The 126,022-nt window shown below is 37.2% G+C and overlaps 4 protein-coding genes across 6 annotated transcripts in view; 2 read left to right on the top strand and 2 right to left on the bottom strand.

The window, feature by feature from the left end:
- MS3_00001137 (uncharacterized protein) overlaps positions 1-9,612 on the top strand; it is a 15,534-nt gene extending 5,922 nt beyond the window's left edge. The window contains exon 3 of the mRNA XM_051208640.1: positions 1,339-9,612. Within this exon, the coding sequence (XP_051071111.1) occupies positions 6,058-6,366 (309 nt within the window). The 5' untranslated portion in view covers positions 1,339-6,057 and the 3' untranslated portion in view covers positions 6,367-9,612. The remainder of the gene's footprint in view (positions 1-1,338) is intronic.
- Positions 9,613-12,561: 2,949 nt separating this feature from the next.
- On the bottom strand, positions 12,562-15,409 carry FBXO9_1 (F-box only protein 9; the record flags this gene model as incomplete). The annotated part of the gene is made up of 2 exons (XM_051208639.1): positions 14,003-15,409; positions 12,562-12,669 (listed from the first exon to the last, which is right to left on the bottom strand). Coding segments are annotated over exons 1-2 (303 nt in total), but the record flags the coding sequence as incomplete, so codon positions are not given.
- Positions 15,410-29,217: 13,808 nt separating this feature from the next.
- On the top strand, positions 29,218-42,923 carry PAPD5_1 (Non-canonical poly(A) RNA polymerase papd5; the record flags this gene model as incomplete). 2 transcript variants are annotated; one of them, XM_035733781.2, is made up of 9 exons in its annotated part: positions 29,218-29,782; positions 29,812-29,935; positions 29,971-30,017; positions 30,052-30,166; positions 30,205-30,441; positions 31,078-31,291; positions 37,294-37,451; positions 39,085-39,629; positions 40,233-40,689. In XM_035733781.2, the coding sequence occupies exons 1-9, from the start codon at positions 29,619-29,621 to the stop codon at positions 40,687-40,689; spliced, it is 2,061 nt and encodes a 686-aa protein (XP_035587669.1). In that variant the 5' UTR covers positions 29,218-29,618. The 2 variants fall into 2 exon arrangements, with proteins under 2 accessions (XP_035587669.1, XP_051071109.1); XM_051211076.1 differs by having other exon boundaries at positions 37,294-42,923.
- A 19,837-nt stretch (positions 42,924-62,760) lies between these two features.
- On the bottom strand, positions 62,761-101,252 carry WDTC1 (WD and tetratricopeptide repeat protein; the record flags this gene model as incomplete). 2 transcript variants are annotated; one of them, XM_051211075.1, is made up of 14 exons in its annotated part: positions 62,761-63,849; positions 67,441-68,351; positions 75,846-76,038; positions 78,778-78,991; positions 84,685-85,307; positions 87,351-87,537; positions 87,835-88,125; positions 88,638-89,078; positions 89,131-89,219; positions 92,757-92,956; positions 94,322-94,519; positions 94,576-94,752; positions 94,786-94,869; positions 101,146-101,252. In XM_051211075.1, 7 exons carry the CDS (start codon positions 87,857-87,859, stop codon positions 63,840-63,842), a joined length of 2,163 nt encoding a protein of 720 aa, XP_051071108.1. In that variant the 3' UTR covers positions 62,761-63,839. The 2 variants fall into 2 exon arrangements, with proteins under 2 accessions (XP_051071108.1, XP_012798601.2); XM_012943147.3 differs by lacking the exon at positions 88,638-89,078 and having other exon boundaries at positions 101,146-101,193.
- Between the last annotated feature and the right edge of the window lie 24,770 nt (positions 101,253-126,022).

The following is a 126,022-nucleotide window of genomic DNA, read 5'->3' as shown; positions in this document are numbered from 1 at the left end:
GTGCATTATTTGCCGACTCTGGGACTGGTTGGAAGAAGCGGAGAGGTGGTCAGTATATGAGATGGTGTCGTGTTATGAAAGAAAGCTGCAAAGGACTGGCTTCTGTCGGTCCTTCACGACTCCCTGGTTGGGGTCCGAGAGATGATGGAACACAGTGGCTAGAGACGTTATTAGATATAGCTCAGAGCAGAAGCCAGTGGCGATCCTGCTGTAACCTTCTTTTACTTTCTTCATAAAACGTGGTTGTATCTTCCTTAACCTAAAGATTTCTTCTGGTTGTACCTTTCCGTTTCCCCCATTACTATTACTACACTATCTTACACTAATATGTGGTCGTTATTGTTCTTTTTTTTTACTATACGCACTTTACCTTCTTTGTTCTGTTCCCATTCTCATTGTTTTGTATGGCGCACATATATTTGGTGCCCCCCTTGTACTAATATTTATGTGTTCAAATAAATTAAAGCATTTGAGTTTAAGGACCACAAACGCTTTTACACAATAATACAAACTCATCACGTTTCTGTTTGAATATTCGATGTAACAATTCCATGTGATAAGGACTTAGTGCAATAGTTTATATAAATCCAGTTTTTGCAGATTTAGTATCTCCTGTCACTAATATGAATATCTTCAGAAAATATTTCAGGTTCAAATGTCAAAAGAAAACTGAGTTAAGAAATATTTCGGTTGTAACTATACTTAGAAAGTATGTCTTAAAAATTAGCATTATCTAGCTAGGATGTGTTGCCAGGGTATAAACATTTCAATATAATGATATCAATGTTTCCGAATATGCGTAAACCACATTGGAGTTACAACTTAGTTTCACTAGTGACTTTAGTATTTCTCCATTTTCTCTGGAAGTCAGTATCATCTCAAAGATTTGTGGGGTGATTATCAGCTTTCAGTATGATATCTAATCTCATATTCCTGCAGAAAATTATAATAAATACAGTCATTTTAAGATACTGAGATTTCTATCTCTTATAAAATATCCTCATCATATTGACTAAATCATCCATGATGAGACTAAATGGTTACCTGCCCATCTAGCTTAAAATGAGTCTCCTTTTACGATGTTTTGTCTTTTTTTAAAATTCCTGTTGTCATACCTTCACCCCATCAGCATTCTTAGAGTGTTTACTTTTACAGAAGAATAGCTTTCCGTTGGCATATGTTCTCTGTGTATAGCGTGGATTGATCCTACTCTGTTTTTGATGCTCATAATAAAATACTTGCCATTTCAAATTTGTGAACCAAGTTACTGAATATGAAAAAGTTACGAGTTTGTCACGTTTTAATTCAGGGGCTTGCTTTGTTTTCATTTATAAGCAGGTCATAGACGGTTATTTTTATGAAACAATTTATACCACTCTAGTGCAAATAAATACTTAGTTAGTAACTACATAATAATCAGTGAGTGAGTGGACAAAGTTGACGTCGCAAAAGTAAGTCTATTTTTTATATACCTGGAAAAATCTTGTTGGCTTGTATATCATTTGTTTACGACCCGTTGTATTCTCCTTTAAAGCATAAGTGTTTCCGTAATATAAATTAAGTGTCATATTTTATTCAGCTGGCATTTTCCAAGTTTTGCAGTTGGGATCGGAGCTTTATTATATGTAAACCTCAGCCTATTAATCCGGTGCCTTTGGATTTTATAGGTATTTGGTCCTTCCTATGGTTGATTGCGTTTTGCTTACTTTGCAACCGCTGGCAAAATATAGAACAAGATTTTCTCACTCAGAACGACGTTTCACCTAATGGACCGCGGACTGCTATTGCATTCAGTTTTTTCAGCATGGTTGTATTAGTAAGTTTCGTTAAGCTTACTTAAACTTTTATTGGCTGTAGGTTAGCTCAGTTGTATCAGCTTTGATTCGGATGTTGACTAATATAGCTGTTCTATTATTGAGGCTCAGTTTTGACTAGATAATTAGCTTGTTGATTTCTCGTCCACCTTAAAGAAAACATGGACTATTCGGATTGTATTTGTATATAAATATTAAGACGGCAGGATGAGATTCCGTTAACCGGAAAATTTTGTAGTAGTGTTTCATTAAAAGGTGTAACGAAGAAAAACATAAACCTTTTGAATGCTGTACTTTGTATGCTAGTAGTTGGATTACAGCTTATGGCAAAGTGTCATCAAACTTGTGAACCTCAAGTCAGGATTGCACAATAACCCAATTCTCTCGTAAAAGTCCTCCTAGGAATCTCATTTTACTCGTCTGACTTTTTTGAAGTAGATCTAAGGAGGGAGTCGATGATGTAGTTAGAATACGCAGATAAGCCAGCCGTGTTTAGTGAAGACGACAAAATATATCCTGATTGTCTTGAACTACAATGCAAACGTGTTTAACATGTATTTCACATCCTCGAAATACAAAATTTTGCTTTAATACCAATCTGCATTGCTGCCTAAATTGTTAATAGGAATTGAAGTACCTGAATACGTTCACTACTTGGTTTGAAAGTCCCGTCTGCCCTAGTGTATTTTTGGTATCTGATGAAACCTTGATATAGATTCAGAGATCTCACTCGGCTTTTGCAAACGTACGTTACTTGTGATGTATGCTAGATATCCGTTTACCAACCAAAAGACAAGTATACTCCACAGCAGTCAGCTCTGTTTTACTGTGTGACCATGTTTCGTGTGTTTTTGATGATTTGTTAAATTTTCCTATTGTTAAAATCAATGGATAGAATGCTAGTCGATAGACGAATACAATGATATATGGTTTAGTAATGAATTCTCACTTGAACAAATGGTTGATTTGAGATTCTAAATGATGTGAAATTAAAACCACGACCACTAGTCAGATGAATGGGTTTTCTCGCGTACACCAAATAAACATGATATAACTTCATAGGCAATTAGAAGGAATTATCTTGTAGGTCATTCAGTATTTATTATTATTTTATTATTTAAACACATAAACATTGGTACAAGGAGGCACCAAATACATGCGCCACATAAATCATTCGATTTGTGTGAGGGCTGGGATACTGTACAGATGCCCAAACCGAAGTGGGTGGTTTCCTTAATAGGTCACGCCCGCAGCTTTTGACCTAAAGGGCTGATCCATAAATGAGTGGAGCAACGTCAGGAGATGCAGTCCCATGGTAGTCGGTGACCAGCGACTGGTTCATACGCCATTTGTTCATTCAGGATACTGGAGCCCATGTGCACCATTCTTCAGTCAATTAATACCTGTCTGTTAGACCTACTTTTCAGATTTCGCATCACATACTATAAGACGTGGAGTTTAAGAAGAGAACGTATTCGTAAGTTACTAGTATTTGGTCACAAATCCCTTCTAAATGTGTATGTTGTAACTACTGGACGAACAGTGCTGATGTTAGGCTCAGGGTACTTTATATGTATGAAGAATTGGTACATATATCAACTGAGACTGTTGGAACGTATACTACATATGGTCACCCACCGTCTACCTCGACACGCGATGGCTGTTGTAGGAGTAGGTTGGAAGAAGACTATGTCAGCCAAACTAAAATATGGAATCAGTTCGTGAAGTCATTGACTGTTTAACGAAGTCATGTACGTATGTATGGACTGTTTAGTTGAGGTCCTCGCGATTATCTTAACTAATGGTTAGACTTTGGGTAACATGATTTGGAATCGTTCATAATAACAGGTGCATTCACTCCATATCTTTCTTGGAATGCTAAGTTTCCTGTCCATCTTAAAAAATTTTCCACCAATTCATATTTTCTCAAATTACATAACTTACAGCTAAGATTTTCTACTACCACGTATACTGTTGCTATTGATACTATGGCTGTCGCATATACTGCAGCGTCTATGCTGCTCATAACAAACAGATAATCATTTATGAGAGGCAAAACATCTTAGTCATTCTATAGTTGCTTCAAATATTTTTTGTTAAATTCAATTAAACCTAAAACGTTTGGAATTTCACCATATTCATGCTAACTTTTTGTTGAAATATGTGAAAAAATTATAAACCAGCTGTGTGGTGCTTTTGTGACTAATTTTATCGGGGAAAAGTGATAACTATGTTCACTGAATAACACTAAGTTTGTGACTAGTTGTTATAACTACTCTTTAGCCTCTAATTGCTGGCTAAACTTATTTTAATAAGTTCTTGGAATTTATGTATATTGGTCACCACCCATCCCAATTCAAATGGTGAACTTGTCATCAGCAATTTCGGACCTTTAACACGATCTGGCGTGTAGCGTTCAAACTTTTGATGAGTATATTACTTTAGATTTGTTGAATAGCATTTCTAAAAACTAACCAATTCGTAATGCAGCCCAAGCCATCACATAATTTCAGTACATTCCGTAAATCAAGGCGAATCCGAATTCATTTTGTTTTATTCACCCATACTTTTCCAAATGTGATAGTGAAGTGTAGGCTGATAACGTGCCGTCTGTTCAGCTTAGTACATTCCTGGATTTTTTAATGAGTTAGACATTCATTTTCATAAAGGATTTTGCACTACATAAATCAAATGACTCCACTTACAAAATACAACAAAGTAAACAGCTAACGTGTTTGTTGTTTCTGCTTTCTCCAGTGCTTTTGTCGCGTACTCTTTACAGCTACTCTTCTTTTTCCGAACTACCTGCAGGCTTTGTACATAGTTGAGCGAGATTAATTTGAGTTACTTATGAGACGTTAATCTTATGTTATGGCCTCTTACCACGTTTCTACATCGAACTCGGTTCTGGGCAATCCTTTCCAGTTGTTTCCACTCACTTCCCTCTTTTGATTTGTGCATCCAATTCCGACGCAGTGTGTTTCCCGATCTTCCTCTTTTCCGTTTCGCCTAAGGATTCCAAGTTCACTTCATCATAGACCTACTGATGGAAATAATGTTCTCATGGACTGAATTCTCGGGCATTTATCTCCTTTTAAGAGGTCCACCTATCGACTTAGAATACGCAGATGACATAGTCCTGTTTGGTGAAGACGCTGATAAAGTGCAGTCTTCTGGTAGCACCTAGCAACAATGCCAGAATGTTTGAAATGCGTTTCTCTCCCTCTAAATGCAAGTTGTTGCTTCACGACTGGTCTGCGTCAACACCTGAACTAAGGATAGGGAGTGAAGTGGTCGAACACGTCGACAACTTCACTTATCTTGGAAGTGTGATCAGCCCCAATGCGTTAGTGTCTGGAGAAATCTCAGCACGGATTCAGAAAGCTCTTTTGGCTTTCGCAAACTTACGCCACCTATGGGGTTGGCGAAATATCCATCTATCAGTTAAGGGACGAGTATACTACGCAGCAGTTCGTTCTGTTTTACTTTGTGGCTGCGAAACGTGACTATTAAGAGTAGAAGATACTCGTAAGTTACTAGTATTTGACCACAGATGCCTTAGAAATATTGCCAGCATCTGTTGGGATCACCGGTTAAGTAATAGTGAGGTTATATGCAGGATATTAGTGAATGATTATAAATCAGTTAATGAGGTTGTGAATCTTCATTGACTGGGATGGTTGGGCCACGTAGTACACATGCCCAACCACCGACTACCACGACGCGAAATGCTGACTAGGGTTGGAGACAGATGGAAGGTTAGGGGCGGCCAAACCAAAACATGGCATCAGTCCATAGAATCACTAACTTCTAGGTTGAGTCATGTTGGTAGATACAGACTACTTGGTTGGTGTCTGCGTGACTATCGTAACCAATGGTTGGAGACTCTGGGTAACATGGCTCAGAATCGTAGCATCGCAATCACCATTAAAGTAACTGCTTCCATGTATTAGGTGTTCATCTTGTTGTGCTAATGAGGTGTGGCAACTTGGACCGATGCATATATGGGCCTGGTTTTACTTAGTAGCTGACTGACTGATTCCAAGTTATCGCTTGCCTCGTGATGTAGTTTGATGATTACCTCAGTGCACATCCTATCCACTTCCAACATCTTTTCCTAATTTCCTCTTGAGCTGGAAGTTGGTTCGTCCTCTCCCACAATGGGCTGTTGTTGGTGGTATCCGGTCAACGGATATTCAGTATCTTACGTAGACAATTGTTTATAAATAATTGTACCATCTTGATGATGGTTGTATCAGTTCTCCAAGTTTCAGCTTCGTACAGTAGAACTGTCTTGACCTTCGTACTGAAGATTCTGAGTTTGACATTGGTTGCCAGTTGTTTCGAGTTCCATGTGTTCTTCAGTCGTGGGAATGCTCCGCTTGCTTTACCAATCCATGCTTTCATATCTGCATCAGATCCCCCTTGTTTATCTATAACGCTCCCAGGTATGTTAAAAGTTTCCACTTCTTCCAGAGCATCTCCATCAATTGTGGTTTGGCTGGTGCTCGCTGTGTTATATTTCAGTATCCTCTTGCCTTGTGGATGTTGAGACTTATTGCTCCAGAGGCTGCTGCAACACTGTTTGTCTTCACATGCATTTGATTCTGTGTACAGGGTAGAATATTTAAGTGATCCAAGAAGCCTTGATTGTGTAGTTGCGTCCGAGGTCTCCGTGCTTCTCTTGAGATGTGAAGGTTTTCACAATCCAGTCAACTACCAGAAGAAAGAGGAAAGGCGAGTGTAAGCAGTGTTGTCTGACACCAGTCTTCACGTACAATGAATCTGTGAGTTATCCTTCATGCACCACATTGTAGTGTCGTCCGTCGTAAGAATTTCGTATGATGGTGACGATCTTGTCAAGTACACCATAGTGTTGAAGAGGGTCGCATAACGGTTTACTATCGGCGCTGTCAGACGCTTCCTGGTAGTCAATGAAGTTGTGTAGTGACGATAAGTTCAATTCGATTGTTCGTTCATCAATGATCCATGGAGTCGCGATTTCAACAGTGCACAACAAATCCCTACGGGATCCAGCCTGTTGATCTCGATGCTGTGTATCTACTGAATCCTTCATCCTGTTCGGCAACACTCTGCTGAAAACTTTTCCTGGTACTAACAGTGTTAAGTTCCCTCTGTCGTTTTCACATTTGCTCAGATCCCCTTTCTTTTGTATCTTGATGACATATCCTTATTTCCAGTCTGTCGGTCTTCGTTGAGCTTTTCAGTATCTAAAAGAAAGGCTGTATTAAACCATTGTAATTCTGTTTATCCAGTTGTCCAGTGCTTCTTTAGGTTCACTCTTATCTTGGCAAACATCAGGTGGTGACATGTAGCTATATTAACTCCCGTCTTGATTCTCACGTCTTCTATGTACCTTCTGAATTCGTTAGTTATGCAATTATGCTTGATCTGGTTCTCTGTACTATGAGACCCATGTAGCTTTATTTATGCGTCTGTGGCGGAATTAATGTCAATTATAACTGTTTTGTTGGATGTACATTTGTTTTCAGATCTCACCATTCTCGTTGCTTTTTCCCAGTCCATGTCGTCCCATGATATCTTCATACTTGGTTTTGTCCATTCCGACTTTGGCGTTTAGGTCTCCTGGACACTCCTCTACGATCGACTACAGCCTCTCATACAACTGGTCTTTATCGTTGTTACGTTCTTCATCTGTCTATCCAATAATATACAAAAGAGAACTTGTCTCGACCTAGATTAAGACCTTGACACTAAGCTAACTGGTTTAACCTTAAGGCTGAAATGTGTGAGTTCAAATTAAGATTAACTGATTTAGGTAGAGAGACAAAAACTATTTTATAACTTGATTGGTCGACAAGCAGGAGGAAGAGACGACGAGTCAACTGGAACACTACTCGATTTATTCTAGATTATGATTCTCAATTCAGATTAGTATAAAAAGATACATGAATAAATAGATGACTAACATGACTACAGCGCACAAACAATTAGAAAAACATAAATATGTCCAAACTGGGCATTAGGTTAGAAAAGTAGCGTACCAAAGACAACGTTTAAATTACAGTAGCTCTGGACCAGAAAAGGGTATAGCAGTGAATTGTACATCAAACGAAAGGTTACGGTTGATAGAACAAATTTGGGACAAAACTAAATGTTGATGCTTTGCAAGGTTTGGATTAAATGAAATAACGTCCCCCAAAAATAGATTTCGTTGTTTATCATGACTTGTTTGTTTCTCTGTTCACATCAATTGTTTTCATTCCTATCATTGGTGGGTACACAGCACTGTATATTAATCATTGTGATCCTCTCCTTTGTTTTGAAGGACTGTATCTTGATGATAATTCTGGGTGTATGAGATTCCCATCCTACAAATGCTTTTCGTGCTTCTTTTGACAGCTTCAGAGCAATTTTTTGCATGTGCGGAGCGTCCTCTTCGTAACCAGAATATATCAGCATCTCTTCCGAAGCTAATCTTTTCTGTCCAGCTTGAGTCCATTAGGTTTCACTTATCCTGAGCACCGTCAAGTTACATCCTCATTTCCGTAGCTATTTGACTGGTCCTCGCACATTTCCGGACATTCCATGTACTTATATTAATTCTTGCTCTCTGGTTGTTAGAAGGAGAATCGGCATCGTAACTCTCAAGAAATCTGGGCTTTCAAAGTTGTATTCTACGGGATGAGGTTGCTGACCCCATGTCTAACCCTCCTTTACCCGGGTCGAGATCGGCAGTTGCCCTAGTAGAGCTACATGCAGAGTTAGGTATCAAATTGGTCCGCCTGAAATTCTAATTACTAATAAAGTCAGCTACAAAGCCGTGTCATCGTGCTAACAGGCATGCTAATAATGACGATACTGATAATAAATGTCTATTTTATATTTGATTGTAAATTCTTCATCTTATCCAGTCTCCAGATGTTCAAGCCATTGTCCTCCACTTTTGCTCTTCTGTTTGTTATTGTTGGCTTAGCATTGGGCTTAGTATATTCCTAGTAAATTAGACATTCATTTTCATAATGGATTCTGCGCTTTAGACCTAGCATTTTTCAAAAAAGCCATCTCTTGTAGTATGAAAACTAATCTAGTGATTCATCATTTTGTTATGTAATTGATTTTTAAGATGCTAAAAGACACCGGATTGTAAATGTAGGATGCATTGTATATGTGGAACTTCTTCCCACATATAACAACAGGGGTACTTCCTTTTAGCTTAAGAAGTGGTGATTCTGAAATTACATTACGAAGGTTCAAATAAACTATTTCAACACAAAATAAGGCACCATAAGGCGGAAACATCACGATGAACAGTCCATTTTGGTACAGAGAGATCGGATTGATCTTTTTATACGTTCTTTTCGTCATGGCTTTTGATCTGAAACCAATCTTTCCAGCTATTTTGTCACCGTTAAAACCAAGTCTTGGAAGGGCTGGCTTTTTCTTAACAGTGATGTTTTCCATGGCTCTGAACATAATGAAGAGCGGAGTCAGCTTAAGCGCAAGCTGATAAGAAGTTTACGCAATCATCGTGAACAGTGGTGGGTGGCGAAAGCAAGAGAGATGAAAAAGGCAATAGGTAATAACAGACAATTGTTCAGACTTGTTAATGAAACCGGTATTAGGAATCCAACTGTTAGCAAAACAATTTCAGAGAAAGATGGACATATTATTCATTCTCAATCCAGGAGATTGGATCGATGGGCAGAACACTTTAGGGATCAATTCAACTGGCCTTCAGCCACACTTCGATTTCCCACGATCTCCAGTCAACCTGAATAGCAAGTTAATTTAGGTCCTCCGCCTCTTTACGAAGTTGAAAAAGCCATAGGAAATCTGAAGCGAGGGAGAGCAGCAGGCCCTGACAGGTTCACTCCTGAGATTTTTAAGGATGGTGGTCCAGTATTAGCAGTGAGATTAACTGAGGTCTTAGGTAGAATTTGGGAACTGGACGTAATCCCATCTGACTGGTCTCAATCACTGATTGTGCCAGTCTATAAGAAAGGACAAAAGTCCTCTTGTGACAATCACAGAGGAATCAGTTTGACTAATATAGTGTCTAAAATATTAGCTTCAATAATACTTCGACGCCTAATCAAAGCTCGTGAAGATCAGACTAGAGAAAATCAGTCTGATTTTTGACCTGGACGTGGTTGTATAGACCACATATTCACACAACGTCAGGCTTGTTATAACGTGAAAAATAATGCTGCTGATTAAGGGGTAGCGAATTATTGATCGGACCAGAGACGCACAAACACGTAGAACGACCTAGGGTTCTGATTGGCCTCGCTTCCCAGTCTAGCCCAGCCATTCGAGTCCAGAACACAAGTTTCAGCCTCGGATTTATGAATCATTATATTTCAAACATACTTTGTTTATATACCAGTCAAGCAGTCCACAACGTACCATAAAATAGAAGATAACATTGTACAATAATGGCCAACAGGAAAATAACACGTTAAATAAATATTGACCAATAAGATGATACCATTTCATGTCCAAGGATAGCATTAGGCTTAACAGGATAATTTTGGGATATTTCCCTGAATATCCCAACAAGGCTCTAGAACACAGACACACATTCAGACGCCCCACAATGGTAGTATTTCTCGACCTTAAGGCGGCATTCGACTCTGTCGATCGTAAGGTTCTATGGCAGTGTTTGTCATTGAAAGGAGTACCAAAGAAGTACATTAACTTTGTAAAGGCTCTCTACTCGAACACAACTGGTCGAGTGAGAGCTTATGGCGAACTGTCATCAGAATTGATTACCTCAAGTGGTGTTCGTCAGGGCTATCCACTCTCTCCATTCTTGTTTAACTTTGTCATTGACGTACTTTTAGAGATAACACTTTCCTCATCTAAATTTCCAGGGTTGAACTTCTACCAGGAGATTCACTTGTTGACTTGGAATATGCTGATGATATAGTTCTATTTGGTGAAGACGCTGACAAAATGCAGAGTCTTCTGACCACTCTAAGCAACAATGTAAGCATGTTCGGCATGCGATTCTCCCCTTCGAAATGCAAAATGTTGCTTCAGGATTGGGTTGCATTGACACTCGAACTAATGATAGGGAGTGAAGTAATTGAGCGTGTCGATCGCTTCACTTATCTTGGAAGTCTCATCAGCCTTGTGGTCTTGTGTGTGACGAAATCTCAGCACAGATACAGAAGGCTCGACTAGCTTTTGCCAACATGCGTCATTCATGGCGTAGGCGAGATATCCGTCTATCAACCAAAGGACGGGTTTACTGTGCAGCAGTTCGTTCCGTCCTACTTTATGGCAGTGAAACATGGCCGGTAAGAGTAGAGGATATTCGTAGGTTACTAGTATTTGATCATAGATGTCTTCGAAATATTGCTCGTATATCCTGGGACCATCGAGTAAGTAACACAGTTGTTAGGAAACGGGTACTAGGTAAGGATGGCAAATCAATTGATGACGTAGTGAAACTTCATCAGTTGAGATGGCTGGGACACGTGTTACGTATGCCCAACCATCAACTGCCCCGACATACCATGTTTTATGGTGTAGTAGTAGGTTGGAAGAAATTTAGGGGCGGCCAGACCAAAACATGGCACAAGTCCATGAAGTCACTGACAAGTGGACTGAGTCATGTTGGTAGATGTAGACTATCTGGTTGGGGACTGCGATATGATAGCAACCGATAGTTAGAGACCCTAAATGACATGGCTCAAAATCGTTTGCAATGGCGCAGGTGCATACACTCTTTCTGTTCTCCCGAATTTTGATCTCCTTATTCCTCCTTGTCTCTTTTTTCTCTTCCCAAACTTATTTCACTGTATTATACTCTTTAAATAACATCTACAAGCACTAATCTTCCCGATTACTACTTATACTCTTATTACCTCCACCAGAACGGGATTTCAATCGGTCACTAAATCTGTGTGCTAATGTGGTGTGGCAAGTCGAAATGATGTACGTACGTACAAAGTTCTACGTTGTTACTGACTGACTGACTGAAGATCTTTCTGTCAAATTAACTGCTTAATCTTAAATTTTTTGCCAATTAGTCGATATAAACGTAAGTTTGGTGTTTTTCAGACTAAACGGTACCCGATCTAATCTGATTGGTAAATAAGCTGATTGCCTTTTCATCAGTGCAAACAAAACTTTGGAACTTTCTAGTTATTTAACGACTGGGATAAAGTACGTACCTGTTATTGTGAAAAAAATACACTTTGGTTTGTACAAACTAATTAACACACAACTTGAACGCAAATAGTTATTTAGCGGGAAAGACCTGACATCTTCAAAACTTTACACTTTTAACAAGTAGTGATGATAAAACATCGGGTTATTAACTCATTCATTCTCTATCTCTCATCGACACGCCCTCATTCCGCTTATTTTTTCCACATATGATGATTTGGATTGAACTAGTCTTCAATAAAATGATTAGTATTCAACCAGTCTAGATATACAACTTACAGAAAATAATCATTGTTAATTATATAAATTTTGTACAACGTTAAAATATGAGTGAGAACTTAGTAGCCGAACCAATTAGCTTTCACAATCATTGACTTTTAGGTTTGGATATCAAATATAGGCCTTATCTATTTCGATCTGAACTACATACCATACATCAGGTGGTGACTTAAAACCGAATACACTTTAATTATCTAGTCGTACCGTAGAAAAAAATAAAAAAAACCTTAAATAGTGTTTGAATCTCTAACATATACTAAGTAAACCTTCAACTGTATTTTCTTACAAAAATAATACACAAACTTACTATTGTGAAAGTAACTGTTAACTGTGGAACAACAGGACCCAAGTGTTGGCGTCTCCTTATTGGGGGTCGATTTTGTTTATCGGAAAATTGATGTAAAGTGCACACAATCTGAAAATAAACAAGCAAGAAGTAACAAAATTAGGGAACGGATACATTAAACGAGCTTATAATGGTTAGTGAAAAATGAAAAAGGAGTTTTTATGTAGTGTGCGGTAAAGCTTGGACTTGAGAACAAAATTCAGATATTTAAGGGATATTTTGAGGTAGTATTTTTGTCTGGAGTTTATCGCAGATTTTTACAAGTCAGAGTATTAAATCAACTTGACCTTGATACGATATATAATCCCAGTTGTTTAGGTACGACTAGTGTGTAGCTCACAACCTACTTGTGTCTATATGAATGCAAAGATGTAACATATTTAATTCAATTTGAAGTGGTTTGGATTATCCCGCTGTTTATATTTTTGACTGAAATTTGATTAGTTTTGGTTTCAGTAGTCAAGTGTATAACGCGAAGTAGTTTGAAGCAAATCGTGCTGGGTTTGAGTGCCCGAGTAAACATCAAATCTGGGTTGCAGGTGCAACCAGCTAACGACTCCCAAATAGGACAAAACGCACGTTCTGGATTCCACTACCAGCCACATCCTATCTATTCTGTGTAATTAAACAATAGGTTACCTAAAAACCATTTACTTATTCTGAATATCTTGACAAAGAATGCTAATAAAGATAACAGCTAAAATGATCAATTAGACTATCAATACTCCTAATTCTGTAATTTCTGGGCGCACAGTTATAAAGGTAGGTGTATAAAATAATAAAATTTTGTTAAGTTCAACACGATCGATAACTGCAAGTTAAATATGTCCCATGGTTTGGTCTGATGATTGGTACTTTCAACACTTGTTTAATCGAATTATTTTGAGAAATAAGAGCACCATTGCTTACAAGTTGCAATTGGACATATTATAGGCAATCGAAGTGTCATAAATAGTATTTATATGAGTAGTGATTTCTTGAATAGGTGAGGACGAACTTGACGAGACTAGAAATTACTCTATCAGCATAAACGTGTTTACAGTAGGAATGAAGTGATTTGACGGCTAAAGCATTCGATTTACTATTGATAAGACGTTCGAACCATGCTCCATCAACATTGATTTGGACAGACAATTAGTATCAGTAGTCCTCATAAAAACCTTGTGGCTTAAAGACGAGGGCATACACGCATGTACTTGGTTAGCAGGTTACACTGACAACGGTAAGCTTTCCATGTATGATAGCGAAGACGGAAACTATGTGATTACGTCCTTCTTTAGGATATTTTCGTTGGATCAGCTGTCACCACCTCACTACAACTCAGAGTTGTCCCACAACAATAGAATAACAGATAACCATTGTTGATTTATCCCGGTAATAAGAATAATGATAGTCAACTTACAGAATCATGATCATACCATTCATACGTTCCCTTCAATAATGTACCAGAAACAGCTGTTTTCATAACTGCTTCGGAATTGGAATTATTATTGTTATTATTTCCAACTAAACTGACATCCACAGATGATGACAAGGACTGATGTGATTTACTTAAAACTGCCACAATTGAAGATGGATCTAATGGCGCAGTGAACATGCTGATTTGATTTGATGAAACATGAAAACGTATACCACGATAATAGACAACTTTAAATACAGGTTTATAAGAAGAGCCTATTTCCGGTTCTCCTGTTCTAACATAGGTTACACGACAAAGATAACATCCTCGGAAAACATAACATTAAAAGAGGAGAAAAGAGACAAAATATCAGATTTTCACTGACATTTAATTGCAGTTTTACTGCAAGAAATACAGTACGGACAAATGTAAAGAAATGTTACAAGGCAAACTATAAAGTGTTTACTATGTATACTATGTGAATCGAATGAAGGCTGGTATCAGGGAGTAATACACTTTATTAGTGTATATGGGACAATTTTTAGATTTAAACTAGCGGAATATTTCATTGATGAAGATTAGTTTATCAGTAGAGTTTGTTTAATTAATTTGCATATTACTATTTGGATTAAGGAATTAAGGCTACTCGTAATTCAAAAGGTTGGAGAATATTAAATTTGTCACATTCGCTGTACAACTGCTTAATAAATCTAAATAATTTTGAAATTATGGTGATGAATAGCAATAATAGTAGTAGTTTGAACTCGGTTAGCAGGCACAAGTGGTCTATATATGCGGTTCTGAGTCATATTTAACTTATTACAACGATAAGGCTTAGATACTCATGCTGAAATTGGTGAAAAAGAATACTTTTTGAAGGTGATTATAGAATACAGAGACTAACATGCGTGACTTGGATGTTACAAAATAGACAGAGAATAATACTAATCATAGTGAAAGACAACTCCGCCTATAGCTCTTCCAGAGTTACTGCCGGTCCCAAGCCCGGGTAAAGGAGGAGGGTTGGGCATGGGGTTAGCGTCCCCATCCCGTAGAAAACTAACTCGCTAAAAACGCTTACCAGAAAAAATAATCCAAACCATTTTAACTCTGCCCTGGGAGTTAGAAGGTCTTCCTTTAGAAGAATTATGACGCTTCATGGTGAAAGCCGAGTTCCTTCGGAAGCCACGAGGCCGATGCCCCTTCTAACAACCAGAGCAAAAATTTTTATAGGTACATGGAACGTTCGAACAATGTGGGAAACCGGGAAGACAAGTCAAATAACAACGGAAATGAGGAGATACAACTTAGCAGTACTGGGGAATCAGCGAAACCCACTGGACCCAAGCTGGACAGAAAAGGCTAGCTGGGAGAGATGCTGCTATAGTCCGGTCACGAAGAGGATAATGCTCCACACACTCAGCACGGCTACTGAGAATTGAGGTATTCAATACAAAGGAGGATCTTAATGAATATTATCCAATGTTATGCACCCACTAATGATAGCAACGACGAAATTAAAGATCAGTTCTACGAGCACGGCTACTGAGAATTGAGGTAGTCGTCCTGTGAGCTCTGAATTAAAAAAAGAAAAAACGTCACAACCATATCTCAATGACATGCTTTGGTACAGCCAAATACTTGTGTAGATCTACACAAGAGATAGTAATGCTATCTTAGCTTGGTCTCTGGTAAAATCTCCGCATAATCATACCTCTACCGCATGATTATGATTTATTCCCTGCAATACAATCATCTGGTGGCTAATATATCTAACTGTAGGAGGTGATATTAACATCTTGGTATGTGTTATTATCATCTATAGCATATACATAATATTTACAACACTTGGGACACCTTGTGTTTCCACTATAAACCTATTTCTGCCATGAAAGTCGAAAAAAACAGTGAAAATCAGCCGAAATTGTGATAAAGACGGGAAAAACGATAAATCTTACCATGGTATCGTTAGTTGTAACGCCGTTTTGGTAGCCTTGACAACAATACAATTTTTATGGCGACATATGCCTCAATCATGCTATTTCATATAAAAATAAAAGATTTGTCTACCATCAGTGTATATCTAAGTAGAAATAAGTGCTAGTCTGCTATGCAAACACTAAAAAACTATTATAGCAGCACCTGAATAATGAATTTTCAAGGACTTCGCGATACCATGTAACGCAAAACAGAAAACCCCTTTTCACCTAATTATGAAAACGGAAAATGGACTTTCAAATTTATTCATAATTAATTTCGAATTTTGGTTGTGCACAAAGCAGAAATGAAAAAGTAGCGCCAAAAAGTGTCGCGATACCACTGGAGCGCTGCCTGAATACAGTTACTACTACTTCTGATTTCAGCGCCTCTGCTGACGATATTCCTAAAACCGCTACCATCATTTTGATCAGACACTACGAATTTTTGCATAAGACTTTTGGCCTAAGAAATTCTGTACAAGTTTTCCAGGGATTGATCAATGACGTTTTTCGAGGTTTTTTCGTGTGTGTTTATTTAGACGACTGCATGGTCTCAAATCCGGACAGAAAAACTCATTTCCAACATCTTGACCCTGTTCTCAAACGAAAGCATTCATGAAAACATTCAGAAATGTCATATTGGAACCGATCCCCTAGATTTTATCGGATGTATTAACAATGCTCAAGGCATCCGACTTCTGCAAAACGATACGGCGGCCACTTCGGATTACCCACAACCAAGCAATTAAGTACGTTCTACGGCTTGGTTAGTTTTTATTGATAGTTCATACTGAATTGCGCGTCTCCCTTGAGACCCTTAATCGACCAACTTCGTGGAAATGCGAAATCCATCCATTTGGACGATAATGCAAGAGAAGAATTCTCCACAATTTAGGAACTCACCGCAAATACAAACATGCTTGCATACCAGGACACCAAAGCGCCCATTGGTATCACGGTAGACGCATCGAACACGGCAATTGGGGAGTCTTACAACAATAGAATTGGCACTCTTATCAAGACGTTTGCTAGAAACCGAATTCAGGTATAGCATTTTCGGTAGGGAACTTCTAGCCATGTATTGTGCCGTACGGCACATTCAACACTGTTGAAGGTCGAGAATTCACTCTTTTCGCCGACGATAAACCTCTTACTTTTTTGTTAGGCTCATCTTCAGACAAGTACACCTCTAGAGAGTCTCGACAACTGAATCACATTTCACCGCTTACTTAAGATATACAACACTTTGTATCACATAACTTCTCTGAACAGCTTCCGAGGAATCGATCCTCCTAATCTCGCGCAGCTTCAGCACGAATAATCTCCAATAACCCCTAAATTATGGATCAGATGGTAAAAAGTAAGGAAACATTACTTTGTGACAATCATGCCGAAGTGTTATCGACGTAACATCTTCAATACTTTGCACGAACGTACACATCCAAGTGTTCATAATAGAACAATATTGCTTGCTTGGTATGAATGAAGACGTGAGAAAATAGGAACACTATTGTGCAAACTGCCAAACTCTGGGGTGATCGGACACATCAAATATCTTTTAGGATCTTTTACAGCTCTCAGCGCTCGAATCAACCCTGTTCAATGTGATGTGTTGGGACCCTTGCCAGATTTAGATGCACACAGATACCTCTTAACGTGTGTAGACAGTTTTGCACGATGGCCAGAAGCAACACCTATCAAAAATATTACTGCCGAAACAGAGGTTAGATCCTTCATTGAACGATGAGTAGTGGAATTCGGCTGACCTACAACTATCAACACGAACCATGAAAACCAGTATAAATCTAGAATTTAATATTATCCCACAACACAACCAGGAATCACACGATTCTAAACGACTGCCTATCACTCAGACTGGGAGCTCATGGCGAACTGACTTCTGATTTTGCAATCTCAAGTGGTATTCATCAAGACTGTCCACTATCTTCATTTTTGCCCAAATTCATCATAGACCTACTGATGGAAATAATGTTCTCATGGACTGAATTCTCGGGCATTTATCTCCTTTTAAGAGGTCCACCTATCGACTTAGAATACGCAGATGACATAGTCCTGTTTGGTGAAGACGTTGATAAAGTGCAGTCTTCTGGTAGCACCTAGCAACAATGCCAGAATGTTTGAAATGCGTTTCTCTCCCTCTAAATGCAAGTTGTTGCTTCACGACTGGTCTGCGTCAACACCTGAACTAAGGATAGGGAGTGAAGTGGTCGAACACGTCGACAATTTCACTTATCTTGGAAGTGTGATCAGCCCCAATGCGTTAGTGTCTGGAGAAATCTCAGCACGGATTCAGAAAGCTCTTTTGGCTTTCGCAAACTTACGCCACCTATGGGGTTGGCGAAATATCCATCTATCAGTTAGGGGACGAGTATACTACGCAGCAGTTCGTTCTGTTTTACTTTGTGGCTGCGAAACGTGACTATTAAGAGTAGAAGATACTCGTAAGTTACTAGTATTTGACCACAGATGCCTTAGAAATATTGCCAGCATCTGTTGGGATCACCGGTTAAGTAATAGTGAGGTTATATGCGGGATATTAGTGAATGATTATAAATCAGTTAATGAGGTTGTGAATCTTCATTGACTGGGATGGTTGGGCCACGTAGTACACATGCCCAACCACCGACTACCACGACGCGAAATGCTGACTAGGGTTGGAGACAGATGGAAGGTTAGGGGCGGCCAAACCAAAACATGGCATCAGTCCATAGAATCACTAACTTCTAGGTTGAGTCATGTTGGTGGATACAGACTACTTGGTTGGTGTCTGCGTGACTATCGTAACCAATGGTTGGAGACTCTGGGTAACATGGCTCAGAATCGATCACAATGACGTGGGTGTATACACTTTTTGTCTTCCGTCAAACTAAGAGATTAAAATTGCTTTATATCTTTCTTTCTACGAACTAATTCTTCCTTCCCGTACTATATCCTTATAAAAATCTTTCTTTCATACACTACTACCATTGAAGTGACTACTTCTATGAATTAGGTGTTCATTTTGTTGTGCTAATGAGGTGTGGCAACTTGAACCGATGTATATATGTGCCTGGTCCTACGTTGTAGCTGACTGACTGTAAGGATTAACAATGGTCAACCGACTTATTGTTCTGATTACTGAAGATTAAACTATGTCACTTGTACCCTCGAGGACCACAATTCGTTGAATAGATTAAGAAACAAACGAAGTTGCAGTAATGCTAGCTACCGACCGATGTAACATAGAACCTACTTGGTTGTTAGCCTAATCTGAGCATACAATGATATGAAGAATGAAGCGCTTTATATGAATCTTGAGCAATAAATTCCGCTGTTGGAAGTCGTTATCAAACACTACAGTCATTTTGAAGTTGTGAATCTTTAAGGGACTTTACTCTTACGTATGTCTTAATAGTCTCACCAGCTAAATCGAGCAATAAACTGGCCGAAAACTTTGACTGAAAGGCAGTGAATTGTTGTTATACCGAGTGCAATCAAAATCTAAGAATTACCTGACAATACTACGTCGAATTTAGCGATTCGCAAACGTATGTCAATGCTCGAAACATTGTCCACTATTAAATCCAACCAAAGATAGGCGAGGCAAAGAATAAATGTTGACGAAGAAAGAAGCAAACTATATCCACAAGATACCTGATCTTCATTAAACAAGCACTTCCCATAAATATAGCAGCCGTTATGTACAATTGCAATATTGACAACTGCTAATATCTAAATGTATTTATTTTCTTATACATGGAATGAAATTACCACAATAATTAAGCGTAGGATAACCTGTGGCTTTCGAACATAATCTATAGGTTCCAAGCGAGCAGTAGTGCACACCCAATCAATGGGAAACATGACTACTCTCAGGGTCAATCAGTTCCCGCCACTGAACAACTGATCTGGAAACTGATTGTTCGAAACAGTTAAACGCACTACACGATTGTGTTTTAATTGTACTTTTATGTTGCATTGACCTGCGTTTTGAGCTTAAAGTTAGCCATAGATCCTCACTTACATCAAATTCAACGTTGAGTTCAATTGTGATTGGGTTGTGTAGGCTACTTCAGTATTGTAGGGAACTTAAGCCAGCTGTCGTAATTTATGCCATAGAGCCTGACCTTCGAGATATTTCCCAGGTGGTTATAAAAATGGTGGACAGTTGGGCGTACTGGTGTAAACACCACCTCTCACACAAATGTGAGTATCGGTGTAGGGCCAGTGAAATGTCACAGAGCCCTAGCCAAATCATCCGGCAGTTGGGTCACTGAATATCAAACAGATCATCGATCCCTGTCAAAGTCAAGGACAACCAACGTTCATCAGTGGATCGTATGTCATGAACTGGTGCATGAGGTGATGATTTCGCTATCTTCTCTGTACTCATTCTTACTGATATATTTCCTTAATAACGTCCTTTGTGTTATACAGTCTTCAAAGCAGCCATAGTACCTTGATGTATCGAAGGGATAATCCACGTTAGATGTTGACCGCAAAGTGTGACTTCGAAGTTAGCTGTTTCGTCATAACATTCCCGTCTGACTCAAGTAGGCCTCCAATCATTCGACATAGATTATCTACGTTGTTGATCTACACTGGTGAGTAAGTTTTCGAATAACGGAACTTATCATTGTTATCTTTTATATTGCACTCTATATTTATTTATTTTTATTTTTATCTTCGCGTATGTTAATCAATTACTGTGAACGTTCGTTATTTCATGTCAATGTTGATGGTTATTTAAACCTTAATAATTAGTACTATTGATAGGACTGATCAGTCAACGACTATTATAATTGTCTATCGTGGTTTTTTGACAAGCATTAGCGGGATATAAATGTTGCTGTATAATGTGTCTGTTAAAATATCAACTACTCATAAACATAGCCACAAGGCAAAACAATCGTACATCCGTTTGCAACTTATCCACTTGTATAAACGAGACAAGATTAACTGTCAACTATAAATTCATCTATGTGCCTAATCACTATCCACTACAATGTTTTACTTATTTGACCACTGCCTGTCTAATTTCCAAATGTTGAGTTCTATAGCCAAACAGGCGATACGAATTTTAGAAATTTACGATGAGTTTGAACCATAAATATCCTGCAATCTTAGATCTCATTTGAACTGTTCGTCAGGCAGTGCTATGCATTTGGCTTCAGTTAATTTTGGACTTATACAAATTCAGTCCACGACACTGTGCCAATCCAGGAATTTAACCAACAATACTTCGTTTATAATTTAGATTTGAACTACTGTCTACTCCAGATTTTCATTACTTATGAGCGAGACTAACCCAAGCGGGTTTCATAACTGCATTAGGTTATTTCTTACTATTTTTGTGATGTCTAATAACATTCACTAGTTTCTTTCATGTAGAATGATTATATATTCTGTCACTGCCGTCAAGTTCTAATAGAAATCATGTTGATTTATGACTCGTAACTCGACATACCGTGGTAAAACATATTGAATGTACACGTTCAATCTAATTCCATGTCCTAACTAGACACCTTGTCGTACGCAAAGTCATTTAACGCTAGGAAATAAGCTTTTTGCATCCGCCTTTTACGAAATGACCAGATTACATGAACCGTCTAAGCTTAAGTTACATTGGTGACTACCATTTTAATTCATGTTAACTATACTCTTTGTATTTGCTATTATTTCACATGACAAATCATGGCTCGATTTCCTTATTACACGACAGTCATTTTAATTCCGTTTTCGGTTTGTTTACATGCAATGCAGGCTTAGGAAATATGTAAGCGACCTCCGAAATTCTCCACAAACACCACCACAGTCTTCGTATGTGTTTTTATTCAAACATCCAACAGTTACACTAAAAATACCCAAACGAACATTCAGTGCACCTGTCGGTATACGGAAAAGCGATGTTATTTCCATTTGACGTTATAACACATCAGAGCTATTTCAGTTATTCAACTTTAACATTGTATCTTATTTCATGAAGTATTGTTTCCTGGTGGCTGTTATCTAACAAATTATTTCGGTATATCAACTACTCAACGTTTTAAAACCTGTCCAGATCAGTTGGTGGTCTGACGACAAGTAGAGTAGAGAACGAAGAGGGCAATCTTGGAAATAGTAAAAAAAATTGTTTCTTCTTAATGCTGTGGGTCGGAAGGAGTTACTCGAATTTATTAAATGTATTGATGCAAGCCCTAGGAACAGTGAAGTTGATTGTGGATTCAGGCGTATCTCTGAGGTTTGTTAGTATTCTTAACTTTTTTATTAGTTGTTGTTGATTGGTTGTGATTCCTCGGATAAGTGCTGATAATTTAATCTCATGGGTAAAGAACTTATGTTCTTTCGCTCAGAAGTTTTGCAAGAAGAAAAAAATTATTATGCTAAATATTATAAATTTCACTGTGTTTTCGGTGCATTTGCTTTACTCAAATTCTGAATTATTGTGTTCAGAAATTTTACCTCGGATATTCTGCTTTCAGTCTACTTTTTGTATTATATTTGGGACGTTTTGTTCTGGAAACCTAAAAACTGAAAGCTGATTTCACGAAATAAATGGCAAATTTTGGTACTTGGGCCGAAATTTAGGGTTAAAAGTTACACTGGATCGATCAACAGTGCATCAATAACGGACAAGATCAAAATTTGGACGTAACACTATGAACTACCATCGCACTTTCGCCGAATTGATTCGAACTGTTTTTGATTAAAGCTTCATTTTACTATCAGGTCCCACTTCATACCCTTCTACGTAAATTTATTCAAACACTATGGTGTTTCATAACGTCGATTTCGGGAGCTGATGAGCAGCTATTTATTTACCACTCTCAACTGAACAGTTCATGTATAATCTCTTGCTCGAAATGCACATTATAAAATCCCTAGGTTCAAGAAATAAGAACACTTTCTATTCCCACAATCACAAAGAGTTACATAATCTTAAATGATGATTAGGTGTGATTTTTATGTGTCTTACAAATACATCATCAACACAGTGAGGCTAAGCTGGATGAAAGATTCTTAGACGCACAGCATCGAAATCAACAGGCTGGATTCCGTAAGTGTTGGTCGTGCACAGTCCAAATTGTGACACTACTGGTCATTGTTGAACAATCAATTGGATGTATCTCCTCACTATACATTCTTGACTCTGAGAAAGTATTTGACAGAGCCGATAGTAAACCGTTATGCGACCCTCTTCAACACTATGGTGTACTTGACAAGATCGTCACCATCATACGAAATTCTTACGACGGACGACACTACAATGTGGTGCATGAAGGATAACTCACAGATTCATTGTACGTGAAGACTGGTGTCAGACAACACTGCTTACACTCGCCTTTCCTCTTTCTTCTGGTAGTTGACTGGATTGTGAAAACCTTCACATCTCAAGAGAAGCACGGAGACCTCGGACGCAACTACACAATCAAGGCTTCTTGGATCACTTAAATATTCTACCCTGTACACAGAATCAAATGCATGTGAAGACAAACAGTGTTGCAGCAGCCTCTGGAGCAATAAGTCTCAACATCCACAAGGCAAGAGGATACTGAAATATAACACAGCGAGCACCAGCCAAACCACAATTGATGGAGATGCTCTGGAAGAAGTGGAAACTTTTAACATACCTGGGAGCGTTATAGATAAACAAGGGGATCTGATGCAGATATGAAAGCATGGATTGGTAAAGCAAGCGGAGCATTCCCACGACTGAAGAACACATGGAACTCGAAACAACTGGCAACCAATGTCAAACTCAGAATCTTCAGTACGAAGGTCAAGACAGTTCTACTGTACGAAGCTGAAACTTGGAGAACTGATACAACCATCATCAAGATGGTACAATTATTTATAAACAATTGTCTACGTAAGATACTGAATATCCGTTGACCGGATACCACCAACAACAGCCCATTGTGGGAGAGGACGAACCAACTTCCAGCTCAAGAGGAAATTAGGAAAAGATGTTGAAAGTGGATAGGATGTGCACTGAGGTAATCATCAAACTACATCACGAGGCAAGCGATAACTTGGAATCAGTCAGTCAGCTACTAAGTAAAACCAGGCCCATATATGCATCGGTCCAAGTTGCCACACCTCATTAGCACAACAAGATGAACACCTAATACATGGAAGCAGTTACTTTAATGGTGATTGCGATGCTACGATTCTGAGCCATGTTACCCAGAGTCTCCAACCATTGGTTACGATAGTCACGCAGACACCAACCAAGTAGTCTGTATCCACCAACATGACTCAACCTAGAAGTTAGTGATTCTATGGACTGATGCCATGTTTTGGTTTGGCCGCCCCTAACCTTCCATCTGTCTCCAACCCTAGTCAGCATTTCGCATCGTGGTAGTCGGTGGTTGGGCATGTGTACTACGTGGCCCAACCATCCCAGTCAATGAAGATTCACAACCTCATTAACTGATTTATAATCATTCACTAATATCCCGCATATAACCTCACTATTACTTAACCGGTGATCCCAACAGATGCTGGCAATATTTCTAAGGCATCTGTGGTCAAATACTAGTAACTTACGAGTATCTTCTACTCTTAATAGTCACGTTTCGCAGCCACAAAGTAAAACAGAACGAACTGCTGCGTAGTATACTCGTCCCCTAACTGATAGATGGATATTTCGCCAACCCCATAGGTGGCGTAAGTTTGCGAAAGCCAAAAGAGCTTTCTGAATCCGTGCTGAGATTTCTCCAGACACTAACGCATTGGGGCTGATCACACTTCCAAGATAAGTGAAGTTGTCGACGTGTTCGACCACTTCACTCCCTATCCTTAGTTCAGGTGTTGACGCAGACCAGTCGTGAAGCAACAACTTGCATTTAGAGGGAGAGAAACGCATTTCAAACATTCTGGCATTGTTGCTAGGTGCTACCAGAAGACTGCACTTTATCAACGTCTTCACCAAACAGGACTATGTCATTTGCGTACTCTGATTGAATAATTGGATTCTCTGGAAGCTCTTTATTTGATGAATGCTTGTTTGAATTAGGTGCTTTAGTAATTTCTTTATTCAGGATATTGGAAAGTAGTTCAGTTTAATAAATAATTACTTTGTTTTTTTCTAGCCCTCTTTTTCTCTCAGAGATTTGCATCACAGTCTATGGTTAAAAAGACTGTTTGTAAATTCTAGACAAACAATCAGCAAATGTCCTTTGTTTCCATTAATAATATACCTTAAAATGCAAGAACTGCTAAAATACCCAATAAAGTAACTCATTAAATATGCGTTTCTTATATATCTCTCAACTCAAAGTACATATTGCAATCTATTTAGTAGGGAATCAGTGAAAGTCTACCACAGCAATCAAAGTTATTGAAGATGAAATAATTCCATAAGCGTATACTTCTAAGATATTTTTATTTCTATTACACTGTATATTAAACTTTAAACACGACAGAATCCGACAACACCAGCCTCTGAGTTTCTTGAAACAATTACAGTTAGAAAACTAGAAAGGAGTGGACGATGGTTTTAATTAGAGGCTCACATTATTTAGGCCACGTTAGGGAAACATAAAAGTTTAAAACCAACCGTCCAGAGGAGGAAATGCATTTCATGTTTGGTTGTGCTGCGATCTGGTGGCAAATCTTGATCAACGGTCTTCAGTTGGTAGTGAATATTAAGGCCAGAAAGGTGAGACTCAATGTTGAATGTCTGCAAAAATGTTTGCTTTGGAAAAGGTTTCAAACGTACTACATTACTATATTGATACATCCGTCATATTATAATGCTGAGTAGGGACATCAGAGCAACGTTTATATAAGGTTTTCGCCAAGATGTCGAAGATCACTTCAACTTATCTGGTGCGCTAATACTGTATTCTACTTCATTTAACACGTGCCATATCGATTTTCTCTCGGTACAATCGAATGACACGAGTCGTACATTTATGATACCTGATCCGATAGCCCACAACAAAGATGATACTTTGATGGGAGGTACTGAAAATATCCAAAATAGCGTGTTCTGCAAGAAGAGTATGGTTCCCAGAACACCTAAACAATTACTGCATGTATGACACTGAATAACATTTTGTTTCGTCTCGATTCTTCGTTGTATTATGTAAAAAAACAAAAAAATTTGTAATATGCTACTATACATACTTTTTTATCCCCAAAAATAATTGTTTTCTGTTTGCTAATATGCTCGCTTATATGTGTGTATTTATTTTTTTGAAAAGAATCCAAGAATACCATTCTGTAAAAATCGCTTTTACGCTATCGCATGTCTACGAAACGCATGTTTGTTAGTTTATTTTCTTTTTTCGCCCGTTTTGTGGCTTCCCGCATTTACAAGTGTAATTCGACACACAATCAAATATACTTTTTTATTTTCCAGGACGGCTGGAAAATACGTAAAGATGAGGAACTTTACAATCAACCGAAATTTTCATTGTACCCATTTCTTTATTACTATATTGTACCACATAACCTCTTATGGTAAAAAAAGGCGACCAGACGCTGCTGAACATAGCAACCTATCAGAAGAATGTTTGCCAACGACAAACTCGTTGGGCTTGGACTTCTGGCTGGTCATGTTTTAGGGTCTTCAGTATCCCATTAAGGGGGTAGGGATCTGCAGCGGCAAATAAATCCCCAAAATCCAATGAAGACTCCACAAGTATTTGTAATTCGACAATACTCTAACCAGCAACACCGTCTATAATTGAGTTGTGCTCGTGCAGTGAAATGAAAAGTCAGAAGCGGGAGGTTTGAAGATATATTTGATAGGTTAGCAATAAATCGAGAAGTGACTGATCTAAACTGGCAAGCGATTGATGAAGTTGAACACGGTGTTTCCACTCACAATCTGGTGCGCAACGAAAACTGGAATAGGGATGTCGACAGGTCTATTATCGACGGAGCACGCATTAGCACTAATGGTAACGTGGTGAAACTCAGCGCCATCGTTACGTCGACTTCTCAGGAGTCCTTTAAGAGGGAACTTGACCTATTCTTAAGGACTAAAGATAACATCTTATTATGAGTTACCAATTTCTTTTTTTTCTAATCCATTATAATATTAAAGATTCCCATTGTGAAAATTAGAACAACACATATAAGCGAACATTTGTTTTCAATTAGATCGTCATCAGGCTTTACTCTAATATACATGAATATTTATACGAAAATTTTAAACCAATCAAGGCAATATGGGTCAATAATCACTATGAAATAGAATAAGTCACTACACATAATAGGTAAAAGTACAAGTTGACAGTAGGAAGACAGGTGAACTGATAATAGTGAGAATAATAAAATACAATAACAAAACTCTTATCAATAGTTAATCGTTGGAAATAGAAGGTCAAACAAACATGGGTAAATAGACTAGGAATAGTAATCACAAAACATTAAAATCATTACGTAATAAGATGTGTGTAAATAATTAGATAGTGAAGAATACAAAGAGGCGGAAAATTACAAACAAATAATGGATGTGGAAATAAGGTTAACGATAACACAGATAGAATAAAATAAATAATGATAATAATAAAATTTAAAATAAAATAAAACAATTAAAAAAATTTTTTTAAAAAATGTTAGTTAAGTTATAACTGGCCATGGAAGGGATAGGGGAGTCACGTATTTCTTCTGTACACATAAATTGGGGTTATATGTACGAATTCCAATGGCTTCAGCTATATATAGGAGACGGGAACGGACTCCGTCGGGAAATGATGGAGGTATACGATAGATAACTCGAAATGATTTCGATTTATCTACTGCATGACCGCTGTCAATAAGATGTGCCAATATAGAACTGCGAATAGTTTTTCTCTGGCCCTTTATGTACCAAGTTGGTAGATGTTCACTCATTCGTTGGTTAAGTTGCCTGGTAGTACGCCCTATATAGCTATCTCCACAGGAGCAGCTGAATTTGTAAATGCACATGGAAGAGGCCAACTCAGGTAACTTATCCTTCGTTTGAGTAGACATCGCTGGTCGACAAGAGAAGGTCAACGCAAGATTGGCTGCGTAGAATGTCCTGGTGATTACTTTGGTTAACCTATATTTCAGAGTGTCACTAGCCACATCCCCGTTGAATTGCACTTTCATGTATAAAGGTTTCTTACGAACAGTCGAAATCTCCGACTTCTTTGTTATATCATGCATGTACTTCTTAATGAACGCGCTGGGGTAGCCGATCTCGGTCAGTGAGTTGTTGATAAATTCAAGCTCCTGACTTAGAGTGTCTACTGTACAGATCTTTTTTGCTCTGGTAGTGAGACATCTGACCAAATTTCTCTTGTAACGGATGGGTGTGAAACTGCAGAAGTGAGTACATTGGCATGAAGAGGGGTTTCTTCTATACACGCTTCTACTTAATGTGCCGTCACTTCGTCTGCTTAGTGTGACGTCAAGGAAGTTCAGCTTCTTATCATGCTCGCTTTCACCAGTGAAAGTGATCGCTAGGTGAACACTGTTGAATTGGTCTAGGAGTTCCTCTTTACTAGTGATTTGATCTATGATAATGAATGTGTCGTCAATGTATCGGCAATATAAATCCAGTTTCTTAATAGTCTCATTGAGAGGTCCGTTTTCTAGCTTTGCTAGGAAGAGGTCAGCTATATTGCCTTGATTGGTTTAAAATTTTCGTATAAATATTCATGTATATTAGAGTAAAGCCTGATGACGATCTAATTGAAAACAATTGTTCGTTTATATGTGTTGTTCTAATCCATTATAGATAACATACCTAGGTTCATGCTTAAAGGTAATACTGACACGGAAGCCTGTTAGGCGAAAGCTTCTTCTATTCCGTCCAAAACCATATGAACCATTTGAAAGTGTTGTCAAACTACAAATAATTGAGGCATCTTCCTTGATTGGTGAGCCCGACGTGATCATAGGAATATATTAGTAAGAATGAGTACAGAGAAGATAGCGAGACCACCATTTCATGCACTAGTCCATGGCATACGATTAACTGGTCGTCCTTGACCTAGACGAAGACCGATGATCTGTTAGATATTCAGTGACAAACTGCCGGATGACTTGGCTAGGGCTCATTGACATCTCACCGGCCCTACATTATGTTTACATGCCAACCAGCTGAAATCGATTAATGATGCTAAAAAGTCATGTGAAAATGCTCTAATATACTACAACATCAATCCAAAACACAAGCCTCCCGAAAAGATACACGTGTAGTCGGCTAAACTAGATGCTTCCAGTTTCGATTTCAAGAATGTCTTAATCTGAGGCTTGTGTTGTTGCTTATTATTTTCTATTGCTTTCAGTAGTAAATGTAACTGAATCGTGTGTAAGTTCTGGGTTGTTGACTCACCTTCTATTTTGTTCTTCTCCTCAACAGTCAATGTCACGCTACTCTTCATGCCTCCCTGGAACCACCTAGCTCGGCTCAAGCCCCTACAACATGAAGCTGATTAATAACGCCCAACCAAAAGAATGCCTATTAAACTTTTAGGGCTCAATATTTTAATTCATTTTTAAATTTACTAAGTACATATAGCAATCAGCGATCTCATTTATTGAACATAATTTTCGTCGATGCTAAGGTCGTTTGGATCAAAAGGCGCGTCATTCCGCACGGTGTAAGAACCTTGTGGAGACCACCCACCGCTAGTTTCGTGACAGTCGGTGTCATGGAGGGTGTAGCAATTCAAACAGGATATAATAGAAATAATGTCACTTCTGCTTTGAAGCCTGATGAATATAGGAACTATGGCTTTCCTCTTGGACAAAGTTTTAAACTAGAAGACATACCGTGGAAGTCAACGGAAAAGGAATACGATTTCGGTGTCATTGGGTAGATAGTATTTCTCTTTTATTGGCCAGACTGCATTCTGAGATAAAAGACTTCCTGAACTACATATCACCGAATCCAGCAGAACAGTTTGCTCGCGAGATAGTCGTTGCCAAGGTTAAGGACATTGTGTATGGTCTGTGGCCAAATTGTCAAGTAATTAATAAGTTGATGATTAATATCGGTTATAGGTTGATGTCTTCGGAAGCTTTAAGACAGGCTTGTATCTTCCCACAAGGTTTGTCCGTATTTTTGTAACATACTTGGTTCAGTGACATTGATATGGTCATATTCGGGAAATGGGACGCCTTACCTCTACATACTTTAGAACAAGCTCTGTTCAAAAGTGGCATTTCATCTGAAATCAAGGTTTTAGACAAGGCCACAGTACGTTGCTTACTGGTCATTTATATTCTAAATTTCAGGTACCGATTGTAAAAATGACAGATAAAGAGACAGAACTTCGAGTGGACATTAGCTTTAATATGATTAATAGTGTCAAAGCGGCGGAGCTTATCAGAGTTTTCATGAAAAAATACCCGTGCCTCCCATACTTGGTGTTCGTCTTAAAGCAATTTTTGCTTCAACGAAGCTTAAATGAAGTGTGGACTGGAGGATTGAGCTCATACGCACTCATATTAATGTGTGTTAGTTTTCTGCAAGTAAGTCAATATTCCCTAATATTTAGCATAAAAAACCCAACACAAATTTGCTTAAGTGACTTGCCATTAACAATGATTTCACTCAAACAATTAGGCTACCTTTGCAACGATTGGCACCCAAATTTATACATTTGTAGAAGGCGTGATTTCTGTAGCATGATTAGAAGCAGTTGGTTTCTACGTGTTACTTCGTCTGGTCTTTTTATGGTCATCCGAACTATGTAGTTTGTTGTGTAGTAAAAAGAAGAGTTGTTGAGACGTTCAGTGAGCTTTTAGTCTGTTACTTGGTATTTTGAAGTTTATTCTCCGTCTTTTATTTAGTTCGTAAAGTCTAAGCACAAATTACGTCTATAATTTTAAACTCACATGTTTCAAGGTTTTCGAAGTAGATCACAGCCCTCACGCGAATCTCATTTGATTTGTGTGACGCATATGTATCTGGTGCCCCCTTGTACAAATATCTGTGTTCAGATAAATAACAAAAAAGTAAGTCGGTACACATTACCGTTCAGCGGTTCGGCAAAAAATCCATTTTCTTTAAACATTTACTTAACCTCTATGAGGAAGCCTATTACATAAGCCAAGACACGGGTTATAATAATATAGCTGACCTAATAAATCCGTTTTTTCTTACAGCACACACTACGACCCGAAGTCTCTATTGATGATGTCAATTTGGGCATTCTATTGGTCGAGTTCTTCGAGCTTTATGGTCGTCATTTCAATTACAGAAATACAGCTATTCGTATCACAAATGGTGGGTGTTATGTTCGTAAGGAAGTTGTCCAACAAAATATGGAGAGAGGCTTACGTCCATCGCTTCTTTGTATTGAGGATCCGCTTTGCCCTGGTAAGTATGGTACTTCATTAACAATCTCAAATAAATGTTTTAACAGTGATGTCATTGCTCTTTACTTGGTCTACCAGATATCAGGTCTAACACCGTTATCTAGCAGCATTCTTTGTTTATTTGTGGTCTGTAAGGTTAGCAATAAATCTTTAAATCAAGCATATCTCAAAAAATGCTTAGTCGTACGTAGATTTCATGCACTAAAGATTTTGATCCACTCAGTTTAACAACACCCTTGGTAAAACTATGCTTAATGTACATCCAGTGCTGTCAAAGTATGTCCTCATGATGCAAAAAACGGGTGGAAGAATGTAGGCAGTTAATAAACGACTATGAGACACCAACTTGGTTGTTTTAACAACGTAGAGTCAAGTATTTTCTAAAGAATAAACTCAGCTTTACACAGTAAATGCATCTTAATTGACAGCTATGAAGTTAATAGTCAGGCGAGCAATTCATAAGTTATGCTGATACGTTAAGAAACGCAGAACTTTATGGGTTCATTGTGTATATTTTCAACGGTTTAAACTATTCAAGTCAGTATCAAGCAGTCTTTTTTAGGTCACATACAGAAATACCAGATTCTAAATCATCGCTGTTGTGTAAATTTCTTCCTTACATGAAAATTCCCTTAACTTTTTTAATTAGCCTCTCCTCTACGTTCACAAATAACTAGTAGCAGACTCTTACATTATATCCAGCTTTGGGCGGTCGGACCAAAACATGGCACAAGTCCATGAAGTCACTGACAAGTGGACTGAGCCATATTGGTAGGTGTAGACTACCTGGTTGAAATCCGCGAGACAATAAAAACCGATGGTTAGAGACCTTGAGTGACGTGGCTCAAAATCTTTTGCAATGGCGCGGTTGCACCCACTCTTTTTGTTCTCTTAAATTCTAATCTGAATTATTCATGTCCTTTTATTTTCTTTCCAAATTTATTTCACTAGATTATACTACTTGAGTAACATCTTCAAACCCTAATGTTTCCTATTACTGCTTATACTCTTACTAGCTCTACCACTATGGGATTTGAATCGACAATTGTATCTGTGTAATGTGGTATGGCAACTCGAACTGATTTACGTACGTACGAAGTTCTATATTGTTGCTGACTGACTGACTGTAATCCAGCTGTAGGTATTACCAATACTTCGTGGTAGTTGTCAGAAAAACTAGTTTTTCATATCTGTGAAGATGGGCTGTTAAACCTGATACATAAATTCTGTAAGTTTTTATGCATGGTAGTCCACCGTAAATAAACAAATAAGAACCTAAATCCTGTAGTTTTACTAATAACCGTGGTCGCGATCTCTAGTTGTCTCGATGTATAGGAAAACCAAGTGCTCTTGTGGTGACCACAAAAAGTATTGCTTAATGTATTTTCTTAAATATTAGCCTCTGGTCTTCCAATACACAACTAAATCCGTGGAACAACTGAACCGAGAAAACCAAACAGGACTCAGATGTAAATAATCTAATAGAGTCGTTATTCGACGTTCTATTTTAGAACTTAAACATGCCAGTATACGATTATAGGTATCCCCTAAGCATTTCTCAAGTGGAGGTACTAAACGAATAATTCATAGTCCAGATGACACAAAACCTGGGTCCAGGATTTCCTATCGACTACCTCCATCTACTGCCTCACATACGCATAAGGTATTATGTCAGTCAGTTGTCCGCAAAGTAAGATCTGTATATGTACCATATAATGATGATCAATCGGTTAATATAGCCTTAGATATTAATCGGCTAGTTAGTAGAATGTGTTTCATTCCAAAGCATCACAACAGTGGGTACCGTAGGGGTCAGTTATAGAAGGTAGGAACAGCAGAATGAATTCGTCCACAGTCATTGACTTTTCCAGATTTCTTGATTGTGCTTCGGGTGATAAACGTTTCTAGTCGTTGTTAGTTGGTTACATTTAAATAATACATTTCTGCTTGGACTGTGTGTGGGTGTTTTTCTGGTTTTTTAAGTGAAAAGACCTACACTTATTGAATTGCAAGTCCCATTGCTTTAGGAGCCCCAAACAAGAAATTGTTAGGTATCACCGAATCGACTGGCCCATGATTTAAATACCTGTTTATAAAAATCAGATGACGTTTAATGTTCCAAAACACCTTATTTATTTCAACACATAAATATTGGTACAAGGGTACAAGACTGCCGCTCCTTTTGGGGTACCTATCTGGACTCTGACCATGCCTTGGTCTGCGCCAATCTTACCTTACTTTTCAGTGGCCAACGAAGTGACCACCATCAAAAGATTGATGTTAGCAAGCTGGTTGCAACTTCTGTTGCAAGTAAGTATCGAACCGAGCTAGCCTCTAGGCTAGCTACCACTCCACCGAAAAGTATAGATGAGCATTGGTTGCAATTGCATGACGCCATGAAAATGGCGGGTACAGTCAGTTGTGGGTTCGCGAAACGTCCCGCTTATAAGCACTGGGTTTCTGCAGGTTCCTTACAACTCATTGAAGCCCGTCGGTCTACTCCGAGTGACCGTGAGTTTGACCACAAACGAAGGATGTCACGTAAGGAAATTGGGCAAAGCTTGCGTAAGGACCAAGAAGCCTGGTGGTCGAAGCGTGCTAATGAGTTGGAAGCAGCAGCTGCATCTGGTAATTACCGGAAGCTCTTCCAACTCATCCGAGCCACTGGCAACAAGAAGTCTGGTGTGAGTGAAACAATCTGCGAGGATGATGGGATGCCAATCACTAACGTCCATCGACGTCTTGGACGATGGGCAGAATTCTTCGAAGGGCAGTTCGACTGGCCTGCTGCTCCTGCAACACCGGTCAGACTGTCCTGCCCTCCGTGGCCGGTGACGACTGATCCACCAAATGAGGCGGAAGTCCGCAAGGAACTTCAGCTCTTGAGGCGCTACAAATCACTAGGCCCAGATGACTTACCTCCGACTCTTTTTAAAGATGGTAGTGACTTTCTGGCTAAGGAATTGACGACGTTGTTTACAAAGATTTAGGAACTAGAGAGTATACCAACGTCATGGAATGAGTCGATAGTTGTCCCTATCTTTAAAAAAGGGTTCACGTCATTCCTGTAACAACTATCGGAGGACAGGTCTACTTCCCATTGCGTCAAAGCTATTGGCTTCCGTCATATTTCGTAGGTTGTTCAAAACTCGAGAAAGATTGACTCGCAAGGAGTAGGCTGGGTTTCGTTCTGGTCGAGGATGTATTGATCATATCTTCACCCTACGCCAAATGTTAAAACACCGTCATACTTATCACAGGTCAACAATAGTAATGTTTCTTGACATCAGGGCTGCCTTCGATTCGTTGGATATCACTGTTCTCTGGGATTGTCTATTGAAGAAGGGTGTGCCTGAGAAGTTTATTAACATCCTAAAAGCCCTATATACAAACACCTCAGGCAGAGTGAGGGCATACAACCACCTTTCTCCATTGTTCCATTCAAGCAATGGGGTTAGACAGGGTTGCCCAATCTCACCATTCCTGTTCAACTTTGCCATCGACGACATTCTGGAAACAGCTCTGATGGATGTGAGTAATGGCGGTGTGGATCTGTTGCCTGGAGAAAGACTTCTCGACCTTGAGTATGCGGACGATATTGTCTTACTGTGCGATAATGCCCAAGGCATTCAATCCGCACTTAATCAGTTGGCAATCAGTGTCCGTAAGTATGGTATGTGCTTTGCACCTTCTAAGTGAAAAGTACTTTTACAAGACTGGCAGGATTCTAATCCTGTACTCACCCTGGATGGTGAGCAGATAGACGTAGTCGATAAGTTCGTGTATTTGGGTAACTGCATAAGTGCTGGTAGTGGGGTCAGTGATGAGATCAATGCACGTATAGTGAAAGCCAGAGCGGCTTATGCCAATTTGGGCCACCTTTGGCGCCTTCGTGATGTTAGTCTGGCTGTAAAAGGTCGGATCTACAACAGTCAGTCAGTCAGTAACAACGTAGAACTTCGTACGTACGTACATCAGTTCGAGTTGCCACACCACATTAGCACAGAGATGCAGTTGTCGATTCAAATCCCGTAGTGGTAGAGGTAATAAGAGTATAAGCAGTAATCGGGAAGATTAGGGTTTGAAGATGTTATTTAAAGAGTATAATCCAGTGAAATAAATTTGGAAAGAGGAAAAAAGGGACATGGAGAATTCAGAAGATTAGAATTTAGGAGAACACAGAGAGTGGATGCACGTGCACCATTGCAAACGATTTTGAGCCATGTCATTCAGGGTCTCTAACCATCGGTTGCTATCATCTCGCGGTCCCCAACCAGGTAGTCTACACCTACCAACATGACTCAGTTCACTTGTCAGTGACTTCATGGACTTGTGCCATGTTTTGGTTTGGCCTTTGTAAACAGCGTCGTCAATTCCTTAACCAGAAAGTCACTACCATCTTTAAAAAGAGTCGGAGGTAAGTCATCTGGGCCTAGTGATTTGTAGCGCCTCAAGAGTTGAAGTTCCTTGCGGACTTCCGCCTAATTTTGTGGTCCAGTCGTCGTCGTCGGCCATGGAGGGCAGGACAGTCTGATCGTTGTTGCAGGAGCAGCAGGCCAGTCGAACTGCCCTTCGAAGAATTCTGCCCATCGTCCAAGACGTCGATGGATGTTAGTGGTTGGCATCCCGTCATCCTCATAGATTATTTCGCTCAACTTACTTGAAATTGTCAAGTCATACCTTGGTAATGACATTTATATATTCATATGCTTTCAAAGATGTATTTGACATCATCTTTCATGTTTTTTACTGAAGAATTTAAGCATCACTCAAAATATTGACTTAAACTAAATTCTGCCCCAAAATATATCGGTTTCATGCAAAATAAATCAGTAACACTAAAAAATAATTTGACGATCAGACAAAGGAAAAACATGTACAATAACTACTTCATGATTAGAAATAAGCAAGTAGTCCCTCAATTCCTAGGGAAGTCGAAAAAGCTGTGTATGATCTATTCAGGGGAGGTCAGCTACCAAATGCCGAGAGTGGGGAGAGTCCGCTGTCCCTATCGAAATGCTCTCACATGGCCACGCGTATATAGCCTCTACCAGGGAAGTCCTACTCACTGCCTTCTCGTGGAGGTGTTGTTTACGAAATTGAGAGGACGAAAAGCGAATGTCCGGCGCTTTAACCGGATTGGTGGACATGGAGAGTCCACTTAGGGAAGCTGGAAAACCCTGATTCCAAACCAATGGTGCACATGGGCTCCAGTATCCTGAAGGAACAAATGGCGTATGAACCAATCGTTGGTCACCGGCTACCATGGGACTGCATCTCCTTACGTTGCTCCACTGCCTTGTGGATCAGACCTTTAGGTCGAAGGCTCGGGATGTGGCCCCCTAAAAAACCACCTGCTTCGGTTTGGGCACCCGGGCAGTATCACAGCCCTCACACATATCAAATGAGATTTGTGTTGCGCATATCTATTTGATGCATTCTTGTACCAATATCTGTGTTAAAATAAAGAAACAAAGCAACAGGGTGTGGTGGGTTACTCACTTCTGTTTCCCCTCGTGGAGGAACATAGACCGCCGACCAACATTCTCCATCAAACTGATGGATTAACCCTTGATAATTCTAAGGATAGTGTCTAGTTTTAGCAGTTAGACTAACTGAATTCTGGAAACTGGATTCGGTCCCACATGAGTGGTCGCGATCGTTGATCGTCCCAGTTCATCAGAAAGAGCAAAAATCCTCATGTGACAATCGCAGAGGAATCAGTTTAGCTTATAGTGTCTAAAATGATACCTCGACGTCTAGCTAGAACTCGTGAGGAACGAACCCGAGTAAACTGGTCTGGTTTCAGATCTGGACTTTAATGTATAAACCAAGTATTCACCACCCGGCAGATTCTGAAACGTAGACATACTTTTCGACGTCCAACTGTAGGTGTATCCCTTGTCCGTAAGACAGCATTTAACTCAGTTAATCGCGAGGAGATTCATCATATTGTTTCCAGTTTTTAGATGTATTTTATTTTTATATGAACTTTTTTGACAGGTAACGATGTTGGTCGTCGATCCTATTGTGCACTCCAAATTAAACAGGCTTTTGAATATGCCTACGTTGTTCTTAGTAGTGCCGTACTTCCTCAGTATCATTTTTTGCACTGCAACACTGATGTTTCAATACTTGGACGAATCATTCGTATTTCCAAAGTAAATGGGTGTTTTTAGTAGTTCCTATGCCCCTATTTTGCTAACCCGTTAATAATCAATTCTCTCTAGAAAGCATTATAATTGTCGCGAAAAGCCAATTGAGTTCTCTGATTTTTTGAATCACCTCACTAATATGTGATGAATTTTAGGGGTCCTTAACTAATGAGTGAAGTGGAAGCGATTCAAAACAGCTAGTCTACTACGGAATAAGAATAAGCTTCTAAATAAAGTCCAGACTTTGAATCAGTGCGGAAACTGAAATTATCCATTGTATCTTCTGATACTACTTAGACCTGGTTAAGCATATCGATGGATTTTCTGTGAATACTTTTTTTTGTATCTCTTCAGGCGCAGATCCATATACTTGGTTTTGAACTACACTCAAAGCGTAAGTCCTAGTGATGCTACCTAGTTGCTCATACCGAAGTAGGTAAAGCGGTGTTCACAACTGTAGACACTACATTCATTTCAAAGCTCAATAAATAGGACCCATGCTAAATCGACTGTACTTCAACTGCCGATTTTAGTTAGATATTGTATCATATTAGGAATTGTTGGTCACATAGCTGAAATCTGCCCATTCTACTAAATGATGTCAGTATTTACAAATTGGGTGCTCCCTTAGCTTTATTAATTTTATGCTGTATCATCGAGAGTGAACATCTTATGATCTACGTTCACAATGTTATAATGCTAAAAGTTCATACTTGTGCTCTACTGAACTAGTTTCTAAGCTGTTGCTGAAGCTTAATATTGATACTAACTTATCAGGGGGAGATCAGTCCACTATATATCATATGCCTTAAAAATTAGTCCTATGCTTAGAATTACTTGTTTTAAGTCTGCAAAAAATTTCTTCTATGATTAAATCATGCTTAAAATATGTACACTTAGTTTTCGTTTTGTCTTATTGCCCGCACTATTAAGCGTAACATCTACCACTAATGGTCTCAAAAACAAATAGTTCTGTTAAAAAACTGGTTAGTCGAATAGACACTGATTAAATTTTTTTAAAATCGCGAAAGAAAAAAGGGACCAGAGTTTTTCTAAGGTTTTCAGCATTTAGTTTGAAAATTGTTATTGAAACTAGTGGCTTTCTGTTTTTTAGATAATGTTCGTACAGGTGTTCATCTCGTCTTCTCGAGTAGTTATGTTAATGTTAACGTAATTTTTACAAGTAGAGCGACTATGATAATCAAATAACTAAGTTTTGTAGTGTGTTGTGGGACGTTGGTTAGTTAAAGATTTTGGGATTTTACCATTACAATACATCCCTCAACTCTTGTTACCACAGAAACTTAGTTGTTAGCTGCGAAAAATCTTACTTAGAAGCCGTCGCTGAATTGAAGTACTTGATTTAATTACTTCATTGTGTATTCAATATTTCCTAACCCAACTTCCTTATCGTTGTAAATTTTGACTTCGCAAAAACCAGTTGCGCTAGCTTCGTTGTTTGGATTGTGTGTGTCAGTTTGGTTTTCTGTATTTACGAGATAAATTGTCTTTAATTTTATACAAAACAAGCTTCATTTCTAACCTATTTTATGGTTTTTGCATACATGTTTTTCCAAGTATTATTTCCAATGTTGTCACCGGTGTTAATCATTTTGGAATGATTTTTCAAAACCTGTAGAAGTCTGTTGAATTCCGTCAAAGGATCCAAGATTATGCTCATCACCTACGCGCTTCACTCCCAGTAAATACAAAAATGTTGCAGGGAAGTGTAAGTAGCAGATCTCAAAATTTCATCGTTCCATCGAGTCCCTGGGTCGCACAGTCCAACCTGAACACAGTCAATAGAATAGATTGTACACTGCCACCATCTGTAGAACAAAGAACTAATTTTTCTGTGCATTCCAATTTACCTGTTGTTCCTAGAAATGAACAACTTGATCTGCCGATTCTTGTTTGGCAATCGAATCCCAGTGTTAATGCATCCCAAGTACCAAAGCTTTCCGGTGCACAAGATGAATGTGTTACCGATGACAATACTTCTCGATCACAGATTAATTTCTCAGTAGAAAAACCCGTTAGTATTTCTAGTTCTGACAGCTATAACGAGCATATTGAAATAATTAACTCGGAAACTTCAAGTGATGAAGGAGACCTTCATTGCAATACTAATGGCGAATCCGATGTTGAAAAACCTGGAGAATACAGCGTATTAGCGGATGAACTGTGAGTTAAACACTTAAAATTCTGTGTTGTTTTAGTGAAATGTCTAGTTGAGTGTCATACATAATACAATCGTTCATTAATATTTCAGGTGACCTGTGCTATTTTCATATTCTGTTAGACTATTTGTTATCTTTGCTTTAGTTTTTACAATTTCCCTAGTCTTAATCCGTCGAATTTTTCAGTAAATATAATGTCTGTTTCTTAGGTAACTAGTACTATGTAAATGTAGTTATAAATAATTATTAGAATACCTCAACTAATACTTTGGTATCTCACTAATGAGTTAGTCAGGCTTTAAATCAATAAAGTAATCAACTGTATTTTAACAAGTACTAAATTTCTGCTAGGAGGAACACAAATATATTTGTCAAACTAATGTTTGAAACTTCAGGAAATTCATTTAAGGTGTTTTTCTTACTTCATTATTTATGAGATGTCACTAGAGTTACGACCAACTCGTCTTACAGTTAGGTTACTATTTTATGACAAATATTTGGAAAACGATTCATTCTTGACAATATTGAGGATTTAATTTTGCCTATACAGTCGTTGTGTGTGATAATGCTTCAATTAATCCCTAGGATTTTTCACCATATTTTTTAGTGCTTCCCTAACAACATTTAACCAAATAGAGAAGAAAAACACTTTATCCCCAATAGTTAACACTGATTCGTTAAAGTCTTCAGAGGTTACTTTCAGAAAACCCCACCAAGGTCGTAAAAGACGCTGCTTACGGGTATTAACATCCTCCAAACCCAACGCGGGTAACTCTTCAAATCAGCAGTCAAGAAATCTCCGTGATGATTGTATCGTGTCTATGTATCCAAACGTAAGAGATGTCGCTTTTTCGGCCCAAAGAACAAGTTCCCAAAACCATGTTCACGGAAAAAGTAACAGTTTTTGTAAGTCATATGAAAAACCACATCAAAGTGCCTTGGTTTGTTTCCCTACCTCTGTTGGATCTCAAGTTTCGCGCTCAAATAATTCGGGTTCTAATAGTTTTTCCCGCTTGTCTCAAGCACAAAAACGCCATGCAACAACTTCTAGACGCTCAAAGTAGACTGCGATACACTTTTGTAAATAGATTCATATTTATATATACTTACCTGTTAAATTTTTAGTTTATTTCCTACCTAATTTTTGTGTACATATCCCAATAATTTACCTATCTCTTTTCAGTTTTTTGAAAACATAAAAAAGTCACCCGAGTTTTGCCTTAAGCTATTATTTATCGTTTTGATTATTTTGGTCGTATTTCTTCAAATCATATAAACAGAAAATATATACTAAAACCAACTGTTGTTTCCAAACTAGGTTATTTACAGTAAAGTGAAGTGAGATATGTACCCAGTTATGTAAATAATAAGCATTTTGCAAAACTGGTAAATCCTCTTACTGCTTATTCTATATTTTGCCAGTATTTTTTCTCGTTTTTCCCTGCGAAATGCCTTTATACCAACATGTGTATCTTCATCTGTAACCTTTGGACAAAAACAAATGACAACACTGTGATTCTTCCGAATAACTTGATTCGATCGCTTTGCATATGTTCAGAGTTTTCATGTGTATGTATTTGCAGACACACCTCTAGATTTACTTGTATTTTGTTTTATTCAGTGTTAGAAATGAATAAAATTTGGGAGACCTATCATTTTTTAATAAGCTTACTATTTATTGACTTCATTATATTGCAAAGTAGCCGGTCGGGGTTCATTTATATAATATTCAGATTTATCACAGAAAATTTGCGTTACAAATTTATAAATCACTTACTTTCTAGTTGCATTAGTGGGTTTTACTATTCAACGTTGGCGTCTACTACATCACGTAAGTTGTGTCTAGACAAATGCACCAACAATTTTGGCAGAAGTATTGTCACAGACTGCATTTGCTAAGATTGTTTCAATGTCAATCCAATATTTGATCCAACTATTTAACCACAAGCTTGTTATCCTAAAATACGACGACATTGATTCCAAGGTTCCACTATACCATGTCGTGTTTGTTCGTATGTACCTAATCTGTTATTGATAAGAAACAAGACACAGGTGTAGAGGGCAATATATTTGTTCGATGAATGTAGTAAGGTGTAATCGACAAGCGTAAACGAGTTGCGCAAATGCATGGTGTTTTTATCAGTGATTCCAACGTTTAACTATATACTCAATCGGTTTAGTTCTTTCGAATTAGGTTTTTCTGACCTATTTCATCCCATAACTTTTCGGCATATTATTGAGCAGTTTACTAGTAGTTTAGTATGTGTATTTCGAGACACATGTAGCTTTGATTCGTGCTTTAATACCTTGTGCTGGAGGATGTCTCAGTAAAGGTATCTACGTCAAACAATGGTAGATGGTCTCTCAGTTTCGTGGATTGGTTGAAGTTAGACATTAGCATCGTCAGATGCCGGCTCAGTGGTCTATAGTTTAAGTGTTTTCGCGCGAGAACAAAGTTCCTAGGTTGGAATCCCGCGTGCGGGATCGTAACGCTCACTTCTGAGGAGCCCCATAATGAGACGAAAGCACCGTCCAGCGTTTCCAGTTTTTCAGTGGTGGTCTGACATCAACCGATGCATGATCTCAATTAAAATGTTTGATTTTCTGTGACATTTAGTGTATTGTGGATAAGCTTTTTTAATACCAAAATTAATTTATAACGATTTAAACATAAGTACCCGTGTTTTTATTTACAATCTCGAAGGATTCAATACTTGACATATGATTCTCATCTCAGTATCATGTCCAGTTACGTTATTACTGAGATTCTGCGGCTGATATGATCGATAGCGTGCGATCAGCATTAAGGGCTAGACAGTATAGCAGTAGTTACTACCTAGTGTATTATTAAACTGCCAACAAAGTTTTAAGATAAAGACTTGAAGAATCTTGAATCGGGAACTAGCTTTTCAATTCTCTTTTGTGACTTCCATAGTTTTTCAAATGCTTTTAACTTCTGTGTAGTTTGGTGCTCAATCAAGAAATTGATTATCTTGGTGGGAGGTAGTGTCGATTAGCTGCGGCATTGTTGCACTGCCGAACGGCTCAGCAACGGTGTACATTAATTTCTTGTTTTTCAATTGCCTTGTACAAAAATTTCTCCAATAATGTCTTAAGGGAGAGAGTTATATAATACGTTTTCTGCTCAATAATATTTGAATATAAACTTTCACCTTCAAACTGATGTCCCTTTATATATGTAGATAAGTCTCATTCTGTTATCAACATATCAAATAGAAATCGTTTAAACAGTAAACTAACTTAAGATAGAACTGAAGTTTTGATCCTTAGAGCATCGTCGTTGTAGTTATGACTATTAGATATTTGCACTCCACCATATATGACGCTAGGTAACTTAAGCATATTGCTATCCTTTCTCACTACCTAACACTCATTTTCTGAATGGATGTGCAAAATATTAACCTAAACCATGTATTTAGAAAAGGATTTTAAGTAAATCTGAGTTGAAAACTTAGGGGTGTACTAAAAATGGCCAAAAATCTCACGAGTAATCGGGAACTTGAAATTTCCTCTAATTTACATATCCACTTTTTTAACGGATCCAGACAGCCATGAAACATAAATTCATAGGTAGCGATTCTCTCCAATAGCTAAATTATCTCTATATCACCTGATGATCTCTAGAAAATCAGGACAGGACTAAGGATTAAAATGATGTTTGCAATTAAATCGACTAACTTGTTTAAAATAATTACTAGTTTGCCTGGTTTTTTTCCCACCTGCAGCAAATCACAATGAGACGTGAATATCTGCAAAGCCGACAGTTGCATGCCCCTACATCAATATCGAATCAGCCCCTTATCCCCGTCACTATTTGACACGATACACCATGAAATTTCCACTTCACTAATCCAAACAAAAGAGAAAGCAAATAATCACAAACGCCACGGTTTTTATCACTTATATACTACCACATAGTAGATAAAAAAAACTGAAGAATACAACAATTTATAAAGATCAGTAGATAAATACTCAAGTGATTCATTCTCGATGTAAGCTGAAGTACACATTTGCAGTTAGTTAAGGAGCGTCATCCTTAACAAGTAACACATATGACATCAAATAATGAGAAAAGAAAGCTTACGATCTGAACTCTATCCGGGCATCATAAATTAACCATTTAATAAATACTTGCAAATATAAGTAATTAATTAAAGAGTAACAACTCAAAGAGTTTGTTATTTCTTACCAACGCTGACTTTTAATTTCTGCATCTGATTAACGAAATATTCAAATCACTCCATCCATAGATTTGTAGAAATGCATCATTACTAAAAATGACAAGTCCAAGGTACGACTACTTATATACTTAGGCCTGTTACCCGTCGTGAAGGAGTATAGGCCACTCACCAGCACTCTCCATTGACCTCTGTCTTGAGCAATCCTTTTCATATCTGCTTCCAACCCCAGTGGGGAAGCGGCAGGACCTGACAACATACCAGCTGAAGTAAGACATAGGGGCAACTGTAAAGATCGTACACGTTCTATTCAAAAACATTTGGAAGTAAAAACAATTGCCGACAGCGGAAAGAAGGATACCGCACCACGATACCAAATAAAGGAGATCTGAGCAAGTGTGGGAACTTCAGAGGCGTCACACTATCATCAGTACCAGGAAACGTTTGCAACAGTGCTGCTGAACCAAATGAAAAACTCAGTGAATCCCACCTTACAGATCAACAGGCTGGATTCGTAAGGATCGACCGTGTACCGAAGAAATCGCGACACTACGGATCATTGGTGGACAATCAATTGGATAGAAATCATCACTATACATCAACTTTCTTGACTACGAGAAAGCATTTGACAGCGTGGATAAGAGAACCTTCTTCGACACTATGCTGTACCTGAGAAGATCGTCAACAGTACACGGAATTCATACGACGGCTACACTGCAAAGTGATGCATGGAGGACAGTTGACAGGCACATTCCAAGTGAAGGCTGGAGTTGAAAAAAGCTGCTTACTCTCTTCGTTTGTCTTTCTTCTGGTGGTTGAGTGGATTATGAAGACCCTTATATCTGGGGGGAAGTGCAGAATAAAATGGACAGGTTGGATGTAACTTGACAATTGGGACTTTGCAAACGACCTAGCTCTCCTATCCCATATACACGAACATTTGCAGGTGAAGACAGATAGTTTAGCACCAGCCTTTTCATCAGTAGGTCTTAACATGCACACATACCTACTTACGCTTGTTACGCCCAAGAGAGTATAGGCCGCCGACCAGCATTCTCCATCCCACTCTGTCCTCGGACTTCTTTCCTAGTTCCATCCAATTCCTGTTCATTTTTCTCATGTCTATCTCCATTCCCCGGCGTAAAATGTCCTTTTCTCTTCCTCTTCTCCTTTGGCCTTGAGGATTCCATGTGGGGTCTTGTCTTATGACGTTGTTGGGTGCTTTCCTCAATATGTGTCCTATCCACTTCCAGCGCTTCTTCCTGATTTCTTCCTACACTGGGATCTGGTTTGTTCTCTCCCACAGTACGTTGTTGCTAATAGTGTTCGGCCAACGGATCCGAAGTATTTTGCGTAGACAACTGTTAATAAACACCTGTATCTTCTGGATGATGGCTTTCGTAGTTCTCCAGGTTTCCGTCCCATACAGTAGAACTGTCTTGACATTTGTATTGAAAGTCCTGACCTTGGTGTTGGTTGACAGTTGTTTTGAGTTCCAGATGTTCTTCAGTTGTAAATATGCTGTTCTTGCTTTTCCGATCCGTGCCTTCACATCTGCATCAGATCCACCGTGTTCATCAATCATGTTGCTCAGATATGCAAAGCTTTTTACACCTCCCAAAGCTTCTCCGTCAAGTGTGGTCGATTGGTGTATACTGTGTTGTATGGGGAATCTTGCTTTTCCCTTTGTATATATTGAGACCTACTGCTGCTGAGGCTGCTGCTACACTGGTCGTCTTCTCCTGCATTTGTTGTTGCGTTTGCGATAGAAGAGCCAGATAATCTGCGAAGTCTAGATTGTCCAACTGCATCCTAGATGCCCACTGTATCCCGTGCTTCCCTTCAGATGTTGACTTCTTCATGATCTAGTCGATCACTAAGAGAAAGAGAATGGGTGAGAGTAAGCAACCTTGCCTGATATCGTTCTTTTCATGAATGAGTCTGCGAGTTGTTCTCCATGCACGACTTTGCAGTTTAACGTTAATTATCTCAGGCACGCCGTAGTGTCGAAGAAGCCTTCATAGTGTTGTCTTGTCCACGCTATCAATTGCTTCCTCGTAGTCAATGAAGTTGACGTAGAGTGATGAATACATACACAAGTCTCATTTACTTTCTTTTTTTAGCATGTCATCTAGGACATCAACGAAAGGTCAACTTGTCAGCGTATTCTCTTCAAACTCACACGTATTATTATTTAGTGTAAATAAACAAAATGAATCTTAATAAAGGTTACCAGTTACATCTTATTTTTAAATGGCCGTCGTTAGTATTTCACTTCTTAACGCCCACTACACTGAACTAGCTTGACTTCGCTTTGTCCATTGTCTGTCTCTTGGACAAGTGAATAATGAATCAATAATACAATCATTTCTACCCAATAAATTATGCTGTGGTTATCACTGAAGACTAAATAAGAGAACATTAGGAAGAAACTAATGACTATTACATTTAGTCTATTTGTATGGTAATAGTAACTTCCCTAGCTACAACAATTTATTGTATGTATTCGGTAATTTAAGGTAACATAAGCTTCAGTATTAACGATTTTTAGTAGACAAAATTAAAGCCAGTTGAAAATACTTTCATTATTATAGTTCTTTATACAGCACTAAAAATCTAAATCATATGTTCCTCTGATACGTAAAATTTTTCTAGACACCACTTCATTTGTTAGTGTGTAGTGTTTAAAGAGATAGATATGAACATCAACATTAAGCCAAGTTATGTTATCTTGTCTATTATTATCATCATCCAAGTGTTCAAACTTACAAATGAAATAAAAATAGTTCTATCACTGGGCTATTCAAAATAGTTATTCAAGTAAACTATTATTTAAAATCTATCGCATGGAAATATTTCATTATTATTATATGGGTTGGAAAGAATTATTCTACACATAATCTTCCATTAAGATATTTTTAACGTTCTTGATATGAATCAAGCTACAAGAAACACATTTTGATAAACTTTTGTAAACTTATATCCAAACAAAACTAATATTTTGCTGCATAAAATAAAACAATATACGATAAGTTACAGTCAAACATAATTGTGGAGTTATTTGGTGTAGTGAATGGAAATGTTTAAGCTTCAAGGCAGAAATATTAATCTACATTTTGTAGACAAGATGTACTTAGACAATTTTTTCAGATTTCTGAGAAGTTTCCTCATTAGCTGACCTCGCAGTTCTTTCAAAATTGCATGGATAACAGTTCTTTGCTTGTGTTCCTATCATCCTAGTATATGTGCCTAACAGATTAGGTGTTGGGCCACTTTCCATTACCCCAGTTAGTCCACCACTCCCTCTTTGGACTCAGTGCTTGAAAATAGAACAGAATAATGATTATAATAAAGGCACATACAGACCCTTAGTTAAAAACAACTCAAATAACTTTTGTGGATTGAATAAGATGTCGTCGTTCATTTCTCGAACGCAAAAAGTTCATTTTAAGACTATTATCATCATAGGTAGTACATTTATTACGTGTTTCGTATATATTTAGCATGATATTACGTTAGGGCGAATATTTAAGTGAATATAAAGCCTTCAAAGTAACAGTTTAAAATACATTCACAATCAGGTCAAGTCTTTATTTGCCTTATTTGTTGCTTGTTACAATATGCGACAGTCTAACCAGGTTAGTCCTAAACAATTAGTATTTGGTGGTATTATTAATGGGATACATTACACTAGATTTTTTAGACGAAGTTATGTATTTGATTACATACAATTTGTGCCATTTATAAACCTGAATAAAGAAGAAACAAATATCGTAGCAGAATAACGTGATATCATTTGTTTCGTGGATTCTCTTCAGCTACTTATAACCTAGAGCCATAATATCAAGTATTAAAACGAAATAAGTGTACATACTTTATATCGGAAACGTCTAGTATAAATTGAGTTAATTTGTGGAGATAGAATAATATTAAGAGACAATAATGCGGGAGAATTAACATTGTTTAAACGTTCGCTTCTTCATAGGTTAAATATATGAATATTTTAAAAGAGCAAAGAAACAGAATAAGGGTTTTGTACTTATTTAGGACTTATCAGTAGTTCACACTAATAATCTTACACCGCTAATGAGATACTTTTAAATTGATGAAGTCTCCCATAAGTTATCTAACAAAATAGCAATATCTTAGTCTACTCTAATTAATTCCTTAAAACTTGAGATAAAGAAAAAAATGTCTTGTCAAAATCAAAATAACGCGAAAATAAGAGGAATAAAGGGTGGTATAATAGTAGTTTGAGAGAACTTAAAAGTTAACCAACCTATATGAAGATGTATTAGTCTGATAGATGATATAAACATCATGTTTTGCTATCTGGAAAATCGTCAGTGCTGTGATTAATTCCTTACAGATAGCAATAATCATATAACTAATCTGTTATTCATAGCTTTTAGTCTTACTTCTAGGAGACATTAATCCGTACTCACTTGTCTACCATCTGAAACGGTTTATACTAAAGAACATTTACTCGCTGTGATTTAAACACCTATTGCATTGAAACTTTGAGGTTCAATTCATCAGAATTGCTTGAAGCAAAACTGCAAAAATGTTACCCAATCATTGGATTCAAATGCACAATCGAGATAGTGAGGCAGCATTGCTTGTCTAGAGCGTATGACCATCTCAAATCCATTACAACTAGCAACTATATTTTTCATACAACTACTTTAGAAAAAGCTATTCATGAGAAAACTGTTGTAAAATTTTACTAATTCGTAGATTTTTTTGAACGAGATTACAATTAATATTAGTTTTTAATATTAAAGCATTTAAGGAAAATCTTCCATTGAATTAGCTAGTAAAGGTATCGCTCATAATCAAAGGTCAACTAGAGTTCAAGCTAAGTGGAGAGTTAAACTCATCATATTCTAAACACTTAATTTGACAGGAGGCATGATCAATTCAACCTATTTCACTAACATTTATGATTAGTCGTTCGAAAGTGACTGACAGATAATTTGTGACCAGTTGTCTGTAGTGACTCAGAATGCTATATATGACCACATGATCGATTAATTATTATGAAATATCTCCATGATTCAATCAACTTTAATTGCACTCAGTTTATTTTCACTATAGTGTTGTTTAAGTTGATAATGTTTTATCCATTAAACTAAGACCCTATGCAATTACGTCATCATTTTTTTAGTTCATGAGCATTACTTAAAAGTAAGTATTCATCACCATAAATTAGGCATTAATTTATTTCTTTTTCATGCAGTTGTATTATTTAAAAAACAACACGCATTAAAAGGAAGTGTGTCATTCGGTTGTTTCATTACTTCCAATGATTTTAACTTCGGAAAATAATTACTAATGAATGCATTTTATTTATGTGAATAAGGTGACAAAATAATATACTGGGTGCAGAATAGGAATAATGTTTATTTAGTTCCAACCAAATACTAAGGACAATACATCTGTTCAAGAACAGCATGTTGATAAAAGTTAATTGGATAATGTATTTCCTTTTTTTTCAGGGGAAAATATCATGTTAAAAATCATTTCTAAAACTAAGATTTTATCAAAATTCAGTATCTACACTCTTTCCAAATCTTGACTTTCTCCATTTTTTTTCATCTCAAAATCCATTCTTAGCAGTTGGAAATACATCAGCCCAATAACAATTTCTGAATTAATGTAGGAAAAAAAGTGTTTTTCGTTTAGTGAAGTATTTTTGTTGAATTAAAACTATTAAGCATAAATAGTTGGTTTAGTAAAAATTGATTTAATTTTAGGTACGATTTTTTGTTTCGGTGAAACAACTTAAATAACTTAAGACAAGTTATATTACTTTGCAACTACATAAGCCTGATTCTTTGAAAAGTAATGGAGTCAAGATTTTGTTATGCATTCTAATTTTGGTCAATAATTCATGGAATTCTCCATCTACAGGTAACTCCACGATCTTTAACACATAGTAATAAATTTAATTCTTTGCTGAAGAAGGCGTGTGAGCCAACTCCATTTAACCAAGCATTAATCAATATTTATAGTCACACAAAAATAAGCTACAGATATGTGATGAGTAGGATAAGACGTACACTCATATAGAAACAGTCAGGGCTGATAAGCGAATAACTAACATGGTTAAAATGTGACTCAATAATGGATAAATTGGCCTACCCAGAAGCTAGAATAAGTTATATGGGCTTAACGTAATAACCGACACTACAGTATAATTAGGAATAATAAACTCATTCAAAACGTTAAAGTATTCAAGTATGTTCAACTTCAAGAGGAAGTAAACTAATCTTAGTTAAATAACCACTGGACTATACTCTTTAAATAACATCTCCAAACCCTAATCTTCCCGATTACTGCTTATACTCTTACCGCCTCTACCACTACGGGATTCGAATCGACAGCTGCATCTCTGTACTAATGTGGTGTGGCAACTCGAACTAATGTAAGCACGTATGAAGTTCTACGTTGTTACTGACTGACTGACTGACTGAGCCACTCAAGACCGGGAAACACTGGATCGGTGTTTCATCTTCGTATAGGACGCCCTAGTATTACTCACCCGAGGCCTCATTACCGATGATCAGATCCAGGAACGTCAGGTTCTATGGCAAGAGTTTAATCTTCAGACCGGTAAACCGGCATTCAAAGTTCATTATTTCCTGGTTTTCAGCAGTTATGTAACTAGGATCAGCTCGTGACTGAATTATGAAGTTCGACAATCTCCACAAACCCCCTATGATAATAAAGTTAATTTATCAGATACTTAGTATGTAAAAAATAACTAAACTAATTAATTAAGGAATTGTTTGATAACGTTTAAATAAATAAATATCCAAACAGACACTAAGTTTAACAGTATTTTATTAGAGAAAAACAACTTTAAAATCAATAAACTATTTGATCAATCAATTTTCGTTTAATCAGATGTTTTGTGAATAAAAAGGGATACACTGAAGATTGAATAACACAACCGACTATTTCGGTAAATAGTGGTTGGTTAAGAACATTTTTATCCAAAAGTATTTTAAAATTGAAGACTTTTTATCATGTCATATTAACAAAAACCAATATCATTTTACGTATTGGTTGTCACGGCTGTTTCTTCGTTAAACTGAAATGTTAAGACTGGGAATTAATGATATATGGTAAATGATGAAGGTTAAATATGTTTCTTTTTAGATATGATTTTGGTGACTGAACAGATGTAACGTTCCATTTAGTTAAATGGTAAAGAAAAACAGGTGACTTTACCTGAAAAACTAGTGCGATCTATCGTTAAGTAATGTGAATTTAAAAAAAACCTTTAAAATGGACTGTAATTAATGAATGTCAACAAGTCAAATGGATATTAAACGGGAATTTATCACAGTAATGCATATAAGTGCTAAGAATTCTCTACCGTAATCAAAGATGGTGGATTTAAGGAAGTAATCATTAATAACGTTATCTGAAACTAGGAAGAACTGAACTTTTAAGTTCGCACTTGTTAATTGGTTAGCATGTCTTCTTTGATAATTTCGCAAAACATAGTGTTTTAAAAAGAGCACATCATGATAGCTACCAGAGGTAAATAAATATATGAACCTGTATTCAAATAGTTTAAATAATCAACGCGCCACTATCAGAAACACCTACGTGTCCTGAATAATCTTTTTTTAATTTAGTAGTTAATGAGTGTTTATACATAACCAAGATAATCTAATGCATCAATATGTGAGTTATAATCTTATATTAGATAAAAAAAACCAACTGCTCAGTGTCATTCGTCCGTATTTGCATTTGACTATCTTAACATATGATATTAACTCGACAAATTTCATTTACCTAGCTGAACGTATCAGTGAGATGATGTGGCTCAGATATGCAATATATTCTGCGTTATTATGTATTCTGCGAAATTATAGAATGTCAATACGGCGTGAATTTCACAGTGGCTAGTCCTAAAATCACTGTAAAAGTTATGAAAATAAACGTATGTAGATATGTATAATTATCACGAGCCTTAATTCAAGAAAGCTTCTTAACAAAATGTTTTGGAATCAATAAATTTTATCTTTATCAAATTGAATGGATGGTCCAGAATTTGACAGCGTTAAAAGCCTAAAGACTAAGTGATTATATGCTGCTGAGAAAATTTATAAATGAACAAGGACAACAGTGATGATCAAGTTTAGCTTCGTGATAAAACAAATTAAATTATGATGCTGTAATAATTAAACTAACGGATCACAAAACAGAGAACAACACGAGAGATTACAAAAACTTCAGCAATAAATTGGAAGATTTATAATTAATAATACTAGATCGAATTTTATTACAGGGACTATGAATGATTTATCATTTTCGCATACTAATGTCAACCACACATATTTTAGTGATGAGTAAAATAGAAGCAGCTAAGGTTTATAGTTAATCAATAGCCTTAGTAAACAGTTGTTGTTAAGTATAATAATGGAAATTTGATGCATCATTAGAAGACCTGTAAAAATAGTTGCCCTCTTACTCCCACTAAGATGATTTTACTTATGTTATAACATGAGCCAATTAGTTTGTAAGACAATTAGTAACTATCAGTTAAAAATGACAAGGTTCATGAATTTAGACATACTGCCCTGAGAAAACACCTTGAAAACGGTAATCACAAGAATATATATAATCTAAGCAAGATAGTGAACATTAATTTATTAAAAGACTATATGTTCGTCCAGTGAAATTTACTAATTGCATGGATCAAAAATGGTCTCAGTTCACTTTAAACGATCTCATAAAATAAATTGGATTTCTATATGAAAATTTGTCGAATAACTGGTGAACTGCTTCTAGATGTATATCCAAAAGATTTACGGGTAACTGCCACTCATGAAATGGACTAAATTAAAAATAAGAACTATTACACATCGATAGCGTAAAATGGTGACCACAGTAAGTATTAAATTGATTGAACCTGAATTATATACACCAGTGGACTGAGACTGTTACTGTTCGGAATAAAAGTGATAAGTCGAATAAATTCAGTCCCGTACACAACAGTTCTACTCTCTTATAGCCCCAGTTACTGCAAAAGAAAATCTTGGTAAGAAAAAACGATTATACAAAAATAAAGTTTAAATTTACATCTACTTTAATTACATAATATATCGTTTAATTTAAAGAATTATCAAATGAGCAGTGATCACTTAGATGCAAAATAACAGTAAATTAATTATTAAAATGAAACGTATTGAAACTCAATAAACTAAATTCATACGGAATGAATCAATACAAATGGATGTGGACTGAATGTTAATGGATAAAATCCACTTTAAATTATTATATTAATGTAAAAATCAAGATTATATATTTTAATAAATAATTATGGTTACTAAAGCATTAGGAATTAGAAATCAGTAGAAAACGATACATAGATTAGCCAATCTGTCATAATCTCCGTTTCCTTCTCATAATCCATGTCGCTCCATCAGGATGTTCAGGTCTTTTCCTGAGCTGTTCTGTGCGACGGACTGCAACCTGTCACAAAACTGGTCTTCATCCTCCTCACTGCCATTGTTGGTGGGTGCGTAACATTGGATGATGTTCATCGTAATCCTTTCCTTCTTTGATTTGAAGGATGCTTTAATTATTCTGGAGTCGTGACTTTCCCATCCTATCAGCGATTTTCGTGCTTCTTTGGACAGGGTCAGTACAACTCCTTGTGCGTGTAGAGGGGTACTTTCTTCATGACCAGAATACTACAACAGCTCTCCTGAAGTTAGTCTTTTCTGTGTAGATTGTGTCCAATGGGTTTCACTTATTCCAGGCACGGTCATGTTGTGTCTTCTCCTTTCTGTTGTTGCTTGGATGATCCTCTCTATCCCTCCCACGTTGTGCGGACATTCCATGTAGATGTATTAATAGTTGTTCTGGTTGCCAGAAGTGGCATCGGTCCCGTGACTTGTGGAGTCTTGCGTTTTACCATGAGGCTTCATAACTCTTCTACATGTGTACCCTTGAACTCCCAGGTCAGAGTCTAAGTAGTTAAAATGACTTTTGTTATTGACGCTTTTCTAGAGGAGTTCTTTTGGTACTAAGTGTGGTCGCTAACTGCACGACAAATTTCCCTCCTTTACCCGGGTTTTGGACCACCAATCACCATATAGAGGCTCTTAGATGAGTTATCTCAATAACTGATACTCAATAAAAAAATCCACTTAACTCTTGTGTTACAGTCAAAGCACTGTTGGAAATTGATCGCTTCTACACAGAGGTATAACAAAGTGAGATTTATTATGCTGTATATTTTTAATTTGCGTCTGCCCTCACATGGGATCCTCAAGGCCAAATGAAAAGAGGAAGACCAAAGAACACATTACGCCGAGAAATGGAGATAGACATGAGAAAAATGAACAAGAATTGGATGGAACTAGAAAAGAAGGCCCAGGACAGAGTGGGTTGGAGAATGCTGGTCAGCGGCCTATGCTCCATTGGGAGTAACAGGCGTAAGTAAGTAAGTAAAGTAATATTTTTAATTTATCTGGATTATGGTATAATCCATAATTTGAGATAGGTTAAGTGTTATTTCTTCTGCATATTTGAAATAGTCAAAATGGGACTGAATCGATTCAAACTAAATCACTGCTTTTGAAAAACCCATTCGATGATTAAGCATACCATATATAAATTTCCTGCCTTTAGAGTTAACAAAGTTCACGATATTTTTCTTATCAGGTATTCAGATATCATTTTATACAAGAACACTCTCTAACTTCGACAGGTTTTATCATAGGATCCTAATAATTCATAAGCTCTTATTATTTTCAATGGATTGTAGTGGTATACGAAGCATATACGAAATGAAGTTGTACAACCTAACTGAAGTATCATAACGAATCTCGTCGTCTTTTTGTGCATCTGATATTTATTGACGTTGAATAAAACAATACTTTTTATCGTGGTTTGCACAAGAAACTACGCACTGAATAAATCATCATTGCGCTTTTTACAGATAATCATAAGAGCTCTTTTGTGAGTTAATTCCATAAACGTCACATGAAAAAGTAAGCTGCTTCTAGGTGCATAATTAAATATATTTTGTTATTAAGATGATTTTTACCTGATCAACCACTTTAACTGTCAGCATGTTTAGCTCAAGATTTAACGTCATTTCATCAAAGTTAGTAACGCGATTCGTTGAATAACAACTCAGTGGTCAAATACTATAGTGCTTACTTACCATGAAACCTAACGATTAACTTTGGCCCATGAGATGGTGGTGAGTGCAAAACATAATAGGGTTAAAATGTATTCACTGCTCTTTGATTTTCGGTGGCTGTCCAGCTAAAGTCAGCTTGTGATGTAAGCATATCGGGACAGGTATTGTTAACAGAAAGGTGAATGCCATTCGAAAAAATAAATTCATAGTAAGAACAGATAAGGTATTATTGTTCATCAATAATACAATTTACCATAAGATAACAAGAATAAAGATGTGTATTCACTAACATTTTGAACAACTACTAAATTGAAAAACAAGTACTCTATCGAGAATCATCTAAATCTATTGCAGTTCATACATCGAGATGTAAATGAGAAATTCACTTAAAGTAAATCTTTACACGATCGAAAAATGAAACAAAATAATTTAGTCACATTGGAATGAATAAAATCTAATAATCTATTATAAATATGCAGTATTTGGAGATGCAGAATAGTACTGTTAGCTTAAGGTGACAAAATTATCTTGTTCTAACATAATGCTAATTATTCATAACCTGTGTCAGTTTATAAGAAAAATTCTTTGACTAATCCATATATATTTTATAGGTAAATACTCTCATGACCATTGTACAGATTGTTATTGTGCCCATCATATAAACAGACATGATTTATCACTTGACTAAACAAGTCCTAGCATTCAAGTGTGGATCCATTCGTGAAATCACCATAGACAACATACAGTGTCAGCAATTTAAAATAAATGCGCACTTGAATTACGTACAAGCAAATGTCAATACACTCAAAAGTTACTTTGTCTTCAGGTTCTTTTGCTTCACATTATCTTAAAAAAAGTCTTCCGGCTTTTGAACTGAACTTTGATCGATATTTTTTTCAAAAAAGATGGTCTAAGAATATAATCTACAAACAACTGGTTGAGAATCAAGTGTGGTGTGTGCTACTGATGTCGACAGATATAAGTAGTATGTATCATCAATCGAAAGTGAAATGACTGGAGGCAGAAGATCAACGAAAAGAGATCGAGAACAAAGAACGACTGGTGTGGAGACGAAAGAACAATGGAGTCTGAGAGGATTGATTGACATTATGCAAATGATGTATTTACTGTATGTTTCTCAGATTTTATCAAGATGTTCTGTAATTTTATATTTAAATATATTCGATTGTCCCTACTTGTGTTTTCGTCCACTACACAAGTACTTTGACACCTACACCATCGCTCAACCACTCATTAACATTATTTACTATCTATCCTTAAATAAGAAGTCGATTTTATGCTTCAATGCTACCTCACCTATCTATTTGTACTCAGTAAGTAAACTAACTTTTATGATCTACGGACATTACAATTAAGCTTTTCAATACTTATTGTATTTATAGCATCTCTAACGAAAAGTGGTTTTAAACTTCGATTCCAACTGAATTTACCATGAATAGCTCTTGCTCTAGTTGTACTGTTTGAACTGGGTGTAAATCAAACTTAGTTGAACTACTTGAAAAATGATATGTCATTAACGATCATTCGGAAATTCGCTGAACATAAGGCCAAAGGTTGGATTTAATTTGATTGATATAACAGCATTCGTATTCGCGGCGACGAATTTTTGGTAGTGTTATGAATAAATTTGTTTATTTTAGATTTCAGTCTAACCAAACATGAACTAATGAGATTTGAGTTCCAATCGATCACTTCGATTTGGTTTCAATATTATCGAAAATAATTAACATTCGTGCAGTTCATAACTTTCATTTAATCTACACTTTTACTGAAGAACTCCCCAAATACCGTGGTAAATGATCGAATACAAGGTATATATTAGTAGGATTCTCGGTTTCATGTAACAAGCATACTACTTACATAACTCCTCCTGTTACCTATGGTGGAGAAGCGTAGGGCGCGCACCAGCATTCTCCATCTATCTCTACCTTGGGAAATCCTTTCCAGTTGCTATTCATCTTTCTCATGTCTGCTTCCAATTCCGATGCAATGTGTTCCCTTGTCTTCCCCTTCTCCATTTCCCTTCAGGATTCCAAGTTAGTGTTGCCTCGTGATCTAGTTTGATGATTACCTCAGTGCACATCCTATCCACTTCCAACATCTTTTCCTAATTTCCTCTTGAGCTGGAAGTTGGTTCGTCCTCTCCCACAATGGGCTGTTGTTGTTGGTATCCGGACAACGGATATTCAGTATCTTACGTAGACAATTGTTTATAAATAATTGTACCATCTTGATGATGGTTGTATCAGTTCTCCAAGTTTCAGCTTCGTACAGTAGAACTGTCTTGACCTTCGTACTGAAGATTCTGAGTTTGACATTGGTTGCCAGTTGTTTCGAGTTCCATGTGTTCTTCAGTCGTGGGAATGCTCCGCTTGCTTTACCAATCCATGCTTTCATATCTGCATCAGATCCCCCTTGTTTATCTATAACGCTCCCAGGTATGTTAAAAGTTTCCACTTCTTCCAGAGCATCTCCATCAATTGTGGTTTGGCTGGTGCTCGCTGTGTTATATTTCAGTATCCTCTTGCCTTGTGGATGTTGAGACTTATTGCTCCAGAGGCTGCTGCAACACTGTTTGTCTTCACATGCATTTGATTCTGTGTACAGGGTAGAATATTTAAGTGATCCAAGAAGCCTTGATTGTGTAGTTGCGTCCGAGGTCTCCGTGCTTCTCTTGAGATGTGAAGGTTTTCACAATCCAGTCAACTACCAGAAGAAAGAGGAAAGGCGAGTGTAAGCAGTGTTGTCTGACACCAGTCTTCACGTACAATGAATCTGTGAGTTATCCTTCATGCACCACATTGTAGTGTCGTCCATCGTAAGAATTTCGTATGATGGTGACGATCTTGTCAAGTACACCATAGTGTTGAAGAGGGTCGCATAACGGTTTACTATCGGCTCTGTCAAATGCTTTCTCAGAGTCAAGAATGTATAGTGAGGAGATACATCCAATTGATTGTTCAACAATGACCAGTAGTGTCACAATTTGGACTGTGCACGACCAACACTTACGGAATCCAGCCTGTTGATCTGGAAGTTGGTGATTCACTGAGTCTTTCATCTGGTTCGGCAACACTGTTGAGAATGTTTCCTGGTACTGACGATAGTGTGATGCCTCTGAAGTTCCCACACTTGCCCAGATCTCCTTTCTTTGTTAGCTTGATGAGGTATCCTTCTTTTTGGTCTGTTGGCACTTGTTCTTACTTTCAACTCTTTCTGAATAGGACGTGGACGATCTTTACAGTTGCCCCTACGACTGACTTCAGCTGGTATGTTGTCGTTTCTAGGTCTTTCACATATTCCTGCTTGTCGGTTCTAATGCTTCTCTTCACTTTCTTGTTTTCTTCTGTGTATTCAGCTTTTGCCTTGACTTTCTCTGTTCTTGTTCGGCTGTCGTTGATTGCTGTCTTCTTGTTCTCCCTTTCTTGAATCCTGCCTTGGGTTTCGAAAGAGATCCACTTCTTATGATGATGTTTCTTGTGACCCAGAACCTCCTGACACGTCAAAATTAGTGCTTCTTTGATCCCTTTCCGATTGTCCCCCATAGTAGTTTTTGCTTCGTTGAATAAATCTTGTAACCTGTTGTTGAGAGCTATCTTGAATTCGTTGAGTTTGTCAGCATCTCGAAGTAAGACTGTATTTAACCTTTGTAATGTTCAGTTTTACAGTACTTCTTTATATCAGCTTCTCTTTTTATTCCCACGTTTTCCATTGACTTTCTGAATCTTTTATTGATTAAATATGATCGATCTGGTTCTCCGTGATGTGACCCATGTAAATTTGTGCATGCGTTTGTCTGGAAATATTATACCGCCTATAACCATTTTGTTGAATGCACATAAATTTTCTAATCTGTAACCATTCTTGTTCCTTTCTCCCAGCCCATGTCGTCCCATGATATCTTCATACCCAGTGTTGTCCATTACGACTTCGACATTTGAGTCTCCCATCAGAATGGTCACGTCCTTTCCTGGGCACTTCGCTATGATTGATTTCAACCTCTCGTAGAACTGATCCTTATTGTCGTCGTTGCTATCATTGGTGGGTGCATAACATTCATTGTGATTCCCACCTTTATTTTGAAAGATGCTTCGACGATCCTGGGTCCACGAGATTCATATCCTGTAAGTGCTTCACATGCTTCTTTAGATAGCATCGGAGCAACTCCCTGTGTGTGGAAATTTTCTCAATGAACAAAGTACAGCAGCGTCTTTCTCGAATCTGTCGCTTTCTGTCCAGTTTAGGTCCGATGGATTTCACTTATTCCGAGCACCGTCAAGTCGTACCTCCTCATGTCCACAGCTATTTGACTGATCTTCCCGGTTTCCCACATTGTCCGAACATTTCATGTATCTATATCAATCGTTGCTCTGATTAATAGAAGGGGCATCGGTCTCGTAACTTTCGAAGAATATCGGCTTTCAACATGAGGTGTCATAATTCTTCCTTCAACTCACAGAGCAGAGTTTCATTGTTTATTATGGTTAGTGTTTTTATCTAGCAAGGTTGTTTTCTACGCGACGGGGTTGCCAATCGCATGCCCAACCCTCCTCCTTTACCCGTGCTTGGGATCAGCAGTAGCCCTAGAAGGGCTACAGGCTTACTTAAACATATTACTGCCTAATCAAAATGCCCCCAAATGCCCTGGTATGACCGAGAGCGGGGTGGGTTCGCTTTCTCTCTCGAAATACTCTCACACGGCCACGCGTATACAGTCTCTGCCAGGGAAGTCCTACTCAATGCCTTCTGGTAGCGGGGGTGTTGTTTACGAAAATGAGAGGACGAAAAGCGAATGTCCGGCGATTTAACTGGATTCCAAACCAAATCAATGGTGCACACGGGCTCCAGTATCCTGCGGGAAAAAATGGCGTATGAACCAATTTTCGGTCACCGGCAACCATGGGACTGCCTTGTGGGTTAGACCTGGCGTGGTTGTGTACAAGACTGCCGCTCCTTTTTGAGTAACTATCTGAACTCTGACCATGCATTGGTCTGCGCCAATCTTACCTTACTTTTCAGTGGACAACGAAGTGACCGCCACCAACGGATTGATATTAGCAAGCTGATTGCAACTTCTGTTGCAAGTAAGTGTCGAACCGAGCTAGCTTCTAGGCTAGCTACCATTCCACCGAAAAGTATAGATGAGCATTGGTTGCAATTGCATGACGCCATGATAATGGCGAGTAAAGCCTCTTGCGGCTTCGCGAAACGTCCCGCATATAAGCACCGGGTTTCTTCACGTTCCTCACAACTCATTGAAGCCAGTCGGTCTACTCCGAGTGACCGTGAGTTTAACAACAAACAAAGGATGTTACGTAAGGGAATCGAGCAAGGCTTGCGTAAGGACCAAGAAGCCTGGTGGTCGAAGCGTGCTAATGAGTTGGAAGCAGCAGCTGCATCTGGTAATTACCGGAAGCTCTTCCAACTCATCCGAGCCACTGGCAACAAGAAGTCTGGTGTGAGTGAAACAATCTGCGAGGATGATGGGATGCCAATCACTAACGTCCATCGACGTCTTGGACGATGGGCAGAATTCTTCGAAGGGCAGTTCGACTGGCCTGCTGCTCCTGCAACACCGGTCAGACTGTCCTGCCCTCCGTGGCCGGTGACGACTGATCCACCAAATGAGGCGGAAGTCCGCAAGGAACTTCAGCTCTTGAGGCGCTACAAATCACTAGGCCCAGATGACTTACCTCCGACTCTTTTTAAAGATGGTAGTGACTTTCTGGCTAAGGAATTGACGACGTTGTTTACAAAGATTTAGGAACTAGAGAGTATACCAACGTCATGGAATGAGTCGATAGTTGTCCCTATCTTTAAAAAGGGTTCACGTCATTCCTGTAACAACTATCGGAGGACAGGTCTACTTCCCATTGCGTCAAAGCTATTGGCTTCCGTCATATTTCGTAGGTTGTTCAAAACTCGAGAAAGATTGACTCGCAAGGAGTAGGCTGGGTTTCGTTCTGGTCGAGGATGTATTGATCATATCTTCACCCTACGCCAAATGTTAAAACACCGTCATACTTATCACAGGTCAACAATAGTAATGTTTCTTGACATCAGGGCTGCCTTCGATTCGTTGGATATCACTGTTCTCTGGGATTGTCTATTGAAGAAGGGTGTGCCTGAGAAGTTTATTAACATCCTAAAAGCCCTATATACAAACACCTCAGGCAGAGTGAGGGCATACAACCACCTTTCTCCATTGTTCCATTCAAGCAATGGGGTTAGACAGGGTTGCCCAATCTCACCATTCCTCTTCAACTTTGCCATCGACGACATTCTGGAAACAGCTCTGATGGATGTGAGTAATGGCGGTGTGGATCTGTTGCCTGGAGAAAGACTTCTCGACCTTGAGTATGCGGACGATATTGTCTTACTGTGCGATAATGCCCAAGGCATTCAATCCGCACTTAATCAGTTGGCAATCAGTGTCCGTAAGTATGGTATGTGCTTTGCACCTTCTAAGTGAAAAGTACTTTTACAAGACTGGCAGGATTCTAATCCTGTACTCACCCTGGATGGTGAGCAGATAGACGTAGTCGATAAGTTCGTGTATTTGGGTAACTGCATAAGTGCTGGTAGTGGGGTCAGTGATGAGATCAATGCACGTATAGTGAAAGCCAGAGCGGCTTATGCCAATTTGGGCCACCTTTGGCGCCTTCGTGATGTTAGTCTGGCTGTAAAAGGTCGGATCTACAACGCGTCGGTGAGAGCAGTCTTGCTCTATGCTTATGAAACCTGGCCTCTCCGAGTTGAGGACGTTAGAAGACTCTCTGTGTTCGATCATCGCTGTCTCTGAAGGATTGCTGACATCCAGTGGCAACATCATTTTAGTAATGCAGAGGTTCGGCATTGTGTGTTCGAACAGAGACGATAATTCAATTCGTGTCACCATCTTCAAACATCGACTTCGGTGGTTTGGACATGTTCTACGAATGTCGTCACAGAGAGTTCCACATCGTGCATTATTTGCCGACTCTGGGACTGGTTGGAAGAAGCGGAGAGGTGGTCAGTATATGAGATGGTGTCGTGTTATGAAAGAAAGCTGCAAAGGACTGGCTTCTGTTGGTCCTTCACGACTCCCTGGTTGGGGTCCGAGAGATGATGGAACACAGTGGCTAGAGACGTTATTAGATATTGCTCAGAATAGAAGCCAGTGGCGATCCTGCTGTAACCTTCCTTTACTTTCTTCATAAAACGTGGTTGTATCTTCCTTAACCTAAAGATTTCTTCTGGTTGTACCTTTCTGTTTCTCCCATTATTATTATTATTACTACACCATCTTACACTAATCCGTTCTTTTCCTTTTTTTGTTTTACGCTCCTTACCTTCTTTTGCTTCTATTCCCGTTCCCGTTGTTTTGTGTGGCGCATATATATTTGGTGCCCCCTTGTACCAATATTTATGTGTTCAAATAAATAAATAAATAATACTAATCATAATTTAATTATTAGAATCTAGTTAGACAATACAGGCATTTGTTCGTTTCGTATATAATTTACTGAACCAAAACCACAGTACACTTCCATATACTAAATTGTTAGACACATTGAGTGTACCCTCAAACTGAATTGGATAGACAGGTAATCAAACTCGCGATATCGCGGTCAAAACATATTGCTTAAACTATTAAGATTCCCAAAGTACTACCCTGTAAATCACAATACATTTATAGTATAGACTATTTAGTAGTAAAGTGTATTACTTAATGGTTGAAATTTACACTTGACAAGATGAGAGTCATTTGTTACTACAGTAGTTCAGACAGCGGTGTCATAAGGTATACCTGTTAATGACCCAATGTCAAATCTGAGATCAGTTGCAAAAAATTCGACCCAACGTTAAGGAGCGATTAGAATTATCAAGTAGCGTACGTCTCACAAAAGTTAACACGTACAGTGATCAATGATCTTTCCTATATTTTATAACAAATATATTTTCTCTGGTGATTTCATCTCAATAAATAAACTGATAAGTAGTTAATTATTTAGTACATTATACAAAACTATATTTACTCCATTCGATGACGGATCGGTGGACAAAATATCAATTAACAAACTGAAAAATAGTTTATCTCGTTACCATCATCACTATCCTAAAAGACTATTTCATCCTGGTATTCAACAAGTCAATCACTAAGATTTAAAGTAGTTAAGAATTAGTGCTAAATTACTTCCAGACTTTCTTATAAGATCGAAACAATTGCGTGTTTTGGTATATTACTCAGGAGTGGTACTAGTATTCATATGAATGACAATAACAATAATAATGGTAAATAACGAACATATTTAAACCATTTTCAAAAAGTTGACTTTATATTAACAAATATTTGATAAAAAGTTCATGCAAAACAAATTCCACAAATTATTAAGTTTATTATTATCGTTAGCTTAAAAGTATTTCTTACACTTACAAAACTGAACAACAGTCTGTTTTTAATATGAATTAAATGAAATAAGAGGTGGTAGTTTACAGTTAATTCCAGTTACTAAAACAAATAAGTACACATGTACAACCAATTAAGTTAACCACCATGTCATACAATTCTCAATGAACAAAAGAATCGTAATTTGACTATATCAAATTTAATAAAAGACTCTATAAGTGGACACAATGAACAAAAACATAAAAAAAGAACAATAACACAAAGCAATAGAGATCAGCAACACAGAAAAAGTAGCAAAATTAGGTAATAATGAATTTAGTTAGCGGAATTATCATCAAAGTATGCCAGCAAAACACAATATATTGTTTTCTTTTAACAATCGTTATTTGGAATACATCGTGGATGAAGATGGATGTGGGGGAGAGAAGTTATTCAACTGACACTGAACAGATAGATAAACAGAAATTAGTATTTACGTTTTCATACATATAAGTTATGCGATTTATAAAAAAATGTATTTTGTGGACAAAATTCTAATCAAGTAAAATTACACGAATCACATGAGAAATAAAATAAATCACGATATAAATGTCCAGTGGTTTAATTTGAAGATAAAAAGGTTTCGGACAAACATCCCAGCCGTCTAAGTTTATCTGTTCAGGCTATCTAGCAAGAACTTTACAATGAATGGCAAGCAAACGGAATTAGAGTTTTCAAAATTAGTTATTTTAGGAGATACAGCTGTCTGAACCGATGCCCCTTATGACAACCAGAGTAACCACTTATTTAGGTACATGGAGTGCTCGTACAATGTGGGAGACCGGGAGAGTCTTCCAAATTGCTGCAGAAATGAGGAGGTACAACCTGTAGGTGTTTGGAATCAGTGAAACACATTGTAGGCAAGTTGGACAACAACGACTAGCTTCAGGGGAGCTTCTATTATACTTCGGCCATGAAGAAGAAAATGCCTCACATAGATAGGCAGTTACATTGATGCTGTCCGAACAAGAACAAAATGCACTTATAGGATGGGAACCTCATGAACTAAGGATCATCAAAACCTCCTTCAAAACACAGAAAGAGGGCATTACAGTGAACGGCATCCAATGCTATGCATCTACCAACGACTAAAATGAAGGCATTGAAGGTCAATTCTACGATAGGCTGCATTCAATCGTCGAGAAGTGCCCAACAAAGGACTTGACCATCTTGATGGGAGACCTAAACACCAAGGTTGGAATGAAGAACACCGGATATGAAGACATCATGGAATGACATGGGACGGGAGAAGGAAACGGAAATGATGAGAGATTTGCAAACCTATGTGCCTTCAACAAACTGGTCATAGGCGGCACTATATTCCCACATAAACGCATACACAAAACACATGGACTTCACCGGATCACACTACACATAACCAAATCGACCATATCTGCATCAACAGAAAGTTCAGAAGGACAATGGAGGGTATGAGAACCAAGAGAGAAGCTGATATAGCATCAGATCATCATCTGCCGGTCGCCAAGTTAAAATTTAAACTTAAGAAGCACTGGAAACGGGGCGGACAACATCACAAATGTTTAATACGGATTTCCTTTGGGATACTGACAAACTCAACAACTGGAACTCAAAACAACTGTCAACCAACACCAAGGTCAGGACTTTCAATACAAATGTCAAGACAGTTCTACTGTATGGGACGGAAACCTGGAGAACTACGAAAGCCATCATCCAGAAGATACAGGTGTTTATTAACAGTTGTCTACGCAAAATACTTCGGATCCGTTGGCCGAACACTATTAGCAACAACGTACTGTGGGAGAGAACAAACCAGATCCCAGTGGAGGAAGAAATCAGGAAGAAACGCTGGAAGTGGATAGGACACATATTGAGGAAAGCACCCAACCACGTCACAAGTCAAGCCCTCATATGGAGTCCTCAAGGCCAAAGGAGAAGAGGAAGACCAAAGAACACATTACGCCGAGAAATGGAGATAGACATGAGAAAAATGAACAAGAATTGGATGGAACTAGGAAAGAAGTCCGAGGACAGAGTGGGATGGAGGATGCTGGTCGGCGGCCTATACTCTCTTGGGAGTAACAGGCGTAAGTAAGTATGCAATCTGAATACAAACTGGTAGTAGTTGATATACGACAAATGAGTGACCGTCTAGTATGCTACATTGTAAATCATTATGTAATTTGCTCGACCAAAGCCATAATCTTTAGCTCCTGTGGAATGTTACAACGAAACAGATATAATTGGGATTCCGTAAAAAATCTTACTAGTTTAACTATCTGTTTGATTAACCTTAACCGTACCCAGTAGTTTTGTCAAGTAGATTGAAGTTTCATAAAAATAGGGAGCTACATGGCAAGTTAACAAGTAGAAATGCTTCAGAACTCTAGTAGTATAATAAAATTTGACATGAAGTAACGTTATTTTATTACTGACCTACTTAATCGAGGAGTAACACCTGATAATTACAGTGAAGTTAACAACTGGTTAACAATTTTAAATATCTGAACGAGTAGAGTATGCTTATTTCCAATATGTTTCCTCGAGTTGTTTCTGATAGGATATGAATGAACTAACTTCTGCACTAAACAACAATAACCATATAAATACGCCCTTAGAAGCCTTTAGTTGAAACTCAATTTCCTCAATAATGAAGCAAAAAGATATGGATACGAATGTCCGAAATAGTATGTCATGAGTTAGTATCACTTAGTCTTCTCTTAAACGACTTTACTTTAAAAAAATGTAATATAAGAGGTGAATTTAAATAAAAACAATTATTCATAGTGTGTTAAATATAACTGTTAATACAAACGTAAGACAACTTAATTACTAGATTCAAGGCCTACATTATAAATGATCAAACCTTAATTTCTCACTACAAAGTAGCATAGGTTATTGGCTAATAGGTGTTTATCTTCATAGCTGTGTTATGGCCACTTAATTTTGTATTCCTTTAAGCCAACTTCGTGACTTATAAGTTATTCGCATGTCGAATTCGCCTAACTATCAGTCACCAATTTATCCCAAAGATATCAATGATTTTTTTGAAGATTCGACCTATATATGACGAACTTGGTTACGTTCACTAACATCAGATGAGCTGTAAATAGTTTAGCCACTTAAAATCCTTCATGTACGCTACAGAAAACAGAATGGCTATTCTATTCAACGTAATGATGATGAGTACAGTTAACTTTGCATAAGACATTTGAATAACTAATCATCATTAGTTTGACGTCATACATACTGTAATAAATTTATCAGCGTGTTAAAAAGTTCAGTTTTTATTGATGCTTTGGTATTTTAAGAGAAACCCATAACTTTCAACAGGATGAGTTGTTTATATTTCAGGAGTACTTTACTACGTTGAGAGAGAAGTTTAATAGAACTTTAGCAAGAATTTTGAACAACTATATGTTAGTTGTAGAAACGTAGATGATAAACAGCTTTCTTAAGTTGCTTCAGGATAAGCGAATAATAATAATAAGTGACATTTTAAGATACATAAAATATGATGCCTTTCATGATAAACTATAAAATCTACAGCAAAGTGCTTAATTCAAAGAGACAAAGAAAAACGTAGTCACCAGAATTAAATAATTGTCCTAGTTTTTTTTTAAAAAACTTTGACTACTTTTATCTAGATTCACCAGAACAGAAACTTAGCAGTGTGTATGACTCAGATTTGGAGTTGTGAATTTAATCACTTTCCCATGTACTTTCACCTGGACAACCACGTGATATCAGCAGTCTGTTAAAGAAAGAGTTGTGAATTAAAAATGATAACAAGAACCGGCAATTAGTTACAAAGCTACATTGCATCATAATGTGAAAGAATAATTTATTGAACCACAACTTATTTGGATAGCATGCTAAAGAAGATGGCGTTTGTTTTAAAAATTAATAAAGTACCCTGAATTATCGGCCTGAGGATATACATTCTCATTAACGAGAAGAATGGGTTTTTTTTAAATGTACCGAACAGTTCACAATGAAAATGATAAATTCTTACGTGCAAGAGACTTCTGATATACTGTTATCATCGTCTCTATCATCATCCTCTCGATAAGTATTTCTTCGTTCCTCTTGTCCTGGCTCTTCTCGCTCACCATATGTTTCATTTACTGTTGACTGTGAATTGATTGAATGAACTTCAATAGGGAAAAAATCAATTAACCATGGAGTAGTTACAACGTCGGAATCAGAAAAAGTGGCACTAATTGGTATTCTTCGTGTACGAATATGTCTTATATGTCGACTATGACTAGACTGTATTCGACGTGAACGATTACATCTACATTGTGTATTCTTCTTTACTGAAGTAGCATTAGGCTCATCATCATCAGAACTCAAATCACTATTGAATATGATAGCAGCGACTGATGGTTGAAAAGAGGTTTCTTCATCAGTTAAACTTCCTGTTTTTGTTCGTTTTTGCTTAGGTGCTTGAGAACAACCTAACTGACAAGACAAATCAATGGATTCATTCCCAGTACGTTTTTGACTATCAGTTTGACCAACTCCTTCAATGCTTTCATTCACTAAATTCACGTTATTCAGAACAGATTCACTGTGCAATGTGTCGTCAAGACTTCTAGCAGGATGATTGGCATTAGTATGCGTTTCGTTTCCAGAACGTTGCAGTGCAGAATAAGAATCTCTTTCGAAATTGATGTTGTCATGGTTATTATTATGATCATCATCGTCATCATCACTGGATTCATTCTCTTCTTCGTTATTCCGTTCATCAGTACAATCGCGATTTCTCGATCTTCTAGCTCTATTAGAATCAAAATCAAGACCACGAAAATTATAACCCATATTTAACAACATTATTTCCAGAGGATCAGCGTTAGAACGTTGTTGATTCCGTTCAGCTGTTCCAACTTGATCTCTAACAGCTCGTGATTGATCAGGGTCTTCCTGGAAATAAAAGGTCACATTGAATATTCCTCTTAACAAAAATAAATAAATAGATACAAGAAATTCTTTCTCAGATGAAAAAGACGAAAAATCTGTTTTACTATAGTCAAATTCATTTCAACTCTCACCAATCAGAAAGTTGCAACAAGGGAAACAATTTATCTTTACATAAGCGTGATTACGGTTGATAATAAACTATGTAATTCGAAAACGAAGCTATTCAAAAATGTTGGCATGGTGATTACCTAAGTATCACGACTAAAATTAGATTATCATTGACATACTACTCACTTTTTGGTGATAATGATTCACAATAATATCCAAGATCATAGTACATATAGTTTAAAGGCTGTTAGACCCCAAACATAATTGACTTGACGAGCTACAGTGAAAGGTCAGTGTTTATCATGTGACCTTTAATTTGCTCTTTTACTAAAGAACTTTTACCTAATATTTAAATTAGTTTTAATTTCCTGATACACATTACGTTAGTCAGTAGTTCTGTATTTCGGAATATGTTTCGTTGAGAGTCGAAGACGGCCTAAGTTACAGCAGTTTATTTTTATCGAATCAATCGTCTCATTATAAAAAAATGAGTGAATCTACAAATTCCCCTTTAACGTTTATTTGAATGGTGTTAACTAAGAATACAAGACCGTATCGAAAAATGTCGATTATTTCAATGTAGTAAGTTATGAAACTCCGCCTGTAGCTCTTATAGGGTTACTGCCGGTCCCAAGCCCGGGTAAAGGAGGAGGGTTGGGCATGGGGTTAGCGTCCCCATCCCGTAGAAAACTAACTCGCTAAAAAAACGTTTACCAGAAAAAATAATCCGAACCATTTTAACTCTGCCCTGGGAGTTAGAAGGTCTTCATTTAGAAGAATTATGACGCTTCATGGTGAAAGCCGAGCTCCTTCGGAAGCCACGAGGCCGATGCCTCTTCTAACAACCAGAGCAAAAATTTTTATAGGTACATGGAACGTTCGAACAATGTGGGAAACCGGGAAGACCAGTCAAATAGCAATGGAAATGAGGAGATACAACTTAGCAGTACTGGGAATCAGCGAAACCCATTGGACCCAAGCTGGACAGAAAAGGCTAGCTACGGGAGAGATGCTGCTATACTCCGGTCACGAAGAGGAAAATGCTCCACACACTCAGGAGTCGCTCTTATGCTGTCCAAAGTAGCACGAAATGCACTTGTAGGATGGGAATCTCACGGATCCAGAATCATCAAAGCATCATTCAAAACAAAGAAGGAGGGGATCACAATGAATATTATCCAATGTTATGCACCCACCAATGATAGCAACGACGACATTAAAGATCAGTTCTACGAGCGGCTACAGTCAATCATTGAGAAATGCCCAAGGAAGGACCTAACTATTCTGATGGGAGATTTAAATGCCAAAGTCGGAATAGACAACACTGGATATGAAGATATTATGGAACGACATGGACTGGAAGAGAGAAACGAAAATGGAGAAAGATTTGCAAATCTATGTGCATTCAACAAATTGGTCATGGGAGGCACAATATTTCCACACAAGCGTATACACAAAGCTACATGGATCTCACCGGACCACACTACAGAGAACCAAATAGATCATATTTGCATCAACAAAAAATTCCGAAGGGCAATGGAAGATGTGAGAACCAGGAGAGGTGCTGACATAGCTTCAGATCACCACCTAGTTGTGGCCAATTTAAAACTGAAGCTAAAAAAGAACTGGACAACTGGAGAAACAGTAATACAGAGGTTCAACACAGCCTTCCTTCGAGATACTGACAAACTCAATGAATTCAAGATAGCTCTCAACAACAGGTTCCAAGCCTTACAAGATCTACTGAAAGAAGAAGAAACTAGTATGGAGGACAACTGGAAAGGCATCAAGGAAGCATTAACTTCAACGTGTCAAGAGGTTCTGGGTCTAAAGAAATACCATCATAAGGAATGGATCTCTACAGAAACACTGGACAAAATCAAAGAAAGGAAGAACAAGAAGGCAGCAATAAACAACAGCCGAACACGAGCAGGAAAAGTCCAAGCACAAGCTGAATACATAGAAGCAAACAAACAAGTGAAGAAAAGCATTAGAGCCGACAAGAAGAAATACGTGGAAGAACTAGCAACGACGGCAGAAAAAGCTGCTAGAGAAGGAAATATGAAACAACTTTACGATACAACGAAGAAACTAGCAGGGAAATACAGTAAACCAGAGAGACCGGTCAACAACAAGGAAGGCAAGCCAATCACTGAAATTCAACAACAGCAGGACAAATGGGTATAATACTTCGAGGAACTCCTGAATAGGCCGGCTCCAATGAATCCACCGGACATCGAAGCAGCACACATAGATCTTCCTATAGATGTCAACCCACCAACGACGGAAGAAATCAGAATGGCCATCAGACAAATCAAGAACGGGAAAGCAGCAGGACCCGACAATATACCAGCTGAAGCACTGAAATCAGACATCGAAGCAACCACAAACATGCTTTATCTTCTATTCAAAAAGATTTGGGAGGAGAAACAAGTGCCGATGGACTGGAAAGAATGACACCTCATCAAGATTCCAAAGAAAGGAGACCTGAGCAAATGTGAAAACTACAGAGGCATCACACTACTGTCAATACCAGGGAAAGTCTTAAACAGAGTGTTGCTGAACCGGATGAAGGATGCAGTAGACGCCCAACTTCGAGATCAACAAGCTGGATTCCGTAAGGATCGGTCGTGCACAGACCAAATTGCAATACAACGGATCATCGTCGAACAACCAATTAAGTGGAACTCGTCACTGTACATCAACTTCATTGATTATGAAAAGGCATTCGACAGTGTAGATAGGAGGACATTATGGAAACTTCTTCGACACTACGGAGTTCCTGAGAAGATTGTCAATATTATCCGGAACTCATACGACGGACTACAGTGCAAAGTAGTGCATGGAGGACAGCTGACAGATGCATTCCAAGTAAGGACCGGAGTCATACAAGGCTGTTTACTCTCTCCCTTCCTCTTTCTTCTGGTGGTCGACTGGATTATGAAGACCTCGACATCTGAAGGAAAACACGGAATACAATGGACAGCTCAGAATCAATTAGACGATTTGGACTTCGTAGATGACCTAGCCCTCCTATCACGTACACACGAACAGATGCAGATGAAGACAGCCAGTGTAGCAGCAGTCTCTGCATCAGTAAGCCTCAGCATACACAAAGGGAAAACCAAGGTCCTCAAATTCAAAGCGGAAAACACCAATCCAATCACTCTTGATGGCGAAACTCTGGAAGATGTAGAGTCCTTCACATACCTAGGAAGCATCATCGATGAACAAGGAGGTTCAGATGCAGACGTAAAGGCGAGGATCGGCAAAGCAAGGGTCGCATTCCTACAATTGAAGAACATACGGAACTCAAAACAACTTTCAACCAATATCAAAGTGAGAATCTTCAATACGAACGTCAAGGCAGTTCTACTGTATGGAGCTGAAACTTGGAGAACTACAACAACCACAATCAAGAAAGTACAAGTATTTATAAATAGCTGTCTACGCAAGATACTCAACATCCATTGGCCGGATACCATCAGCAATAGCCTTCTGTGGGAGAGAACAAATCAGCTTCCAGCTGAAGAAGAAATTAGGAAAAGACGATGGAAATGGATAGGACATACATTACGCAAATCGTCAAACTGCATCACGAGACAAGCCCTAACTTGGAATCCTGAAGGGAAGCGAAAAAGAGGAAGGCCAAAGAACACATTGCGTCGGATAGTAGAAACAGATATGAAAAGGATGAATAGGAACTGGACGGAGCTAGAAAGGATTGCCCAGGACAGGGTTGGATGGAGAATACTGGTGAGCGGCCTATGCTCCTTCACGAGGAGTAACAGGTGTATGTAAGTAAGTAAGTAAGTAAGTAAGTAAGTAAGTAAGTAAGTAAGTAAGTAAGTAAGTAAGTAAGTAAGTAAGTAAGTAAGTAAGTAGTAAGTAAGTAAGTAAGTAAGTAAGTGAGTAAGTAAGTAAGTGAGTGAGTGAAGTGAGTAAGTGAGTGAGTGAGTGTAAGTGAGTGAGTGAGTGAGTGAGTGAGTGAGTGAGTGAGTGAGTGAGTAAGTGAGTGAGTAAGTGAAGTGAGTGAGTGAGTGAGTGAGTGAGTAAGTAAGTGAGTGAGTGAGTGAGTAAGTGAAGTAAGTAGTAGAGTAAGTGAGTGAGTAAGTAAGTAAGTAAGTAGTAAGTGAGTAAGTGAAGTAAGTAAGTGAGTGAGTAAGTGAGTGAAGTGAAGTGAGTGAGTGAGTGAGTGAGTGAAGTAGTGAAGTGAAGTGAGTGAGTAGTGAGTGAGTAAGTAGTAGTGAGTGAGTGAGTGAGTGAGTGAGTGAGTGAGTGAGTGAGTGAAGTGAGTGAGTGGTGAGTGAGTGAGTGAGTGAGTGAGTAAGTGAGTGGTGAGTAAGTAAGTGAGTAGTAAGTAAGTAAGTAAGTAAGTAAGTAAGTAGTAAGTAAGTAAGTAAGTAAGTAAGTAAGTAAGTAAGTAAGTAAGTAAGTGAGTAAGTAAGTAAGTAAGTAAGTAAGTAAGTAAGTAAGTAAGTAAGTAAGTAAGTAAGTAAGTAAGTTATGAAGGTGAAATCAACACCATCAAATAAGCTATGGATATCATCATCTGACTAAATAAAAATATATGTTAGCCCACTGATTAATTGTCTCTTCAACCAACTAATAAATATCACAAAAACATAACACATAACCTTCAACGATATGAAACCTGAATAGCATGTTTCAATAAAGGGGAAGACAAAATAAACGTCTTTAAAGGTATAGTATGAATCATCTACTAAAATGAGGCTAGTCAATTATATAACACCGTAGCACTATTGATTTTCTATCAGGACTAAAACTTATCATGAATTAGAGATCAGAAATAAAACTAAAATACACTGCAGGTTGAACTACTTCAAAATAAAACAAGTTAATGCAGACTGAATCATTGCATTTGATGTAGTTTAATGTGAGAGGGAACGTTGTGCACGAAATGTCTGGAATATTCAAAGTGGAAAGACATGAATCAAGAAGGAAAATTACATTAAAATCTGTCTTGAATCAGATAAACACCAAATTTGAGCAAATATGGACCTATAATTTTCATATTAAAATTCCAAGAAAATTAACTATATAAAACCAATGTTTTTGAGAGCAAAGATAATCTGTTTTTAAAGGAGTTCATAAAACTAATAAGTGCATAAATTTGAAAAAGTCGACAACGAAAGAATATTATTTTCTATTAAAAAAGAGTATATTTTTAGACATTTCTGGCAAACCGATTTAGTTAATTAATGCGACAATAACAGAAAGGAATGATCACCTATAACTGTTCGAATGAGCTATTTCATTTCTTTAAACAAAAATGAAGCTGTTTTTTCTAATACGATTAGTAAAACCTTCAATATAAAAGTGGATTGTAGAGGAATAAATCCGAGAAGCCATAGCAAATTCCATTACTTCCTGTCCAAATTGTAATATGTATAGATTAGATTTAACGTAATATCCCACTCAGTTAATCAAATCCAACGTGAATAAATAAGAGAGGGTGTCCACTGAAATTTATTAATAAATACACACGTATTATTTAAACAGTAAAATACGTCTTCTCAAACTACATTTTTTCCCATAAATACTGTTTACACATAACCATGTACGGATAAATCACACAATATAGAGATTAAAAAAACACTTAGTGATAACTGTTTGAGTACTGCTGACTAATTTCTATCAACAACTTTAACCGAATAACTGGAAATATTTTGCGTATAAATCACACTAAGTAGATTGATTATGGCCATCAATGGATTGGTGATATGCCCTAGTCAAGTAAGTGTTAATTTTCTTCTGCAACTCTTCTAGTTAATGTAGCAATAACAACGTAATTTGTGATTCGGGATGAGTAATACATAGTCCAACTACCACAGTTTATGTAAGTTGATAAGTTTGATTCTACTCAAACCTATATTGTCCACTTGAAATAATTTCAAATTAATGTCATCAAAAAACAACGATGACTTGAAGGTTTCCATAATTTAACATCTGTACTTTCGATAATCATTCGAAAAGTAGCCAAAAAAGAACTCTCGATTTAAATAGCCAAGTGAAGTTTGAATGAAATGTATGACCAATGAAGGTAAATTATTTCCTTCATTGTTAGCGATAGCCATAATTGTGAATGGACTGGGATTCTTATTACCCAAGAGCCCTAACAGACGAAGGTAGTTTCTTAGGGGGTCACTCTCCGAGCCTTTAGATAAAAAGTATAATCCAAAAGGCAGTGGAACAGAGTTAAGAGATGTAACTCTATGTTAGCCAATGACCAGAACAGGTCCATGCGTTATTCATCCTGTTAGGATCCTGAATCTCATTTGCACCATTGGTTTAAAATCAGGGATTTCCAACTCCCCCAGGTCAATTCTCCGGATTCACTAGCACGGTTTAAGTGCGCAACATTCCCTTTTCAATATCTCACTTTCGCAAATAACAAGAGCACTGCGAAGACACAGAGGGTTGAACTTCCCTAACAGAGGTTAGAAATCCATAGCTATATGAGAGCATTTCGAGAGGGGAAATGGTCTCTCCTACCCTCAACTTTATCAGATAATCTGGGGATAAAGAGACAAAGAAAAGAAGTGCTATTAATAAAAACTTGTAGTTTTATAAATACCATACTATAGAAGTGACAGGAAATAAACCACTCTTATGAAATCCGATGGAATATAAAAGTATTGACAAACGCGATCAATTTTTGATAACTTATTTCACCGTAGAAACTGGACATGGTATCGATAAAGTTTTTCTTAAACTTGGATGACAAAAAATATTAAAATGAACAAGACCGATGTAGAATATGACACCGAAATGTATCAAATCAATATCACTATAATATCAGTTACATAAAATTAAACAGAATTATACAAATGTTTCGTATTTTACTGTAAAATCTAACAAAAAGGATATTATCGAACACCACTGGGACAGATTGCATCCCATGGGTCTTTATCTACCACATTTTACAAAACGTTAGAAATCCCAATCAGAAAATTTACGTGAAGTATGGTCACGCATAAGTACTTTTCACGCTAAGCCTACCGAAATTGACACTAGACACTGTTTGTAACCTCGTAGACTGATCTGTTTTAAATAGTTTTTAATATTGATCTCCTTCAGTGGTTTTACCACGTAGAAGTGGTACTAAGAAGAAACAACTGTCAAATAAATGAAGCTTTTTTTAAAGAATATTCAATCCCAAAATTCATACTTAAAAACTGTACAACAAAGTGCTTAGCTTCGTGTCGTTTATTCTACTCTTGATGGACGACGTAAAAGGACATAGTTTAAGTTACTTGTATTTCTCAAAAATTATAAGTATACACTTAGGAATTGTCCCATTACAACAACAGGCAGGAAAGCTTTTATAACAATTAATATACTATAATTGATCAATAATATTCTTACTTCACAATTCGGTGACCATAGTCTTACAACAGAGTCAATTCCGGAACTTGCCAACAAACAAATAGACGGATGAGGTTGAACACAGTTCACAGTAGAACTGTCAGCTTTCAATATACGCATTATATTAGTTGTATTACGATCCCATATAAAAAATGCACCACAATCAGACCCACCGACAATATATTGCCCATAGCTAAAATAACAAAGTAATTTAAGTTGGTGATCAATGCACTTTTAGAAACTAAATAACTGCTGTTACATATAACGACTAAATAACGAACATAACTAGAATAGTATAACGGTAACATTGTAGTGAAGTAGAACACAGGTGAGGACAACCGAATCATATTTAACACAACATTACAGAGTTAATTAGTAAAATAGAAAAACCATACTATAATACTTAATTTGCAAAATGTTCAATAATTGTCTCGGACTTCATAGTTCTTACATTTCTATACTAATTGCTTTCTATTCCTGTTCTTTATTTCTTGATCTTCCCAATCTTCTGTTGCCAGACATTACATTCCTGACTAGCATTATATACTACTTTTGTTAATATAAGTAGCACGCACCAGAACATCTGCGACAGTGACACTGAGTAATGTACGGTAGAATACTTGATGGAGTATCAGGTTTCATGCTAGCGCACATATCCCTTGTTGGTGAATTAAAGTCTAGTCGAGGATTCCCATTGATTGTTCCCTGAATACTAAACACTAAACGTTGATATTATGTTTCATCTTTATAATTTTATATGTTTATTAATAGTTTCAGCAGCTTTCGATTTCCAAGTCAAGTTTCGAGGGAGTAAGTTTACCTGAATCTAACGAATTATTAAGACATTCAGAGTAGATGAAATTTTATCTACACAATTATTTTAGAGATTTAGCAACAGTCATTTAAACAACTACAACGTAGGACGAGGCACAAGCTGCCACACCTCATTAACACAACAAAATGAACAGCAATTCATAGAAGCAGTTACTTCAATGATAGTAATGCATTGAAACAAAGATTGCATATGAGGATATAATAAGGAGAAAAAATTAGTTCGTGGAAAAAAAGGTATTAAAAAATTTTAATCCCACAGTTTAAGGAAAGACAAAGAGTGTATACACCTACGTCATTGTGATCGATTCTGAGGCATGTTACCCGGAGTCTCCAATCACTAGTTACGTTAGTCGCGCGGACCCCAACCAAGTAGTCTGTATCTACCAACATGACTCAACCTAGAAGTTAGTGATTCTATGGACTGATGCCATGTTTTGGTTTGGCCGCCCCTAATCTTCCATCTGTCTCCAACCCTAGTCAGCATTTCGCGTCGTGGTAGCCGGTGGTTGGGCATGTGTACTACGTGGTCCAACCATCTCAGTCGATAAAGATTCACAACCTCATCAACTGACTTACAATCATTCCCTAATACCTTGCGTCTAAACTCACTATTACTTACCCGGTGATCCCAACAGATGCTGGCAATGTTTCTAAGGCATCTGCGGTCAAATACTAGTAACTTACGAGTATCTTCTACTCTTAAGCAGGTCAGTCCTGAGGCAACAACTCGCATTTAAAGAGAGAGAAATGCATCCCAAACATCCTGGCATTGCTGTTTAGTGCTGCCAAAAGACTACATTTTATCAACGTCTTCATTTGTTATATTTCTCTCTAACGGTTATCACCCAGCTATTCCAATTGCTTAGAAGGCTTGGACACCAAATCACTCGACAAGTCCCTAAATCAGAACACGGTTGAACAGGAAAGAGATTATATTCTAAATAACAAGGTTAGATGGAAGTAAGAAGCACAGTAGGAAAAACGTTAGTATATTTAGTTTTTACATGAGAGGATTTCTAGAGTATTCTCCAAGTATCGACTAGCGCTGATTGGATAAGAATTAGCCAATCAGCGTGCACCAAAGCAATCGTGCATTGAGCATGCTTTAATCCAGTCTATGTCCCGCTAACACCACCAAACAGAACTATGTCATCTGCGTATTCTAAGTCGATAAGTGGACCTCTTAGAAGGAGATCAATGCCCGAGAATTCAGTCGACGAGAACATTATTTCCATCAGTAGGTCTATGATGAAGTTGGACAAAAATGGAGATAGTGGACAGTCTTGATGGATACCACTTGAGATTGCAAAATCAGATGACAGTTCGCCATAAGCTCTCACTCGATTAGTAGTGTTCGGGTAAAGAGTCTTCACAAGGTTTATGCACTTCTGAGGTGCGCCTTTCAATGACAGACATTGCCACAGAACCTCTCGATCAACAGAGTCAAATGCTGCTTTTAAGTCAAGGAAGACCATCATTTTCGGATGCCGATAAGCATGCCTGTGTTCTAAAACCTAACGAATAGTGAATATGTGGTCGATGCAGCCACGACCAGGTCTGAAGCCAGCCTGATTTTCTCGTGTTTGCAGTTCACGTGTCTTAGGCGCCCGATAGTTATTGAGGCTAGTATTTTAGGTGTTAATGATTTAGTTTGAACGTTAACGAAGAACCAATGAAAAGTAGGTAAAATTAGAAAAGCTTAATCCGACCTGAGCTAAGTACCAACACATTCGTTGTCGAGTTTCTGGGTTACGTTTGTGGATATCGAGAATTCTATAAGCACAACAGTCAGTTTATGATAAAAATGTTGATGTGAAAAATAACATAACTATTACGTCCCCTTTATCCATACATTCAGGGTTCCACAAAGTGATCTATGATGATTACTGACGGACACATTGTTATCCCAACACACATCAAATTCATTTAAAAAGAAAAAATACCTAACAGTAAACAAATATTTCAAAAACATGCTACTGCCTTTAAAATTATCCATCGTCAGGTAACTGCTTTACAAGACAAATCATGAAGATTGTCAAGTCAACTTGTTCATAAAATAAAACCATTGATACATCATTACTATGCACCAGTGAATTACCTCCCAAAGAAATTTGCTTCTTTAATATCTGTTATTGAATTGCAATGACCAATATAAGATGCTGAAAAGTCGATGGCATTTTTTCGCCTTTCTCTTTCATCCTCTTCTATCCACATTCGATTACATGAGCAGTTTAAACAAGCACATAGTCTTGGATTTATTTGATTGTCAAGACTGGGATGATGCCAAGATTCTGAAGATATTTGTTCACATACTAGAAAGAAGAAAATTAGACAAAGTTAACTCTCATTTTAAAGAAAATTCTTATCCTGTTAGATGTAAAGGATGTTATGAGATATGTAAAATAAAAATCACTAGGTTCTGTAGTTGACGATGGTTAATATCTGAATTTTAACCTGAGTCATGGGTTTAATGAGATTTACAGAGATAATTATTACATTTAACACACACGCACAATAAACACGGTCAGTAGAGTAATATATGGACGCCAACATAATCATTGGGCAATAACCCAGTTTGATTTTCACTATTTATTCGAAGCATACAAATTTTGGTGTAAAATTGCACGAAAAAATGGGCCACACGAATGAAGTGTTAGTATTGTAAAGAACTAGAAGAGAGAAGGGTAGTAAAGTCAATTAATAAATCAACTAGAATAGCATTTATTGATAAAGTTCAGTTAAAAAACGTTCAAAAAGTTTCCTTAATTAACTCGTTTTTATGAAGAGTATAACTGAAAATTACAGCTGAATTGGTACTGGCTTATTTTCTGAGCCGAACCGAATGACGTCATAAACCACTGAATTGTAAAATCTCTAGGACCACAGCAAAAGTAACGGATTGACAGATACAAAACATACACCGCTTTCTTTCAGACTATATTACCATGTTATAAAATGCTGTTGTAAAAATGAGATAGATCCTTCATTTTATTGTTTTTTATGAATGATGAATTGTATTACAATATCTACTACTCCTACATTTACGTGTAATAAATATTATTCATATTCTATTCCGAAATATATTCTGATGAACTCTAAGACCGCTTAGTCAGCATTTACCAACTCAATATTTTGGGAAGATATTTCAATTGACCAACGAGTGTAAGCAAGACAAAGTAATAATGAGTTTGTGGGTTTCACTACCAAGGTTTGACTTCACAATTTCACATAAATTGAGCGTTGGGTAGATTGTTATTAATAAAAATAATATATTTGTAATATCCAGATGAGTAGAAAATTACTCATTGGGGTATTAAAAAATTATTTTTATTAAAAGCAATAATGAATTTTAATTTGGTGGAACATAAATGGAATATAATAAAAATGGGTCTCTCTAATCAATTGATGTTATAGAATAGATATGTAGCTTATATAATGTTGATATAGTTAGGAAGAATTGAATTAAATGAACTTAATTTGTTCTTACAGAACCTATTGAAAGTTCTAATGCACCCAAACATACTTTCGATTAAATAAAACGATTAATTGATGACTGTGCTTAATACACACATAAAAAACAAGAACTAAAATAAGCCACGTTTAGCAGCCGTAAAGTAAACCAGAATAAACTGCTGCGCAGTATACTTGTCCCTTAATCGATAGACGGATATTTTCCTTCGCCATAGGTGACGTAAACCGAAAAAGGCTAAACGACCTTTCTGAATCCGTATAGAAATTTCGTCAGACACCAATCCACTAGGGCTGATCAGACTTCCAAGATAAGTGAAGTTGTCGACGCGTTCGACTACTTCATTCTTTATTCTTAGTTCAGGTGTTGATACAGTCCAGTTTTGAAGCAATAATTAGCATTTAGAGGAATAAAAACGCATCACAAACATCCTGGCATTGTTGTTTAGTGCTACCAACCAACGAATCGTTGAGCGGTAAACTCGCCCTTTGGTTAAAAGATGGATATCTCGCTTACGCCACAGGTGACGCAAGTTAGCGAAAGTCGATAAAGCTTTTCGAATCAGTGCAGAGATTTCGTCAGACCTCAGGACAAACGAAACACCCAAGATAAGTTAAGTAGTCGATGCGTTCAACTACTACACTCACCATCATTAGTTCAGCCTATGACGCAAGCCAATCCTGAAGTGACATTCTACATTTGCAGGGAGAGAACCGCATCCCAAACATGTTTAGATTGTTACTTAAGGTGGTTGGAGGATTGTATTTTGTCTGTGTCTTCACCAAGCAGAACAATATCAGCTGGGTATTGTAAGTCAACAAGTGAATCTCCTCGCGATTAACGGAGTTGAATGCTGTCTTACGGTCAAGGGATACACCTACAGTTGGACGTCGAAAAGTATGTCTATGTTTCAGAATCTGCCGGGTGGTGAATACTTGGTGTATACATTAAAGTCCAGATCTGAAACCAGACCAGTTTACTCGGGTTCGCTCCTCACGAGCTCTAGTTAGACGTCGAGATATCATTTTAGACACTATAAGCTAAATTAATTCCTCTGTGATTGTCGTATGAGGATTCTTGACGATCAACGATCGAGGTAGTAAGGTAAACCATAAAGTTAGGGAAAAATACTGGATCTGAGCAGCATCTACCGCACTGTCAGATGTTCGAAAACCCGTCCCATCAGGCTCTGAACATGATGAAGGGCGAAGTTTTCTGAAGCACAGGCTGATAAGAAGCCTACGCAATGATCACGAACAGTGGTGGGCTGCGAAAACAAGAGGGATGGAGAGTCCCGTATCAACAACTTGCATTTAGAGGGGGAGAAATGCATCCCAAACATTCTGGCATTGTTGTTTATTGCTACCAAAAGACTCTGCATTTTATCAGCGTCTTCACCAAACAGAACTATGTCATCTGCGTATTCTAAGTCGATAAGTGGACCTCTTAGAAGGAGATCAATGCCCGAGAATTCAGTCGACGAGAACATTATTTCCATCAGTAGGTCTATGATGAAGTTGGACAAAAATGGAGATAGTGGACAGTCTTGATGGATACCACTTGAGATTGCAAAATCAGATGACAGTTCGCCATAAGCTCTCACTCGATTAGTAGTGTTCGGGTAAAGAGTCTTCACAAGGTTTATGCACTTCTGAGGTGCGCCTTTCAATGACAGACATTGCCACAGAACCTCTCGATCAACAGAGTCAAATGCTGCTTTTAAGTCAAGGAAGACCATCATTTTCGGATGCCGATAAGCATGCCTGTGTTCTAAAACCTAACGAATAGTGAATATGTGGTCGATGCAGCCACGACCAGGTCTGAAGCCAGCCTGATTTTCTCGTGTTTGTAGTTCATCAGTCTTTGTTAAGCATCCGATAATTATTGAGACTAGTACTTTAGATGATATATTAGGCAAACTAATCGCTCTATGATTATCACAGAATGATTTTGATCCGTTCTTATATATTCGGACAATCAGTGACTGCGACCAGACTTTAGTCAAACTAATCTCTAGGACTGGACCACAATAATTAAAGACCTCTGGAGCCAATTCAATGAGGAGCAAGCAAATGCCTGCCCGTATTAGAGCATGATCGGAGTCCAAGCAGGTATTCCAGAACGAGCGAAAATGTTTTATCGACACAGCATACATCAATGGTACGAGATTCTAGGGTTTTAGCCAAGGAGGCCTGTGGCCGACTTGATACACAGTGCATACGTTGAAGGCTCCAATGTGTAGTTTGGAGCGAGGTTTTAGTAGACCTGGGACAGGGTTTTACGCACTAGAATCGTTGGCCATGGTGACACTTGAGGAGGAAGTAAGAGAGGAAGATTAGAGTTGAAAGTCGAGGTAGGAGTAATAATAGGAATTGAAGAGAGTGATTGATCATGAATACAGTGATCTTGAGTACTGTTAGAGGTATGAGGATAGTTATCACTTCCCGATTTCCCACACCGTGGAAGGGTTCCTCTGGAGGTACCTGAAAAGGAAATTGGGTTAGAGGTGGTCTTAGTGAACTAAGAGCGTGACCACAGTGCCCAAGGGACAACTGCTTGAGGTCGGTCACACACGACCTTTTTGTGGGCAATTTTCGTGTTAGCTCCGTACTTATTGAGACCTTACCGCCGGAGAAGGAAATCCGTGGGATAAGGCGAGGTGTGCATTTTTAGGGTCGACCTTTTCTAACCTCACCCCGTCTTTGTTTTTTTATTTCAACACAAATCTCATTTGATATGTGTGAGGGCTGTGATACTGCCCGGGTGCCCAAACCGAAGCAGGTGGTTTTTTAGGGGGCCACATCCCGAGCCTTCGACCCAAAAGTCTGATCCACAAGGCAGTGGAGCAACGTAAGGAGATGCAGTCCCATGGTAGCCGGTGACCAACGATTGGTTCATACGCCATTTGTTCCTTCAGGATACTGGAGCCCATGTGCACCAATGGTTTGGAATCAGGGTTTTCCAGCTTCCCTAAGTGGACTCTCCATGTCCACCAACCTGGTTAATGCGCCGGACATTCGCTTTTCGTCCTCTCAATTCCGTAAACAACACCTCCACGAGAAGGCGGTGGGTAGGACTTCTCTGGCAGAGGCTATGTACGCGTGGCCATGTGAGAGCGGACCCTCCCCACTCTCGGCCATACCAGGGCATTTGGGGGCAGCATCACTGTTATGCGGGTTGTCTAAGGGGAACGCCTTACTACCGTCACACCTCTGTACAGTCAACAGTACGACTTCGCCCTCAGACCTTGGGTTTGTTGCTTTTAGTCTTACCGCTCCCTAACCGACCTGTTTGGCATGGTAGGACTTTGAGAAACGATTGTTCCAGCCAGTATGGCTCGACTGGTTTATTACAATGAGCAAGCCCGATCACCACCTCGAGTTAACAACAACGGTCGGAGTCTATATAAATGATAATTATGGTAGAATATTTTGTGACAGATCAAATTCTGGGGATTTCGTAGCATTCTTAACTAGTTCACGGAATATTATTGCTTATATTTTTATTGTATAATTATTAGATAGTTGAATAATTATATTGCTGTATGTCTTGCATCGCAAGCTACCGTTGAACCTATTGACTAGTGCTAAATGCTTTATTATTCATTAATTATTAATTAATTATGTACTGTTCATTCTGTTATTTGCCGCTTACAGGAGGATTGTATGTAAAGCATGGTTTCTCATCGAGGTTGTGTTGCGGTCCGATAATTTGTACATGTAAACTAAATAGTGCTGGAAATGGCTTTACTGGGTGCCTGAAATGTAATGGTAGGAGCTTGTCTGCTGCTTTTGTATTACCAGATCCGAAATTGGGGATGAAAAAGTCATACACATCGGGAGCCCAACATGAGTCAAGCTTATCTCGTCAATGCTCCAAGTTACTCGGGCCAGCCTAAGCGTCTTACTGGTCAAGTTAAGTGGTTAGTCAATAGATGGACTAGAATATCCGAACTCGAGAAGAATATGTTAGGATTTTGATTGGTGTGTTTTTATCCGATCTAACGACTAAGGAATTCCAGACCAGAAAGCGTCATAGCACTACGTTTTTCAGATTATCCAAAAATCTCTACCGACACTTTGTCCCTTTACTCAATAACCCAGTGATAGTTTGAAGGAGTTTTACGAAAAGGTCCAAGGGTTCTTACATGGGTTTAAAAAAAAACACTTATAATACCAACTAATTCCAGTGAGCAAGATTGAGGTCAATGACGAGAATACATGTTTATTCTCGCTGAAGAAAGTTCTATTTTTGAAATGTCTTTTAAAATAGTTGATTATAAGAAAAGACAGGAAGATAAGTGTGCAAATTCACCAAGTAGATACCTCATATACTTCTTTGAATTCATAATTATTTTGTTCGAGTCAGTGTTTTTTTTTTTAAATATAAACGAGTAAACTCGAATTTCCACTGGGTGAATTAACATACAGATACATTTAATAATCCTACTTATTTTTCCATTTGTTATACATACTTCTGAAAAAAGGAAAATCGACTTCAGTGAGTCAGTTTACTAAAACAAGAAAAGGAACATACTGTTATCGCATTTCAAGAAAGATAAAGTTTCTGGTCTTGGTATTGTAGATCCTTTGGCATCATTGTCGTCATCATCATTATCATCATTGGTATCGTTGTTATCATAATTATCATGTAATGATGTTTTTTTTTCACTAACTTGCTTTCCTTTTCTTTTCGACTTCTTAGATTGTGATTCTAATTGTTTTTCTCTCGCCAACAATGTAGACTTTAAATGTTCGAACACTTTAACCAGGTTATCTGATTTGCAAATATACTTGGACGGATTTGTATCAGTGGTATTGATTGTTGGTGCGCTAGCAGATGACGAAGAAGAAGAAGAAGCGATGACAGTAGGTGTAATAAGCGCTTTATCCGAAATCTTTTGATCCGTAATAGTTTTGAAGAGATTGGGAAAGCTGTCCAGTGCTTGTTTGAGCTGAATACGAGCAGCATTTAACCAATCCAAACATAATAAACATCGGACTGAAAGTAATAGAGCTGTAAGGTAAACGGAACTGCTTAACAATTGATGTTTATTAATGGTATCGTTATTTTGGATGCTGACAGAATCATTGTTGCTTTGAGTAGTCAGTTGGATAGCATTTCGGCAATCCAATAGCGCATTATAAATATCGCCATTCCTTTAATTAAAATAAAAGAATACATTCAAAGCTTACTCAAGAATGTTCTTAAAATCTAACAGTTTGATCTTTTCGACGTATGAAAAATAAAGCTTTAGGCTAGTCATCAATAAATTCAGTTTTGGGTTTTAACTGCAAAAGTGCACTTTGATATACTAACAAGTATTATTCCATGTTTCTTTTAGCTAATCTAGGTAGCAGAAAACGACCGTGTATCCGGGAAATTTCAGGGTTTTTCACACAGATTCTTTGCAAAACCTGAGTTGAATGGGTGAGAATAAGCTAAACTGATTAACTGAGAAATTAACCTAATATCAAGTCAACAGAAGCCAACAGCCAATATAAGATGTGATCGTCCCATGCTACTAGTGATTCTTATACCAAAAGTGAGATGGTTATCTACGTATTCAGACCTATTGCCGATTAAACTATAGTGTTCTTAAAACTGACCACGTACAGCAAAACATGTTCATATATGGCGCTTGTTTCGTGTCAAAATCTTCAATACTACTTGTCTATAAACTATTCATCTATGGAAACATTCACAACAAAATCAAAGTCGAATGAAACCCACTATAATTTATACAAATCAAAAGGACGTGAAAAAGACGGTAGATAGAAAAATCTAATTACCATGATGACTAAAAAAGTATCACATATGATTACACTAGAATGAAACCGACAAAGAATGCTTAATCAACCGTATATTTTCAAAATGTATACAACATATAACTTCATATCCCGTGATGGCAAATAGAGCTATTAAGATATGCTCAGTTGACACAATTGATAAGGAATTACAGCACATTCATAATATGTTGATTGAATTGGGATATCTACAGGGTTTCCTGAAGAAACACTTGCGTGTAGCAAGCAAGAAAATAGTGACACTAACGGCTAATAAAAAACCTCTTTTCTTGAAGCTGCAATTCAATGGTGATGTAGCTAGTGATGTATTAGGTGATAGACTGACTAGAGCAGTAAAGAGAACGTTTTATGCTGCCAACCTCTATCTATCGTATTCGACCCGATCTATGGTGATTCTCCAACCGAAGGATAAGTTACCTGGTTATGCCACTTCTATGTGTATCTACGAATTCAGCTGCTCCTGTGGAGAAAGCTATATTGGGCGCACTACCAGGCAACGGAACCAACGAGTTAGTGAACACCTTCCTTCGTGGTTGGGAAAAGGTAACGTCAAGACAATACGCAGCTCGGTTCTATCATACTTGATCGATAGCGGTCATGTAGTGGACAGAAACAAGTCATTAAAAATTATTTATCGTATTCCCACTAGTTTTCCTTATGGTGTTCGATCTCGTCTCTTACACATAGCAGAAGCTATAGGAATCCGAGCCAACAAGCCAAGTCTTTGTGTTCAGAAGAAATTTGTAACACCCTCCCTTGGCCTTAATAAATGAATTTATTTATTATTTTTTCAAACTTTTTCTTCGTTTATTATTTTTCTTCACCCCCCCTACCACTTTATTTTCTCTCAACTATACGTTTCACGGTCCAATTATCTGAACACCCATTATTACGTCATCTTGTGATTTTATAAATTTTATCTCACTGTCTATATTTTTCTAATCATTGACCTATTTCCGATTATGTAACATTGATTTGAACCTTTATTATTCTTATCAAAACTAATGCACCTGTTATCACACTACCAATTTGTACTTTTCACTTATTATGTAATCGTTCTCATTGTTATCATTGTCTCATAAACTACCTTGATTGGTTTAATAATTTCGTATATGCATATAAATATTACTGTATATTAGAAGTAAAGCCTTATGAGGATCTAATCGAAAACAATATTGTTCGCTTATATATGTTGATATAAATTCCTGTATTATTACCATATATTATATTAGTCATAATTCTTGATGGAAATCTTGTTACTTACATAATATTAAGCTTACTGAATGATACTAGACTAGAATATAATGAAGAGCTTGGATAAAACACAAGCTATTAAATAAACAACATAGACCCAACACAGTAGTAGGAAAACAAAAATGTCACAAAATGACTGACCAATTTCTTTTAATTAAAGCAGTAGCGCGACCTGTATACAGTTGAGGACAGAAAGGATACTGTGGAATAAGTTTATTATACTTATGAACTGCAACAGCATATGCCTTGGCTTCAATTAATCGTGAAGCCAGTACGACTGAGTAATCAGAAGCCATAGAAGGATTACAACGGTAATCGTAAGTTGAACCTATAAAAAGATGGTAGTAAAGTTTATTTAATTATTATCCACTTGCCATTTAGCGTTAAATAGATAAAATTAGTTTTTAAACAATATATGACGGATTACATCCAATTGGTTAGCCCTAAATAGAAAAAAATTGCATCCTGTACTTTTAGCTTCTATTCAAAACATAAATGATTAAAGAGTACATTGCCAAAATGAAACTGATCAATATTGAATATCGACAACAGAGAACGAACAAAACCCATCACAGATAACGACGTATGAATTTAGAACAAGTGTAAACAGTAATATTTATATTACCCGAATAAGAATCATAATATCCCATATTTGAAGGACGAAAACAGGTAGGAATACGAAAAGAACAAAACCTATCCCTTGGTTGCGTTGCAGATAAACTATACAATAATTTAGTTGATTTAAACGATGATTGACATTGAAATGGTTCATTTTGTGAAGCTAAATGAAATAGATAAATATTATCACGTCCAACATTAGCTAATAGCTCTTCACCATCTGAACTAAAACTGACTGATGTTACACTGAAAGTTTGATTGTCTAAACCATCAGTTAATATTTTACCAGGTAGATGAGCTGAAATGACATAAAATGATGCAAAAAGAGATTGAGAGAATTGGTGAGCAGTAGTTGATTATTCGTTTTAAATAAAAACTGAAATATTAATTTATTGACAAAATTCAAAGATAAACTTTACATCAAAATCAACAACGCAAGTGGTAATAGTCAAAAACATCTACTAAATTTATGCTAACTCTATAAGCGCTCCATATGAGAACATGTAACATTGATTGTGTCGAAAAAAATTTGAAATCACAATTTATATTAATGTAAATCCACGTAACTCATTTACCAAATACCAATTTTGTATGCACACGACTTTGAGCTACATATTTTATGTAGAATGTATAGGTAAGACAAAGCTGCCTAAACCAGAGGTGAAGTGAGATTTGAAACCACAAACAGTGACTGAAAGTCAGATGGTTTAATTACTTGAATAGCTTATACAGGGGTTTCATCACAAAGAAGCAGATCAAAAATGTTAATCTAAGATATTAAAATACGATGATATTCTACTATTAGCTCACCGTATTCAATGAAAACGGACTGGCTATTGTACAGCTGTTTCTTATTTGTTTGACACTATTCTGTACTGTAATGCTACGGATCCGCTAGGGATAGCCTTCAGGACCTTTTTAACTCCCCGCGAGAATACTATAGAGCTGCCGAGTCAGGAGCCAATAGTCCACATTTTAATCTTCAGCCAATCAACAATGGTTGAGAAACACGAGTTACAGCTTTGCTCTAATACACTGGGAATTCTTTTTGGAGTTAATCCTTAGTGATCCCGTGATGATCATTCAGTAACGGGGTTGGCCGAGATTCTTCAGTATAAAGTTTTTATTCAAGACTCATATCAGTTGAAAAAACCATTTTAAACCATGAAGCAACGGACAGTTACTTCGTCCTGGCATAATGCTATTTTTTTCATGAGGTGAAGAAATTGAGGTAAAATCCTAGTTCTTTATCTACAAGAAATATTTACATAAATGAGGAAGAATTTTTAGTTTCAATACTTACATGGAACAAAATATTTAGCTGCACCATAGGGAAATGAAGGCAGCGAGCTTGATGGAATGTTTATAGGGGTTCTCCTTGATGTAGCTTGTCTAGAGAATATATGGAAATAGTTTTCAGATACAAGAATTTACAGAGAAGACTGTAAGTTAACTTGACAATGATCAAAGGAATCTAAATAGGGTGGAATGTGATAATAACTACAATGATGTTCATTTTATAGGTGGCTTTAGGTGGAATTTTAACGCTTAAATTAAATCTCACCATCAAGCATGTCACCTGGTGTTGTAACTCCATCATGGGTGATGGATTAAGATATTTACTTTTACAAAATGGGCAAACATTCCAATAAAACTCGGTGCTTAACTGAACTGATAGTTCTTTTTATCAACAAGTTATTGAATTACGTTAACATTAGATCTGAATGACCACGAAAGTCATCTAGAATGTACAGGAATCACTGAACTGTAATTAAAGTTATAAATTTCAACCAGAGATTTTATTAATGATGTAAACTAGTTGTAAACATAAAAATTACCACAACAAATAACTTATACTACTGTATTATCTAAGACATTTAACTAAGATCAGTTCGTTATTTAAAACTACGAAAATTCAGCGATCCCCACAAATCCTACTATACTAACAATGACCCTGTACTGAACAGGACAGGGTTGGATGGAGAGTGCTGCTGGGCGGCCTATGCCCCTTCACGATGAGTAACAGGCGTAAGTAAGCAACTCACTGGTGACTAGCTACAGGATACAACTCCTCAAGTTCTAATAAAAACTTATGACCAGTGGAATTCAATTATGTCGCGTATGAAACAACCATCTACCAGAGGATAAAGGTTGGGGAATATCGTAAACTGATCGAAGTTAGATATTAACACCGTTGGGTGTCGGTTCAGTGGTTAATCGTTCGCATGCAAGATCGAAAGTCCTTGTTTCTACTCCTGAACGCCCGCTTGTGGATGTGCGCTGCTGAAGCGGCTGTTCAGGGCTTCCACGTTTACAATGGTGGTCTAACTAAGACCAAATCATGATTTCAAACTGTGAAGATTGCATATACATTCGGTTAAGAAAATAACCGTATACTATAACCGTATACAACTCGTTGAAATACCCTGTGCTGAGAATTCTATATTGTACCAAAAAATAATATTGAATAAAGCCATCATTAATAATAATAATAATAATAATAATAATAATAATAATAATAATGATAATGATAATAATAATAATAATAATAATAAGGTTCCTACAAACGCTATCTAACATTAGTTTTCTTAGAGTCATATGATAATAAATTATTAGCTATTTTATTTAAGCACAAGTTAGGTAGAATATAAAGACTATGTGACGGACCATTGTAAAAACAAACAACACGTTTCTGCTATAATATCAAAAGACAAGTAGTTCTGAAGGACCACGTTCATGATTCCTAATGTTAGAACTGATGAATAATCAGTACAGTGATAGTTGGTAATAGTAGATATCAGCTAGTAATCAAACGGAAATAGGTAAGCCCCATGGTATAAAAAATCAATAAACCAGAATCTGATAACTGGCGACTATTAACCTCTGTCGATTCGTTTCTGAACGTTAATCATTGCTATTTTCCCGGCTTTTAAACACGTTGATACTATAGATTATGACTTGTCCGATAACGAAAAAGTCTGTTAGGCGATCACAACTACTTTATTACTAATTAATTGGTCGAACAGTTTCAATAGTTCATCTAAATAGACACAAAGAGTTAGTATTTTGACGGGCTACATTACTAAGATTTCACAGTCGAGATTTGAAGTGACTTGTGGAAGATGAACGGAACCATGAAACTTCAAAAAAACCACACATAAACTGTTTAAGAATCCATAAAAACAGAATAATGCAATCTTTTTCTAGGGTAAAATTTCTACTATTCAGAACAAATAGCCAAAGCAGACAGCAGAACTTAACAATTGGGAACGACACCGTTTTACTCTAAAGAAGCAGCTCAAATAGAGCTAAGAAACGCCAGAAATACAATTTTTCTATTTATTGGGATATAAAAAATATATATTTATTATTCGTTTTTCAATACGTTTAAACTGAGTGAACCAATGACTTACATCTTTTAACACCAGTTGCAAGGTTGCAGATTTATTTATCTATTATATTTCTCCAGACACTGGTCTGTTTATCTATACTTTCCATTCTTTGATTCAACTTGATTGTTTCCAACTATATTACCAATCTAATTTCCATGACCAACTTTATTATTTCAACTCCTTTGTTTTTAAATTCGAACTCATTGTATTGATGTGAAATCAAACAACTTGAGTCAAAGGGAATTTTTTGCCGGACTGTATGTTGCATATGACTGACCAATTATTTACTTACTTACTTACGCCTGTTACTCCCAAGAGAGTATAGGCCGCCGACCAGCATTCTCCATCCCACTCTGTCCTCGGACTTCTTTCCTAGTTCCATCCAATTCCTGTTCATTTTTCTCATTTCTATCTCCATTCCCCGGCGTAAAATGTCCTTTTCTCTTCCTTTTCTCCTTTGGCCTTGAGGATTCCATGTGGGGGCTTGTCTTATGACGTTGTTGGGTGCTTTCCTCAATATGTGTCCTATCCACTTCCAGCGCTTCTTCCTGATTTCTTCCTACACTGGGATCTGGTTTGTTCTCTCCCACAGTACGTTGTTGCTAATAGTGTTCGGCCAACGGATCCGAAGTATTTTGCGTAGACAACTGTTAATAAACACCTGTATCTTCTGGATGATGGCTTTCGTAGTTCTCCAGGTTTCCGTCCCATACAGTAGAACTGTCTTGACATTTGTATTGAAAGTCCTGACCTTGGTGTTGGTTGACAGTTGTTTTGAGTTCCAGATGTTCTTCAGTTGTAAATATGCTGTTCTTGCTTTTCCGATCCGTGCCTTCACATCTGCATCAGATCCACCGTGTTCATCAATCATGTTGCTCAGATATGAAAAGCTTTTTACACCTCCCAAAGCTTCTCCGTCAAGTGTGGTCGATTGGTGTATACTGTGTTGTATGGGGGAATCTTGCTTTTCCCTTTGTATATATTGAGACCTACTGCTGCTGAGGCTGCTGCTACACTGGTCGTCTTCTCCTGCATTTGTTGTTGCGTTTGTGATAGAAGAGCCAGATAATCTGCGAAGTCTAGATTGTCCAACTGCATCCTAGATGCCCACTGTATCCCGTGCTTCCCTTCAGATGTTGACTTCTTCATGATCCAGTCGATCACCAGGAGAAAGAGAATGGGTGAGAGTAAGCAACCTTTCTTGACACCGGTCTTTACTTCGATCGAGTTTGTCAACTTTCTTCCATGCACGATTTTGCAGTTTAATCCATCATAGGAATTACATTCAAAAGATTGTGTAATTATTGGATTGTGGAGGGACCTCGAAGCTGAACTGGTGGGGATGAGAACTTAATGATGGTAAATTTAAAGCTCGGCACATGGTTCGAGATCTTATAAAATAACTCGTCAAAAGATATGCTAATAGCAACAAATTATGGTTGAGAGAAAATTTAAACTCAATCACGGAAAGGCACAGTAGGTACCTTATTAATTAATATGCTAATAATATATTTGTTAATTTAAATTAAAAGCTTACATTCTCTCCTGTGGTGTAACACTATCATACGTAGAAAGAGTTAATTTACGCCGATCAAACATTCGTACAAATGGTTCATTCCCACCGATAGCAACCAATTCAGACTTTAATGGATTTACTGCAATACACTTAGCTTCGGCAAAAACGTTATCTTGAAATCGTAAATTGACTAATACATTACATGGTTTATTTACAGAAGTCTTGTAAAAGATAAAAACATGAAAGATTATTTTAAATATGATATTTCACAGATAGGTTATACTTTTAGATAAATCAACTTCTTTCTTATTTAAATTAGTAATAGCACGAGTACCAGATGGACGATTTAAAAACGAATTTCAACCATTTAGATAAGTTAGAACACCAATTTACTTTAGTCCTTATGAACATGCAAGTAGTATCACCTGTCTTTTACACAGCAGGTGTAGTTTCATTTCCTTTCTATAAAACTGTACTTCATTAAATACCAAAACAAATACAGGTACAAGTACAGTTTTATATGCTAGGCTCAGGGCTACACTGATGCTTCATCGAAAGTAACTGATAAAAGGAACGATATTTCATATACCTATGAGATTGTACGCAAATGTTTTATGAAACAGTGCTATAATGTAGGTATCATTATCAAGGTTTGACTTGATGCACCGTTGTACTATTTAAACTTGGATTAATTTTGATTTGGTTATTTACTCTCTGAAGAAGTGGCTTACACAAAGTCATGAAACGTCAGGAAACCTAATTTTTCTACTCATCGGGATATTACAAATATATTATTTATTTAGTGCTATAATGTGTTCTCATCAATGTTACTTCATTAAAAATTAGGTGTGATATTTCAAGTAACCAAATGTTCATAACTTGTTTAGATTGGACAATAAATGGTAGATAATTGATATTCAGTTGGTTACTTGTATACACGATTTCCACACCAATACAAAATCAGAGGAGCAAAACTGAACTAATAAACTTGATGGTATCAAAATATCGTGAAAACCCAGAACAGAACCGAAGAAAGTTAAAATAATGGACAAGACAGTTTAGAATCAATAAAAACATGATTCTATGTGACGTATGTCAGCGATCAGTTGCTTAGAATACTCGCATTCTCTACCTAGCTCCTATATCATTTGTAAATGCATCTTGCATTTTGTGGTAAAATACAGTTTACTCACTTTTATGTGCAGATATATAGGGTGATTAACTAATTTGCTTTTCTAATCTAAAATCATGCACTTACGCTCAATATTATCAACTTGACATTCATAACATAAGTTAAAGAATTTTTATATCAGCGGTATATCGAAACATACAGATCTTTGCACAAAATCCTCGACCGTTGATAAAAACTGGGATATCTCTGTTTGATAAGTAAATCTATTTACTTATCCATGTATCTCTTAAGTGTAAAGGAAAATTTTTATTGAAAATATGGTTATTTTTCATTCTTACTGTGATGTTTGAATATATAGATTACATCAATTAAGCATAGACTAATTGAATCTGTATTCAAAATTTTTTTAATTTTATATCTTTTTAGAATCAATTTTAAGAAACAAAAAACATACCTGATCAGGATCTCGTAGGTCAAACTGTCTACAGGTCCCATCTTCTGAGGCTGACCAAAATAAGAATGGTTCAGACGGAGTATTCGCCAATCGTTTAACGCGACCTGAATGACAAGAAAATACATGCCGAGTTTCTAGTGCTTTAATGTCATGTACACGAATTTTGTTATCAGCTGCACCCGTTACAATCAGATTCTCCTAGAAAAACAAGATGATTATGAGTTTCCAATAACAACAAAAACGATAGTACTTACATTTAGACTAGATAAGAACTTAACAGAAAATATATTCGCCATATGACCAGTGTTCATTGTTAAAAGAGATTTACGTTCAAATGGATCCCAGATAATTAGACGCCGATCATCTGAACCACTAGCAAGATAGGAACCACGCTCGTTCCATTCTAAGCAGTTAACACAACCATGATGACCCTAAAAAATTATAAAGTAAAAATTGACACTTACCTGAAGGCTAGTTTCTAAACCTAGTCTATTGACTAGGTGTTGATTGATTTGTTGACATCTGACATAATTAACTGGACTTAAGACCTAAACAATAATGAAGAAAATGCAGATTACGTAGTTGAAGAGAAAAACTGGGAAATTCGGATTTAGGTAACTAGTATAAAATCCATACAAAATTTATTTTAATTTTCAGTCTCACGCAGATTCGAGAATTGAGTAACATCAGCTGTTTGGCGGTTGAAAAAATATTAATTTAGAGTGAGTTTGAATCCATGGGGTTATGGAACTGTCTGAGCAGCTCGGTTAATAAAGTGTAAGACGGCTAGTTAGAGACAAATAAATATGATAACTTGTACAATACTCCGCGATTAAACTAATGACTTACTGAATAATAACCGACATCATTTGACTAATCACTGGTAGAGGTCATCCACATTCAAGGTTTCCGACATTTTGCTAACGAGTCCTAACATGATTGAAGTTTAATTCTAGGACTTTGTGTTCATCGACTCCAACCGTAAAATATATTGCCCTTTGATCTAATGGTCCGAAATTAAGGAAAATCGGGCCAATTTACTTAAGTGATAAGCTTTATGTTTTATTTTGTTTAAATCGTATGTTTATACTCAGAATGAGTAAACAACCAACGAAAGACTTTATGAAACCATCACGTTCAATGAAATGTTTTATAAACATATTTTGTTTCTTGCGTTATTTGTGTTAACATAATAACATGACCGTTGTTGCTATCTTGATGTGGTGGTCGAGCTTGCTCATCGTAATAAACCAGTCGAGCCATACTGGCTGGAACAATCGTTTCTCAAAGTCCTACCATGCCAAACAGGTCGGTTAGGGAGCGGTAAGACTAAAAGCAACAAACCCAAGGTCTGAGGGCGAAGTCGTACTGTTGACTGTACAGAGGTGTGACGGTAGTAAGGCGTTCCCCTTAGACAACCCGCATAACAGTGATGCTGCCCCCAAATGCCCTGGTATGGCCGAGAGTGGGGAGGGTCCGCTCTCACATGGCCACGCGTACATAGCCTCTGCCAGAGAAGTCCTACCCACCGCCTTCTCGTGGAGGTGTTGTTTACGGAATTGAGAGGACGAAAAGCGAATGTCCGGCGCATTAACCGGGTTGGTGGACATGGAGAGTCCACTTAGGGAAGCTGGAAAACCCTGATTCCAAACCATTGGTGCACATGGGCTCCAGTATCCTGAAGGAACAAATGGCGTATGAACCAATCGTTGGTCACCGGCTACCATGGGACTGCATCTCCTTACGTTGCTCCACTGCCTTGTGGATCAGACTTTTGGGTCGAAGGCTCGGGATGTGGCCCCCTAAAAAACCACCTGCTTCGGTTTGGGCACCCGGGCAGTGTCGCAGCCCACACGCAAATAATGGACTCTCTATATCTATGGAGACTACTTTTCTCACTTCGAATAACAATCAAATACTTATTATTACTATTACTATTACCATTATTATTATTATTATTATTATTATTATTATTATTATTATTATTATTATTATTATTTACCACATTATTCACCCTCTTTTATACTTATACAGCGGCTCGTCTTTGGTGGAAATTCGACTGTATCTAAACGTTCTCCAGTCATTGTTCGGTTGAAAATTGTATGTTACCACCGAATATAAGTACTGAAGCAGTTTTCCTGAAACCACGTGCACCATTCAAACTGGCTGCCTTCAACGTTCGCACACTTATGCAGGTTGGACAACAGATAGGGCTGGCTATGTCTTAATATCGATGTCTGCTGTCTATCCGAGACCCGTATTCAAGACTCTGGTGAAGTACTACAAATTCGCTCTCGATCTGTCGCTTCGAAAAGCTTGTTTTACGTGCGCTTATCCAGGGACCCTGTAGCATCTTCGTCTGGTTTGCTGGCGTTGGTGTCGCACTAAGCGCTAGAGCTGAGGCAGCACTAATCGATTGGATCCCCATTAACGGTCAGTTATGTGCTGTTAGATCAGAAAGTTCCGTCAAAGTGAGAAGAAATCGGTGTGAGAAACGATGTCTTTTCGTCATCTCCGCCTATGCCCCGACAGATTGCAGTCCGGATGCAATCAAGGATGAGATTTACCACCAGTTATCTGTTCTTCTCCAGAAAGTGCGTTCGACAGATATTGTGGTACTAGCCGGAGACTTGAATGCTCAGGTGGGGCGTCTAGGCACAGGAAGAGAGTCGTTTAGGTGGCCGATGGGGACTCGTTGGTCGCAGGTCAGATAACGGGGACCGTCTACTGCAACTTTGCACAGACCACAACCTGTTTCTGGCTAGCACTAACTTTCGGCACAGTCATCGCCGATGTGCCACCTGGCGTCCTCCCTCTGCATATCAAGCCTGGACTCAGATTGATCACATCGCGATCAGCTACCACTGGCGTGGTTGTGTACAAGACTGCCGCTCCTTTAGGAGTACCTATCTGGACTCTGACCATGCCTTGGTCTGCGCCAATCTTGCCTTACTTTTCAGTGGACAACGAAGTGACCGCCATCAACGGATTGATATTAGCAAGCTGGTTGCAACTTCTGTTGCAAGTAAGTATCGAACCGAGCTAGCCTCTAGGCTAGCTACCACTCCACCGAAAAGTATAGATGAGCATTGGTTGCAATTGCATGACGCCATGAAAATGGCGGGTACAGTCAGTTGTGGGTTCGCGAAACGTCCCGCTTATAAGCACTGGGTTTCTGCAGGTTCCTTACAACTCATTGAAGCCCGTCGGTCTACTCCGGGTGACCGTGAGTTTGACCACAAACGAAGGATGTCACGTAAGGAAATTGGGCAAAGCTTGCGTAAGGACCAAGAAGCCTGGTGGTCGAAGCGTGCTAATGAGTTGGAAGCAGCAGCTGCATCTGGTAATTACCGGAAGCTCTTCCAACTCATCCGAGCCACTGGCAACAAGAAGTCTGGTGTGAGTGAAACAATCTGCGAGGATGATGGGATGCCAATCACTAACGTCCATCGACGTCTTGGACGATGGGCAGAATTCTTCGAAGGGCAGTTCGACTGGCCTGCTGCTCCTGCAACACCGGTCAGACTGTCCTGCCCTCCGTGGCCGGTGACGACTGATCCACCAAATGAGGCGGAAGTCCGCAAGGAACTTCAGCTCTTGAGGCGCTACAAATCACTAGGCCCAGATGACTTACCTCCGACTCTTTTTAAAGATGGTAGTGACTTTCTGGCTAAGGAATTGACGACGTTGTTTACAAAGATTTAGGAACTAGAGAGTATACCAACGTCATGGAATGAGTCGATAGTTGTCCCTATCTTTAAAAAGGGTTCACGTCATTCCTGTAACAACTATCGGAGGACAGGTCTACTTCCCATTGCGTCAAAGCTATTGGCTTCCGTCATATTTCGTAGGTTGTTCAAAACTCGAGAAAGATTGACTCGCAAGGAGTAGGCTGGGTTTCGTTCTGGTCGAGGATGTATTGATCATATCTTCACCCTACGCCAAATGTTAAAACACCGTCATACTTATCACAGGTCAACAATAGTAATGTTTCTTGACATCAGGGCTGCCTTCGATTCGTTGGATATCACTGTTCTCTGGGATTGTCTATTGAAGAAGGGTGTGCCTGAGAAGTTTATTAACATCCTAAAAGCCCTATATACAAACACCTCAGGCAGAGTGAGGGCATACAACCACCTTTCTCCATTGTTCCATTCAAGCAATGGGGTTAGACAGGGTTGCCCAATCTCACCATTCCTCTTCAACTTTGCCATCGACGACATTCTGGAAACAGCTCTGATGGATGTGAGTAATGGCGGTGTGGATCTGTTGCCTGGAGAAAGACTTCTCGACCTTGAGTATGCGGACGATATTGTCTTACTGTGCGATAATGCCCAAGGCATTCAATCCGCACTTAATCAGTTGGCAATCAGTGTCCGTAAGTATGGTATGTGCTTTGCACCTTCTAAGTGAAAAGTACTTTTACAAGACTGGCAGGATTCTAATCCTGTACTCACCCTGGATGGTGAGCAGATAGACGTAGTCGATAAGTTCGTGTATTTGGGTAACTGCATAAGTGCTGGTAGTGGGGTCAGTGATGAGATCAATGCACGTATAGTGAAAGCCAGAGCGGCTTATGCCAATTTGGGCCACCTTTGGCGCCTTCGTGATGTTAGTCTGGCTGTAAAAGGTCGGATCTACAACGCGTCGGTGAGAGCAGTCTTGCTCTATGCTTATGAAACCTGGCCTCTCCGAGTTGAGGACGTTAGAAGACTCTCTGTGTTCGATCATCGCTGTCTCTGAAGGATTGCTGACATCCAGTGGCAACATCATTTTAGTAATGCATTGTGTGTTCGAACAGAGACGATAATTCAATTCGTGTCACCATCTCCAAACATCGACTTCGGTGGTTTGGACATGTTCTACGAATGTCGTCACAGAGAGTTCCACATCGTGCATTATTTGCCGACTCTGGGACTGGTTGGAAGAAGCGGAGAGGTGGTCAGTATATGAGATGGTGTCGTGTTATGAAAGAAAGCTGCAAAGGACTGGCTTCTGTCGGTCCTTCACGACTCCCTGGCTGGGATCTGAGAGATGATGGAACACAGTGACTAGAGACGTTATTAGATATTGCTCAGAATAGAAGCCAGTGGCGATCCTGCTGTAACCTTCTTTTACTTTCTTCATAAAAAGTGGTTGTGTCTTCCTTAACTGAAAGACTTCTTCTGATTGTACCTTTCCGTTCCCTCATTATTACTATTATTATTACTACACTACCTTACACCAACCTCTTCCTTCTCTTTTTTTCTTTCTTTTCAAATTCTCATTGTTTTGTGTGGCGCATATATATTGGCGTTCTCTTGTACCAATATTTATGTGTTCAAATAAATAAATAAATAATTTTCTTCTTTCTAGTATGTGAACAAATATCTTCAGGATCTTGGCATCGTCCCAGTCTTGACAATCAAATAAATCCAAGACTATGTGCTTGTTTAAACTGCTCATGTAATCGAATGTTTGTTTTTATTTCAGTAATTTATATTTTCTTCCTGAATCGTATCTTCGATGCCTAGTCTTTCTTATTTACACTGATAATGTTACAACCTCTACTATTCTGGGATTTGGCCTGACAATTTTATCTCTATGCTAATGGGTTATGGCAATTTTAACTAATGTACATACGTACAAGTTCACGTTAAGACTGAACAAAAGAGATTGAAACATTCTGGTAGCGATTAACCATGGATATGCAATCCCGAAATACAACCTATGAGGATGGAAACTAATATCGATTTAAGGTAAATGCAATGTACACTTTCCACACTTTTTTTTTATTACTTTGTGAACTTTGCGTGGAATTTTACTATGAATGTGTTTAGTGATAGTCACTCAGTCTGTGAATCCTTATCATTTTAACCGATATGTAACAACTGGGGTTACGATCAACACAGGTTCCTACATAAAACCAGACTTATCTCTAATTAGCGCGACAGAAACGAGAAGGATACAAGCAGTTTCGTACCCTGTATCGAAGTCGAAGTTTATAATAAATTAATTTAATCCATGTACAATAACAGTGCGGAATACTGAGTAGTGATATTGTTTTGAAAAGATGGAAAGCAAATATACGCATAAAGGAATGGTGGAATCCAAGACTGGGGAGATAAATAGTAAATAAATCTGAGCCATTGTGAACGATTCTGAACAATTTCAATTATGGTCTTCAGCCACTGATTACAATTATCATACGGACTTGAATTAGGTAGTTTGCATCTATCAACATGGGTCAGATCAACGGTTAATGACTTCCTAAACTGATGAAACGTGTCAACTTAGCCTCTACACTTTTCGGAACTTACTACCGCTATGGGCTGCCTAAACTACCTCACTAAAGGTGGAGTTATGAAACAAGTCGGAATTATAGAAGTGACTTGTTGGTCGAACCACTTTAGTTTTCACTATCCAATCATCCGTTTGATTATATATTGTAGTCTGAACAGCTGGTACACATATTTATACTTGACTACTAAGATGAACAAATTAAAGTCAAAACTTTAGGTTTAGGAATAATTGCTGAAAGAGCAACTGTGGTGAGAGGATTATAAGTACAGTCTTTTAAAGATAAACGACAACTTATAAACATTACTGTGGTATAAATGGATGGAAAGTAATGAGACAAAACCAGACCAATTTTTAGGAGAAGGAGGAAGTTAGTTGACCTAAGGAAATGAATGAATTAGGTTGCATATTTCGGCAGACTCAAACATGAAAAGCGACCACAAAATGACAAGGATGATCAAGTAATTTATCAATCGTAAGAACTACTAATCCGGAATTAAGATCCTATAATTACGCATGAAATATGGAAGATTACGAAAACTAACCCCTCTAGAAAGACCTTCATATTGGTGAAATACAGAATGTCCACTCATTTATACAAATCAAGCCCAATTAGTCAAGTAGCGTCATCCTAGAATCCCCATCATTGAAATGTCAATAAAAAGATTACCAAGTAACCTTCAATGTACAGTCTTCAGTCTTCAGTAATAAGGATAGTAGGTTAGTGAACCTGTATTAATCCTGACGCACTGCTTTCCAGTGAAGGTCCAGATTCTTGAAAGTATTCACTGATTGGGCTGATACCACTTGTTCGGGTGAGGCGTTCCAATCATTGACTACTCGATGAGAAAAACGGGACCCCACTTTAGGTTTATTGGATCGTGGTTTATGAACCTTCTTGCTATGACCTCGGAAATTATTAGTGCTGGAGGGAGCAAAAAGATAAGACATATTAACACCTAAATCATAATTAAAAATACGAAATGCCAGTATAAGGTCACCTCATGTACTACGATACGACAAGGGGAAAATGTTTAGGCGTTTTACACGCTCATCGTAAGGGAGTCTAGAAAGACCCTTCACTAATTTCGTTCCCACACGCTGGACATTCTCAAGGGAGTTAGTATCCTTTACCAGACATGGGCTAGCTGCTTAGATACAGTACGCTAAATGTGGTCTTACATATATGGGATACAAAATTCGAAACTTTTTTTCGTCAAAAGATTTGAACGCTCGGCGAAGTGACCATAACTCACGAAAACCTTTGACAGCGGCTGCTTTGCAATGTGTAGGTGTTCTTAAATCATGACTTAATACTACTCCTAAGTCTCTATGCTCTTGAATGCATGGAAGAGGTTTACCCTCAATAGTATAACGGTAACTATTACCGTGACCGATGTGCATTAGCCCACTCTTCCTACCATTGATTTCTAAGCCCCACTCTCGTTCTCATCTAACTAAACCGTCTAAGTCAGCTTGAAGATCCACATGATCAGCCGCACCTTTTATTGTTCTCCAGATTTTTACATCATCCGCAAACAATAATGTCGACGACCTAAGCAACAGCGGTAACTCATTAACGTAGAGAAGGAAGAGCAGAGGGACTAAGATGGTGCCTTGGGATACACCACTTTTGACCGGCTTCCAATCGGATAGCGTTCCGTTGACCCTCACTCTCTGTCTGCGGTCACATATGAAGTTGCCTTTCCACTCCTGTACAGTACCTATTATTCCGAAGCTCGTGAGCTTCTGCATAAGACCTACGTGTGAAACCTTGTCAAATGTTTTGTTAAAATCTATGAATATCACATCGACAGACAGACCGTTATCTAGGGCTGCTGTCCATTCCTCTCTCACAATAAGCAAGTTAGTCAAGCATGAACGCTTGTTACGAAATCCGTGTCGCTCAGGAGCTAACAGATTGTGTAAATCTATGTGGCTTAGCAACCTAACCCGAATTATCTTTTCCAGTAACTTAACGACTATGCTAGTTAGTCTAACAGGCCGGTAGTTAGATACTACTGTCTCTGACCGTCCTTAAATATAGGACTGACGATAGCGTCCTTCCAATCCCTAGGGAGCTGAGCGAGTGAAAGGGACATGTTGAAGAGTGTCGCGAGCGGTTTTGAAATAATGTCCGCAAGAGATGACAGCAACCGTGGATGTAAACCATCGGGGCCCAGTATCTTACCAAGTTTGAGGCTAGTTATCAACGGAAGGACAGTTTCCTCAGTCACCTGTAGAGATCCAATGGTTGGTATCTCGGTGTGAGTGGGACAAGTATTTGCTACAATAAACGTAGAGTAGACTTCGCTAGCATAGTCTTAAAAAGTCTCAGCTTCTGCTCAATCTGATTCAGCTAGTAAATCTGAATTTTCGTGTAACAGTAACAGGGGAATACCATCACTACGTTTCATTCGCCGTTTAACATACGAAAACATTCGTTTCGGACAAGTACGGACATCATTTACTAACTGTCGTTCGTAAGTGGTACGGGATTTGGCTATGGTTTTCTTACAGATATTACGGAATTTTCGGTACTCACGCTAAAATGGTGCATGACCTGTCAACAAGAATAAGTTCCAGAAATGTTTCCTACGCTTCAACAGCTTCCGGGTTTCTTTATTAATCCATGGAGGGCAATGTGATAGCTTACGTGCTGACCATGGGATTATCGGCGACGTTACGGACTCGAATGAAGCCCTAAACTTATTCCATTCTTCTTCGATCAATCCATCCGCGTCGATCGACCAATCAGTCGAGATAGCACAGTTTCTGATTGCCGGAATATTGGCTCGCCAGATATTGGGACGGGGTGGAGCAGATACGAATCGTATACCATGTGTCCTAAACTTAAAGTGAATTACAACGTGACCACTGATTACTAGTGGGGGAAGGTGCTGAATATCAAGGACGTCCTCACAGTGGTGGGTGAGGGCGAGGTCCAGCAGTGACGGATCATGATTGAAATCAATATGTATCGGTTTTGTGATACATTGTACAAGTGCACACTGAATAACGGTAGATAAAAGGTCGCTATTGAAACCACTACCTGGAGCTGTGAGCTCTATCCAGTTGATATGCGGTGCGTTGAAGTCCCCAATGATGAGACAACATTCTGCCATACTCCAAGAACAGATGTGTCTTAGGATAAAGTCGTCAGCAAGACAAAACAGACTACGGCATATTCCCCCTATAGTCACTAACCCATTTCTAGATTTAATCTTACAACATGCAACCTCACATGTGCCACTGATATGAGTCTCCAATATGATTGATTGTACGCGAAAGTGATCTCTAACTTATAATATTATACCTCCCCCTTTGCGACTTGAAACTCTATCACTTCTAATACAGATATAGCCTCCAATGATGGGAGAACAGTCTATATTTCACAGGTTGAAATCATGAGTCGATTGAAACTAGACCACAATGGAAAAGCTGGAAGCACTGGACGGCCGTTTCGTCCTAGTATGAGACTCCTCAGCAGCGCGCGTCTACGATACCGCACCCCTCGGGATTCGAACCCAGGACCTACTGGCTTCGCGCGCGAGCACTTAACCACTAGACCACTGAGCCGGCATCCAACGGTGTTAATGTCTAACTTTAACCAATCCACGAAGTTGCGCCACCGTACACCATTGTCTTCAGTGAGCTGTTATCCCACAACAGACCTGGTTGAACTCCGCTGGCCTAGTGGTTAAGTGCTCGCGCGCGAAGCCAGTAGGTCCTGGGTTCGAATCCCGAGGGGTGCGGTATCGTAGACGCGCGCTGCTGAGGAGTCTCATACTAGGACGAAACGGCCGTCCAGTGCTTCCAGGTTTTCCATTGTGGTCTAGCTTCAATTGACTCACGATTTCGACATGTGAAATTTCTAAAACTCCCCACAAAACCCATTTTGATAACAGTCTATATCTACGATTAACCAAGTTTCTGTAACAACGATTATATCGGGATATAATTCTTCCACCATCAGACTTAGCTCGAACGTTTTATTTCTAAGACAATGAGCGTTCATGTAGCACACAATTAAGGTGTTTTGGCAATCAATCGTTCTACCCACACAGGCCTCGGAAGAATTGGCTTCCAAGACCTGACTACCTGAAAACCTTTAATGGTCAGGTTATTTTCGCCATTCAATTTGCGAGTCCGCAACTCCGTAAGAGCATTCTACAACTTGATTCGATCCTAAAGCGGCCAATCTGGTCGAATACGGATATTTGAGTCACGAGTTCTTAATGCGTTTTTCAATAATATGTCTTTCTTCAAAACTCCCGAGAACCAGCTTCAGGATCCTTCTTGGTTGGGTCTCGCCTCCAACCCATTTACCAAGTCGTATTACTTTTGTAATATGTTCCCCTGAAACCTCTTCAGGTAGTACATTTCTTACCACGGACTCCACTAACTGCAGGTCATGTGCATGTCTTCTAGCAGGGTTGTTGTCTTTCGACTCCTCTAGATTCCAAATAATTAAACTAGGGGGGGTTAGCTTCTTTTGAAACTGTGTTCACAGCTTTCGACCGTGACGTCAGATCCTGTATTTTAACCACTGGTATCTTACGATTAGTTTTTATTGTAACAGAGTCCTGGGAGTCGAGTGAGTGACTCACAACAATGTTAAACGAAGCTTTACTTTGGGACTTTGGCGGATCGGTCTGAGAGCCCACCAAGGACTTATCAAGTAAACAGTCATTAGTTTTAGCTGTCTTTCGTACTCCTCTGCGTTTTTGCGTCATCCATTTTCCATTAGTCGAAACATCTACATTAGAACAACTCGGGACAGTAATTGTCTTATCTGGATCACTAGTCGCAGCTGTAGCAATATGGCCGCCAACGTCTAACGAGGTGTCACTGACTGATCGTTTCGGGGAAAAACGTCTAACTGCGGGTCGCACAGGTAGATGTCTGGTTTGCGCCGTGACAGCACTTACGACACTAATGCAATCTTCGCTATCAGTACCAATGTTACCAGCACGGCCCTCATCAACTTCCTTATTAGCTAACATCAGGAGGCTAACTGCTTCCTGGATGAGTAATGTATTGCTCGAGCAACAAAAACTACAAAGCCAATGAGAGTTGGGCTTTGAGCACCTTTTATATGCAGTGGGGCTTAATCGGGTGCACATCTTATGGAACCACTTATTACACTCATCACATTGCATCCCTTCCTCGACGGGAAATAAGCAATATGATTGTCCACATTTATGAGCAGATCTAGCCATCTTGAAAATCAACTACAACGGTGACGCAAACAGGATATGTAAAAGGATTCTCAAACATTAAGTAAATAAATCATGTAAAAGTCGACCAAGTATGCTTCGATGCAATAAATACACAAAAGCAAAATCGAAACACTCAATACAATATCACTTCAACTGGGGTAAATGCAATCAAAGTGTAAAAAGCAGTTTAGATGCATAATTTACGATCAAAACAGTTAATTAACTCAACGAGAAACAATACAACTGTCCCTTACAAATGAAGAACTAGTGTAAACTAGTTAATCTCTTCGCCTTATCTTCTTGGTGTTACGATGTGTTCATAGATATCCAGATGCTTCTAGTGTGTGTAACCTAACAACACAGCTGAGTTCATCCAATTGAACTCGATTGTCCACCGACTAGTATTTCAGTTTCAGTTTGGAAAAGACAGAAGGCTAGGTGGCATGTGTTAGTCCAGCCCAGGTAAAAGGTGATACATGGTTGTCGAAAGTACTCGTAAAGCTATCCGCCAAGGTGGTCACACCAGCTGAGAGGGCATTCCAGGTATGTGTAAATCTGCCTCGTTAGTAGCCTACTGATACAAAATTCGTCGTCTGTTGTCTCTCAAGGTTCTATCTTCAAGTTGGCCGAGATGTTTTGTTACGATGACCAAGAATAACTTAGAGCAATTAGTATGTTGTAAATCAATACCAGGTCGCCTCGTATTCTACTCCAACCTAGTGAGTGCGATCGCAAACAGTGAGATAAATCCTTAGAGAATTGGCCCCTCAATGCAATTCTAGTGTCAGTGAAATTTCGCTGTGCTAGAGACAAGTCGCTTGTTGGGCTGAACCATTTCTAGGTTGATAGATGAATCACCAAGCGTTGAACAACTATTCAAGCTCTGTCAAGGTTGCTGATGACTGACGTGAACTAACTAAGTGCACAACATGGACAGACCCATGCAGTGGTGATCTCTCTTTGTACTTCGCCAAGCCGTTCTCACTAATATGCGTTGTTCTAGCAATATTATTGCTTATTCTAGTTAGTCACCATGGCAAACTACCCAAGTGATTATCATAACGGGACAACGCACGTTAAGTATTGACCGTGAGCTGCGATTTCAGCTAGGTCATATTATTCCTGTCCATTGAGGGTACACAGCAATCATCAATACAGATCACTACGTTGTTGATCTACACGGTGGCCTTTATTGTTTTGCACTTCCTTACTAGTTTAAGAATATTTCGATCCCCCTATTAGAGTAGAGGTATCAGGATTTTGTGGTCAGATTCGGATCTTGAACAGTATTTAAATGAAAACAGTAGACAATGTTCCTTGTTGCCCACGGATTTATTGAAGAGTAGAGTAATCTCGGACTACATCCTAATGGTGGCTGTTGCTAGCATCCCGGCTATCTCTTAAGAAGATTCCGGTTTTGCATTCTACCGAGGTTCTAGAAGGCTGGTGAAGATGGCACAGGTATTCAGTGTTTGACAACGCTTCTACCAGTAACACCTAATATATTTCGTTCCCACCCAGAGAAATCAAAAGACAGAGTCAAGGAGATCGGAAGAGTATATTTGGCGATGACTAATATATCGGAATTCTCTGATCTAATCTGGCTAGCGATTGCGGTTGATGTTAAGCACGGCGTTACCACACGTGATCTGGTGCGGGTGCCTGGCCGAGCGCCTTCAGCTAGATGAGTCCACTAAAACATATGGTCAGCATCCAATGTCGAAAACTTACAGAGCTATTTATTTTGGGGATTTATTCACCGCCACACTGGTGACGGCGGAGAAATCACTATGTCGGTAGCTCCCCTGTATCTTAAAACAGATCATCCGGCAAGTTTAGTGATTGCGTGTCAAGCTATTCTTCTGGTAGTACTAGGTCTCTTTGGAGTCATGATTGCGTAGATAAGAATGGAGGAACTGAGGTTCATTGAGAGTTCGTCAACTAGTTTGAGGAACGGAAGCGTATCCAGTGTGCCATTTTATACAACTCATGACGTAGACGCATTCCAGATTGATCCTAAATGCTGATTTCTTCCCGAATCTTCGGCTCCCCTGACAGTTAACTGACCAAGAAATAGAGCAGATCTGCGGATTCCATCGACACAAATACGTACACAGAGCAAAATCAACAAATTTGTTTTGGAGACCAGTAATCAGATTATTGATGTTTCGTAGAACTGAAAAATGAGGAATACTTATATTAGCCATTTAATACTTTGAAGCAAATATCGAAGCCTTAAGGATAGTCAGGAAAAATCAGTTGGCGAATAGAATTCGCGAACGTTTTTAACTTTCAAGTTACATTTAGTTTGTATCTTTTCTGTCGCTGAGTGCAATACACTTAATTGAAGTTCTAGTTTTTTGATCGAGGTACAAATAAATATCGACGGTTGACTGACATTTGAATACCCCATTCTTCTCCACTGAATTTTTGTCCTTAACTATGCTTTCAACACTTCATGAGAACACGACATTATGTGCTGATAATTTCATAATGTCCTCCTATCTACACTGTCGAATGCCTTTTCATAATCAATGAAGTTGATGTACAGTGACGAGTTCCACTTAATTGGTTGTTCGACGATGATCCGTTGTATTGCAATTTGGTCTGTGCACGACCGGTCCTTACGGAATCCAGCTTGTTGATCTCGAAGTTGGGCGTCTACTGCATCCTTCATCCGGTTCAGCAACACTCTGTTTAAGACTTTCCCTGGTATTGACAGTAGTGTGATGCCTCTGTAGTTTTCACATTTGCTCAGGTCTCCTTTCTTTGGAATCTTGATGAGGTGTCATTCTTTCCAGTCCATCGGCACTTGTTTCTCCTCCCAAATCTTTTTGAATAGAAGATAAAGCATGTTTGTGGTTGCTTCGATGTCTGATTTCAGTGCTTCAGCTGGTATATTGTCGGGTCCTGCTGCTTTCCCGTTCTTGATTTGTCTGATGGCCATTCTGATTTCTTCCGTCGTTGGTGGATTGACATCTATAGGAAGATCTATGTGTGCTGCTTCGATGTCCGGTGGATTCATTGGAGCCGGCCTATTCAGGAGTTCCTCGAAGTATTATACCCATTTGTCCTGCTGTTGTTGAATTTCAGTGATTGGCTTGCCTTCCTTGTTGTTGACCGGTCTCTCTGGTTTACTGTATTTCCCTGCTAGTTTCTTCGTTGTATCGTAAAGTTGTTTCATATTTCCTTCTCTAGCAGCTTTTTCCGCCGTCGTTGCTAGTTCTTCCGCGTATTTCTTCTTGTCGCCACTAAGTCTAGTTGGGATAAGTCATAATGATTGGTTTAAATCGTTTAATCTAATGGGATCAAAACAACAATTTGGTTTTCGTTCTGTGTATATGATTAAAGACCAATTGTGGTAGGTGTTTCTTTAAGAGAAACATTTAGAGGTAGCATTAATCCAGTACTTACTTATCTATGATATTCGATAATCAAGCGTGAAAGCTCTATGTAGTTCGATTTCGAAAACCTCTTAACTGTTGAAAGTCCAAAGAATTTGATTATTGTTTTCTGTTATGATATCCATGAATAACTACTGAATTTTATCATCCCGCTAAAGACCACCAATTATCTTCATTCAAAGGGATATAGTTGTTAGACATCATATTAAAGCGCTAAATATTTATAATTGTCTAAATTTACTGTCGATTATATGTGATGTCATGCAAATAGTATATAATGATAGCCTGTTTATGTTATCGGTGTAAAGGTACTATTCAAATCCGGAAGCTATTTATTTCGGGTGTCGGACTTTATTTTCAGTTCCAAAAGTTTGATTCAAGTTTCTTTTATTTTTGTTATTGTATGGTACTTTCAGACGAACTGAATATTTCCTATGGGTATTAATCTAAAGTTTTGAACTGGGAAGAATGTATCTATATATTACATCTTTCATTTCATCGCTTTTCTAGCTGAGGGCAGTTGATGAATAAACCTACCATCAAAAATATTAACATTGTATTGTTAATATACAAAAGGAGAAATGTATAAATATTGTTCTATTAATATATGTAACTCATTAATCTTGCTTAATATCTATCTTTAGAATTTCTATGTTATATTTTCTTTTATCCGGAAACGCCTATCCATTAATTGTCCATACATATAGTTTTTAGTCAGTACGTTTTCTATCTTTCGGTCAGGCATCAAGCTTAAGATTCGTTTTATTAACTGAATGTTTAACATGTTTTCATTCAAATTATAACTCGTCGATGAACCAAGTTGATTGAAGCGTGAAAATAATTGTATTGAATAATATTAATAGTAAAATAATTACTGAATTTTTACAGCACCTACTTTACACATGTAGCTTCTGAATGGAAATATTCGCTGGTGTGGATAGTGATCTTTCATAAAATTTGATGATGTATTAATTAACTAATTGAATTTATGGAATTAAAGCCAAAACAACTTAGGTCAACTTAACAATTAGATTGTTAAATAATAAACCGTAAACATGTTGTACTGAATTGAATATCCTTGTATTTGCTTAAATTTTATCAGTTTTTAAAACGTTAGAAGTGTACATTTTACTATTCTTGTAAATAGTTGCCATTATGTACTTGGAAAAATCATACGTCTTTTTCAAAAGTTTTTAATCGTTTTGATTAGAGAAACTGAGTTTTCTTAAGACTTCATAAAAATTTTCTGATAATTAGCCGTTATTACAAAATACTTTTACAAAATATTCTCAAACTACTAAACTTGAGCGCATTTCTTTGGAATGCTAAGTCATTCAATAGAATATTTATATTCCACCTTATGAATAACAGATCTCATTTATGATTGACAAACAAAGAAAAACGTTATAACCAACTTTCATATTTATAAATCTTAAGTGGAATAATGTTCATATTAGATGCGTGATCGATATCTGATATTATTGATTGATAACATCACATTCAAATTTAGTGATTTATTTTGTAGAAGGCGATTATATCAAAAGTATCGATTATGTTAAAAACTTTTTCTCTTATTCAGTTACAGAACGAAAATTTAATGTTATTCTGCAAAGTTTTATTTAGAATTACCGTTTCTCAGTAACACGATGAACGTTAAACAGTAAAAATGTATGTAAGAACTAGTATTTCTGACTTTTATAGCCATACGAATACTGATTTAGATATTTGTAAGTAAATTTATTTACCCATTAGGTTTAACATATTTAAGGAAAAAATATTCATTAACTTAATCTAGAAAATAATTTTTAAATTAAAAGGAATAACCTCATTTCATAATATCGGTCATTTGAAATAAATACAATCATAATTCAAAATACAAGAAACCAAGTTCCATATTTTACACACTTAGCCTACAAATATAACTTGACATCTGTTTTTAACCTGAAAAATAATGAACAACTGATCGAGAATAGAAAATTAACATTCACTTAATAGTGCTTGCAACAATAACAACAACAATAAACAAATCACAGCAATGATTCATTCAGTCTGATTTTGTAGTAAAATATTATAGTCTGCTTACTTACTTGACTAAAAAAGAATACAGCTTTTAAGTGTAAGACAAATCAAATGATTTTATATTAGGTTTCTTTATTTGAGTTTTTGTATCAAGGTTAAAGTGGTCACAGGCAATAAAGTTTGAAGATTATAGTAATGATTATGACAATGATGGATTGCATTTTCTGTATTCAAAATAATGTTTGTTATGCGGGAAGTGTAAATACGTCTATTTACCACTCAATAACAATGTCTATAGTAATATAAATGATTCGTGTACAATATGGAAACAAATTTATACGGCCCCCAAATGCCCTGGTACGGCCGAGAGTGGGGAGAGTCTGCTCTGCTTCTCGAAATGCTCTCACATGGCCACGCGTATATAGCCTCTTCCGGGGAAGTCCTAGTCACTGCCTTCTCGTGGCGGGGGTGTTGTTTACGAAAATGAGAGGACGAAAAGCGAATGTCCGGCGCTTTAACCGGATTCCAAACCAATGGTGCATATGGGCTCCAGTATCCTGAAGGAACAAATGGCGTAGGAACGAATTGTTAGTCACCGGCTTCCATGGGACTGCATCTCCTTACGATGCTCCACTGCCTTGTGGATCAGACCTTCAGGTCGAAGGCTCCGCGTGTGGCCCTCTAGAAGAATCACCTGTTTCGGTTTGGGAATCGGGGCAGTATCACAGCCCTCACACATATCGAATGAGATTTGTGTGGCGCATATGTATTTGGTGCCTCCTTGTACCAATGTCTATGTGTTAAAATAAATGGAAACAAATTTATACATACAACTTATTGTTACTTGTGAGGGCTTGAATTATTCTATTCTATCGGGTCCTTGAATTATTGCCTTGATACTGTCTGCATTTACAAGTTGATTAAACTTCAAATGGTGACTTATAGTAAAATTCCGTTCATGATTAATTAAGGTGACAGTTGCAAAATATGACTGAAACTGAATCATAACGTTTAAAATGACAAAAACAATGAAAAGTGAAGTGAATATTTATTGAGTGGTAAAAAGTACATCACATTGTTAAGTGGTTGCCAATTTTATTGTTCTGAATGTACTTTTAATCTCAGCTTAATATTCTTTGCCTTGAGCAAAGCATGAGCAATCGTGTAGACATCGTTTAAAATTATTACTTACTTATTGATATTTTAATCTTCATGGATGAGAAATTTTCTGACATATTATGTAATGTTTGTACATAAATTTTTTGGAACTAACTAATACTATCATTTGAAGGCTGTAAGCAGCTCAAGAAAATCCGAAAAATTAATAAATTGATCTTATCCTGCTACGTTCGTTCTTCTTGCTTTACTAAAATTTACCAAGTGGGAAAATTGTACCAATTAACACAGTTAACAATCTTAAGAATCTATATGAATGTATAATAAAGTGCGTTCTTTATTATATGTAAATATGAATTTCTGTGCTGTCCTGTTATTTTATTATTAGTTCTAATGCTTTGTATTGAAGTGCTAATTTTAGGTCGATCAAGTTACAATGTGACGAATGGATTGGTTGAAATCTCTATCACATGTCCACATTTTACTTGACAAATTAATTGTCACAATATTTCCCAGTTACTGGTTTCGCATTTTCATATTTACTCTTCATCTACCTAACCTGTAAACATAATGCTTTTTAGACTATTATCATTCAATCTCTGCTTATATATTATTTTTGCTGATTACAATAGTACAAGTAGAAACAAAAAGAATGAATTGTATACAAATATTGAAACCATTATTCCGATAGAATTTATTGCTCTTAATTGAATTCATTCATATCATAGAAGGTCGATACTATCAGCTGAATACTAAGTGTCGTATGGAATTCTTAAGTAGATATTTCAGTGTAAAATGTTAAAATTAAACAAACCTGATCCCTCTATTTAAACCACCATGAATTATATTTTGTTCTTAATTAAAAACGACGTTACTATCCTGGCAGGGTGTAAACTATTGTAGGATGATTCTTTTTTATAGAATTTACAGGTTAACTTGTGATAGTCACGTATTTATCAGTAAGTGAGCTGAAAAATCTTCAGCCTAAAGGGAATTCATTGTTCATGGTTGACAAACTTCAGAAATGTAATTTATTAAGGTTTTGTTAGAGACAACCATTTGTACAATAAGAGTAGATAACTGAAGATTACATTAAAAATTAAGCTTAAGAAAAAGGATACTTATTTAATTTGATTGTTTGGTGCAATACTCTCTCAATAATTTTGACCAATAAGCGTATTAAAAATCATTGTACCCGTTTGTAATTCCACAGCTTTCAGAATATATTTGTTAAAAAATGAATGTTTCCTTTAAATCACCATCTCTTTATGTGTAAATTGATGTCATGGGAGGAATTCAAGCTAAGAGTTTAACATAATAAACTTAACGAATCAACTCTAATAAAACTAGGTCTAAACATGGTTACGGATGTTTTGTATTATTTGAATTGTTAATATTTTTATTCTTAGTAGTTAAAAAATTGTTTTTTCACAATAATGTACATCTATTTGTCAGTCAATCATTGTTATCGTACATAAACAAAGACCTCGACTTTATAAACCTATTTTTGAAAAAAAGAACTGAAATATTCAATTTCTACCATATGATAACATTGTAAAGTTGAAATATAATTGCACTATACATTTTGAGAGCGACGCTCTTCACAGAAAGGATCTCTTAACTATATCTTATACGACTGTACAGCTTGATAATAAATTCGATGAAGAGATCCTTTCTCTGAACTTCCTGATTTTAATTTTTCTAAATTTATTAAAAATAACAGCCACTATTTTCTTCTTTCAAGATTTCTGTCGATAATCTCACAAGTTCATTTTGTATCAATTTCAAATGTTAACTATGTTCATCAACTGACTGCATTTCATTAAAATTAAAATAAAACGTTATTCTTGGTTACAAATGTTAATTGGAACCTCTTGAATGTTATTAAGATTAAGTTAACTGTAGTACGATTAGTGTATTCCTTTTTTTAATAGTAAAGACTGCTTAACCTTCTGAATTTCTGTAAGATTTTAGTTCATGGCAAGCTATACTCATAATAAGGGTGAATATAAATTGTGAGGATCGTGTGAAAATTACATTTTCTTTTGACAATATTTCAGATTCATTTAATCAATGTTCACTGTCCTTTACAGATATCAGTTTTGCTTCCCATTATGACCTTATTTATATAAATTCATAACTTTATATTTCTCACTGACTGAATTATAAAATGCGGACCACTATTGTGAATGCCGTTTGAAGTAAACTAGCAATCAACTGTTAAACTGAATATTTCTTGTTCCTCAATGATGTAGAAAAATCATTAATTTTGATACATTCAACGAGAAGTATTTCGTTATTTAAATTCAGTGATGTTATATCCCGATAATAATAATGAATGGTACCTTTTGGGATCCATTTATGGACCAGTACTATGAGTATATTTTTATCGTATAATTGCTATGTAACTAAACTGTTCATATTCATGTCGCTCTTATTATAAGCTTTAATTTGACCCATAGACTATTACTATACGATTTACCATTCTTGAGTTATGGCCTGTCTATTAATTACTACCTCATTCACAGCCACATTCGGCTAATTCTTGTACAGATGTTGTTTCATATTTTATGGTGCGTTGTGATCTGTCTGGTTGATATATAGACCGAGTATGTTTGAAATAAATGATTCATATTGCAGAAGCTGAGATTGGTGTTCTGGACTTAACTGGCTGAGCTAGACAGGAAGCGAGACCAATAAGGACTCTAGACTGCTGGCACGTGTTTTATACATCACTGGTTCGGTCGATGATTCGCTGCTCTCTGATTGGTGGTATCACTGCGTTATACAATAAACAGGGCACACAAGTTATAACAAGTGACCGTTAGGATTTATTGAGCATCGCTTCCGCTTAATATTATTTTTAAAATATAACGTTTTACTAGACCTTTTAGTTCTGAATATTGAATAGTAAACAGTGTCTTTCTTTTTACTAAATTTTTCTGAAATATTCACCAAAATGTTTATTTGTAAAACATTTTATTCTGCGTTTGGATTATTGCAAACAAATCAATGTATTATTAAATAACAATTGATGGAATATATATATCTGTTAATACTTACGGATATACTTCAAGAAGCAGACGCTCTAGATCTGAAGCTAGCCAGAGATGTCAATATTTTACATGACTGGTAAAATGAATAACTAATGACCAAATGAGGTTGAGAGGAACTTCATCTTCATTTGCATGAAATTTGGGAGCTCTTTCTTTTGTAGTAGATTGGAAGTACCTTGGTATCCCAGATAGTCGAGTCTTATACGTCCACATTCAAGGTGACGGATCTAATAAACCTAGTGACTATAATCTAATGAGTATTAACTATTAAGCGTTGCTTAGTGGTCTTTGTTCCTTTTCAGCGATTTCGGTTCATAAGATTAACCTTCACATTATTCAGGCTACCAGGACTAATTCATCGAAATTAGTCAATCTTTTGCAAATCGGTTTAAATAAGGTTTGATTTGATAAATAAATTGCTAAACATATGGGTCTGTTAAGTAATTAGATCAAATAACTTAATCAACAGTTAATTTATCCATTCAGGCATATCGAAATGAAATTATAAACACACATATAAAGACATACTTGAATAAAATAGATGTCAATACATTTTTATTGATTTGGTTATGTAATGTTTGAGGTATAATTTAATTTTCTGTTGGGAAACAGATAGACAAAACTGTTCTAAAATTTAACATAAAACTCTTTGAAAAGGATCAAATAATGGAACACGATGAAAAAAGCCTCGTTAGCATTTCTATGGAACAAAGCTTTGAATACCATCGTTCTTGTCACCATTAGAGAAGATTTTAAATACATGTAGAATATTTATTCGATTTTCTTAACACTTCTGAATATATAACACCTGGGTTGACATTTTGCCCACGGCAATTAAGATTCCCTACCACCCATTTCTAAAAAATTGTATGGTGTCAAAGAAAAATTTAGCGATCGGTGATTGGTGTACTTGTTTTGCAGGTGTGTGCTCAAGTGATAATGAACAAACATTTTGTCACCTTTAATAATTTTTTAATTGGTCGTAAACTGTTCATCTTTGCAATGTGATTAGTTGAAATTGAAATCGTATCTAGAGCTGTGATTTAATGTAAGAATTTTGATTTTTACATTTGAAATTTAACGATAATGAATAAATCTTTTGTGTAATCTTAGTCTTGTAAGAAATTTAGACATTTATAGAAAAAAACACCAACTTAAGTGCAATCCTACTGTCACTGAATGCGTATTGGGATAAATTTTTGATTTCCGATCAACAATTTTAATGTAACGAGTACTTATATATATCACATAAAAAGAAAGTTGAGTGAAAAAGGAACTGAAAATCGATTTGAATATTTGATAATAGTGATTACTGAGTAAGGTCGGTAGTCAAATCTTTAATACCAAATTAATAAACAAATTATCACTAAAGTGTATGCATAGGTTTTTGGTAACACATGGTCTGTTAGTTCGAGAAACAAATCAACACATTAATAAATCATCATGATAACTTACTAGTTGCAATATTTATGATTCAGGTGAAGCAACCGTAGACCATCATTGAATGAACTGACTTTGACAGTATATGAATGTAGTAATAAATTTAACCGAAATAGGCACTTAATATTTAGTGAACTTTTTTTTGTAAATGTTAATTCTTAATGAGAATTAGAAAACGTTAGACTTAAATGTGGTTAATTTTAAAAGTCCATTGAAAGGGTTTATTGTGTTCACTTGTAAATTATTTGTAGTTCTGTATTTTAAAATCAATTTTTGGTCGTAATAAAAACTAGTGTGTTTAATCAGTCATGTGTGAATATTGTAAACCGCCGTAATATGAAACCTGAATTATCTAGACATTATGAATGTAACCATTTTTGACAAGCATTTGAAATATCAGTTTCATGAAGTGTAAATGAACAAGCCTACGTCGTCTGACTGACTCAACAAATATCTATCGACTTTAAACGTATAAATATGAATAAGGTCAACTGTATCAATGAACATTTACAATTCTATTATTATTTATTTTCCTTATTATTATTATTATTATTATTATTATTATTATTATTATTATTATTATTATGTCAATTGACAAGACTCAATTCTCATACTATGCATTTCATTGACACAAAATTCTTTGCATTTTAAATTTTCCTATAATGCTCTTCCACTTATTGTGACTGAACACTGTACTGCAAATAATCCAGACCTTTATTGAATGACCTTTGTAATTTGCAAATGTTACAATTTGTAATTTATATATATATGTCGTAACAGATGTAAACGTTCACCATTGTTAATACATTACATTGTCAAATTCATTAATGCCATGACATATTTTTGGCCTTTATAAAATATGGAAATTATGGACTTATAACTGTATAGTGTGATTGTACCAGTAATTAATAGTTATATGGGTGTGCAAATGAATACGTTGATATAATCAGTGGTTATGAATAACAATGAAGGCTTAGTTGACGATCGGACTTAATTCATACGTACGCTTAGTTCTGGTTTCAGGTACTATTAATATAAAACTGGAATATGAAATTCTTGCATTTTGTATTCATGAAACGGATAATATTCTCATTTCTTTTAACACTTACTATATGACCTTTTAATCGGATTACTAATTTCAATGATGACGGCTTCAACTTGTTTTATAATGTCAGTATCTTATTCATAAGGAAGATATTTTTCTCAATTTTGTTTACTTCTCTATGAGCTTTAATCACATTCATCTTTGTAACTATCTTATTATATTCACTAATAAATTTATTCACCTAACGACAAAATAACGATTTTCACTATTTTAAAATATTCCTATGCCGCTTCAGTACCTGACATGCAGCTGGTGTCAGTCGTTCCTGAAGTCCACGCATTGCTGGCTCTTGGCCGATGTTGGCTTTTACCCGGCAATCTGAAGTGTATTTCTGTAATCTTGCTTCCATCCAATATCCAACGCGAAGTAGCACACTAAATATAGATCTCAGCACAGGTGTTTTTCGACTCAGTTGATGCATCTTCAAAATTCGGTGACTTGTCTCAACAAAGTTCGTATTATTGAGTTGAAGTAGCGTTGCTGATGGTCGAAAAGCTGTAGACCATTTGTTTTTTCTCGGTAATAGGTGGTCTCTGACATATCGGGCAAACGTTCCGTCCGATATTTCGATCAAGGATAATACATTGTTAAAACTACAAAATAATGTTATGTTGCTTTTGATTTACCTTTCAACCGTTTGAGTAAACATCAGGCGAAAAATAGTTGTATCACTTCTGATCGTACCCTCTACAATTAAGGTTACTGGGTTAATGTTAATGAACGAAACACTTACCCTCTTTATAACATTGCGAACAAGGTGGACGCGACACAAGATATGGTGAGCATTGGGATACACCTGCATGATGGCAGCAGCTATTGCAGGTGAATCATCTGTCACAATGCCTACCACCTGTCGACTGTTGGTTGGCCGTTGGAAGAACGACAGGAATCGAGAAATCAAAGTCGATGTTTCGCGACTTATAAATGTAATACAAACGGGTATCGCCTTCAAATTCATATCAAGGGCTACGACCTGATATAAATAGATATTCTCGTTATTCGTCTTGTATGTTCCGTCCAAACCAATAACATCACCGAAACGGTCTGCAAAAATCTTTTGATCACCAGTGGTGAAGAAAAAGTACGATAGACAGTTCTCATCGTCTAATTCGTATTCGCATAGCCCACCCAAAGATGTTATGTGCGCTTTCAATTTTACTTAATCACCTATCGTTTACATTATAAATTGGCAAATGGCTTACCAGGAATGTTCGCCTGTGAGAACACTTTGTACCGCATATTATAGATATCTTGATCATTCAGTAGTTTCCCATAAGAATGGTAAGCATAATTCTTAATGTGGAATGAAGCAGTACCAGATATTAGCAGCGGTCGCATATTTTCGAACTGGGCCTCTGTTAACCTGCGCACCCATGAATTTCCTTGGTACCTTAGGGAATTGCACTCGTGATTGTGATGCACATTCCCACGTACAACAGTCCAGTAGCCGTCGATAATCTTACAATACATGAAGGCCGGACATTGAGTGTTCATGGAAGCCCTTCATGACAAAAAATGTTAATAACATTTATAAAATTACCTCCTCCGTCTAATCCGCTGTGACGAACCGCTAGATGTTATACGGCCATGTCTCCAGCACACAAATTTAATGTACGAGTTTTCATTTCTGCACAAATGCGAATCTCGAACTACATAATGACAGAAAGTTGATCTTTCATAATTTGTGATAGCGGACTTCAACGCTTCAATCGATGGGAACGCAACGAGAAACAACGTTGTCAAAAATACTTCCTCTATTTCTGTTACGTGAGAAACAACAGCGCTTGTACTAGGCACGTTACTGTCCTCCATAATGATGATTAAAATGTACTTCGTCGACAAGTACTGATGTTTTATAGCAATCCGACAAAACATAACTAACAAATTAAAAACGAACTTCAAAACTAGCCATTTCATTGGACGAAACAGGATGAAAAATATCGCAATTTTGGGTTGAAAAAACATTTTTAAAAAGGGTGGGTGGGTTTTTTTTTAAAAAAATTGCCGTGGGGCAAATGAATTTCTAACACCTGCAAGTATCATACGACAGAATGCAGAAGAACACTAGTTAACTAGTAATCATTCTACCCTTCACAAGTAAATAAGACCAAATGTGTGTTTTGTTAAAATAAAATGATGAGTTGTTGTCACTACTCATGATTGAATGATGTTCTGAATAAAGTTTATACATTAATGAACAAAACGTTTAGCTCAAAGATAAAGATGAGTGTATATTCAACAGATAAGTAGAATGTTTGTGGTATTGAATATGGAGTTATTTTCTTTAAGATGATCACAAAAATTCACAACTCAAGCTATATTTACATTACAACAAAATATTCCAATAAATTAAAATGAGTCCCAAATTAGACAAAAAGTGGATCTCGGATTTCCCTGTTAGTCACAATCTGACTTTACTAAACGATTGTAACTAAAATCAATATCGAGACAATCTGCTTAGGATATACATACGAAGGTCGAGAGTGACTAATTGCATTCCTTAATATCAACGACGGTGAGACTCAAACGCTTATATACATAAAATATCCGGATAATTAATGTGTTAATGATATAAAGCCGGAGTCTGACTTATCCCTTTCTTGGGGTTCATAAACGTAAAAATTTGAGTGACACTCTCATACTAGTTTTATGGACTTTGTTCAACAAGGAAATATGTAGTCAGTAAATGAATAAAGATAAGATCTTCAGAAAATATGGGTTTCTCGACGGAATGAGTTTTTTCAAAAATGTTCATTTATAATACAAATGTGTAAAACAACTAGTGCATAGAGCCCGCTATTTCACTTACCAAACGAACATGGAATTTCGTCGACAGAAATGTGCTCATTTTACTTAATGATATAACCCGATGCTATTTAGAGACGCTTGTTCAAACAACCCTCAAATTACAGGTTTTATCTTAAAAATTTGTAATCTAATGAAAATTATTATATTCTCAAAGACTTAATAACTAATGATAGGTTATTTTATTAGTTTTGGAAAATATTTTGCAGTCCTCCAAAACTTTTGACTTATTTATTCATATAATTGAAATGTGGCATTACGTATCACAATGTTCATTATCAAGAAATTCAAAACTATTAGTTGTTATATATGAGAAGCTTAAAATCAGAAATAACCGAGCTTTGATCTCCGATTTAATATTTTCTCTTATACATGTTTTTATTACTACTTGGCAAATAAAATGAATTTACTGCGAATAACTAGATGAATACTGCTCTGTATGTGAGCATGAGTTTGATCATTAGTAAGCATCAACTAAACAACCACTGAAGTGAGCTATTCAGCAACAAAATAACTTAAGATGAAAGAAAATCAAACCTGACTATTTCATTTTATACGATAGACATGTTATGATTCAATCAATGGGATCAAATCTGTTAGTTTACATTTTTATCGTTGGTAAATTGGCGTTATGGTGTGACCATCAATCACTGACGGCGGTGAGGATTCCTCCCTATATTCAGGTTCCATTAACTTGTATCTCTAGTTTCTACAGTTAGCACATTGCATAATCCAAATCAAGGCAGATTATTAATTATTTTCTTATGATTACTCAATAAGATAGCGTTTAAAAAATATCTAGCCAAAATCTGCAGAACGTCGTGAAATGGCTTTTTATTTTCAAATTTACTTTTAAGAGAGAAATTAACCTAAAATATTGTGTGACAACATAAGTCCTAACAAATAACCTACTACTTGTTTATGTAAATATTTCTTGACGCCGGTTTATACCTTTAAATTAAGTTTTATCCTTCGAGTAGAACGTCATATTATTTATTACTTGTCATTTCATAAGTTTTAACCCTAAAAAGTACCATTTGTGCAAACAATTATCCTTAAACGGTTGTTGCAACAATTTTCTGACGCTTGTTTAATTTCATGAGGATCTTCATCACAGGACGGCCTGCTTGAGCATCTGGGCTACCTGTTCCTGCCATCTAGATAATTCAACATGTTATAGATTTTTGTTTGTTTTAATATATCATCATGTTTATCAATCGCATAACCTATCCTGCTGCGTTTCTGAAAAGTGTACAACATTTCGTTGTCAAAGTTACAAAGAACTCAATAAGAGACAATGTGGTTGCTGGCAATATACAACGAAAAGAATGCACATTATTCAGATGTGCATTCACTGAAGTGCTAACATCTAACTGGCGATTACTCAATATTTTTCGCCGGGACCGACCAAGAAGAAAGAAACGGAAACTTGTTGAAATACTTTGCGCTGAGAATTCTATATTGTACCAAAAATATAATATTGAATAAAGCAGATGATAATAATAATAAATAATAATAATAAGCATTTTGATGTGTTGTTTTCTATGACTATCCGTTGTGCAGAGTGATATAAAGAGTATCTGTAGTCATCAGAACCAACAAATTTCAAACTAGATAATTGGCTAGTGCTTTAACACAAACAGAAGATAAACCAACTAAACTGTTGTCTGGTTCGATTGAGTTCCTCCCTGCATTACAATATTCACCCAAATGCTGACGCTGTATTTAGACTAAGGTTAAACTAGAACTAACTTTAATCATGTTCCATTATTCAATCTGCCGAGCTTTTTACTAGCTATAGTCCTTTTTCATGCATGTATAAACAGATATACTAACCAAAGATTCTAAGCGATGCATTATTTAAGTGGGAGAAAATGTATTAGACCCATAATTTGTGTAAAGTCAGATCGCATTGATTTACAATGATCATCTAAAATTCATAATCTAAGTGGACCACCGGGTTATATTACTCAGGTTATTAATATACATTTTATTTCTTCCTTTATAGTTTACAAACAGGAGTGAGTACATGTAGTACTGAAATGTGTATACATTCAGCTGATGAGTCCCAAGTAAAATAAAATAAGGTTCATGAATTTTGTTATTAATTACTACTATACAAAATATTTGATTTCACTGATAAAAATAAATTATATCACAACATGAAACCTATCTTCAGTATTAAACTAAATTTATTTTCAATATTCTTAGATTAACATTTTTAAAAAAAGTACAACACATCCTAATGAATAATATAAATGATGGTTCTGATAAAAGCCATCAATAAAGAAAACATAACATCGAAATGACCTTATTACATTAGTTCAATATGTTCTCATGATCAACATAATGATTACGTGTAACTGGTAAAGTTGAAAAATATTTCGGAAATAATCCTAGTCTAATTTCAGTGTATACATTTAACTCGTAAGCTTTCAGTTATACAACAGTGAATTTGTATGATGCATAGAGAAAAAAGTTATTATTATCAGAATATTCAAACATTAATCAACAAATTTTGCAATAAACAATTCGAAAATACCTTATATTTTATCATATTATTTATTTTTAACTTGCTTGGGAGGTGGTGAATAATAAGAGAACGAGTGCACAGTTTATAAGTGATCGTATACATATATTACAGTTAATGGGTCATTTATATATAGAATGCCATGCATAACTAACCTAATCATACAAGATTTATTTTGGCTGTTTAGCTTACATAATGAATTATAAGCAAATTTCGCATTAAGTAATGATTAAAATCTAATGTACAACTTGAAAATGTTACTAAATAAACAGAAGTTGTGATGTAATATATTTATCGTTCAATCCTTAGCAGAACTTGAGATGAGATTTGAGCACACGAACTAGGTTAAATTTCATAAATTCACAATTACATGAAAACTAAAAGTTACAATCACAAAAATAAACTGATCAGCTTCTGAGTTGGAATCATTTATCATTTACTCTTTGTCATGCGCATTTTCTAGGTGAACATCGTCGTTAAGATACCAATTAAATGCTGAAGTACCGATTTTCGAACTCGATCCGCGCGCACCAGATGTATATATTTATCACCAAAAACATCAAATTAATAAACAGAAAATTAACTTGTCATAAAGGATAATTTTTGTTGACGACCGTTTTACTATGAAATATGATAAAAGTCCATGATGAATACCTGATTGGTTGTAATAATCGAACACTCAGGTGGGGGACAAACAATGTATTCTTAAAATAAAATTACAGAATCTCTTGGTAAAATATGAGAACTATACACTGAATGTTTCATTTGCGAATTTCCATCATTTGTCCTTCACAGTCTGTATGTTTCTTCCAGTTCACAATTCCCTTCTATTTCCCCTTCTATTCTCTTCAACTCGATCTACTTAGCCTTCTGCTGCCAGCCATTCGACTTTTGATTAGTGTTATATACTACATATGTCTGTTGAAATAAGTAGCATACACCACATGTTTATCACTGAAAGTCTCAGCCTACTGAATTCATAAGTTTATATTTTGAAGAGCACTCTGTATGATATTGACATGAACGTAATTATATAAATAAATACTGTAGTATTCATATGAAACGGTTTTAAATAATTAAATGTCTGTATAAAATTATTTTAAAAGTACTAATATGCGGCTATTGAAATCCCTTAAACCTTAACAAAGTGCACAAACGTTCCATTACATGAATATTAGAGCATCGCTCCTAGCTATAAGCATGCTAAATATATACTTAGTCAAGATTATCTTCACCTTATGATTGAGAGTCACTTTATAGTAAAAATAAACTAGTGTGCCTTGCAAATATTGAGAACTAATTAACAGAATAAATAATTTTATTTTTGTTGTTTGTATCACAGACGGACTTTAACAAAACAACCATCAAAAACTAGGAAGTATTCAAAGGTTACATAATATTTTCGTACTTTTAATTAGGAGCATAATCAATAAATTAAAGAATGTACTATCAACACTAATGCTTTGCGGTTGCATTGTCCTCTATAATATTTGAAATTTAATTACTATTTAATTAACAAAAGTACTCAAGGCGTCATTCAATTGGTGAACAGGTGTTTTGTGAATTGTATCTAAAAAGTCGTTCCTCATGGATTAACTCACCGCAGGTCATTTGATATAAAGAAGTATCAAATTGATGGACTGAGCTTAAAATTAGTTAGGATATTTGATGGACTGGAATAATTACCTAGTCCAAGATACCACATTGTTAAGCTGCCTAGACTATGTGGTTGTGTAATCTATTAGGGAATAGGAACATAGTATGTGAATTGTATCATCATTTCAGTATTTTATGATGAACCGTAGTCTAGACGTTATCTTATCACATATGGGGTTACAGTCGTTCACTATATATTTCGATGGGTTCACTTATCTGCTCCGATTAATGTATAGCTATATTGAAAAATTGTTTTTATCTCAGGAAATTAAGTATAATTCTACATAATTTTTCGGAACTATTCATCCCATTTATGGAGGTTTGTCTTTTATTAGCGTTGATGTCCAAGACTGTATTTCAACGGCTTCTGTTGGTCAAATGGGATTTTGAATGAATGCAAGGATAATTTATGCAAGTGCAAGTTTTGGGTATATTTTTCTAATTTACACTACTTACTTACTTGTTTACTCCTCGTTGTCAGATCCTGCTACCTTCCTACCCTTGATTCGTGTGATGGCCATCCTAATTTCTTTGATCGTTGTTGAGGTGACATCTATAGGAATATCTGTGTACGCTGCCTCGATGTCCAATGGGTTCAGTGGGGCTGATCTTTTAAGAGTTCCTCGAAGTATTCTACACATCTCTTCTTGAATCTCAGTGATTGTTTTGCCTTTTTCTCCTTGACTGGTCTCCCTGGTTTATTATATTTCCATGTCAGTTTCTTCGTTGTGTCATATAGTTGTTTCATATTTCCTTCTCTCGTAGCTTTCTCCACTCTCGTTTCTAGGTCTTCCACATATTTCTGCATGATATCTTTATAACTACTGTTGCCCATTCCGACTTCGTCGTTTATGTGTCCCATTAGGATGGTCAGGTCCCCTCCTGGGCACTTCGCTATGATGGATTTCCAGCTCACACAATTTATAATTATTGTAGGATATAGAAATTCTTTTTGCCATTAATAACAGAGTAGTTAAATACACCATGGTTAGATAAACTGAATTATTTGATGTTATTATCCAGCCAGTGCAAGTGACGTAACATCTGCAACAGTAGTTTTTAATGAAAC

The sequence above is a fragment of the Schistosoma haematobium genome, chromosome ZW (assembly GCF_000699445.3).
Source record: "Schistosoma haematobium chromosome ZW, whole genome shotgun sequence".
NCBI classification, from domain to species: domain Eukaryota; kingdom Metazoa; phylum Platyhelminthes; class Trematoda; order Strigeidida; family Schistosomatidae; genus Schistosoma; species Schistosoma haematobium.
The sequence above is the reverse complement of the archived record's forward strand: the minus strand, read 5'-3'. Positions and strand labels throughout refer to the sequence as shown.